This window comes from Vipera berus, assembly GCF_964194415.1.
Source record: "Vipera berus genome assembly, chromosome: 1".
Lineage (NCBI taxonomy): Eukaryota > Metazoa > Chordata > Lepidosauria > Squamata > Viperidae > Vipera > Vipera berus.
The window spans coordinates 265181299-265303194 of NC_138202.1; the positions used below are offsets into that span (position 1 = coordinate 265181299).

The 121896-nt window shown below is 38.6% G+C and overlaps 2 protein-coding genes and 1 long non-coding RNA gene across 6 annotated transcripts; 2 read left to right on the forward strand and 1 right to left on the reverse strand.

Annotated features, from left to right (window-relative positions):
• Positions 1-10690: 10690 nt before the first annotated feature.
• AKAP7 (A-kinase anchoring protein 7) lies at positions 10691-106584 on the forward strand. 4 transcript variants are annotated; one of them, XM_081312879.1, is made up of 9 exons: positions 10691-10729; positions 10823-11132; positions 17428-17565; positions 19920-20065; positions 26492-26628; positions 38262-38422; positions 51940-52049; positions 65779-65926; positions 106496-106584. In XM_081312879.1, the coding sequence occupies exons 1-9, from the start codon at positions 10703-10705 to the stop codon at positions 106567-106569; spliced, it is 1251 nt and encodes a 416-aa protein (XP_081169005.1). In that variant the 5' UTR covers positions 10691-10702; the 3' UTR covers positions 106570-106584. The 4 variants fall into 4 exon arrangements, with proteins under 4 accessions (XP_081169005.1, XP_081169004.1, XP_081169003.1 ...); XM_081312878.1 differs by lacking the exon at positions 106496-106584 and adding an exon at positions 89940-90178; XM_081312877.1 differs by lacking the exon at positions 106496-106584 and adding an exon at positions 89019-89906.
• On the reverse strand, positions 54233-56674 carry MSH5 (mutS homolog 5; the record flags this gene model as incomplete). The annotated part of the gene is made up of 1 exon (XM_081314362.1): positions 54233-56674. One exon carries the CDS (start codon positions 56672-56674, stop codon positions 54233-54235), a length of 2442 nt encoding a protein of 813 aa, XP_081170488.1.
• A 6433-nt stretch (positions 106585-113017) lies between the features above and the next one.
• Positions 113018-120238, forward strand: LOC308659355. Its single transcript, XR_014024506.1, has 3 exons — positions 113018-113249; positions 117062-117244; positions 120020-120238. It is a non-coding gene; the product is annotated as an uncharacterized lncRNA (long non-coding RNA).
• Positions 120239-121896: the final 1658 nt, after the last annotated feature.

Here is a 121896-nt window from a genome sequence, read left to right on the forward strand (position 1 = left end):
TCAAAATACTTACTGTGTTGGAAGATTTCCATCCTCCCCCACCCTTCTCTTTTCAGAGTGCAAATATTTTCCAGTGGTGTTGTATGAGAGAGGCACGTTTTCCCCCATCAACCTGTTTTAAAAGTATGAGATTTTTGGATTTTAGTGAGCTGTTTCATGGCATTTTGCTTTGGTGAATAACTTCTGATAATGGCCTCTCAAGCGCATATCCTTTTACTTAGAGATACGTTTTCTTTCCGAAAGGCAGGAAACAAAAAGGCAACAGACATCCCATTGAAACAGTTTCCTGCTTTGTGCTGACTTCATACAGTAATGCAATGTGGCATCCTGGAATGGTGTCAAAATTCTGTATTCAGAAACTGTAAGCTATATGCATTTTGCTTAGAAGAGTAATAAACCTCACCATGTAATGTCGAGAAATACCACTTGGAGATCAATAAGGCCTGGAAGTGTCTTGGATCCTAAGAATACAGAAAGCTCTCCGATAGGATCAGATCAATTGCAAGTAAACAGAAGTCCTCCCTCAAAAAGCCATGCATCACAGCAGCACAATTAAAGACATCATCATACCAAGATAAGGTTACATGTTTTCGAAATAAGACAACTGAAACCATTGTCTTCATATTTTAGAGAATTAAAATGAACCCCAGCTATAATAGTTGTAAACGCGTTTTCCACAGCATGTTAGGGAATTTGGAAGACCCACAAGAATACGATTTTGAAAACTAAATTGCAATAGTTAAAAAAGTAAACATCCCAAATTCATAACATTGCAGCTCAACCTATGCAAACTAAAAAATAAAAATGGCATAAATTAGTTGGAAGCAAATTCGTCAGAAGGAATCAAATGTCATAATAAAGAGCTGTATCTTAATTATTTGTTTTGTGTTTGTTTTTTTTTAAAACCAATCTCCTTCAAACTTGCCTCTTTTAGACATCATGGGCGTATCTATGAAGTTTTCTAAAAATCAGTATGAAAGGGTTTTGCCATTGTCTTCTTCTTCCAATTACTTGTAGAATTCCCAATCTAATATGGGACTAATAAGAAAAAAATGCACTTAACCGAGCAGAACATACTACTAGTGTGCATGGAATTGCTGCCAACCCATATCCAACCTCCAATACATCAGCTGTCAAATTACAAAAATATAGAGCTATGCAACCTTCTGGGCCAGTGGTGGCGAACCTATGGCATGTGTGCCAGAGGCGGCACTCAGAGCCCTCTCTGTGGGCATGCATGCCATCGCCCCAGCCCGACCTCCCCGTGGCCTCCTCCTCACCAGCAGCACCCCCAGAGCAGCGCAGCCAAGCACATGGCAGCCAGGCAGCTGGGACAAGACTCCACCCCTGCAGATGATGCTGAGGGGCGTGGGTAGAGGGCGTGGCCACCAGGGTGCTGCTGGGCCGCCTGGGTGATCTGCTGCGGTGGGCCGTGGAGGCAGTGAGTGGCCCTGCGGGCAGGGCGGGGGCAGAGTCAGAGCAGGGATGGGGTGGGTTTTGGGCACTATATCTAAAAGGTTCACCATCACTGTTCTATGCACATTATTCTGTGTGCAGATAGCTAGTTCCAGGTGGTCTATGTCTGGCTAGAGATGCTTCAGGTGGAGAAAAGGAAAACCCCAAAATTATTGGCGGTAGCAAAGAGAATGTTGGGAAATGAAGGGGCTAGAGAAATAGTGGGAGGATTAGGTAAGTTGAGCAGCCAAGTGATGCTACTGTCAACATCCTTAGCTTTGAGTGTGGTGTATCCAATTTCTATCACCAGAAATGAATAATCTTGCCACTGAACTTTGAGTGCATGACTGAGATTGCTGGGGGGGGGTTTCATATGTGGCCTATGGAATAGTAATCAGACTTAGATTACATAGGCATTTGTATTAGAACCAACTAATTAATTAAAGACAATTTTAACTATATCTAAACCTTGTCAACCCACTTCAATAGAAGGTTTTTCCTACAGTGTTATGTCTCAATATTTATTGAAAGAAGATAGGAAAAAATAATAGAAATCTCAACAATAGGACTGCTTTCAAGTGACAATGTGCTTTAATCCATACGTTGCAACATTGGAGACTTTTTCAGTCTTTTATTCACTGACTATGCAAACTGGTGAAGAAGCTATTATCTTAAGGGACAAGTGATTTAAAACAAAAGGAAACCCCAAGTGTTCTGAATTCAAGAGGACCAGAAAACCCAATCCCTACCTTTATATCTTACATGGTCTTGCCTACTTTGCTGTGTCCCCAGTGTGGTCTTCAGTATTCCCCAGTATTGTAACAACCAAAAATTTGCTTAATCCTGATCTAGAACCCTCAAGTTTTTTTATCCCCACAGGAACAAGTGGCAAGCCTTGGATAGCATCTAAAAAACTTGGACACGTATTGGTGTTCGATTCAACTTCATAAATTACTAACATGCAAAACTAATTCTCTATATTTTATGGACTCCATTATTTACAGATTCTTATATTGAACAGATATAACTAGGGAATCTTTGATTTCCTATTGAATATGGAAGGCTGCAATTCTAAATACTTTTAGAATCCTAAATACCAATTCCTAGATAATAATAGGAGATTAGATGCAATTGGTTAGTCACATATGACATAGACTGCAGGATCAAATGGGGCTTTAGATGGACTCAGCCAGGCTTTTCTTATGTCCTTAATCTTGAAATTTTCTGCTCAGAAATACAATACGTAGTACTCACTTTAGTGGGGTTATTCCTATGATACAAGTGTCAATCTTATTAGGAAGTCAAAAGAATTGAATATAATAGGTTTTACTTCCACATGGATCCATAAAGAATAGCATCATAAATGGTTAATAAATTTCATGAATGTTAATATTCATATCATTACTCTGTTGAATTTCAGTAGTCATTTATGTTGCAATGAATATTTACTCAGTTTCTCTATTTGCAGTGAAGGATGCTTCTAGATATTAGTACATGACACCTCAGTCTTGGGCTGAACTTATATCCGTTGACATACTGAAATACATAGGATCCCATTCTTAATGTGTTAAGATAACAAACTTTCCATGTTTTTTATTATTATTTTTATATTATTATTATTATTAATTATTATTATTATTATTATTATTATTATTATTATTATTATTATTATTATCTTTTATTCATTAGACATGAACCACAGTCAACTGAACATTCAAATTGACTGGCGCTGATGGCTGACACAGGTTGCTACCAGCATCTTAGGTATCAACCAGGTACCTCCTTAAAATGTAAGATGTTCCGAGTAGTGCAGTTTTTTGTAGCATTGCTGGAGTTATTGCAGGAAGCTGCAGTTTGTTGATGTATTTTGCAAAGTTTTTGGACATAGTTCCCAGTGCCCCGATGACAATGGGTATCATTGTTACACATTTCATCCATAATCGTGCAGTTTCAATGGCCAGGTCGCGATATTTTGTAATTTTTTTCCAGTTCTTTTTCTTCGACTCTGGCATCTCCTGGTACAGCAATATCAATCAGCTGTATGCTTCGGTTCTCTACAACTGTGATATCTGGCGTGTTGTGTTCCAAATGGCTGTATTCAAAAGTCCCACAAGATCTTCACCCTCTCATTCTCAACAACTTTTTTCACCCTATGTTCCCATGACTTTTCGGACACAGGCAAGTTGTATTTTTACACAATGCCCAGTGGATTAGTTTAGCAACTTGGTCATGTCTAGCCTTGTAAACAGTTTGCGCGATTTTGCTGCACTCACATATTAGATGTAAAACAGTTTCAACTTTGTCATTCCAAAGTCAACAATTTGGATTGTCAGTGGATTTTTGTAGCTTTGCTTTCATGACATTAGTTTGTAGTGCTTGTTCTTGAGCAGCCAGTATTAAGCCTTCAGCTTCTTTCTTGATGGTTCCCATCTTAAGCCATGCCCATGTCAAGTTGTTATCACATTTTCCTTCAGTTTTTCAAATGCTGTCAATGTGTTGTTGTTGTTGTTATTATTATTATTATTATTATTATTATTATTATTAATAATAGTAGTAGTAGTAGTAGTGGTAGTAATAGTAGTAGTAGCAGTAGTACTAGTAGAGGGTAGGCTCCTAGTCACAGATGGTCAGTAGAAGTTGAAGCTTGAAATCACAGCATATTCACTACTTTCTTTTGAACTACAAAGTGACACAAATTCCAACTGTGTTTTCCTCTTCTTTCTATAATTTGTATCTTCACTAGTTCTGTCCATTTCACTAGGGTTCCATTATGTCTGTTTTAACTATATTTCATCATTTCTCCATAACATTTCCCAACATTAATGCCAACATATACCATGACCATTGATTTCTGCCTTGTCCATTTTGCAGCCAAGTTAGATGAAGTGACATCTGCTGGATTTATAAAAGATGCACAAATCACTATGAAGTCTAGACTGCAATTACAAATCCATCTCTCAGATGATCCTACATCCACAATCACAAATCTGTAAGCAAATAAATCCTCAGTGGCATTTCCTGTTGTAGGGTATGCTATATAAAGGTTAAGTGGTGATTGGTAATATTTTACTTTTTCAATGCCGCATTATGATGCATTTAGATTTCCATTTTTCTGTTCCATGAACAATGCAAGCTTGCTGCCTTTACAAAATCTTTGTGATAATTAGTAAGAAGTGGGATACGCAGGTCTAGTTAGGACATAAGTCACTCACAATTAGGTTTGCCCTTTGAAAAGAACCATTAAATAAGGAACTCAGGCTACCAGGCCAGGTTCAACTGGTCTTTTAGCATTCTGTAGCAGAATACTAATTTTGATGAAAAAAATATCTCAAGCCTGCTCTTTAATTTGAAAGTTATAACATACCTTGAAAATCATTGAATTGAATAGTAAAGAACCAAAGCAATTAAAACTGCAGCACTATAAATATCCTTTCCTCCCAATCAGTTCCAAATCTGGAAACTGGTAGAAAATGGGCTGCATTCAGAACTATTTTTTCTAGAAGAATTTGCTAACTCCATCTTATTGGTCAGCCTTTCCCTTTAATCTTTAACAAAAGGGTTTAAAAATATTTTGGTTCATTGCCAGCTGTTCAAGATGTGTGCTGTTGAATTTCCAGAATGATAACTCTTCCATTAGCTAGCTTTCTTCCTCTGGAGGGAACATCCTTTATAATACCACTGTAATTGGTTCCATATGAACACTTTCCCCTTTTCTTTCCAGTGCCTTATTAACTCATTCCTTCCTCCTTAGATGCCTGCCGCAGTTTCAGATCTATTCACGCTCCATGGGTGAATTTTGCAAGGGAGATAACCTAGTGGTTTTTTTTTGTTTTGTTAAAAAATCCACAGATTAATTGAAGTGTTTCCCAACTTGGGAATTTTGGGTATTGTAGTCCCAACACATCTGAAAGGACCAGATCTCAGAAGAATTGATTTGGTTTTAACTAGGCAGACAGACTAAATGCTATGTGAAAACTCAAAACTGTTAAGATTACAGCGTATGTTCCAGAATACCAGAACCAGAATATTTTGACGAAGGGTTATTTTATTAAATTTATATCTTGCTTTTATTTAGCAGTTCAACGATATATGCATAGTTCTTTCATTACTTTCCCCCCACAACAGTCCAGTACATAGATTGTGCTAAAAGAGAATGACTTGTTGTTGTTAGCTGCGAAGTCGTGTCCGACCCATCGCGACCCTATGGACAACATTCCTCCAGGCCTTCCTGTCCTCTACCATCTTCTGGAGTCCATTTAAGCTCACGCCTACTGCTTCAGTGACTCCATCCAGCCACCTCATTCTCTGTCGTCCCCTTCTTCTATTGCCCTCGATCTTTCCCAGCATTAGGCTCTTCTCCAGTGAGTCCTTCCTTCTCATTAGGTGGCCAAAGTACTTGAGTTTTAGCTTCAGGATCTGGCCTTCTAAAGAGCAGTCAGGATTGATCTCCTCTAGGACTGACCGGTTTGATCGCCTTGCGGTCCAAGGGACTCGCAGGAGTCTTCTCCAGCACCACAGTTCAAAGGCCTCAATTCTTTGGCGCTCAGCCTTTCTTATGGTCCAACTTTCACTGCCATACGTTGCAACTGGGAAGACCATAGCCTTGACTATACGCACTTTTGTTGACAGGGTGATGTCTCTGCTTTTTAGTGTGCTGTCTAGATTTGCCATGGCTTTCCTCCCCAGGAGCAAGCGTCTTTTAATTTCTTGGCTACAGTCCCCATCTGCAGTGATCTTGGAGCCCAGGAAAATAAAATCTGTCACTACCTCCATTTCTTCCCCATCTATTTGCCAGGAATTGAGAGGGCCAGATGCCATGATCTTGGTTTTCTTAATGTTAAGTTTCAACCCAAGTTTTGCACTCTCCTTCTTCACCTGCAACAAGAGGCTCTTTAGTTCTTCTTCACTTTCTGCCATTAGAGTGGTATCATCTGCGTATCTTAGGTTGTTGATATTTCTTCCGGCAATCTTAATTCCAACTTTTGATTCATCTAGCCCTGCCTTTCTCATGATGTGCTCTGCATATAAGTTAAATAGGCAGGGCGACAGTATACAGCCTTGCCGGACTCCTTTCCCAATTTTGAACCAATCAGTGGTTCCGTGTCCAGTTCTCACTGTTGCTTCTTGACCCGCATATAGGTTTCTCAAGAGACAAATAAGATGGTCTGGTACTCCCATCTCTTTAAGAACTTGCCACAGTTTGTTATGATCCACACAATCAAAGGCTTTAGCATAGTCAATGAAGCAGAAGTAGATGTTTTTCTGGAACTCCCTAGCTTTCTCCATGATCCAGCGTATGTTGGCAATTTGATCTCTAGTTCCTCTGCCTCTTCGAAATCCTGCCTGCACTTCTGGTAGTTCTCGATCCACATACTGCTGAAGTCTAGCTTGTAGGATTTTAAGCATGACTTTACTAGCATGAGAAATGAGTGCAATGGTGCGATAGTTTGAACATTCTTTGGCACTGCCTTTCTTTGGAATTGGAATGTAAACTGATCTTTTCCAATCCTGTGGCCATTGTTGAGTTTTCCAAATTTGCTGGCAAATTGAGTGTAGCACTTTTACTGCATTGTCTTTTAAGATTTTGAATAGCTCAGCTGGAATACTGTCACTTCCACTAGCTTTGTTGTTGCTCAGCTTTTCTAAGGCCCACTTCACTTCACATTCTAGGATGTCTGGCTCGAGGTCAGTGACCACCTCATTGTGATTATCAGGGACGTTAAGCTCATTCTTGTATAGTTCTTCTGTGTAATTTTGCCACCTCTTCTTAATCTCTTCCGCCTCTGTTAGGTCCCTGCCATTTTGGTCCTTTATCATGCCCATTTTTGCATTAAACGTTCCCTTCATTTCTCCAATTTTCTTGAAAAGATCTCTGGTCCTCCCTATTCTATTATTTTCTTCTATTTCTTTGCACTGTTCATTTAAGAAGGCATTCTTATCTCTTCTAGCTATTCTCTGGAATTCTGCATTCAATTGGGTGTATCTTTCTTTTTCTCCCTTGCCTTTCGCTTCCCTCCTTTCCTCAGCTATTTGCAAAGCTTCCTCAGACAGCCATTTTGCTTTCTTGCATTTCTTTTTCTTTGGGATGGTTTTGGTTGCTACCTGTTGTACAATGTCGCGAACCTCTGTCCATAGTTCTTCAGGCACTCTGTCTATCAGATCTAATTCCTTAAATCTATTTGTCACCTCTACTGTATATTCAACAGGGATATGATTTAATTCATACCTGAGTGGCCTAGTGCTTTTCCCTACTTTCTTCAGTTTAAGCCTAAACTTTGCAAGGAGAAGCTCATGGTCTGAGCCACAGTCAGCTCCTGGTCTTGTTTTTACTGACTGTATAGAGCTTCTCCATCTTTGGCTGCAGAGCATATAGTCAATCTGATTTCTGTGTTGACCATCTGGTGATGTCCATGTGTAGAGCCGTCTCTTGGGTTGTTGGAAAAGAGTGTTTGCTATGACCATCGTATTCTCTTGACAGAATTCTATCAGCCTGTGCCCTGCTTCATTTTGCACTCCAAGGCCAAACTTGCCTGTTATTCCAGTTATCTTTTGGCTTCCTACTTTAGCATTCCAATCCCCCATGATGATAAGAACATCATTTTTTGGTGTTAGTTCTATAAGGTGCTGTAGTGCTTCATAGAACTGGTCAATTTCATCCTCTTCAGCACTGGTGGTTGGGGCATAGACCTGGACTACTGTGATATTGAATGGTTTGCCTTGGATTCGAACTGAGATCATTCTGTCATTTTGAGGATTGTATCCCAGTATTGCTTTTCCTACTCTTTTATTGACTATGAAGGCTACTCCATTTCTTCTGAAGGATTCTTGCCCACAGTAGTATACCTGATGGTCATCTGAATTAAATTCACCCATTCCTGTCCATTTTAGTTCGCTGATACCTAAGATGTCAATGTTCAGTCTTGTCATCTCTTGTTTGACCACGTCCAGTTTTCCTTGATTCATGGATCTTACATTCCAGGTTCCTATGGAGAAAAAATCTTTACAGCATCGGACTTTCCTTTCACCACCAGACATATCCACAGCTGAGCGTCCTTTCGGCTTTGGCCCAGTCGCTTCATTCTTTCTGGCGCTACTAGTACTAGCCCTCTGCTCTTCCCCAGTAGCATATTGGACACCTTCCGACATTCAGATGCTTGGCAACTGATTCATATTTATGACGGTCACAGTGTCCCAGGGTCATGTGAAGTGACCAAAACCTGCTGCAACCACCCAGCAGATGGGGGGAATAAAAACAAAACACCCCCCACCCCATCCCCACTGCCAATGCTCAACAGAAATGCTCACAACAATGAAAACCTTGGACAGGAGGAACAGCACTGCCGGGCAGGCAGGCAGGTGTCTTGCTCGGCTGTGGCTTAGGGGGCACTTTTTTCAGTGCCATTGTAACTTCGAACAGTCACTAAGCAAACTGTTGTAAGTCGAGGACTACCTGTACTTCATCACTTTTTTCCTTTTTTTTTTGGTCATCAAGTTTTTGACACCTTGCTAGGTGACTGGCGGTACTCAGATGTTGCCATATCCTAAAAGTGGTACAATGGGTGAAAAAGTTGAAAAGCCCTGGGATAGAGCAGTCAAGTAGTAAGAATCAAAGATAATCTGCTAGGAGGGAGATTCAAAAGGTAAGAAGTTGGAATCAACATAGGTATACAAACCTCGCTCTTTTTTGTATATGCATTGATATCACATACACACTGGTATAAAAAGTGCAGGGCTTGGACTGTGACTAGATTTCCACCATCTCTTATGGTGAACACCTTTACTCTGGAGAGTTCACACAACTTACTAGGTCATGATTAACAACCTTAGTTTCCTGAGCTAACATGGATTTACACGATTTAATGGAACATAAACAAACTTTATTTAGAACTTCCACAGTACAGTACATTGAGCTACAAGTCAGTAAATGCAACTGAGTTTAAAATGTTCTGTGATGTTCTGTCTTTGCATTCAATTATTCGCCTACATTGGATAAATTTGCAAAATACATTTGTAGGAAGAAAAGTCTTTCTTCATCATGGTTCATCGAAGCGGGGAATAAACATGACAACTGCTTTAGGAAGAAGGTTGTAGTTTATTACAGAGGAAAGCTAGACAGAAGTATGGATCCAACAGAAAAAAGGACTGACCACATGTGGGTAGTGGGTTTTTATACCCCCTGGACTCTATTGTTTGAAGTTATTTCCTGTTCCTGTTTGAGGCTTCCTCTGTCACGTATTGTCCTGAGTCTAGGTGGGCCCCTCTAGGAATCTTGCTGGTTGTGGGTATGGTATGTCCCAGCCCCTGCTTCCCTGGGGCTGGGGTATGTCTTTGTCTTTCCTAAGCGTCTAGCTCCAACCTTCTTGATGGCTCACATTTGCATGTCTATAGAACTGGTTTTCTGCTGGGGGGGAAGGAGACTTGAGACTATTGAGAAAACTGGGCATGCTTTCCTGGTTCTTCAGTTTCTTTTTAGGAAATATATTTTTCTGCCCTTTTAATATTTCCTTCACTGGGGAGCTGACTTCCCTCGCATTTAACTGGCAATTTTTAGATGCAATGCATTGTGCAAATGCACAAACTCATTCTATACCCAGATGAGAACCATTCTAACCCCACAGCATCTCATCTCCCAGTGGAGCCTTGTTCTAGAAACCTCTTCAATTCCCTTTTATATTTCAAAGCCAGATATATGGACAGGTGTAGAGCAGCTGAAAATACAAGGCACTCATTATGAAGTTGGCTGCTAAGGGCCATACAGTGACAGCAAACACCTTCCAAAATTGCTTGGCTGCCATGCCCACCATTTTCCTGTTTGAATCAATCATATTGCTATGATGTTACCAGTGCTCTCCTTGCACAAAGCCTCATGGGATACCAGAAAGGACAAAGCATTGAGAAACACTGTATTTTTCAAAACGGGCTCCTTGATCTGGTTAACAGTTTTGTGTTGCCACCTCCAATAAAGAGCAGCTATGGCGGGATTATGGGTTATGTGGGTCAAGAATATTATGCACATACAGTCATATTGTGCAGATGCACACCAAAAACTTTGGTTCAGAGAATACAACAGAGAATTCCGAGAGGGAGAAATAATAAGAACTGGATATTATTTTCACACGGGTAACACACGACGAACACCGATCAGAAAGGCCTAGCACCGTCCACTCTCAATAAACATTCGAAGCGGCGTCACAATACACGGCCCAGCCTTTCCCCTGAGTTCGATCCCACTCGGCTGTTGCGTTGCATGATGGGAGTCGTAGTTTTCCGTAAGGTAAACGTGCGGGGAGAAGCATCGTGTCTGTTCCGCCGATTGAACGGCAATGACCGGTGGAGCTTTTCCTTTGACTCCTCCGTTTTTCCGTAGGTGCCTGGAGAAAGCGAGAGCCGGACCATGATACCGAAACTGCTGGGACTTTTTTCCCGGACTCTCCGCTCCGTTCGCTTCGCCGCAGGGGCAGCTGGGTCCTCTAGTCCCCGGATCCCCTGGGCGCCCCCAGAGGTGGGACGGGGATCTTTGTGCTCCGGCGCCGTTATGGCTGTACAGGGGTCCTCCCCTCTCCGGGCGGATTCCCAAAGGCTGGAAGCGGAGGAGGAGGAGGAGGAGGAAGCTGGACGAGGAATAGGAGAAAAAGTTCAGCCTCCCCCTGCAAGCAAGCAGTTGTCACAACAGATCGGTGAGGAGGAGATAATGAATGCTAGGAGCGGCCCCAAAGCCAAAAGAGAGGAGCGTCCAGCAGACCCACCCTTCTCTTCAACTTTTCCTTCCTTAACGTGGGAGGGGGGGGGTGCACTTCCATTTGCCTTTCAGTTTGGCAGTAGCAGATATGTAACCTCCCTTCCTCTAAAGCTTGTGCAATGCTTGTTCCGGCGCTTAGTTACGCTGGCCCGCAAGTTCTCAAGCCCAAAAAGGGAGCTCGGTCATCGTAAGGGTATCAGAATCCCTAGAGCAGGGGTCTTCAAACTTGGCCCTTTTATGACTTGTGGACTTCAACTCCCAGAATTCCTCAGCCAGCTTGCCTGGCTGAGGAATTCTGGGAGTTGAAGTCCACAAGTCATAAAAGGGCCAAGTTTGAAGATGCCTGCCCTAGAGAGACTACCCGGTGCGTGAATGAATAATCATGAGTGTTCCGCATATTCACGTGTTATGAATAATTATTCCACAAAAGGAAAACAAAAGGGCTGATAATCCTTTTAAAAGGAAACAAACCAATTGGGCTGAGTCCAGTTCAGTCAACTTCTGGATATTATACAGACACGTATATATATCCCTGTTGCTTTCTTGGCAAGAATACAAAGTGGCTTGCCATTGTCACCTTTGTAAAAATTTTCAGTCTAGCTTGCCATTCTGATATTTTTTGATGGCCTCCTTTCTAATTAGTGATGAAGTCTAATCCTGCTGCTGGTTTGTCATGTAACTGGCAGCTGGAGGTTACCGCTAGGACTGGCAATTATGACGGGCTTATTAAAGTGTAGCAAGTGAGCTTTTAAGTACAATAAAACATGCCAATATTTATTACATCATGCTTTTTAAGCAAACAGTTGGTAAGGGTAATAAAACCTCAATTTGCACAATTTTTCTGTGCTCCAGATTGGCCCAGAAAGTAAACAGCTGCCTTAGAAGTCATTGCATTTTGTTCTGTTAAGTCACCTTTTGGTTTTACATGTATTACTTCAGGTGGTTATTTTATTCTTTTTTTTAGTGGGCATAATCCATTAACTTATTTTCTTTCACCATATGTTTATCCTGTTAGAGACATTTGATTAAAACTTGGTGGTATGTGATAGACTTTATGGTACAATATGAAGTTGCATTTTCTATCCATCTTATTCCATTAATTCAAACTGTTTTAGTTTGCATTAAACTACAGGTGTTTTTTCTGTCCCTCCCCTTACATTTTCTCATAGAAACAGAATTACTGAGGGAAAGTAAAAGTTTCTATCTTTTAAATCCACCTAGAAAGCAAAGTGATATTAATATCTGGTCTACTTCAACAGCTGCCAGCAATTCAGACTTTGTAATAGACTTTTTAATACAGTTTGGGGGAAAGTATCAGTGAGGTGCATTCATATTTACCACCTAAGACAAGAGTTATTCAGGTACAGATAGTCCTCAAATTACAACCGGTTTAGCACTGGTTTGAAGTTACAACAGTATTGAAAATAAAGTACTTACAACTCTCATACCATCCTCATAGCCACATCAAAATTAAGGTGCTTAGCAACTGGCAAGTGTTTACGATGGTTGTAGCATCCCGGGGTCATGTGATCTCCATTTGTAATCTTTCCAGATGGCTTCTGACAACCAAAGTCAATGGGGAAAGCCAGATTCACTTAACAGCCATATGATACACTTAATAATCGCTTAACAACTATGGCAAAAAAGCTAAAATCAGACATGACTCAGTTAGCAACCACTTTGATTAACAACAGAAATTGTGGTCGTAAGTCAAAGACTACTAGTATTAAAATGTTGCCTCTTGTTAGTTACAGACAACCAAAATGGAGTACTTTTCTTTCACTGTGATTCAAAAAACAAAACAAAACACAAAACCCTTTACGATGCAAGATATGCTGAAATAAACCCTAGTTCCTAGTTAACAACTGGTACTCTCAAGGGCAGATATGATAGCACAATTAATGAGGAAATACCTATCTTGGGAGATGCAAGGGTTGAATGCAGGTATATTTCATGTTCCTCCTAATATTTGTGAATAGTAGTTGAATGTATTCATAGATCCAGTTTGTATAGCTTCAGCAAAGCTTATCTCAGGCATTCCAGAATTGCAAAATTTATAATAATTAAGGAACACATGCTTCTGTATGTAAAGAAAAACCTAGTTATAAAACCACATGTTGTCTATTCCTGAAAGTGTGTTCATATTTTAGAAATTGAATATTTACAACAGAATCTGGTTCAAATTGCTGTTTCTCAGTAATAAGGAACAGAGCAGCCTATGAATCTCTCTGAAGTAGATACTCCAGGTCAGGCTCGATTCCTGATGATATAATGAATAAATTTATATAATTTTATTGGTAGCAGTCCCAAATGTGGTTTGCCATAGCCATTTTCTAATGTGTTGTTTTGATTTCTCAATCTAGTCTACATCTCTTGTATTCCCTAGATGCCTTCCATTCAAGTAGCAACCACACCTCTGCTTCTCCATAATTAAAAATTCATCTTCAGTTTGAAAACAAGGAAAGAACAGTATATTCTGAGAAAGTACCTAATCCTAGGCTTACAGTACTCAATTAGAGATTATCATTATTTTATAATAATACAGTCATAAAGTTGAAAGGAATCATTGAGGCCATTAAATTCAACCTGGTACTTACAGCAGGACTCAAAGCTTTTCAGTCTCTGACAGTATCAGAAAATGAGAGCAAAAGCTTTCAATATTAGAGGTACAGATTGGGTTGCAAACTATAATTGGTCTTTTTTGTGAATTGGTTCTTTAATGAAAGTTAAGGGTAGTGAGCACAGCACAATACATTGTGGGCTGTTCCCTGACACCACTGGATGACATCGCCAGGGCTCATTGCCTTGGAAGAGTGAGGAAGATTCTCAGGGATGACTCATACCCTGGACGGTATCTCTTTAGTCTCCTACCATCCGGTAGGAGATATAGGAATATAGCCAGCCGTACCAACAGGCTGAAAAATAGCTTTTATCCGTGGGCTGTTAGGCTTTTAAATGGGACATAATCTTATGCAGAATTGACTTGGGAGGCCGGTGTGTGGTGTAGTTGGTTCACATAGTGTGGTGGGATGGAGGTTTTGTTGTCACTGTGTGTTGGGGGGAGAGAGCACGGGGGGAGGCTCAGCTAATCTCAATGTACACATGTACTTTGACAATAAAGGTTTATTATTATTATTTATTTAATGGCAGAAAGTGAAGAGGAACTGAAGAGTCTCTTGTTGCGAGTGAAGAAGGAGAGTGCAAAAGTTGGGTTGAAACTAAACATTAAGAAAACTAAGATCATGGCATCCGGCCCTCTTAATTCCTGGCAAATAGATGGGGAAGAAATGGAGGTAGTGACAGATTTTATTTTCCTGGGCTCCAAGATCACTGCAGATGGGGACTGTAGTCAAGAAATTAAAAGACGCTTGCTCCTAGGGAGGAAAGCCATGGCAAATCTAGACAGCACACTAAAAAGCAGAGACATCACCCTGTCAACAAAAGTGCGTATAGTCAAGGCTATGGTCTTCCCAGTTGCAATGTATGGCAGTGAAAGTTGGACCATAAGAAAGGCTGAGCGCCAAAGAATTGAGGCCTTTGAACTGTGGTGCTGGAGAAGACTCCTGCGAGTCCCTTGGACTGCAAGGCGATCAAACCGGTCAGTCCTAGAGGAGATCAACCCTGACTGCTCTTTAGAAGGCCAGATCCTGAAGCTAAAACTCAAATACTTTGGCCACCTAATGAGGAGGAAGGACTCACTGGAGAAGAGCCTAATGCTGGGAAAGATTGAGGGCAATAGAAGAAGGGGACGACAGAGAATGAGGTGGCTGGATGGAGTCACTGAAGCAGTAGGCGTGAGCTTAACTGGACTCCAGAAGATGGTAGAGGACAGGAAGGCCTGGAGGAACATTGTCCATAGGGTCGCGATGGGTCGGACACGACTTCGCAACTAACAACAACAACAACATTATTATTTATTATTATTATAGGACAATAAATGACAATAACCAACAGTTACCTGTTGAAGTAACTTACTATCTATTGTTGTTAACCAGCAGACTATCCACTCATGACTATGACTCACTTGTTTGTCTCATCCTTTTTTGATAATTTCCCATGAGAGAAAGAATATCTGCTTCACTTGATAATACGGCAAATCATTTTGTTCAGCAGTTCCTGCTTCGTCGTGTATTGATTGTTCATAGTACTTACGTTTATATAATGGCCAAACCACACATTTCTTTGTGTTGCGAATGGGGCAATTAAGCCATCAGGGAAATTCATCAAACCTTTTGTTTGTTTCATTAAATAATGTTTTCATAGAGGACCAAAACTCAGACTAATAAAAGATAGTTGCCATAATAGCCCTTTTACTTGTAATAATTTTGGAAATTTAAGATGGCAAAAACAAGATTTGATCAGCACCTAAAAGGAACTTCTGATCAGTTTCCCAATAAATTGCCACATGGTGCATGCATTTGTAAGCTTTTAGCTGTCATTCTAAAACAGAACAAATTAAATTCATGCCTCTTATTTTGGCCCAGGCAATTTTTCTTCTCCCCTTCCCTCCCCAGATAAAAAGCACATAGTGGTTTTAAAACCATTAACTGGTGGAAGACAGGGTTGCTCATCTAGGATGTCCATCTTAGCATTCATACAAGAGAAGTCTTCTCCCCCCCCCCCCAAATGGGTCACCATCTAACAGCTATTGCAGTTTTTGTACAGCCTCCAGGATCAGTTATCCTTGTTATCCTTTCCTTGTTTTTTGAACACTGAAGCCAATTAGCTCGTAATCAGGTGGCTTATCTCCCCTAGCGCTAGGGATGTGGTATCCAGGAAACACTATACAGGACACTAATAATCTGGATGAAATGTTTGGTTTTTTTCACACTCCATCTATCAAGCCACTGGTTTCTTTTTATGTCTTAAGAATAGAATGTGCTCTTCTGCTGCCGAATTGCCCCTGGGGTGAAGGTGGAATATCCAGCCTTGGCAATGAAATGTGCTTTTCTGCAGTCACGGGAGATTTTTTTACTTCACTCTAACATCTTGCATGAGGCCCCAGAGGCCGTGTGAGAGCAGGGGTCTTCTTGAGTGACCTCTAGAGCAGGGGTGTCAAACTGCTGGCCCACGGGCCGGATGCGTCACAGGGAAGCCACGCCCACCCCATTGCCGGCAATGGCAAAACAGTCCCGATATGTCACGTGACGTCGCAGGTTTGACATGTCTGCTCTAGAAGGTCTTAAGGCCTGGTGTCGTATCACCTGTTTGCCATTACCACACTAGTGTACAGCCTCAAGAAAAGAAAAGAAAAAACCAAACACACCAAATAATTTTAACCTCTCTTTTTTTTAAAGGCACAAGCATAACAGAACATTATAGTTCATGCTATAATCATAGTGGTATGGTATTCTGAAAAATACACAAAGGATATATGATACAGTTAAAAATATGGCTAATAAATTTAATGTAGAGATACAGAGCAAAACCTAAATATGTTAATTCTGATGTTATTGCTTTTCAGGATGGAATCCTGTGTTCATTTTTTTTGAAGCAAACTTTGGGGAACCCAGCAAGATTTCCGAGACTTCCAAACAAGTCTCTCTAAATCTGCTTGGATCTGCAACCTAAATCAAAATGGAAAACAATTCTCACATACATAATTATAATACAATAGTAGAGTTGCAGGAATAGAAAAAAAAGTTTGATGTTTATTTAAAAGTATGGGTCCACCCTTTTATATAAGTTAATAAGTAAACAAGAAATGAATGGTAACTAATAAAATCTAAATCTAAACAAATGATAACATTGTTTCCATTTAACAGTTCCAGCTATGAGGAGCCTTTGCATGTATCTTGGCTGAATCATTTTATCAGCGCAGAACTGAGTCACCAACCTTTCTTCACATTAATGAAACACTGCTAATAACTTATTTAGCCATATCCAGAGAAATATATTCCAATTTCAAAACTTAAAAATCAGAGCAAACTGCAGATTAGTATGATCGACTTGAATCAACTTTATCCCTGTTTTTCAAATGGGTATATACACACACACGCACAGGCACACACACACACTGTGTATGTGTGTGTGTGCATATCTCTTATTGTAATGTATTAATGCTTTAAAAATCAGTTAATCTTGCTGGAGAAACAAATGCTTTGAGAACCTCTGATGTTATGCTTGAAAAACTGCCTTATAATGAGCTTATAAGTCTAGAACAGAATTTTATTGTGATGGTTTAATCAACCATGAAATCTAAAACCAAATTCATTGTTTTAAATGTATTCCAGATGGAAAACAAACTGTGGAGTGCAAGAAAAAAGAACAAAAAAAGCAAAGGAAGAAATCATACAGCTCTAACAATTCAATTGATAATTTGATGGCGGAAATGCCATTTGGTGAAGCAGATATTGAACTTGAATTTAGCAGTAAGTTTAATAGAACTATGAAACTTTGTTAGATTGGATATTCACGTTGTTAAGCAAACAAGTACCATTTAGCCAGTGTTTTCCCCCTAACCTTTGCCATTTCAAATTCCAGGTCTTGTCAGGTCTCGCTTTCGAAATGACTAGAAATTTCCTTTTTCTGAAATATATTTGAATTCAAAATTATTCAGTATAAGAATTCTGTCTATGAAGTAAAAGCTTCCTGCTTTCTAATGCTTGCTGGTGCTAACCTTCTAGCGAAATGCCACAAAAGGGCAATTTCAATAATGAAAAATGCAGTTAAAACATTTAATAAAGAAAGGTGGGATTGCTTGATTATACATGTGAAGCAACTAACTAAAAGATTAAATGTGGCCAGGATGTATGAACACAGAACTAATTAAAACTTTAGGAGCAGAGCAGGAGGAAGCCTTAATAAGTAATCTCCAAAGGCCACCTGGAACCGAATGATGTTATAATTTGAGTTTTACGTTTCAAAACATACAGAAATGGTACACTCACACAAGCACTCTGAAAAAATGACATGCATTTAAGGTGCCATAGAAGATACTGGAATAGAAGAATTTTGAAGCAAGATTGTATGAGTGACTCATAAAAGAAAAAATGAACAAACAAGTGCACCTTCTGGAAAAAAAACTATTTCGTAATCACTGTGTTTATAACATAAAAACTTTTGAAACTTCAAAGTTTGAATTTTTACTTATGACAAACGTTTGTTTGGGGCAGGCAAGAGATTTTCCCATTAATGTATTAGAGATTGAACTGAAAAAAAAAATAGGATTAAGCAAACTGGTACCAGATATTTTGGGCTTTGGAGTGCTTAGTGCTCTCTTAGTTTGGTTGTTCATTTGCAGACATTTCATTACCTGGCTAGATCATATCATCAGTGCTAGGGATATGGAGTTTGCTTCCTACCATAGCTTGCCTGCCAGTGTTGGTGGGGGTGTGGTTTTCTCCTTGACAGTTTCTTCATTTAGGGTATTGGTTTTGGCTAGATTGCATGTCTTGAACACGGATGTGTACTTAAACACATCCTCTGCAGCAGTCAACACCCAGTTTAAGACCAGATGAGCAATCTAGTAGAAGGCAATAGCCTAATCAAAGAACTAGCAAAGAGAAAATCATATCCCCACATATGCTGGCAGGGCAAGCTCTTGTATACAAACAGGTAACAAATTCCATGTTCCCTAGTACTGATAGTTAGTGTCAACTTTTCAACAAACCTGGCTGAAGCCATCTTGCTCGTTTTCAGTTGTCACCAGAATAAGGGGAGGAATGGGGATTTTTATGCTAGTCTGAACAATTCTCTGACCCATGGGAACCAAGGTCATTCCTGTTCGTTAGATTGGGGTGCTGAGCCTTATGTTAGAAAGCCCGCCAAACTATTCTATTGGGAAATGTAGTCGATTGCATAGTTTCTGGAGAGGGAAGTTAACTTTGTAATGATGTAACTTTTTGGAGGGAACTTTAATCTTGGTTTTACTTTTGACCGTGCTGATACTTTGCAGCCAATAAACATGTTCTTAGAGGAAAACTCAATCTTCGGAGTTCTGCTTTAATTGGTCTCATCTATCGGAATCATGACAGTTACCTTATCGGGTAATGAAATATCTACAAGCAAACAGCAAGTTTGGAGAGCACCAAAGACCCCACAATTCAACTCTGAGCTACATATATTCTCTTTTGTTGGATTCTGGGCTTTAATTATCATTGGTTACTGCCAGTGCAGCCAATGGCAAGGAATTGCAGTTCAAAATATGTGGAAGCTCCAGGTTTTATTTCTTAATAAAATATTTGCAGTGGAGCCAGATTTGTACTAAGCAGTGTATTGTTGGTGTTTTTTTAACATTGAAAAAAGAGGGAAATGTGGGCTTTGTTTTTAGTTCTTCCTTTCTTTTACACTTCTTAGCATTACTTCCAAGGGTGGATGTCTGTGGAAATTCTCAGTCATCCAGGTCATGGGTGTCCCAAAGGTGCTTTTTCAAAAGGCAACTGGACTTTCTTTATTTTGCTTGAAGACATTTCGCTTCTCATCCAAGAAGCTTCTTCAGTTCTGAGCTTCAGTTCAGAAGTGAAGAAGCTTCTTGGATGAGAAGCGAAACATCTTCAAGCAAAACAAAAAAAGGCCAGTTGCCTTTTGAAAAAGCAACTTTGGGACTTCCAAGGACAGAGAAACATCTTGAAGAATATAGAGGTGTGGATTCTGACTAAGAAAGGATGAAACTTTAGCGTTCAGATTTGAAAATGAGGATAAAATAATGCCTGAATGGCATTTTGATGTAGTATTTATCAAATGTTATGCTTACAGTATAATAACTATTTTGCTTTCTACCCAGCCTCGAGCAAATCTAAACCATTTGTTAAAGAGAAGAGAAAGAGAATAGCTGGAAAGGGGAATGAAGAAGACAATACAATAAAGAAGAAAAAGAAGAACCAAGACAGACCCAATTATTTCATTTCTGTTCCAATTACAAATCCACAGGTGATCTTTTTTCCCCTTAAAATCTATTCTTTTAGTAGCCAAAATGACATAAAGTTAATAAATCACAGTTTAGTTCTAATCATAATAATCTGTTTCATATTGTTGGCACAGGAACTCCATTGATTTAAAATCATGCTATCTAGAAAAGGCTCACCTATTCTGATTGCAACAGTGACATCAAAGATAAATTTAATAAGAGGGTGGAAGAAGTGAGGAAAGCAACGGTAGATTGAAAACAGGAAGATTTTTGAGAAATAATTATCTGCCCAACTAGCATTTTTTCCCTCCAACATATCTGGGTTTGCATAATAACTAGGTTAAAATATGGCTGGTTAGTTTGTTCTTTTTATTTTATAGTTTGTTGTCTTGTATAAACCTAGGCAGTTAGGATGATTCTCACAATCATTGTAGAATACAACTAGCAGAGTACAGTTACAGCTACGAATACAGCTAGCAAAAAGGATCTATTGAGTTATTTCATCTTGTAGAAAATAGGATCCTGGTGTAAGAAGACTCCAGTCAGAAAGTATCTGGGATATTTCCTCTCTTAGCTGGACTTTTTCTTTCAACTCTCATGGTTGTATATTTTAATAACTAAGGTCATGTTGTTTGTATATACTCTATCCATAACCTTATCGTAAAGCATTTCTTGTTACTCTTACCAGGAAGGCATGATTTGAAGAAAGCTGGAAAGTCGGTGATAGATTTATGGATGTGTTTTTTTAGGTTCCCCCACTTTATCCCCACCTTGAAATAATTTGACCGCTGCTTTTCTTAACTGTTCACCAAAATGACAGTGTTTGTCTTACCCTGGATAATCTTGAAAAGCTAATTGGGGTCAGATCTTGGACATGAGCTCCCTGGATGCATTCAGGGCCACAACTTCGGTTGTAAATTTGAAATGACTTTCAGAAAAATATACTGGCAGATCACATCTACGTTGTGGTCAGGAAAGCATGGCAATGAAATTTGCCAGAGTTAAGCTCAGTTCAAAGGAATTGATTGTCCAGTAAAATGAATATGTTTGTTTGACCCAGTTCTTTATCTTATTATATGTTGTTCTTTGAATTTTGTTTCCCTTAAATTTGCACTCATTTGTTGTCATTTGGAGGCAATAGCCCTCAACTAATACTTCTTGGTAAGCACAGTTATATAGGCAGTCCTCGACTTAACAACCGTTTGTTTACTGACAGCTTGAAATTACAATAGTGCTGAAAAAAAGTGACTTAGGACCGTTTTTCACAATGACAACCGTTGCAGCATCCCCATGTTCATATGATCAAAATGTGGCTGTTTGGCAACTGGCATTGCACTGTCCTGGGGTCACGTGATCACCATTTGTAACCTTCCCAGTTGGCTTCTGACAAGCAAAGTCAATGGGAGAAGCCACATTCACTTAAGAACCACATGATTCACTTAACACCTTCAGTGATTGGCTTGACAATGTGGCAAAAAGATAATAAAATGAGGTGTAATTCACTTAACAATGGACATTTTGGGCTCAATTGTGGTTGTAAGTTAAGGACAACCTGTCGTTAGGCTTAACTCTACAAGTAATTCATACTGTTATTTTAGCTTGCAGGAAAGAGAATCTTATGCTGGGAATTAGGAGTCACATTAAATTGAAATTGCACTGAGTCTTGTTGCTGCTCCAGATATGAAATTGGAAGCTCTTTTTTTTATTAAAGGCAGTTATGTTCATACAGTAAATTGTGATTAATCTTAACTGATTTCTTTGACTTTAGCTTTCTTCAAACAAAACATAGCTGACTAAATGTTATATTTTCCTGCTGCTTTCAGATTAAAATGTAAACATCTTGTATAGTGTTTCTTAAGTTTTACTCGGAAGCTTACATGTAGCATATGAAAATGAATAGTTCAGACAGATAAAGCTGAACATAATCTTTAAAGAAAAACATTAAAGAAAATGTTGTAATAGTTTAAAGAAAATTTTTGAATTTTAAAAAGGATATTTATAAAAGAAAAAATATTCTATAAGGATATTTTGGAGGGAGGGATCTAAATTTAATACTGAAGTTCAAAGCCTGTACGTTAAGAAATTAAAGAAAAAGATGTATTAGAATGTTTTGATTTTAGAAATGTGTTTAAAGAAAACCTTAGCATTTCAAAAAGGGTGGAAAAAAAGGAAAAAAAGGAGTATTTTCCTCTGAAAGGTCAAAGAATCTGAAAGAATACAGTGAACCCTGTTAATAAAAATACCGTATTTTCCGGCGTATAAGACGACTGGGCGTATAAGACGACCCCCTACATTTCCTGTTAAATTATAGGGTTTGGGCTATACTCGCTGTATAAGACTACCCCTCTTCCAACGCACACCAAATAAAAATTAAAAAACATCACATTTGATTTTAATATGGTAATTTTAATTCAAATGCTTATGACATGCAGGTACTTAGTAGGAAAACTGTCACTTATAAACATAAGGCTGTTTGTCATCAAACATGTAAACATAAAACAGTGCAAGTGGATTAAACTATAATAATAATAATAATAATTAATAATAATAATAATAATAATAATAATAATAATAATAATAATAATAATAAGAAGAAGAAGAAGAAGAAGTAGTTGGAGGGGACCTTGGAGGTCATCTAGTCCAACCCCCTGCTAAGGCAGGAAACCCTATACCATTTCAGACAAATGGCTGTCCAGTCTCTTCTTAAAAACTTCCAGTGTTGGAGCATTCACCACTTCTGGAGGCAGGTTGTTCCACTGGTTAATTGTTCTAACTGTCAGGAAGTTTCTCCTTAGTTCTAGGTTGCTTCTCTCCTTCATTAGTTTCCATCCATTACTTCTTGTCCTGCTTTCAGGTGCTTTGGAGAATAGCTTGACTCCCTCTTCTTTGTGGCAACCCCTGATTCCAGCAACCATTCCCTATTTTCCTAATTCACTTTTTCACTTTTCCTAATTCACTCTAAAGCTTTCCCTGCGCAGAGCCTTAAGTAACACAAGCTGCCTGCAATTAGTGCAGGTTCGCATCCCACCAGGCTCAAGGTTGACTCAGCTTTCCATCCTTCCAAGGTAGGTAAAATGAGGACCCAGATTGTTGGGGGCAATAAGCTGACTTTGTAATAATGCTGCTTGGGGGTGGGTGGGTGAAAGCCCTAATAAACAGGCATATACACAGAATGAAGGCTATTGCTAAGCACATTGATTTGTGCTTTAAATTGTAAGCCACCCTGAGTCTTCGGAGAAGGGCAGGATATAAATGGGATTTTAAAAAAAAAGACCAAATGGGAGATCCGCTCCAGGTTTTCCAGCCAGCCCGCCCAGTTCCTGAGTCAAATGTGTCCTTAGAGCTAAGCCGCTGCTATGGCTGCTGCCTTCCCCACCTGCCTTTCAAGTTGGGATATACTACAGCTGCTCTTCAACTTTAGAAGAAAAGACGCCTAGACCCCAGCCTGTAAAAAATCACAGACTGCAGCTTCTTCTCCAATTGGTCCTGCTTTCCCCGCACAGACTAAATGGGAGATCCGCTCCAGGTTTTCCAGCCAGCCCTGTCCCTAAATTTTCAGCACCCGGGGTATAAGACGACCCCTGACTTTTGAGAAGATTTTCATGGGTTAAAAAGTAGTCTTATACGCCGGAAACTACGGTAGTGATAGTTCACAAAGATTATTAGATGCAAATAGAAATACACATTATTTCCACAGCAAGGAAGATAAAGCAGGAATGGTTATATTGACCATTTTATTTAAAGTGGAGAATATATTTAAGTACTTTTTCTACTTGAATATCACTTCTGGATTTTGTGCTTGCGATGAAAAAAATGAAATTTTGACTTTGGTTTTGTCGATTAGATAGATTTATAGAAATGGCTAGTTATATACTAATGTGTATAAGTAAAAGGTTGAGGCTGGAGTGTTTTTATCTTGTACTGTGCTAAAAGAATTGGAGGTCAACACCTTTTCTTTCTTTTTTTTTTCTTTTTTCCCTTTTCTCACTTTTTTGTCCCCTTTTTTCCTTCTCTTGATTTCTTATTTCTATTTTTCTTTGTATTTTATATATTAATAAAAATAAAAAATAAAAACTACAAAGAACATAATCTTACCAGTTTTTTTCTTTGTTTCTCTGCATAGCAAAGTAATATTGAAAAAACCTATTTCCTTATGTGTAATTATTGGATAGAAACACAAAGTAAAATAATATAATAGATTTAGCAACATAAGCCTCATTTTTCAAATCTCTTTTAATAAAGTAATTAGATTAATTTCCTATAGCAAGGTTTCTCATTGTCAATATCATTATTGAAAACTCACATTCAGATAATGCAAAACTATCCAAATAATGCTTTAAAATTTGAGTGCATGTTTATATTTAAGGTGCAATGCAAGATGCTTTAAAAACTCTTAAGTGGCATACAGCCTAGTTATTTGAGGTCTGCCTACTCCCATTGTTTTTGCTAGTCATTAAAAATCTGGCCGAATTGTCTTTCTCCTGGTCCTGTCAATTAAACAATGTCATCTAGCAGGACATATGAGGCAGGCATTCTCTACTGCAGCATCCTTCATCCCTGAGAGTCGGATACCCCCCCCCCTCCATCTTACCAGCCCTTAAAATAGCTTTAAAAGTATGGCTTTTTCCCCAGGCCATTGATTAGGGTGATGGGGGTGGGTTTCTTTTGCTGAACTTCCCAAAGTCACTGGAATTGGATGATATAGTCATTTTATATATAAATAAATAATTTTCTTGTCAATTGGCAAGAAAAAACGTTTTAAAAAAACGTTTCCTACTTGCTGTTTTTTAATTTTGTTTTACTAAATGCAGAAAACGTATATGTTTGATATAGTTCTGATAAATTTGTTGAGTTAGTCCAGAAATTCCTTGAAATGTCTTGAAATTTCTTGGAATGTAATTTTGAAAAAAAGCTATGAACATTAATTATGAATAAGTAAGCTTGGTCTTCATATTAAAAAATTCTTCCAATTTAACAAATGTGGGTAATATAATGAATAATTATTTGACTCTCTCTAAATATTATTTAGGCTGCAGTACATTAGAGATGCAAAAATTATGGCCATTTTGTATGGCTCTTAGAAATTGAGGTAGCCATCATGTCCAACCCCCTTATGCAGTATAAGGATATATTATGCAGTGCTACCAACAACAAATATTGTGGGTACAATTTAGTTCAGTCTGAAGAATTGAGGGGTTACATTATAAAGACTTATGTAAGTCCTAAATAGGTTTTAAAAACCCTCAGTGAATGAATATCAAGGCATCCTCCCCCTACATATTATAGCCCTCATTCTCTCCCATTATGTTAAATTTGTCCCAGGCCAACAACAAAAAAAATGTACGATCCTGCTCACTGAACAGGGAAGCACCTTATTCATATATTTTGTGAATGTCTAACCGATACTAATATCCCCCATCCCATTGCGACAGTTGATTTAACTCAGTGGAGTTACTTTATAATCCTGTAATTGTTTGCCAAACTCTGTACGAATTTAATGTCCCAGGCAGTGATGACTCAAGAACAAACAAACTATTTATGTTGATGTGGTATAAAATGGAGTTTAATTCCTATATATTAATATTTGAGGATGGGCTACATGTTCTCACTCCTATAACCTTCAAGCTAGCAATACCTACTGTTAAAATGAGGTTGATGTAACACAGATGTTTTGTGGTAATAGCTTCTTTTACTGCTTTGTTTTGGCATTTCCAATCAAATAGACTGGACATGCTATCACAATTCTCTTCAGAAAAAAAGCTAATACAGTCTGTCCTTTTTTCAATGATTGTATTCATTAATCAGTGTTACAATTGGATTTGCATGTTTTAATGGGAAATCTTATTTGTCGCCATGTCCTTTGCTTAAGATTAATATGAATGAAATGAAAAGTTTGTGAAAGCATATAATCAGGCACAAATGGTGTACAGTGACGTGCTTTTGCAAGGAGAAACCATAACAAGATGTGACAGCAGGGTGCCATTTTATCCACTAATTATTTATTCCCCACCAGCTTCAAATTTATCAAAGCAGATTTAAGACTCCAATCAGGGAGATGATTATATACTTGTCCAGTGGAACAATTTTGAAAAGAAATGCCATACACTGGACTGCTTTCCGGCATAAATCCCACTAAGATAGGGGTGTCAAACTGTCGGCCTGCGGGCTGGAGCGTCACGGAGAAACCGCGCCCATCCCATTGCCGGCAATGGGAAAAAGTTCCGATACGTCGCGCGACGTCACGTGACGTCGTGAGTTTGACATGTCTGCACTAAGACATAATGGATAACTTGCCTTTTGTTGGTTGTGTTCTTCTATGACCCTACTGACTATCATATTTGCTTACCTAAAACTAAAATGCTCATTTTTTTCTCCCTCTTTTCTTTTGCTGTTAATTGTAGTAATCTTTACAGTAATTTGGTTTTCTATATGCTTCTGTTTTATCTTAGATTATAGATGGCATTCAGACTCTTCAGAACACAATCATACAAAAAGATAATAGGCTCTCCAAAGCTATGATTCATTATGGCTCTTTCCATGTCACCCTTTTAGTGATGCATCTGTCGAATGAAGAAGCAATTAGCAAGTACGTGTTTCATTCTGAAATCAAATGTTTTAAAATCTGTTTTGTTTATGATAGAACTGGGAAAAGTATAACAATTGAATGAGAGTAGAAACAATTATTAATTATTTTAATATTAATTATGACATCAATTATGTACTGAGTAACCATTGATATATTATTAATATGAATTTCTGTAGTCCAGGAGGAGAATGATTAGTTACTTCTAGGTAACTAGAACTAACTCATACTTAGTAACTACATTATGTGAAGGATGGGCTCCATTGATATCTTACCACTGTACATTAGTACTGTACACATAAATAGTGACACTTAAACTTACCTGGTGAAAACCAAGAAGTGGACACATTTAAATACTGAGATGAGCTTGTGTTTGAGATTGCATGGTGGCAGTAAGAGCACTAAAATGTCACTTTTTCTCCACATTTACTACATTCATAAATTGCTGCCCAGCTATTCCATTTAGAGGAACCTGGATTCTTTTGAGGAAGGATGAGTGGGGCAGGCACACCAGATGAATTTGTGGGTGTCTTAGTAGATATTTACTCCAGGTTGAATGCTAGTTGGACAGAAACTATTCTGGTGAGCACGTCATCTTTTTAAATGTTAATCTGGATTTCTTTTGAGTTTGGAACCAGAAGGAGTGGTTAATGGTCCAAGTAACCTGAATTATGCCAGTTGTGGATTCAGTCCATGTCCTTCCCAGTGCTTTTGGATGGTTAAGTGAGATGTGAGCAAGTTATAAGCACCTTTCTGGGAAAGGATGCAATATTCCTTGCTTTTAAGAATTCAGTAATGTGCTTTTCTCTGAAGAGAGCCAACCCTTTTTAATACCGTTCACCCACTTTCTAACCTTGATTGAGAAGATGGTGCCAAATTAGCTTTGGCCTAAATGAAACAGATTATCCGGATTCTTCTGTCAGAATTTAGGCCTGATTATATGACAGAAATGGCATAGGTTGCTCTGGTTGATTATCTTTGTCTATTTCAAGCTAGATCTTAACTTTATACTGTAGTTAATGTTGATGGCACCACTAAAGTCCACTTACATACTTTTCATACACTGTTGCACTTGGCTGAGGGCCTATGAATTTTGACCAGAAAAAAGTAGTTAAACTGTTTTTGGGAACTTTGTGTTCAGCTCTGACTTGTTCACAAAGCAGCTAATGGCTTGAATTTAGTAAAAATAAATCATGTGGTAAATTGGAGGATATAATGAGTCTGTGGCTGAACTTCTCAACATAACTGTGCTAAAAGCCAAAACATTTCCATTTACTTGCTTCCAGTAATTTTAGCTGTGATCTTAAATCCTATAGTTAGCAGATGTTGCACCAAAATTTATTTTTAACACAGCTTTACGTTAATAATGAAAAAAGTGAAGAAGTTTCATTTCTGACATAAGCAGTCTCTCAAACATCATTTTTTATTTAATGATTTATTTAAAAAAATCAAGCACTGCTTATAAAGACTTGTTTTGCTGCATCCACTGCCTTTTCTTTTTTTTCTTTTCCCTCTTTCCCTTTTCCTGCAATTTCTTTGTCTTCTCATAATTCAATTTATGCTGTGCACTCATTATTTCTGAATGTTCTTTCAGTGCCAACTGGAAGTTCTGTATTCTCTAGCAGGAGTAGTGAAATATGCAAATGACCACTTAAAAATATTGAATATGGAGTTTCATCCCTCACTAATTAAAAAGGGGTCATATGGAAACAGGTCTACTCCTTCAGTCTGTGTCTCAGCATACCATCAATTACTGAAAACCAGTTCAGCATCTAAAATACAGCATTGCTTCTGGAGGTGTGAATCTGCCTGTGGTATGTCTTCAAACCTGGGTTTACGAGTTTATTGTTAAAATATCTCTCTGCCCTTACTGTGTAAAATTGGCAGTAGAATTCCTTTGTACATGCTGTGCTAAATATACCACGTAAAAGTGGTACATTTCCCAACACCTTTTGGCTTATCTTGGTCGAATATTCTTCTAGCCTTTTTTCCTCTGTCATCAAATAAAAAATTCTTCCATTTCTCAATCTGATAGCACCTCTTCTCTGTGCCCCGTATTTTTATTTTGATAGCCATACAATTTTATAAAATGATCACCATTTTATAAAAGTTTGGATGATGGCCCTAGTCTTCTTTGACACAATTTCAGATGTTTGTATAGCTGTTACTAATATAATTACCATATTTTTCCCAGCAGTCACTAAAAGGTTATCTAAATATCTTGCTATCATTTCATCCAGAGAGAATGTTGCAGTATCATCTGGCTAGATATGTTTTTTGTAATTGATTCATTCCAGGAAAAGTTTAGATGTCCAACCAGCTCATTTTCTGTCTTTCATTATCCTTATCTGAGAGGAACCTGTCTACTGCAAATGGTTGTTTCTTGTGGCCTCGACCTTGTGTTATCTTAACAGTAGCTTCTCCAATAAGTACATTATATACACTGGTACTTCAATTATAATAGGAGTTCAGAATGACAGCTTGCTTGTTTGTTAAGCCTAACATAATGCCATTTGAAATATTGACTTGAGTGCATTTACCTGGATTTGACTTTTTTCTTTTACCAAGTAGTTTGTAGATACAATGGTCATATTTTCTTGGGGAAAAAATGAAGGATGAAAAAAGAAAAAGGGAAAATCTGAAAAGGATTCATATGAATTTTTTTAAAAAAATGTTTATGTTTATAACTTGGGTTTACAAAGGAAAGCTTGATAGCAAAACCAAAAAGGTAAATAATTAAATAAATTCAAGGGATAACTTTCTGAAATAAAGGACTGTCCTTTATAATAAAGGATATATGGTCACTGCTGAAAGAAATACAGTGAAAAAAAATAAAATACTTCAAGAATCCATGTTATCTTTCAGAATCTTAAAAGTGCATTCCAAGTTCACATAGCGTGGACAAAAGATAATAGATGCTAGCCCAGTCTTGGGTCATCAGCATGATAAGTTTCTGTTGTAATGTGAGATCTAGTTAACTCCAAGCATCACAGTTCTCGGTGAGAAATAGGATTGATTTTTTTTTTCAATACAGCAGAACTAAAGCAAAAAAAGTGAGAATCATTCAAGCTTTACTTTTGTGGTTACTGTCAGAAAATGAATCAACTATTGCGTACTTTAGAGACCGTCAACAGAAGAGCTCTGAAACAATTAAGTTTGCAGGACAGCTAAGAACCATTTGCATTTATAGAGTAGAAAGTGATTAGGAAGAAAATTGGGTGGCTGAAGGCATAGATAATGTTTAAGAAAGTATAAAGAAAAGTATGTTCCTCTGTCAATATATAACTCTTTTTGGAGATATCAACACCAGGTGGTTATTAGTGTTTATGTGGCTTGATAATTATTTTTTTTACTTATTTAGAAATTATATATCTGGTGAGTGACTTTTGGAGCTTCCTACATTTGTGGTCCCTTCATGGATTACTGCCTTGTTGTGGTGAAGGGGCTTGTGTAATTCAGTGAAGCTATGAGCTATGCTGTGCAGGGCCACCCAAGATGGACAGGTTATAGCAGAGTTCTGACAAAACGTGATCCACTGGAGAAGGAAATGGCAACCCACTCCAGTATTTTTGCCATGAAAACCCCATGGACAGTACCAAAAGGCAAAACGATATGACGCTGGAAGATGAGCCCCTCAGGTCGGAAGGCGTCCAATATGCTACTGGGGAAGAGCAGAGGGCTAGTACTAGTAGCGCCAGAAAGAATGAAGCGACTGGGCCAAAGCCAAAAGGATGCTCAGCTGTGGATGTGTCTGGTGGTGAAAGGAAAGTCCGATGCTGTAAAGATTTTTTCTCCATAGGAACCTGGAATGTAAGATCCATGAATCAAGCCAAGCTAGACGTGGTCAAACAAGAGATGACAAGACTGAACATTGACATCTTAGGAATCAACGAATTAAAATGGACAGGAATGGGTGAATTTAATTCAGATGACCATCAGGTATACTACTGCGGGCAAGAATCCCTCAGAAGAAATGGAGTAGCCTTCATAGTCTATAAAAGAGTAGGAAAAGCAATACTGGGATACAATCCCCCAAATGACAGAATTATCTCAGTTCGAATCCAAGGCAAACCATTCAATATCACAGTAGTTCAAGTTTATGCCCCAACCACCAGTGCTGAAGAGGATGAAATTGACCGGTTCTATGAAGCCCTACAGCACCTTATAGAACTAACACCAAAAAATGATGTCCTTATCATCATGGGGGATTGGAATGTTAAAGTAGGAAGCCAAAACATAACCGGAATAACAGGCAACTTTGGCCTTGGAGTACAAAATGAAGCAGGGCACAGGCTGATAGAATTTTGTCAAGAGAATACGATGGTCATAGCAAACACTTTTCTAACAACCCAAGAGATGGCTCTACACATGGACATGACCAGACGGTCAACACAGAAATCAGATTGACTATATGCTCTGCAGCCAAAGATGGAGAAGCTCTATACAGTCCGTAAAAACAAGACCAGGAGCTGACTGTGGCTCAGACCATGAGCTTCTCGTTGCAAAGTTTAGGCTTAAACTGAAAAAAGTAGGGAAAAGCACTAGGCCACTCAGGTATGAATTAAATCATATCCCTGTTGAATATACAGTAGAGGTGACAAATAGATTTAAGGAATTAGATCTGATAGAGTGCCTGAAGAACTATGGACAGAGGATCGCAACATTGTACGAGAGGTAGCAACTAAAAACATACCAAAGAAAAAGAAATGTAAGAAAGCAAAATGGCTGTCTGAGGAAGCTTTGCAAATAGCTGAGGAAAGGAGGGAAGCGAAAGGCAAGGGAAAAAAAGAAAGATACACCCAGTTGAATGCAGAATTCCAGAAAATAGTTAGAAGAGATAAGAATGCCTTCTTAAATGAACAGTGCAAAGAAATAGAAGAAAACAATAGAATAGGGAGGACCAGATATCTCTTCAAGAAAATTGGAGAGATGAAGGAAATGTTTCATGCAAAAATGGGCATAATAAAGGACCAAAAAGGCAGGGACCTAACAGGCAGAAGAGATTAAGAAGAGGTGGCAAAATTACACAAAAGAACTATACAGGAATGAACTTAACGTCCCTGATAATCACAATGAGGTGGTCACTGACCTCGAGCCAGACATTCTAGAATGTGAAGTGAAGTGGGCCCTAGAAAAACTGAGCAACAACAAAGCTAGTGGAGGTGACAGTATTCCAGCTGAGCTATTCAAAATCTTAAAAGACGATGCATTGAAAGTGCTACACTCAATTTGCCAGCAAATTTGGAAAACTCAACAGTGGCCACAGGATTGGAAAAGATCAGTTTACATTCCAATTCCAAAGAAAGGCAGTGCCAAAGAATGTTCAAACTACCGCACCATTGCACTCATTTCACATGCTAGTAAAGTTATGCTTAAAATCCTACAAGCTAGACTCCAGCAGTATGTGGATCGAGAACTACCAGAAGTGCAGGCAGGATTTCCAAGAGGCAGAGGAACTAGAGATCAAATTGCCAACATACTCTGGATCATGGAGAAAGCTAGGGAGTTCCAGAAAAACATCTACTTCTGCTTCATTGACTATGCTAAAGCCTTTGATTGTGTAGATCACAACAAACTGTGGCAAGTTCTTAAAGAGATGGGTGTACCAGACCATCTTATTTGTCTTTTGAGAAACCTATATGCGGGCCAAGAAGCAACAGTGAGAACTGGACACGGAACCACTGATTGGTTCAAAATTGGGAAAGGAGTCCGGCAAGGCTGTATACTGTCGCCCTGCCTATTTAACTTATATGCAGAGCACATCATGAGAAAGGCAGGGTTAGATGAATCAAAAGTTGGAATTAAGATTGCCGGGAGAAATATCAACAACCTAAGATATGCAGATGATACCACTCTAACGGCAGAAAGTAAAGAAGAACTAAAGAGCCTCTTGTTGAGGGTGAAGAAGGAGAGTGCAAAAGTTGGGTTGAAACTTAACATTAAGAAAACCAAGATCATGGCATCCGGCCCTCTCAATTCCTGGCAAATAGATGGGGAAGAAATGGAGGTAGTGACAGATTTTATTTTCCTGGGCTCCAAGATCACTGCAGATGGGGACTGTAGCCAAGAAATTAAAAGATGCTTGCTCCTGGGGAGGAAAGTCATGACAAATCTAGACAGCACACTAAAAAGCAGAGACATCACCCTGTCAACAAAAGTGTGTATAGTCAAGGCTATGGTCTTCCCAGTTACAATGTATGGCAGTGAAAGTTGGACCATAAGAAAGGCTGAGCGCCAAAGAATTGAGGCCTTTGAACTGTGGTGCTGGAGAAGACTCCTGTGAGTCCCTTGGACTGCAGGGTGATCAAACCGGTCAGTCCTAGAGGAGATCAACCGTGACTGCTCTTTAGAAGGCCAGATCCTGAAGTTGAAACTCAAATACTTTGTCCACCTAATGAGAAGGAAGGACTCACTGGAGAAGAGCCTAATGCTGGGAAAGATTGAGGGCAATAGAAGAAGGGGACAACAGAGAATGAGGTGGCTGGATGGAGTCACTGAAGCAATAGGTGTGAGCCTAAATGGACTCCAGAAGATGGTAGAGGACAGGAAGGCCTGGAGGAACGTTGTCCATGGGGTCACAATGGGTCGGACACGACTTCGCAGCTAACAACAACACATTTGTGGTTGGGAGTGCTATATATAAGCCTTTCTTTGTTGGTTTCCTCGCCATGTAATTCTTACTGGCTCACACATGCAATCCAACCAGTTACTCTTGTGCAGACCCTGCTTATCAGAGAATAGAAAACCATTCTGATGTTGCTGGTTCCTGTACTTGTGATGGATTGAAATAAAGGGCTGCCTTTACTACAGAAACTAACCAATCCCTTCCTCTTTCCTTGACATGTAGGCAGTGAAAGGTCTTGAGTTTCTTTGCAGAATCTAATATTAGAAACAGTCGTCTGGAAAAAGAGTTGCTATATGTGAACTGAACCTCAAAACAGTCTATCAGTGCATTTATATTCCAACTTTTTCTAAAACCTCAGCAAAACTTCTAATTTCATGGAAATTTATCAAATCTCCCCACCCCCTTTTCTATCTCTCATAATAGCAACCTTTTAAAGTTGGGTTATGAGACCCATCCAGACTCCCTGGTCAAGGAGGGATTAAAATTGGGTCTTTGTAGTTCAAATCCAAGAGCTTATCCATTATCCAGGGTTACTGCTTGCAGATTTGTTTTCTTATTCTTTTTTCTTATGAAATCCACGAATTTACAACCGTGATTTTAAAGCTGTGTTCTAGGAAACCATGATTATTTTGCTACCCTTCTCAGTGAATTGTAGTGAGCATGTTTCTTTGAAAAACAGTTCCTAGCTGTTGATTCTTCCCTGTTCTGTAGTGGGTTGCCATGGGAGATTATTAAATTTATTTATAGGCACAGTTATACGTTGAAATAATGGGGCTTGAAAAGTGTGACACGTGTGATTTCTAGGACATGTCATAGGAGCCTCTACAGTTCACATCAGTATTGTAGAAAAGCCCTTCAGAGTTCCACAGTAGACAAAAAGGAGTAGAAAGGGAAAGCTAGAAAATGATTAATTTAAAGGAAATGATTGTCAGAACATATGTCTTATTTGTGTTGTGTTCCGTGTTACTATCCTGAGCCACAGCTAGGGCTTTAGTAGGCTGTCTTGGTAATTATTAAAGGAACTAATTGCATATCTTACCATTTCTTTGCTTAAGGCATACTGTGAGTCAAAATGCATTTTTACAGTACAGTGTATGAAAGGAAGGATGCTTGCTTGAAAGGTAGTTACTGCCACCTAGTGATAATTATGTGAATACAATGGCAACAATAACAACAACAAATATTTTTAAAGACCTTAATAGGCTTAATAAGGCTGAAATCTTAATGATGCCTATTGGCAGGAAATCCCATTAATTATTTCAAAGCTGTATTGTGTTTTAATCTTATCCTTTTCTCACCAGAATGACACTGAATTATAAAATGTCAAAAACCAGGGTGCTGACCCAAGGTTAACCATATCATTTTGTAATTTAGCAGGGCTCTGTATCCAACTCTCCCAAGTCGTAGTTTAATACTTTACTTCATCCTTAACACTGAAAGAACAAGATTTTTTTTTAAAAAAAGGAAGACAGATCAAGTTAAAAATTTTTTTTTCCTGTGGCAAAATATGTCATAGGAATATTGCGCTATGCAACTTGATCTGAAACCATGCTAGGGAAAAGGCATTGTCTCTACTGTGTGTGTTAGATAAAGTGGTATGCAAAAGTTGCCAGGACTGGCAATAAGGAAAGGCTGAAATATAATTGATGTCTTTCTTGCCTTCATTCAAACTGCAAGCCTACAAGAAAGCATTGTAGCTTGCCCTGGATTTATTTATATACTGCTAAAACTCTCGGGTCTATAAACTGCGCAAAACAGTGTATCGTAGGGCAAAAGCTTTTCAGCTAGGATTTCTCAAATGAGCTAACTATAAGAATGAGTCTAAAATCCAGGACCCAGGACTCCTGTGGAATTGAAATTTGGCAGATTTCATAAAACATGTTATGACATAAAAATGATCAGAAAGCATTTCATGTCAGAATACGAAATATCATAAAACAACTCCTGTGCTCAAGTCTTGATATTGGACTGTGCTACACAGTTTCACGTGGGCTCCTTTCAAGGCAGATACATCTTTTAAAATTTTTGAAATACTTTTCAGGCATATTAGAAGTTCTGCCAGTGTTGAAGGCATTGAGGAATCTGGTAAGGAAATATCTCTGAAATCATGAGCCAAGGGGTCATGAGTTGTCTAGTAGCTCAGTAAAACTAACATTGTATACAACTGCATGTGGCAAGGGTGTCAAACTCAATTTCATTGAGGGCCGCATCAGCATTGCGGTTGCCCTCAGGGGGCCAGGTGGGTGTGGCCAGGGTGGGTGTGGCCTACTGGGTGGGTGTGGCTAGAGTGTATATAGCCTACTGGGTGGGCATGGCCAGCTCTACATCGTTCGCATCAAAGGTGCCTATGAGGGCCTGGGCAGGAGTGGGACAGATCTGAGGGTCTCTGGCAGGAGGAGGGTCTCTGGGCCAGGGCCAAGGCAGTGGGGGCCGTTCCCTCACTGTTTCCAGGATGGCTTCATGGGCCGCATGAAACCACTTCATGGGCCGGATCTGGCCCCCGGGCCTTGTGTTTGACATGTCTGGCATATGGTATATTGATAATTTAAATTAGTTTTAGTATTCTCTAAACAGGAAATCTATGAGGGAGCCAATGTAGAAAATGTTGAACACTGGACAATGACATCCCTTTTTAAAAACAATGCAAGTGGCCTCGTGAAGAAGGAAGGCCTGGCGTGGCCCACAGCTGCCTTGGGTAGGGCCAGCCTTTGCATGCCTTGTCTGCAGAGGGAGGAAGACAACACAGATCAACTAGGCACAGCAGCTTGAGGGTGGTGGCAGCCGGTGAGAGTGCTAAAGGCCCAAGCCTCTTATTTCAGCCCTAGCATTGCTGCCGCCACCGAGGAGTGTCTCTGGCCAAAGTGGCCAAAAAGGCAGAAAGTGGAGTGGGGTAGGTGGGGGAGGAGTTGAAACATCCTGCAGTTCTAATTTTTTGGGAGCTGCAAAACACTCAAATTCTGATCATGTGGCCATGGGGGCACTGCAATAGTAGTAATTTTGGGGACCGGCTATAAATATCATTCATTCAGTGCTGCTGAATGAACACATTGGACACAGAACCAATGATCATTAAGTGAGAACTACCTGTAGCAAGTTAATGTAGTGATTGTATGTATTAAATCAGGAGGTGAGGGAGGAGCCCTTGCAGGGTCGTGCCGAGGAGTTTAGCCAACATCTGTCGGACAAAATCGCTTGGATCCGGACCGGTTTGGACTCCGACTGGGTAGAGTCTGACGGTGAGGACATGGGCGGTCTTAGTGATGTCATCTGGGATGAGTTCGATCCTGTGACTCTGGAAGAGGTGGACAGGATTATGGGGAAGCTGAGCTCCACCACGTGTTTATTGGACCCGTGCCCCTCCTGGCTGGTTTATGTGGCTCAGGAGGGGACACGAGCCTGGCTTCAGGCAGTGATAACTGCTTCTTTGAGTGAGGGCAGTTTTCCCGCCGCCTTGAAAGAGGCGGTGGTGAGACCCCTCCTCAAGAAGCCTGCCCTGGACCCAGCTGTTTTAAACAACTATCATCCGGTCTCCAACCTTCGCTTTCTTGCCCGGGTACAGCACGGAGACAGCATTGGTCGCGCTGGTGAATGATCTCTGGCAGGCTCGGGACAGGGGTTGTTCCTCTGTCCTAGTCCTATTAGACCTCTCAGCGGCTTTCGATACCATCGACCATGGTATCTTACTGCGGCGTCTCAGGGGGTTGGGAGTGGGAGGCACCATTTTACGGTGGTTCTCCTACCTACTGGGATGTTCGCAGTCGGTGTTGGCAGGAGGGCAAAGGTCGACCTTGAGGCCTCTCGTTTCTGGAGTTCCTCAGGGGTCGGTCCTCTCGCCTCTCCTGTTCAACATCTATATGAAGCCACTGGGTGAGATCATTTGTGGTTTTGGGGTTGGGTATCATCAATATGCTGATGATACCTAGGTTTTCGTCTCTACCCCAAACCACCCCAGTGATGCCCTTGATGTGATGTCCCCTTGCCTGGAGGCGGTTTGGGTCTGGATGGGGAGGAACAGGCTTCAGCTCAATCCCGACAAGACTGAGTGGTTGTACATGCCGGCATCTCAGGAAATTCAGATTATTCCATCTCTAATCATGGGGGGTGAGATATTACCCCCCGTAGATAGGGCTCGCAACTTGGGTGTCCTCCTAGATTCACAGCTCTCCTTGGAAGATCATATAGGAGCTGTGACTAGGGGAGCCTTCGCCCAGGTTCGCCTGGTGCGCCAGTTGCGGCCCTATCTGGACCGGGATGCCTTGCGTACGGTCACTCATGCGCTCGTGACCTCTCGTTTAGACTACTGCAATGTTCTCTACATGGGGCTGCCCTTGAGGACTACTCGGAGGCTTCAGCTGGTGCAGAATGCGGCCGCGCTAGTGGTGGTGGGGGCTTCCCGATACTCCCATGTAACACCTCTACTCCGCAAGCTGCATTGGATTCCGGTTGCCCTCCGGGTGAGATTCAAGGTGCTGGTAATGACGTATAAAGCCCTAAATGGCATGGGTCCGGACTACCTACGGGAGCACCTGCTGCCGGCATCAACTTCCCTTCGTCCAGTGCGCTCCCACAGAGAGGGCCTCCTCAGGGTGCCGTCGGTCAAAGAGTGTCGACTGGCGGCCCCCAGGGGGAGGGCGTTCTCTGTGGGCGCGCCAGACCATTGGAACTGTTTACTGGTTGAGCTCCGGATGGCTCCTGACCTTCGCTCCTTCCGCCATGACCTAAAAACTTACTTATTTGAACAAGCCGGCCTGGTCTGATGGGTGTGGGGTATTTTAATATTAATTTTATTAATTTTTATTGTAATTTGGGCTACATTATTTAATTCTTTCTTAACTTTTGTACATTGTATTTTTTATTGTATTGCCCTGTACACCGCCCTGAGTCCTTCGGGAGAAGGGCGGTATAGAAATTAAATTATTATTATTATTATTATTATTATTATTATTATTATTATTATTATTATTATTATTATTATTATTATTATTATATATAATTATTTTCTTTCTGATAGTGCAGTTGGTGCTTTCTTGGAGAGTGGAGGTTTAATTGAAGAATTACTGCAAGGAAAGCCTTTAAATTTATCTTTTCAAGGCACTGATCACTTCAGAAATCAAATTGGATTTGTAAAGTTGACTGAGAATGATAACACAAGCACGCTTTTAAAGACAGCAGGTAAATATTTTCAAATATTATTAAAAAGTAGCCTATTTTTTTAAAAAGTTCTTTAGATGTAGCTGCTACATTAGTCCTTGAGTAAGTGTGATCCATTTGTGAATCTCGAGTTAAAGAGAACATGGAATAATAGCTGTAGGAATGAAGATAATATCACTATACTACCACTCCTATAAAATGATTGGCAACCCAGTCTTGATTCAGATATAATCTGAAGCCTGAGATTACAAGCAATGAGAACAAGCAGAGTTACACTTTGGGCACCTGCTATCCTTTCATATTATTTTTATTTCATGCCTACAAAAATGAGTTTCATTTTAAAGGCTAATTACAGTTCTCTGTGATGTTTGTAATTGAGGAACTCATAGTGTTGAGGCCAAATATAGTTTAAAAACACAGTTTGATCTTGGTATCTTTAGTAACATTGCTTAAGCAGCTATAGATCCCCACTTTTCCGCAATGTGGAAATAATTAGTTTTCACAGGTATGGAATAAGTTGCAGACATGAACATGTGATCTACTACAATTCTTTTTATAACTGGAAACTATTATTTTTATTATATCAGAAACTGAGATAACAATAAATGAAATATTATCATTAATATGTTGTTGTGATAGCTGTCATGGAATACACAGCTGTATCCCTCGTCCAGTTATAACGAGAGCAACAATTGTTATCTCCAGTCACAGACCTAGAGGTTTTCATAGGCAGAGACTCAGATTCATTGATAATCCAAGCATCTGGAAAACAATCTCCATATTATGGAAACCAAACACAAGAATAAAGTCTGCTATTGCTGACTTTATATGATCTGTGAGATCATGTTTGAAGGTGACAAAGCCAAGGGTTCTACATGAGATTGGTTGGACTGCACTGAGCAATAAGGCATCCTATGTAGATAATGCTTCAAACACAGAACTCTGCCATAATCACTAGCTTTCCCATTGGAAGTAATTCTCAACCCATTTTAAAACCACCCTGTGGTTTCTATACTTTGTCCTTGCCATTTCTAGATCAAAAACACTTTTAGTTTAATGTCTGTATGCTTGTGGGTTTTGGATTTGCAAAGAGCAACTTCTGATGCTGAGCTGGCCTATGGCCGAGGCCCACAGTATGCTTCAAATCTGCAAATTGCTAAATGTTCCCAGAGCTTCCAGTGCTACCGAGAATTTTTTAAAAAAAACCTTTTCCCTTTCCTTCACCAAAAGAGGAGTAATAAAGTTCCTCTACATCCTTATACATACACAGCACTTACATACTATGTATGTCCACATTTATCTATTGGATTGTAAAACATTCTTCCTGATACATTTAAGATCTAATTCATTTTGAAAGTATTAAAATTATACAGAGAAGCCTAAAAAAAAATCTTATTCTATAGCTCTACAGTTTTACAGAATCCTTCAAGATGAAATGTGTATTCACTGAGAGCTGCTCCTGACAGCATCTCATGGCTAAGAGCTTTTTTCCTTTGGATTGTATGAAATATGAACTGGGAAGTAAGGGGCAACCACAGCAGTATATTTAGTGAAAAAAGCACAAAAAATGTAAGATGGACTGCTACAAGTTTCATCAGTTGCTTAAGTGTAAAGAAAACAGTTATTACTTCAAGTGTATCAAGGAAGTAGAGTATTAAGCCTAAACATCAGTGGAGGTTTGCAGCTGGTGTCTTGTGAAGGTGGGGTATGTGTAAAATTTCTATCTGTAGGATTTATTTCATGTTCTACATACATATTGATATTTGTCAGAGGGTGTAAGTTTCATGAGGATAGGAATGGGAAAGGAAGGTTCAATGGAGAAAGTAGTGTCAAAGATATGATTTTGTTTGGCAATATTGCTTTTAGGCCAATATCTTAGAAATTTTGATTGCGATTGCAATTTGGCTTGGCCACTGGATACAGTACTTTAACCAAATGACACAGATTTATGGAGGAAGAAATTATCTCTGGCAAGTAGTCAGGATGGCTACAATTTTCAGAATGAGATGTAACCTGTTGTCATGTATCACTTGTTAAGAAAAGCAGGAAAAAAGTAAAGCCTTTTCTTAGGAATTGCCCCATGATTTTTGCTAGGTATATGAGAAATGAGAGATTATAGGCATTAGATCTGATTGAATGGAACTTAAACTTAATGGAGCAATAGAAAATGTGGTATTAAAAAACAGAAACCATCTGATAAAGCAAAGTGTTGGAAAGATAAATTAACAAAAAGATCTCAGTCTTGGAGAAAAGCCTAGAGTTTGACATTGTCCTTTTAGACTGTTCCCCAAATTCCAATCATTTCTTGAAAAGTTTTCCTCTAAGACATTATTAGATGTAATAAATGTTCTTTTGTGCTCTAAGGAATGGGAAGTCGTACCATGCCTGAATATTGTGTGACTCACATTAGGAGAATTTTTCAAAGTTGCAAAGGCCACGGCCATCTTGATTATGTTTTGCATAGCTCAATATAAGATTCACAGGCGTTCTATGTATTTTTCTAATTTCCAAATAATTAGTATGAAACTGGAGGATGGAGATGGGGGCAGTTTTAGCAGCATTGAAAACATTCTCAGGGAGAATGAGATAAACATGTTGTTCCACTCATGGAAAATAAAATACCTATCTTTTGAAATAAATCAGGACTTCCCTCAACCCTGGGAAGAAGAAATTGGCAAACCACTTTTGAAATTTTGCCAAGAAAATGTTCCAGGCAGTTTTCAGGTGTCAATGACTTGAAAACACAAACAACAACAACAGCAACCTTGTATTTTAATTTTAAATCTCTAAACAAGATATTTCTAGGAGCAATAAGTAATAACCAATTATGAGAAAAACACAAAAATAAATATCAATCACTCTAGTGGTTCTTTGTTCTACCCAGTTATATATGACGCCATGAAGTATCGCATACCATGCAACATTTTTCCTGACAACTGTGTTTCTAGAAATTCACACAGTTAAAAAATAGGGTCAGGTATCTCTGTTATTATTTATTTATTATTATTCCAAAGATCTCTGTTACTTGGGATGGCTTAGTCCAGGGGTGTCAAAATGCTGGCCCATGGGCCGGACGCATCATCCAGAAGCTGCGCCCACCCCATTGCTGGCAATGGCAAAACAGTCCCGATACGTCTCGTGATGTTTATGTGATGTCGCGAGTTTGACATTTCTGGCTTAGTCAAATGATTAATTTATATGACATTGTCAGGTGATTTGAAATGGGCTATGAATGCAAGAAACCCATTAAAGATCACACAGCTGCATGGAGAAGTGGGAAAGAAGTCCTTCCAGTCAATATCAAAAACTGGTTGACACTGATGCTAAATGCTTACTTGAGTTTGTTTCTGCCAAAGGGGGCAAGGAGCTTTTTCCATGGAAGGAAATTCATATGTGTTAATTTTATAAATAAATGATTGCAAAGTCAATTTTTCATAGTTCAATAAAGGTGATGGTTTAATTGCATCACCTTTATTTTTACATACTGCTTGAATGAAAATAAGATATTGATATGTCTGCAAATGTTAAAAAAACAACAACAACCCTATTATACTCCATCTGCAAGGAGATACCAAGAAAATTAATGCCCCAGCCATTGTCTTTCCTCCCATCTTCCTACCTCTATCACTGTTTTCCTTTGTCATGGGAGGAAATAATGTCATTCGTGATTACATTTGGGAAGAGAGAAGTTCAGATAGTAGATGGGAATCCTAAAGGAGTAGCAGGTATTTTGCCAGTGGGAAGCCAGCTGTTTCAAATGTGGAAGGGGCCAAAGAAATCATTCTGCTTCCGCACACTTTGCTTCTGAATCCAGAATTCATCTGAAACTTGCATACAGCTCTTTGTTTTCTTTCCTTTTCAATTTGAATGTATTTTTTTTACTTGCCCTTTCTTCTATTTCATTCCTCCCCCCCCCTCCCAATTTAATTAGTTTAAAAACCAGGCTTATTCTCGTATGTTCTTCATTACTTTCCTAAAACCTATAAGAATTGGTGGGGGGGGGAAGAGAGTTGTTCTTGGATGTTATTGAAGATGTGACTTCAATTTTTCATAACCAGATACAGAAAATCTGTTAGGAATTCACTCTCTGATATATATATATTTTAATCCCATTTATATCCCGCCCTTCTCCGAAGACTCAGGGTGGCTTACAATCTAAGAAGTACAAATCAATGTGCTTAGCAATAGCCTTCATTCTATGTATATGCCTGCTTATTAGGGCTTTCGCCCCCCCCAAGCGACATTTTTACAAAGTCAGCTTATTGCCCCCAACAATCTGGGTCCTCATTTTACCTACCTCGGAAGGATGGAAGGCTGAGTCAACCTTGAACCTGGTGGGACTCGAACCTGCACTAATTGCAGGCAGCTGGTGTTATTTAAGGAGGCATTAGCCCACTGCTCCACCAAAGCTCTTTTATCGCTTACTACGGCATTTCTGTTCTTTGTTGTTGAGATTGTTAATCTCAAATTCCTCCTTCCTGTTTTTTACACGTGAACATTCTATTCCCAACTTCGCCTTTAGTAGGATGTAGTTAGCTAGATGCTGCTTTTCTGCCTACCTGATTTTTTTTCCTGTAACTAAAATTTATTTCTGTTAAAGCTACCAAACCTGCTTCAACAGACTTTGCATAGGGTGGAACACAAGTCACTTTTTCCAACAGATGCATCTATTCTACCTATGGCTTTTGGATACATCTCATAAAAACAAATACATATTATTATACGTAATCTGTTTTCGTCCATTGGTTGTCATTTGTAAGCAAAAGAAACATTCTCATCACCGTGATGTCATGTGTTTCCTTTACTAGATATTTTCAGAGACAACAAAAACACATTTTATTGTTTCTCTTAGTAGTGTGTATTGTATTTGTCTAATTCCAGTGTACCATTATGGTAATTATATTATTTTAACTATTAAGACTATTGTTTCATTTTTGTAAAAAAAATATTATATTGTCTATTGTTTATTATTGCACCAAAGTGGTTTAGAGGAAGAACAATATAAAGAAATGACAGGAAATGAGAGCATTTAAGGTCAGCCAACAAGCAGATTATATGAATTTAATTAGATACTAATCTTGTGCTGGTGTTGTTCAGGTTGCTAATAACGTCTAGCTTTTTGGCAGTGAGTCTTTAATCAAGTCATTTTGAAGTAAAAGTTCAGACACAAAGCAGGCCTTCAGTATATATACAGATTGTATACACTAACTATTGAGCATCAGTTTGAGTACCATACTATACACAAAATTAAGTCTAATATTTTATTTGTTCCTAATATGTTTCTAAAAGTTTTTATTTAATAGGCTTTCTTTTTCCTGCTCTGCCTATCATATTTTTTGTGGGTTAGATACTGTTTGTCTAGGAACAAACATCTCAGTAGCTGTTAATTGAACCAGGAGTTGTACTGAAAATCAGTAAATGAGCAACCTAAGTACTTAGAAAAAAATGGAACGCAATGAATCCCTTGGGATACTAAATGTTGCTTCACAAAGAAATGACTTTCTGGTCAGAGTGCAGAGCGTGTATTTTACAAAAAAGAAATGTACACTTTAAAACTTCCTCAGATGGTGAAATACGATAACAGAAATTAGGTTTTGTGCTGTTAATAAAGAAAAGGTATTTTTATCCTAGATTGCTATTACTTAGAATAAATAATTGGACAGACACTGTGGTCCCTTGAACAGTGCATTTTGTCAATTTTCAACAGTGTCAAATGGGAGCAAGTTCAGAGGGCAGCTTCTAAGTTGATGAGTCTAGATAGGACTGGGATGTCAAACTGCTGGCCTGCGGGCCAGATGTGTCATGCCAAAACCGCGCCCACCCCATTGCCGGCAATGGACAAAAAAAGTTGCGATACGTCGTGACAAGTCATGTTGATGTTGCGAGTTTGACACCCCTGGTCTGGAAAGCAAGCCCTGTGAGAGAAGTAGGCTAAATAATCCCCCATCAGTTCCTCATAGGGCTTTCTTTCCAGACTTAAAAAGCACATGCACGTGTGTGTGCGCGCGCACACGCAGACACACCCCCTTGTCAACAGGGCTGCCTATGTCTGCTGTTAATTAGGCACTCGTCACACCCACACAAAATACACATTTTAATAAACTTCCTCAAGGTCAGCCACGGTCAGTGAAGTGCTGCCACCTGCTGTTACAGAGCTGCGACAATTGGTGCATCAGCAGCTCAACACTTATAAGTGAAGCTTTAAAACAAACAAAAAAACTCACGTGCATCTTACAAAAAAGGGAAGGTCAAAGGAGAGTAATTGGAAATACATTTTCATACCGCTAGGCTGTGAGAAAGCATTTACCTCAAACAATGACTTTTCTTTCGTTACCTATTTTGTGCTGATGGCACACCAACTAATAATCGAAAAGCTTGTGTCTTGAAACGGTGTGGGTCTTTATTGACAATGTTAGCAGCACTTACCCTGGCTCTTTGTAGCAAGAAATGGGACTCCTGTTTCATAAAAGCCTACATTTACTGCAAACATTACCCAGCAATCAGGAAAGGAGGAGGGGAATGCATTAGGGAGTACAATAAGTCTTTATTTAAATACAGCTCTTAGATACAATGTTTGTAGTTGCAAAATATTTGTGCCATTCAAGTAACACAAAAGTTTCATTTGGTCAGTAGATGTGGTTAATAGCAATTTCAGAATGAATTCAGTAATCCAAGTTCCTCTTGAATCCCAAATTATACTCCAAATTTTTGCCAAGCAAATCATTGTTCCTCAGCTTTTTGCCCCTTTTTCTAACTTGAGATAATCGTTCTAGAATTTGTCTGATTTCCAGAGAAGTCAAACAAATTAATCATTATATTAAGTGGGTAAGGAATCTTTTTTTTCTTCCAGAAGCCACATTTTCCTAGAATTAGTAAGATTGAAACGTGCAAGAGGTAGAGCTAGAAGTAAAATAGGGTGCAAATAATCTTCCTTTTCTCTCTGTCATATTTTATTTTCCCTGTTTCATTGCTTCCTTGTTTGAAAATGTTGCATAAAACGTCATGGCCAGCTATCATTTTCATTATCAATGTATTTTTATGCATTTACAACCCAGTCCTGCCTGTTGTAGGAGGTTCTGAGGCACAACAGATATTATCACTTTGTACAAGGTACAGTTCAACTCTGCTGGACTTGAATGAATTCAGAAGTATTCTAGAAAATCCCCAATGCACATTGCAGAAGACTGGAATCAGCATTGAACAAGTTGTTTTAGATCAGGGCTTTTCAACCTTTTCACCCATTGTACCACTTTTAGGATAAGGCAATGTCCGAGTACCACCAGTCGCCCAACAAGGTGTCAAAAACTTGACCCCCCCCCCAAAATAAGAAAAATGATAAAGTACAGGTAGTCCTCGACTTACAACAATTCACTTAGGGACCGAAGTTACGACGGCACTGAAAAAAGTGACTTATGACCCTTTTTCACACTTAAGACTGTTGCAGCATCCCCAGAGTCATGTGATTTACATTCGGATGCTTGGCAACTGATTCATACTTATGACGGCCACAGGGTCATGTGATCACTTTTTGCAACTTTTGACAAGCAAAGTTAATGGGTGGGGGGAATCAAGATTGCAGGGTACCTGTGTGTGTGAAGGGATCCATGGGTCTCTGGTGGAGGGGGCTGGGACTGGGGTGGGTGCCCTCCTTCCTCCCTCTCTCCCATTGTCCCTTCCTTCTTTCCTTCCTTTCTTTCCTCCTTCTTTGTCTCTTCCCTCCCTCCCTTCCATTGTCCAGCGCTACGCCGCCCAGACCCCAGCCTGTAAAAAATCACAGACTCTGCCTCTGGCTGCAGCTTCTCCTCCAATTGGTCCCACTTTCCCTGCACAGACCAAACGGAAGAGCCGCTCCAGGTTTTCCAGCCAGCCCGCCCAGTTTCCGAATCAGATGCGTCCTAAGGCCTAAGCTAAGGGGCTGCTCCGGCTGCTGCGTTTCCCACCTGCCTTTCAAGTTGGGATAGACTGCAGCTGCTCTTCAACTTTAGAAGGAAATATGCCCAGACCCCAGCCTGTAAAAAATCACAGACTCTGCCTCTGGTTGCAGCTTCTCCTCCAATTGGTCCCGCTTCCCCTGCGCAGACCATATGGGAGATCCGCTCCAGGTTTTCCAGTCCGCCCGCCCGGTTCAAATGCATCCTTAGAGCTAAGGGGCTGCTCTGGCTGCTGCATTCCCCACCTGCCTTTCAAGTTGGGATAGACTGTAGCTGCTCTTCAACTTTGGAAGGAAAGACGCTGGAGATGCCTTTGGGAGAGGCTGGAGAGGCGGCCGAGCCAACTCAAGGTCCCTCTTGCTGGGCACAGTGCCTGCTGTCTCCCCTGCCTGCTCTCTCTGTCCAGGAATCCTCCTGACTGGCTGCTGGGAATACGCACGGCAGAGGCGCTGCTCGCAGCAGGAGGGTGATCGCACACGCAAGCAGGACAGCCACACACGGCAGAGATGCTGCTCAGGCCAGAGAGGAGGCCAGGCAGATTGCAGGCACTGGCGGCGGTGCCGGTGTGGAGGGCGCTCGCGCATGTGATCACCCTCCAGCCCTGAGCAGCGCCTCTGCTGTGCGCATCTGTCCCTCTCGCTTGTGCATTCACCCTCTGTGTCAGGGCCACTGCCACTGCCCACAATCTGCCCGGCCTCCCTTCCCTTCCCTTCCCTTCCCTCTTAGTCCCTCCCTCCCTCCCTCCCTCCCTCCCTCCCTCCCTTCCTTCCTTCCTTCCTTCCTTCCTTCCTTCCTTCCTTCCTTCCTTCCTTCCTTCCTTCCTTCCTTCCTTCCTTCCCATTGTTCCTACCTTTCTTCTTTTCTTCCTTCCTTCCCTCCCTCTTTTGCGAGAGGCCAAGCGGGAATGAAGCAGCCCTTGGGTCTGCACTGCCACAAGTACCGGTGTCGCCTGGGCTCCTGCTTGCAGGGAAGGCCTCTGTTCCCAGAAAGAGGTTCAAGAGGAAAAGGGGCAGCTGGGGATGCCCCAAACTATCTCATGCTCAACTGCCCACTTACTGGAGCTGCGTGCCAGGATCAAAACAACCACAACCCATACCAGGAGGCAGCAGCCATGATGAGGCCACTCAGAAGGATTTTCGTCTCTCCCACCATAACCGCCCCTCCTGTCTCTCTCTCACCCGCCCCCATCGCAAAATAACCCTCCCCTCCGCGGTGGCTCCCACAGCCTATCGGAGAGCAAGAGCCATGGCAGCATGCACTCCCGCTCAACGCAAAAGTTTAACGCCATCACCCAGTTGCAAGCTGCTTCTGGACTTCAACTCCCAGAATTCCTCAGTCAGACACGCTGCCCTGGAGATCGGTTTGGAGGTGCGGAGGGGAGGGGAACGGCCGAGGGTAAGCACTGGGAGCCGAAGTTGAAGGCTGAAATGCCTTCAGCTGTAACTTCTCGCACATGTTTGTGTGTGTGTGAGCAAGGATCAATGCTGCTTTCCAGGTGATAAGTGATTCTCTGGGTCTCAGCAGACGTGCCGGGATCACTGCTGCTTTCCAGGTGATTGGGGCTTATTCGGGGCTCAGCAGAAGCACCAGGATCAGCGCCGAGCTCCAGCCCTGGCAGCCCCGAAGAAGCGCCGATCAGCTGCAAAGCGGCGCTGATTCCGGTGCTTGAGCCCTGGCAGCCCCAGTGCCAGGCCGCCACTTCCCTCCCAGCCTCCTCACCGGCCGGGGGTGCTGTCAGGAAGCCATCAACCCGCTGGGAGTTCTCTGTGGACTGGAGCCCATCTGTGGAGGTCTGGGCCAGTTATACTCGCCGATCAGCTGGCGACTTCGTACAGCCAGCCCTGGGGAGGGCGGGGCCTCGCTCTGCACCTGCGCTCTTCACACAGTAGGGTTCCTGCAGGCCGTCGCCAAACAGCATTTTTTCCTGCAACCAAGTGAGCTGGGAAGGAGCGGGGGGGGAGGAGTGGAGGGGGGGAGGGGGAGGAAGGCAACGCCACATACCACCAGCCCGGTGCTTGCGTACCACCAGTGGTACGCATACCACTGGTTGAAAAGCCCTGTTTTAGATGAGCATTCTACTTTAGTAAACAAGCAGTTAAAATATCATTTGAAAAGTACTGCCTTCAAAGGTTTTTTGACGTGTGAAAACCAAAAATGAGCAATTCTTCTTTCAACATTGATATGCTTTGATGGTACTGATTGCAGAGAGATCTTTTATTACAGTGCTATCACTTCTAGGTAGTTGTTTTTCTGATAATTTCTATAATCTTTCTAGATTTATTAAAGTGTTTAAAATGTTATTTCCACTGTAAAGTATTTCAGGTTCAGTGGGTAATTTTCCTTTTTCAATCTTGAGCAAATTTTGTTTAGTGCTACTCCTTCATTTCTGCCATATTTGTGGGGATATAATTGCTAACTATCTTTCTGGTGTCATTCTGCCTTTCAACATAAATCTTAGGTTTTTTGACAGAAAATACAGGTAGTCTTCATTTAGCAACTGCCTCATCTAGCAACCATTTGCATTACAACAAAGATGAAAATGTAACTTTGCAACTAATTGTTACATTTACAAGCTTCACAGGTCTGTAAAGCAAAGGAAAGCTGAAGTAAGATTATAGATAGAATTGTGGTTTCACTTAGTGATCATTTCCTTAAGGACCAGGTTGCTGGTCTCAGTTGTGGAACTAAACCAGGACTACCTGTAGATTATTTGAAGGTCTGTTGCAGATTTATATTTCTAATTCTAGAAATGTTTAAAAACTGGAACAACAATGACAAAAATAGTTTTCTCTCTTGGTGATACAGTGGTTAGACTGCATTATTTGCAGGCTAATTCTGCCAACTGCCAGCAGTTTGATCCTGATCAGCTCAAGGTTGACAGCCTTCCATCTTTCCAAGATCGGTAAAATGAGGACCCAAATTGTTGGAGGCAATATGCTGATTCTACAAACTGCTTAGAGAGGGCTGTAAAGCACTTTGAGGTGGTATATAAGTCTAGGTGCTATTGCTATTAACTAGGTCCATAAGTAAATATTTAGCTGAATGAAGAAATGGGCTCGTGAAGACATGAGATAGAACAGATAGAACTCATTTCTGGGCATTCCCAACTTACCTAGAATCTCTGAACAGGCCTACTGAAGTGTCTAGTTCAAAGAGAAAAATAAGAGGGCATGTCTGTGAGAGGTTACTGAGGCATGAAATCTGAATCCAGCTGTGTTAACTGTAAATATCAAAGGCTTCTTTGCATGAAAATAAAGCAAAGGAAATTAAAATGGGAAATGAATATCAGAGGGAGATACTGAAAAATTCAAATAAATCATTGATATTAACACTTAAAGTTTAATATAAACCTTTGATTAAATAACTGTAGCTTATTTTAAAAATTCAAAGAGAACAGTTTTCTGATCTATGACCATATTATATTATTGACTAAGGAGAATTAAAAACTAGTATACCAGCTGCTCAGTGAAGAAGGTAAACAAAAAAAAATGCAGAATTACTTAACTCCTATTTTGGTCCAATTTTCTCCAACAAAAATCAGTGTGTTCCATAGCAAAATATGAAGGGCAGGATGAATGAATTGAAAGAACCTCTTAAGGAAAACCTATTTCAGTATCCAGGGCCAGATTAATTGCAGCTTAGAGTATTGAAGGAATTAGCTAATAGTCTTGATGAAACCTTGTGTATTAGATTTTGAGATCTAATACTGGAGATCTGAACTGCCTCATGAATGAAGGGCAAATATTCCTATCTTCAAAAATTGAGAAAAAAATCCAAGAAACTAGCAGACAGCATCATAGCAATACCCATGAAAATTCTATAGCGGCTTTAAAAAGATTGATCTGTAAATATCTTGAAAACAATTTACAATTGCTGGATATCGGCATGCATTTGTCAAGAACAAATCTGGCCAGACTAATTTTATGTCATTATGTCATCAAAATAGTTCTGCTGCAGTAACTTCCTTCATAGATTATGGGATTACTGTAGACAAGCTGTACCTTAACTGCAGAAAGGCATTTGACAAAGAATTCCTTAACATATTGATTAAAAAGCTGTTAGGTATGGGCTGGATGGCATGATCATTAGGTGGATTTATAATTGGCTTGAAAATCATACTCATCAGGTTCTTGTCAGTGATTCCTCATCAGATTGGAGACAATGCTGCTTGGTTCAGTCTTCTATTTTTCAGTGTCTTAATTAACGATGTGGGTGGAGTGGTGGAGGAATGCTTATCGGTTTGCAGACGATAGAAAATTGGATGTGACAGCTAATATACCAGAAGACAGAAATGAAATTCAAATCAAACATACAGAGTGAAAATTGAAAGTGACAGATGCAAAGTTCTTCGATAATAAAAATCAAAGGTACAGCTATAGAATACTTGATTTGGTAACAGTACATTGGAAAAAGATATTACAGCAGTGAGTGAGTGAGTGATTGCAAACTGAAAATAAACCAACTGATGTATTGAAAGATGACAAACACACTTTTTATATCACATCAATAGAAGTATAATTTCTGCATGATAAGTAGTAACCATTCTGCTTGGTCAAACCCCATCTTGAGTCTTGTGTTCAGTTCTGGGCACGTGGTTGAGGACAGGTTGAGGAAAACTGAAAAGATTCAGAAAATAACGATCGTGGAGCTAGAAATGAATTCCTAAGAAGAGACATTGGAGAAACAGGACCTTGAGAAAAGATAACTGATAGTGTTCTTCAAATACTTGAAGGGATATATAGAAGAGCGCTTCCTGTTTTCTTTAGAATGGAAGATTCGATTTAAGTAACAGGAAGGCAGAATCCAGTTCAATAGGAAAAAGAAAAATCACCAAGAGCACTTTGAAGGTAGTTGGTCCCCTTTAATGTCTTCAAGTGGAGGCGAGAGCAGCAATGTGTTAAGAATGCTTTGATTTAGATTCCTGCACTGAGCAGGATGTGAACTCAGTAGACCTTCCAGCTCTGTGGTTCTACAATTCCCTCTTGTTATTTTTAAATACGTTATTATGATAAAAAAATCAAACTCTTGACATCTGTCTTAAGATGTAAAAAAAAATCATTGCAGTAGATTAAAAAGAGTTCTGCTGCCTGATCATACTTTTGTAAAAGTCACAATAATGTTTGCTTTACTACTGACTTGCCAAATATATTTAAGTTTCAGACACAAAGTGATTTAGCATTAATATGCCTGAAGCAAATTTGAGCTGACAGTTTGCTTGCACACATCGCAGTAATAGCAAAATTGAGTGCGAGAGTGATCTCAGAGTAAGGCAACCCTTGTACAGCCATGTTGGAGGTAGGATTCCTGCTTTTCCCAAGAAATAATCTGCACCATAATTTTATGCAATTAATGTTACATGTGTAAAATTATATGGTTTAGTTGTAGCAAATTTAAAAATAAATTAAAAGTGTTCTCTCTTTTCAGTGGATTCTTTTTCCCCCCTGAAACAGATATTGCTAAGCTTGTAAACCGCCCTGAGTCTTCGGAGAAGGGCGGGATATAAATGTACCGGTAATAAAAATTAAAAAAAATAAAAATAAAAAAAATAAAAAATATTTCTCATTCTCTGATTTACCTCTACCTTTACTTCTATTTTTTTAATCCTAGAAATTGTGAAGAAGATATTTCAAGAAAAAGGTATCATCATAGATGACAAAGTTTTAAAGCCTCACTTGACCTTCATGAAGTTGTCAAAATCCCCAAAACTACAAAAGCAGGTGAAATTATCACAGTTGGGTTGAGGGGCAGTTTGCATTGTAAAGATTTAGATTCTCCACAAATTATTGTTATATGATTTTACATTTTAACCGTAGCTGAGTGACAGGTAAACTAGTATTAAGTCTTTTATCAGGATATCCTATAGATATTATTTCACAGTTGAAATTTAATCCTACAGACAGCATAATTATATATCTGAGATTATTTAAAAATAATTATATACCAAAACTATTAACTTCAGCTTGTACAGCTCTCTTAAATAAAGAAAAGAAAGATTAATTTAAGGGAGATGGCATTTTTACAAATTATATTTTCCTTTGCAATTTTCATGGTTTTTAAATAGTAATTTCCAACTCATACGTTTTTTTTTAAAGACTAAGGAAATACTGGGTCCAAGCACTTATCTGGGCTGTAATAAATATAGTACTTCTTTATTAAATGAAAATAAGACCTCTGCCTTGATGTCGTTATTAATTGCACACATTTTATAATGAAGAATCTGGGAAACAGAAAATGTAAAGACATTAGACATTAGAATGATATGTACACATACTGATATAAATGTAGTTTTTGTTTGTATTAATTTTAATTTGAGTTAAAATCAAACAATATTGGTAGCGTAACCTTTTGCCTGTCCACTTTGAAGTGAACCTCACATTTATTCTCAAAGTAATGTACTTAGTCCTGAAGCACTTGAGTAATAATGAAAATAATACAACTTTTAAGTTTAGCCTTTGTGAAGATGCTTGCAGATAAGATTAAGAAAAATATATTTTAAAAAAGCATGAAAGTAGAATTAAGATATTTGTATTTTTAGAAATATATTTATTATTTTTCCAAGAGTATGAATAAGATAGTTGAAAATTTTAGAGTAATTTAAACTCAGAAAAAAATACAGTAAGAACAATGTTTATTAGCCAATGTGTTTGTTATGATATAAATGATTTGAGCTTCTTCTTTCTTCTGAATACTTCTAGTTTTACTGTATTTTTAATCACATTTTCTTTTTTCACTATGTAACAAGAAATTTAAGAATAGATACAGCTCCATTTTACAGGATGATAGTTATCTCATTACTAGCAAGTGTTCAAAATGAATAATGAAACTAGTTTAGTAATTATAACAAGTTTGTGTCTAATTTTGTGTTCTCATCTAAACAGAATGGGTATCTCACTCATGATCGAATATCAGCTATAATGAAAGATTTAAGAATAGTATGTGTTTAAATGTATATGGAAGCCATAGGTTCCTACTGTGAATGCAAAAGCAAACTAAGAAGAGAGAGAAAGAGAGAAATATAATCATCTAGTCTTGATCATATACTGCCATCTATGGTTGTGCCTGAACTAATTCAATTTTTCATGTATTATAATTGTATTTTAGTAACCAGTAATAAAGGTATTTTTTCAGTATGCAAAATACCTGAATGTTCTGAATTAAAAAGTTCTATTGTAAAGCTAAAGAAACTGGGACATTTAAAAATAATATCAAGATGAAACATTGTAGATTTTATTTTTTAGAATACCAGCATACAAAAACATTTAACATAGACAACAAAGCAAAGAAAAATCTACTGTTAAAAAAGGAATATTAATACAAATTTCTTTGCTTTTAAATGTTTTTGCAATGTAGATTTTCTGGACTATTTTTATGTTATCGACATATCTAATGTATATAACACCAATTTAGAAATTATTTATCAGTGGGGAAAAAAGTTAGTAAATAACCTGAACATAGTCCACTTGTGTGTCTAAATATCATGTTATTGACAATTATGTTTACAAAAAACTAGGGAAATCTATAAATAACCTTGAATTTAATTTCAGTTATAATTTATTCACAAATACACATTAATAGTTCATCAAATATAACAATAGCCGTATGGTGGTTTGCAGGATCAGGATCATAGTTTTGTCATCTCCCATATGTGACAGAGTGGGATATGCTTGTTGGATGTGACAAGCAACGGGTAAAACATATTAAAGACCTGATGGGCGAAACTCACTGGTGGATTATGAATTTTTCAGGCTTTTTGTCTGAAGCAATGTGGCATTTCTTTCTGATGTATTTCCTACTTTGTAACAATTCAGTATACACTGACTAAACTATATAGTTCAGTCATATGTTATTTGTATTGCAGTTATTTATATGCTCTCTATTCAAATCACTCTAGGTTAATAGGTTACAGTATGGAAGCTGAAGAGGGTAGCACCTCTTGAATCAAAAACTCCTTTAAATCCACTTGGGAATTATCAAGATCTAGCGAGAGGAATTTATCCACCAGAGATTTGCAATTTTGCATCTGTTTCTCTCTTGAGGGATGGTCAGTACGTTGGATAGGTTTCCCATTGCGAAACAGTTCTGATACTTCAACTCCTCTGTCAATAATTTTGGAGGGCATGCCAGCCAGAGCTGCAATATTGGCTGCATGGCTGACAGTGGACATGCCTTCTTTAATTTGATAGAAAAATACAAGCTCATCTCCATCTTGATGGGTATCCATGGTCAGATATTGCACAAGAGGAGTGTGAGGCAAGAGCTTCAGTTGCATCAGGCTATGGAAATTAGTGGCAACAAAAAGGTGTGGGCACTGGCTCACTTGTGCAATCCAATGCCTTAGAACAGCAGCCAAAAGAGAGAGGCCATCCACAGTATTTGTGCCTTTGCCAAACTCATCAATTAATACCAAAGAGTTTTCAGTGGCATTATTCACTGCTTTGGCTATCTGGTTAAGATCAATCATGAAAGTGGACAGTCCGAGAGATACTGATTCTCTGCTGTGGATCCTTGTATAAATTCCATCTATAGGTCCTATTTCAGCTTTAGTAGCAGGGACATAACTGCCAATTAGAGCCATAAATGTAATAAGACCTACTTGTTTTAGATAAACACTTTTACCAGATGAATTAGGCCCAGTAAGGAGCTTAATCCGTCCATATGTTTCACTGCTGTCCACTGAATTAGGCACAAACGTTTTTGCACATAACTCCATCAGAGGGTGCCTTCCATCTTTAATGTGAATAATAGGAGAATGAGAGAAGGTGGGTCTGATATATCCGTTCTCTCGAGCCATTACTGCCAGAGATAATAGCACATCTAAATGTGCCGTATATTCAATCACATCACTAAGTACTGCAGATTTTTCCAGGATCTTAGACTGTAGCTGGTACATGATTAATGTTTCCTGATCTCGTATTTCACAGTGAAGGTCCCCAAGCAAACTATCCAGTTCCTTGGTCCTGGCACTGCGGTAATGCAGCTTTTCTTCTGATAAGAACATAAAATCTAGACCTTCAATCTCAAAGTCAGTCTTGCCCACCATGGTGGGCAGCCGTGGAAGAGAGAGTAAGAACCCTATTAAAGGAATATAAATAACACTGCAGGATGGAATTCTGTTATCCAGGTCCTCTAGTTCTTTGCGAGCTACTTCAGTAAGGAAGTCAGACAGCCCCACTAGCTTTCGTTTCTTCTCATCAATTATGGGGTCCACATTTGGTCTGACAATAAAGTGGTTTTCCGAGATGCTGCTTTCAAAATCTACCACTTTGCTAATTAGGCTGGCTATATAGTGTAAATCATCAGTGAAAACATGAGAAATTGTCTGAAAAAGCTCAAGGGTGCTTGGCAGAGAGCGACATTTATCTCTTAGGCACACAGCACTGTAAACGGTTTTGTAAAGTGCCTGCCAGTCACTTACCTTTGTGTTAGAAAGAGCCATCCTCTTAAGAATCAGAGGTACGTTTTTTATATTTTTGAGGCATTCCTGTAGGGTCAGGATTGTTTCATGGTTCTGAGCTAACAGAAAGAATTGGATAACATCCAGTCGCTTGTTAAGCTCTGTAAAGTTGCTTGTGGGCCTCATAAGCCACAGTCTCATCAGTTTCTCTCCCCACTTACACCTACAGTGGTTCAGAATCCCATATAAGCTCAGTCCTTCTTTCTTCCCAGTGGCCTGTTTATACACAGAAGGATGTACTTCGCTTTTAAAAATCTGCAGTACACAGTAAGTGTCTTGATCCACATGTACGGTATCTGTCAATACGAACTTTTTAAAGGCCAAGATGGGAACAACAACATGACTATCTTCTAGTTCAACTCCAGGTCTTCTCCTGTCAAGGAATTTTAGCAGACCTCCTAATGCTCTTAGTACAAGAGGGCTCTCGAAAGGTAAAATAGAGGACAGATAAAGAATTTTGTCTGCTGCTGTCACGTGAGAAGGGACAAAAGGGAATTGCCTGGATAGAATCCTTTGTTTGCTTACTTCCAAACCAAAATCCATATTTGGATAGAGGACAACCTCTACTTTTCCTCCTTCTGGCTTTTCTCCCTCAGTGGTGCCTACATTGGTCAGAAATTTGGCAATATTAGAATCTTGTTTGGCACTAGTCAATATATATTTGGGAGAGATCTCATCTACCACCCTCTGAAGCAGTTTGAGGTCTTCATTGTCAGGTGTGTCAGGCATGAAATATACTGAGCAGTCTCCAGTGTCATAATAAACAATTCCCAGCTCACCTCCATACCACAAAACACACAAGTAGATTTCAGATGGCCCTTCATCTTCTTCAATGGCCTGCTGAGGTTGGGATGGGCACTGGTTGGAAAAAGTAGCAGTAGTACTCATTTTCCTTGGCTTCAAAGAAGTTCAACCATCTATGTAGTTGGAAATACAATATTCTATTAGTGGCCTTTATGGAACATGTATGCAAAATGAGGACTATATAATCTTTTTAAGCTATAAGCCATTTATCAAAAAGGGCCCAGGGTAAAAAGAGTGGATGGACCAGGACAAAGTCTAATATAATTAACTGATACACATGGACATTTTAAGGGCCCCATTAACCCTTAAGATTAATTTATTCCCTGAATCTGGGTTTAAGTTAAATGCAGCATACACCAGGTCAACAATCTTTCTACATACATTTTAAAGGAAGTTATCGTAATATTATTAGATAAGGAACAAAGAAAATAGAGCCCAATTTTTGCATTTTGGAGTCAATGCTGAAAGTACATATTCTTCCCAGAAGTATTCTTTTTAAGGTGAGAATGCTGATATTTGGAATCTTTGAAGTAGAAAGTCCAAATAGAAATATTGTGCACAATAAATATGTAGGACCAAATGTTTATGTAAATATAAAGATATTTTCCTTTTATAGAAATATAAATTCTGGAGAGCAACAGATGAACCAGATTAAATTTGAGCTAACAAGCAGTCATTGTTCTGCATGATTGGGTATTGTATTATGGATTTTGTATACAGAATTAAATATGTGAAAAAAATTCATATAATAGATGCCGCTCCATTATACCAGTCACAGTAAGCATTTCCATTTTGTCTTCATTTGATTTCATATGAATTATTATTGACTGCAGGCAGGGGAACCTGAAGTTGTCACACAGAGATAGATTTGGGTGTCATCATCCGACTGAAAACACCCAATTCTGCATCTCCTGATAATGCTTCACCAGACATTTCATGTAAATATTGAAAAAGGTTGGGGATAGACTGGAGCAATTAATATCTGCCTGAAAAATATCTCTAAGGGATCCATTGTGCTTAAGATATCTAATAATTGACTCCTTTAAACAATGTAGTATGTTTATTTATATTATATTTATTTATTCGGAAATTTACAGAACTGAATATGCTTCACCAGACATTTCATGTAAATATTGAAAAAGGTTGGGGATAGACTGGAGCAATTAATATCTGCCTGAAAAATATCTCTAAGGGATCCATTGTGCTTAAGATATCTAATAATTGACTCCTTTAAACAATGTAGTATGTTTATTTATATTATATTTATTTATTCAGAAATTTACAGAACTGAATAAATCTTCTTGAATAACTTCCTAGGTTGAAATAAGAAACAAAGATCAGAAGGACATATGATAAAAAAATACCATGTCAAGTCACCTGTCCAGTAGCTTTTTGGGAGTAAATCATCTTAATAGATCCAGGGTCCCCACAAAGATGATGTGTAGCCATTAATCCAACCTTAACCAGATAGCAGTCTATTCATAACTCCTTAACTCCACTGTCAGAACAGCCTCCTGATTAGAACAAAACATCAAATTAACCATGGAAGCTGCATTATATTGACCCACTGCCCTGTTGTGACAGGGTACTCTATACTTCTGAACTAACCCAGACAAACCAGCTCCACAGTGGATATTGAAGTCACCCAGCACAATAAGCCCAGATGTTTCTAAAACTTGAAAATGACATCTAAAATAAATTCGATGAATAGTACATAGCAAAATCCCCAATGCATTCCTGGTCCCAAGCCTAAAGTACCCACATTCTGCATGAACCAATTCATAAGTATCCTGCTAATGAAGATACCATGACTATTAATCTATTCCCCATCTCTCTACAAACCATTTTCAGTATTGTAAGTAGATATTTTCCATGCAGAACACTTCTAATTCTCCACCTCACTTTTATCTTTATCCCTCGTAAGAATTAAGAGGTTTTGTGCCAGTGTTGCCACCTGTCCTCTTTCTAAAGTGGACTTCCATTTATAGTATTTTCTAATTATTCCAATGGTGTAACCTGGCTTGATCAATATTTCCTAAATCCATACTATTTTTTCTTCTTACATTTATATGCATGTACTATATTTTAGTCTTTTGCGTGGTTTGAAAATTATTTGGAAAAGATGAAAAACCCTTTGCTGAGATGCCATGCTTGCATTCTTATGTGCTCAGTATACTGTATATTTTTTTGAATAATTTCTGATTGATGCATAGCCTTACTTTACATACAAGTATCCACAAAGGTACACACACTAGCATGTTTCCTATGTATGCTGTTGCAATACAGTTGCAAAAATACCTTGCTAATATTTTCCGATCAAAGCCCGTTTTATATAACATTTATTTTCTGAATTTGTCTATTTTGTATTCTTTCTCATAGAAGTAAAGCATTTTCCCATCACCTCTAGTCAACCATTGAAGTCTTGTGATCCTTTGCTTATAAATATTCCATGATAGGGGTATTGGTCTTAAAGAAAGTGAACTTCTTGTCTTTAACAGTACCTCTAGGACAGTGATGGCAAACCTTTTGGGCCTGCCATGTGAAAAATGTAAAATTGCCTAACTTGATTCTGTTGGCGTATCCCACTACCATCATCCTGACAAAAAGAGAAATTCTTTACTACCTTCCCCCAATGTTGGCCACTCTGAATAGCGGCCCTTGGCAGAAACTGAGACTGGGCCTGAAATGGAGGCCTAGGCCTTGACTTCAGCCTTAGCCTCCTTGCTTCCAATAAAAAAAAGGCCAGCTCGCCATTCCCAAGGCACATGAGCAATAATGAGCAGCACAGTTCTGCACATATGCACACACACGTGCGCACACAGAGATAATTCTCAGATCCTCCCCAGATAATTTCTTCCCTAAATAAATTCTCTCATACTTGCTGCATTTTCTCACTTTCAGCATTCCAGAGAGGGTCCCTCAGTGTTTTTTCTCCAGACTTCTCTTCCGCTATTGTCAAAACAGAGGTGGGGGAAGGTGCGGGGGAAAAAAACATGAGTGAAGAGACTAACACGACTCGAGGGATGAAGAGACTAACATGACTAAAGGGAGCATTTAGCATGGTATGACATCGAAATAAAATTCAGTTCAGATGGCTTCATTGCCTGCATCTTGAGGGGAGACGGGAGAGGACTAACTTACATGTTTCTGCTCCCCCAAATGAATGAAATTTAGTTTCTGAATTAACTTGGGAACTTACTTGGAGTAAGGCATTTACAAAAAGCTCTTCCTTTTCCACAGAACCATCTCTGAGTTAAAGAAAGATAGGGTGGGAAACCAGTCGCTCATATAATGTCTTAGGCCTAAAATGAGGAAGGTTCAGTCTATAGAGGAGGATGAGACTGCTTTTTCCAGTTTGGGAAGTTCTCTTGTTACAATTAGGAAAAGGGACCAGCTTTTCATATTTAGAGGAGTTCCCAATGAAGGAGAATATTTGTAATTCAGGGTTGAAATGGGGGGTCCTTGGTACTCTCTGAGCTTGGTTGTTTTTCTTGCAGACGTGTCAGTGCACTGATGATGTTACCTAGTTTGGGTAATGAAAAGTCTGCAAGACAGCAACCAAGCTCAGAGAGCACAAAGGATCACCTCATTAGAAGGATTAGTTTTGTCTCCTGTTTCTCATTCATTTAAATCTCTTGGTCAGTTGATGGAATGCAAATATTGTATTATGCTATTACAGTGTATTGTAGTGACAGTGCAGGTGGCAAAGTAGCCTCTGTCCATTGTTATTGATTTAAAAATACTTGCTATGGAACTAAAAAGAGCTAGGGATAAGATATCAAGAAGCAGCTCAGAATGCAGCACACATGATGCACCAGTAGATGTCAGCCAAATTTCAGGCATTAATTAAAACAGAGCTATCTATCATACAGTAGTTACTACTAGATCGCTAATGTCTTCTTATTTTTTTGAGAGTGTTGCTTGTTTCTTGTGCAAGAAATTTTGTTCAAAATAAATAATTGCTAGAAGAAGAAAAATCTACAACAGCAGTTATTTATAGATAACTTTAAGCAAAAAAACAGGATGATGATTGATGATTTTGTGCTATTCAGTCAGTTTTTATTCTTGTTGTTGTTGTTAGCTGCGAAGTCGTGTCCGACCCATCGCGACCCTATGGACAACATTCCTCCAGGCCTTCCTGTCCTCTACCATCTTCTGGAGTCCATTTAAGCTCACGCCTACTGCTTCAGTGACTCCATCCAGCCACCTCATTCTCTGTCGTCCCCTTCTTCTATTGCCCTCGATCTTTCCCAGCATTAGGCTCTTCTCCAGTGAGTCCTTCCTTCTCATTAGGTGGCCAAAGTACTTGAGTTTTAGCTTCAGGATCTGGCCTTCTAAAGAGCAGTCAGGATTGATCTCCTCTAGGACTGACCGGTTTGATCGCCTTGCGGTCCAAGGGACTCGCAGGAGTCTTCTCCAGCACCACAGTTCAAAGGCCTCAATTCTTTGGCGCTCAGCCTTTCTTATGGTCCAACTTTCACTGCCATACGTTGCAACTGGGAAGACCATAGCCTTGACTATACGCACTTTTGTTGACAGGGTGATGTCTCTGCTTTTTAGTGTGCTGTCTAGATTTGCCATGGCTTTCCTCCCCAGGAGCAAGCGTCTTTTAATTTCTTGGCTACAGTCCCCATCTGCAGTGATCTTGGAGCCCAGGAAAATAAAATCTGTCACTACCTCCATTTCTTCCCCATCTATTTGCCAGGAATTGAGAGGGCCAGATGCCATGATCTTGGTTTTCTTAATGTTAAGTTTCAACCCAAGTTTTGCACTCTCCTTCTTCACCTGCAACAAGAGGCTCTTTAGTTCTTCTTCACTTTCTGCCATTAGAGTGGTATCATCTGCGTATCTTAGGTTGTTGATATTTCTTCCGGCAATCTTAATTCCAACTTTTGATTCATCTAGCCCTGCCTTTCTCATGATGTGCTCTGCATATAAGTTAAATAGGCAGGGCGACAGTATACAGCCTTGCCGGACTCCTTTCCCAATTTTGAACCAATCAGTGGTTCCGTGTCCAGTTCTCACTGTTGCTTCTTGACCCGCATATAGGTTTCTCAAGAGACAAATAAGATGGTCTGGTACTCCCATCTCTTTAAGAACTTGCCACAGTTTGTTATGATCCACACAATCAAAGGCTTTAGCATAGTCAATGAAGCAGAAGTAGATGTTTTTCTGGAACTCCCTAGCTTTCTCCATGATCCAGCGTATGTTGGCAATTTGATCTCTAGTTCCTCTGCCTCTTCGAAATCCTGCCTGCACTTCTGGTAGTTCTCGATCCACATACTGCTGAAGTCTAGCTTGTAGGATTTTAAGCATGACTTTACTAGCATGAGAAATGAGTGCAATGGTGCGATAGTTTGAACATTCTTTGGCACTGCCTTTCTTTGGAATTGGAATGTAAACTGATCTTTTCCAATCCTGTGGCCATTGTTGAGTTTTCCAAATTTGCTGGCAAATTGAGTGTAGCACTTTTACTGCATTGTCTTTTAAGATTTTGAATAGCTCAGCTGGAATACTGTCACTTCCACTAGCTTTGTTGTTGCTCAGCTTTTCTAAGGCCCACTTCACCTCACATTCTAGGATGTCTGGCTCGAGGTCAGTGACCACCTCATTGTGATTATCAGGGACGTTAAGCTCATTCTTGTATAGTTCTTCTGTGTAATTTTGCCACCTCTTCTTAATCTCTTCTGCCTCTGTTAGGTCCCTGCCATTTTGGTCCTTTATCATGCCCATTTTTGCATTAAACGTTCCCTTCATTTCTCCAATTTTCTTGAAAAGATCTCTGGTCCTCCCTATTCTATTATTTTCTTCTATTTCTTTGCACTGTTCATTTAAGAAGGCATTCTTATCTCTTCTAGCTATTCTCTGGAATTCTGCATTCAATTGGGTGTATCTTTCTTTTTCTCCCTTGCCTTTCGCTTCCCTCCTTTCCTCAGCTATTTGCAAAGCTTCCTCAGACAGCCATTTTGCTTTCTTGCATTTCTTTTTCTTTGGGATGGTTTTGGTTGCTACCTGTTGTACAATGTCGCGAACCTCTGTCCATAGTTCTTCAGGCACTCTGTCTATCAGATCTAATTCCTTAAATCTATTTGTCACCTCTACTGTATATTCAACAGGGATATGATTTAATTCATACCTGAGTGGCCTAGTGCTTTTCCCTACTTTCTTCAGTTTAAGCCTAAACTTTGCAAGGAGAAGCTCATGGTCTGAGCCACAGTCAGCTCCTGGTCTTGTTTTTACTGACTGTATAGAGCTTCTCCATCTTTGGCTGCAGAGCATATAGTCAATCTGATTTCTGTGTTGACCATCTGGTGATGTCCATGTGTAGAGCCGTCTCTTGGGTTGTTGGAAAAGAGTGTTTGCTATGACCATTGTATTCTCTTGACAAAATTCTATCAGCCTGTGCCCTGCTTCATTTTGCACTCCAAGGCCAAACTTGCCTGTTATTCCAGTTATCTTTTGGCTTCCTACTTTAGCATTCCAATCCCCCATGATGATAAGAACATCATTTTTTGGTGTTAGTTCTATAAGGTGCTGTAGTGCTTCATAGAACTGGTCAATTTCATCCTCTTCAGCACTGGTGGTTGGGGCATAGACCTGGACTACTGTGATATTGAATGGTTTGCCTTGGATTCGAACTGAGATCATTCTGTCATTTTGAGGATTGTATCCCAGTATTGCTTTTCCTACTCTTTTATTGACTATGAAGGCTACTCCATTTCTTCTGAAGGATTCTTGCCCACAGTAGTATACCTGATGGTCATCTGAATTAAATTCACCCATTCCTGTCCATTTTAGTTCGCTGATACCTAAGATGTCAATGTTCAGTCTTGTCATCTCTTGTTTGACCACGTCCAGTTTTCCTTGATTCATGGATCTTACATTCCAGGTTCCTATGGAGAAAAAATCTTTACAGCATCGGACTTTCCTTTCACCACCAGACATATCCACAGCTGAGCGTCCTTTCGGCTTTGGCCCAGTCGCTTCATTCTTTCTGGCGCTACTAGTACTAGCCCTCTGCTCTTCCCCAGTAGCATATTGGACACCTTCCGACCTGAGGGGCTCATCTTCCAGCGTCATATCGTTTTGCCTTTTGGTACTGTCCATAGGGTTTTCATGGCAAAGATACTGGAGTGGTTTGCCATTTCCTTCTCCAGTGGATCACGTTTTGTCAGAACTCTCTGCTATGACCTGTCCGTCTTGGGTGGCCCTGCACGGCATAGCTCATAGCTTCATTGAATTACGCAAGCCCCTTCGCCACGACAAGGCAGTAATCCATGAAGGGGCTTTTATTCTTAGCAGCCATATATAGATAGATACCTGATCTTTTGGTTCTTCTTCTTGCTGTTGCTGTTATAACTGAGTTCATGCACCTTGTCCTCCTCTTCTCTTTCCTATCACATTTCACAACTTAATAAGACTTTTCTAAAGAACTAGGTAATGTCCCCAAATATACTTTGAGTCTGGTCATTTGTGCCTTGAGTGAACTGAATTTAAAGCTGATCATAACTCTTTTTTCTGCCTATTTTATTTTAAATATTATATAAAATTTACATATATGATATGCCTGTATTTTGAAGGAGACTACATGTTATATTGCTTAGTAGGAAATCATTTCAAATTATCGAATCAATACTTTCTTTAGGTACTAGATGCCAGATTGATATTGTAACATTTACTGTTATGCAGTTGGTTGTTCTTCTGTTCACTTATATGATACTTTCACATAGAATAGCAGACCTCCCTTCCTATCACAAATGACAGTAATTGTCATAATTCTTTTTTTAAAAAAAATTTGCACTAGATTGTGAAAGTTGTGTTCAAATTTGGTTACATAAAGTATATGGGAACCATGAGTACAGCACCTGCCTGCAACTTGTAAGAGTAGTCACACCCTTTTCTCAAGATTGTATAGCTGTTACGAAAGGCATCTGCTTGATCTTGGAAAGACGTAACTATTTTAAATAGTTGGGGCCAAGAGCTGAGTTTACAATTCTCTGCAATCCTTAACACATTTTTGGAATCCTATCCAAAATGCCATACTGGAAAACCTCAAAGGGCTTCTATTCAGAAACAAACACAGGGAAACAACTGAGAAAAGGGGAAAATAGAAATAAAAGAGAAGAATAAAAAAAAATATTTTGTTATCCATATTTTTATTAACAGTCCTGAGGAAAGGAAGAGGAAGAGAAAAGAGTAAAATGGCAGATTTGCCAGCTTCAAAATTCTGTGCTTTGTGGGCAAGGCAAGCAGGTGCATCTCTCATCATCCTGAAGTGTGTGTGTGTGTGTGTGTGTGTGTGTGTGTGTGTCTGTTTGCATGTATGTATTAAAAAAAACTATGTACGTTCTACGGAAAAGACCCTCAAATGAGATTACAGAGGAAATAACAAAGTATTGAGCTAATTTCCATTATTCATCGTAGAAATGCATAAAAATGACACAAAGGTAAAGAATTAGGAAAAGGTAACCCAAATGTGGGTACCAATTCTTGTTTATTTTATTGGAGGGGTGGAGAGTTGATTGGAATCCTTATTTGCAAATGTTTTGGCACTGATTCTTCATCACAAGAGAGCAGTAGAATATAGGTAGAGAGCTAAGGATTTACTGCCTGTGTAGCTCGATCTGTACAACTACCCAGAGGAAGAGTTCAAACAATATGAAGCCATATTGCATCTTGTCACTCTTGCCATTGTCTGAATGATAGAACGGAACTGCCAGGAACAGCTGAGAATATAACAGCAAAGCCTGGAGCTTCCAGAGATCAGCTATGAGTTTCGTGTTAACCACAGTTGCTAATTATATTGTTTAACAATTAAAAGAATTGTACTAATGAACAGAGTATATATACATGATCAGAGATTGTATTTGCAATCGATAGCGGGTTTCAGTCTACAATGTTGATCTTTTTCTTTGACAGGCAGAGGCTACTTTAAGAAGATGCTAATCTTACTGGTTAAGCTATAGTAGTGAAATGTAATGCTTAATATATTCATACAGCTATAGTAGTTTTCTAAATTAGGTCTTTAGCTAGGAAATAATCAACATTATTTTAAAACTGAATGAGATCTAATCTAGTACTACACAAAGATTCACATTTTTAGGTTATTCTGTGAAATGTTTTATATATACTCATTGTAGGATGTTCACATTCTCTTCTTCTGACTGCTTTTTCTTTGATATTACAAGGGAGTGAAAAGAATTGATCCAAGCGTGTTTTCAAATTTCAAAAGTCATTATTTTGGAGATGAACTTATGAACCGTCTAGATCTTTGCTCAATGTTGAAAAAAAAGCAGCCTAATGGCTACTATCATTGTGAATCCTCAGTTGTAGTAGGTAAGAAAATATATTTAATATTTTTTATGCTAGTTAATAATGGAGAATATATGTGTAAAACCTTTGCTGATTTCTGTATAGAATTTTGCAAATGAACATAACGTTAAGAATGTAAGCACTAGGCCTGTCCTAAGGCTTTGAAGCTTTTTTATGTAGCTTTGCCCTGTGTTCAAGCAATGCTCTTAGAAAAGTGGCAGTGTGGCACACTTTGATTGCAGTAGATGCCCTCATTTTTTTGTGTTTTTTGTTTTGGCGCTTCAGCACTAAAGCATAATTTCCGTAATCTGGGGAGATCATTATAGCATCTATTGGTTTTGCTGTCATCACCAAATACTTTCCTGATCTGGAATTTTTTTAAGGCTTGTAATGTGTCCATTCCTATGTACTGTATCCATATTTGTATTTGTATATGTGTGTATAAAAGGTAACGTAAAGGTAAAACAATAAAACAATTCTTCTATAAAAAGAATTGTAAAAGCATTCCCTTTAAGTTTATAATTTAGTTTTACCTCTCTTTACTTTCATAGCAAGATGACTCCTAATTGTTCTACAAAACATATATCAATACATATCTGTTCACAGTAGTAGTGGTAGTTTATTAATTGATTAGTCTTATGATTATACTATAAAATAAAATACAAGATTTAATTCTAGGGTAAAATGTACCAAAGAAAATACAGTAATAAAATATATATGTGGTAAATACAAAGAATCAGCATTCAGATAAATACATTACCTTTACAGGGTACCATGATCTGTTCAATATAATGGGTTCTTAGCTTAGCTGCCTTAACAGTAAACTTAGCAGTTCTGCTTGCAATGTGTAGCTTAAAGCCCAGGAGGAAATAGGACAATCTGCAGTTCAGATCCCAGTGGGCCGTCTTTCCAAGGAGGGATGTTAAATATGTAAATCTAAGAGATACATACAGTTGACAGTAAAAAAACCCATGAGAATATCTTCAATAACTGAGGCATTTCTCATGATATGGCAGGTGATAGAAGCACCGATATGTAGCCATGGAATCGAACAATTCAAATCTTGCTCTAAAACATGGGTGTCAATCTCGTGACATACCGTGACGTATTGTGACTTTTTTTGCATTGCTGGAGCTGGGTGGGCACGGCCTCCCTATGATGCAACCAGCCCGCGGGTTGGCAGTTTGACACCCCTGCTCTAGAAAATGCCCTTCTTAAGAATATGTCAGGTATTTAACTTTTATCTGTTCACAGTAATAACAGGAGACTTTCCTTGGGTTGAGGCTACAGACTTCTCATACCTGTCCTTACCTACATGTCCACCAAATGCCTCTTTCTTCACCTCACTTCCCTCTAGAATTTAAATAGAAATGTGGAGCCATATGTTAATCATTCTTTGACTGACAGTTCCAATACCCAGTTATCAAGGTAGTGTTTTCATTTTGAAAAGCTGCCTACTTCACAAACTGATAAATTAGATCTTTAGTTGCACATTAGAATGGATTTCTCTGTCATGCTCTAGAGAGGGAAAGCCAAAAGATATATTTGGAATCGCCTGTCTGCTTCTACCGTAACCACGTTGATGGCAATGAAATAGAAATAGGGTTGTTTCTCACAGTTTCTCACAGTGTTATGCACCTGTCCTTGAGCCAGCAAAAGAATGGCCTCTTCTATTCTGTAGAATCCTATTCCGCTATAGTAATAATGTCAGCAAATGGTGCTATTATTTATTTAGTCCACATAAAGAAAGGGACTGATAGATTCCCTTTGCCTTGCTTCCCCCTTCCTTCCAGAAAGTGACTCTTGCTGGTAGAAAAACATCTACCAATCACTGTTCCTAGTATAGAGTGGGAAAGTTTGTGTGAAGGCTTAACAATAAAAAGTTTAGCTACCTGTCAAATTGCTCAATTAACAAATGACAGGCTCCTAAAAGGGATGTCAAGTAAAATAGATAGGAATTATTTATTATAAACAAACACCATCTCCAAAGAGCACTGCAGGAAAGTGGCTGTACTGGCAATGAGTGACGAAGGGATCCGGTTGATTTCATGACTGGAAGAATCCAGGGAAGAGCTATGGAAAACACGTGTACCAGAGGAGATTTCTGGAATCATGCAATTGTGAGTGGTCTGCCTATAAGAACTGTCATCACTCTAACATGGAACACCTCCAAAGTTGGAAGAGAATGGGCTAAAAGGCGCTGTTCTACTCTACAGTGAGGATAAGAAGTAACCATGGTGCATTACACAAACAGCTGTGGCCAAGAGCATTGTTTTGTCAAGGCAATAGCATTCTTGCAAGAGTCCTGAGAAACATAAAAGAAATAAAATAGTAAAAATCAAATCCATGTAAAACTTTTTAGCAGAAGCAGCAGAAAAGCTGTAATACACCTGGTCGTATCAGTTCGCAATATACATATGGCAGAACTTGTCTTTCTCTTCCAGTTTCTATGTATATAACAGTATTGCTTTAAAAAAAACCTAAGTCCATGCTTTAAAAAAATAAGTCAGCATTTTTCCAGAGCACTAAATCTTTGTTTCTAAAGATTTTTTTTTTTTTGCATTCTCATAGGGGAGCATAGCTGACTCTTTCACCGTCAAAAGGTGGCTTACCCAGCTTGCAATTGCAGATGTTCTTATATCACAGAAAGAAGCAACATTGAATTGGCCTTTTATTTGACCCTCTTCCTTTAAACTTCAGAGCTAAGATTCGTAGAGAAATAGAGCCAGTTCCTTGTTACTTCAGCCTTGTACTGAGTAAATGGGAATGTCAAAGAGGAACAGGGAGAATGAAGGGAAAAGAAACTGGTGAGGTACAAAATTTAAAACCTTTTTGCCAAGGAAATCTATAGGCTCTAGTTTGATGGATAAACTTAATTTGCTGGATCCAGCTTCAGAAAGTATGAAATACATTTATTCTCAATCAAAGGGCGGTATACAAATAATAATAATAATAATAATAATAATAATAATAATAATAATAATAATAATAATAATAATAATAATAATAATAAAGGCCTTGACAAAGTGCTTGGAAATTCTTCAGCAGCACCCAAAAGTGGGGAATCTTGAAAGGCAGATTACCAAGTATAGTAAGCTGATGCAGACCCATCGTCTGTGAAATGTGATCCCCTAAATCAAGATTTCATTGTATACCTGAAGCACCTATTCCAGCTACCTTAAGCACTTCGTGTTCCACTCTAGCATCAGTATAGTGTTTTACAGATGAAATGATGTTAAGCCCATTCTGGAAACATTCTCCCCTGCTTTCTCTGATTTATTAATGTATTAATTTTAAAGGCACAGTAAAAATAAAATCAAAGTAGACAAAATGGAAGGTTTATAAACCCCAGAAAATTAGCTAAGAGGTTTCCAAAATATATTTAAATAAATATGCATACTGCAATACTATAGTAATTGAAAGTTTAAAAGTAAAGGTTTCCCTGTCAGTCGTGTCCCAACTCCAGAGGTCGGTGCTTATCTCCGTTTCTTGACCGAGGGAGCCAGCATTGTCTGACCAGCATGACTATAACCAAAGGCACATGGAACATTGTTACCTTTCCACTGAAATTGTACCTATTAATCTACTTGCATTTGCAACTGCTAGTTGTGCAGGAGCTGAGGCAAGTAATATGGGAGCTCATCCTGTTGCGCAGAGCTTAGATCTCAAACTTGGGCTCTCAGTTCTCCAGCTGACAAGCTCAGAGTCTTTAGCTGTTGAGCTATCATGCCCCATTGAAAGTTTAGTTAATACTAAAGTCGATATTAACATTGGATTGTGCAGTAACTAACAACTGTTAACTGTAACATTTAAACTATATTATAGTCTAAGAAATTGCTGTAATTTATGACTGATATAGGAAATTTGGCAAATTTAGCAAACCAGAATATAATTAAGTCTTACTAGCCTTATGTTAAGAGGGACGCGGTGGCTCAGTGGGTTAGGACGCTGAGCTTGTCGATCAGAAGGTCCACAGTTTGGCGGGTCGAATCCCGAGTGCCGCGTAACAGAGTGAGCACCTGTTACTCGTCCCAGCTTCTGCCAACCTAACAGTTCGAAAGCACGTAAAAATGCAAGTAGAAAAATAGGGACCACTACGGTGGGAAGGTAACAGCGTTCCGTCCACCTTTGGCGTCTAGTCATGCCGGCCACATGACCACGGAGACGTCCTCGGATAAGCACTGGCTCTTCGGCTTTGAAACGGAGATGAGCACCGGCCCCTAGAGTCGGAAACGACTAGCACGCATGTGCGGGGGAACCTTTACCTTTACCTTAGCCTTATGTTAAGGATAACCTAAATTTTGAATGTGATATGAGCCTGTTATAAGATTTTAGACTAAAAATAGTTTCCTACTGAGTTGGACTCTGTATCAGATATGTTTCTCATGTATCAAGTTTGATATTGAGATAAACTTCCATAACTTGCCATTCTTCTACAAAAGAAATTGTTCACAATTTCTAATGAGAGACACAGAGAATCCTAGCAGCTGTTATCATTTAAAAATGCCAATTCAGTATATTTTATGGGTATTTAGGGTTTAGTAATATTTTTTTTAAAAAAAAAAGCAGACTCAAAGGAAAATCCATGTTTATATTTCCTTTGTGTTCTCTGTTTTCTAGAATTTTTGGACTGATTTTTGTTAATTTGATTCTTGACATTCTATTATTTTGTGGTACCTTCTTTTATTAGATGCTTTATTTTTAGAGGACAGTCTTGACTTCTTTGCTGCTTCATGGGCTATTTGGGAGATGAAAGTCCATTTACAAATATTTGGCTGTTGATTCTTTGTGGTTACTCATTATTCCTGTAAGACTACAATTTTATTTCATCCGTGATAGGAAAAAAGGTTTGCAGGAAAATAGCCATGGCTTTTGTTTTCAAAGCTATTTCTGCCTACTAATATAAACCACTTTGTACCTGTGATTAATCATACAACTATTTCTTTTTTAAAAAAACACTTGCATTTCTCTACATTTCAGGTACTGTGTACTCTGTAAACTTGCAGAAAAGCCAAGATTTTTAGGTGGCAAAATATGCCCCTCAAATTGGGTTCATTTTATTCATGGATGGTCTTATCTGTGAAGACATATGACAAAACTTCTCTAAAGTAATCATATGTCATGTATACAGTATACTCACATATAAGCCCATCCACATATAAGTCAATCTCAGATTTTTAACCAAAATATCAGAACAAATGTGCCTCCTACGATAAGCCATCTGTGCAAACTAAAACATATGAAAGAATGCAGAATTGAATTGACTGGGCAGATGTTATGGGAGACAGGTGGTGGTCCTTCAAGTAATCAACACTTTAATATGACTGAAAAAACCTGAGGTTGAGAATAACCAAAACTGGAATTTGTTCAGCAGTATAAGGGTCTTCTTTTTACTAGAATGTTTAAATTACAATACTGAATATTGGGGTCTCTTTAAGTTCAAGAATGTATACTGTGATTGTGTAACTTGCAACTGCTAATACATTTTAGATCAAAGGTGTTTTATATTGATTTGTAAACCAGAAGATTGCAGTAAGGGTTTGAAAAAATGCAGAAGAACACAAAACCAAATGTTTTATGCGGTGGTCTCATAATCATCTGAAATGAAACATAAAAATATTTCTGTTAAGAAATTAGATGTTAAGAACTCCAACTTTATCTATATGCACAGCAAGCATACTTACCAAATAATATGATGCATAATCGTCTTTAAAAATAATTCATGAATTTATTGATAGAAAGAACTGTAGGCAATAGCCAATTAATTAGTTTTAGCTGTGCTTTGAGATAACTGGTAATATTAACTACATCTTGCAAATTTATTGGCTCTATAATAATTCAAACCCTAAGATGTCACTAAATAGTAAAATAATTTATTATTCAGTGTTATGTATCAATTTTATATTGATGTAGTAGTACAACTTGAAAAAAACACGATTTTAGCAGTATACTTCAGAGTCAGCAAATAATTTAATTTTCATTTGATTAGACGTTTTCCCCTTTGATTTTTAATATAAAGTAAATACTTAGTTTAAAACTCCATTTACAGGGAACAGATTACTCATTCAAATATCGTTTCTTTTATTTAAAATAATAATGTCTTGTAAATAATGGGTTTGTATATTCAATACTGTAGTTTGAAAATGGGAAGAACTGGATGATGGAGGAATTAAAAGCTTAATTCTCAGAATAAATGGCAACAAGGCTAATCTATTAAAACATGTTAGGGTATTTGGTTAAAACTTACAAAAGATTAATGATGATGTGTCACCCTGGAATGATCTTATCTCAAAGCATTTAGATAAAGCTTTCTTTGAAGTTTGCCTGCTTTAGCTAATGTCTCCATAAAAGATTTTGTTTTAGCAGCATTGGTATATCATTCAAGCTGTGAGCTAATGGTCTAAAAATATCCGTTTTCATTTGTTCAAGCACTCTGGCCCAATTCTGAAAATATTTTAGGATTGCTGTGTTATTGTTGAGGAACCTATAAAGAGTTATAAATAGATTTATTGGTCATAGTTTGCTGGGGTAAATTGCTTTTATTTGGAATAAAGATTAATATTAGAAAGTGCCATTCTACAGTGAAAAATGAGAAGATTTCTGCTTTTGATTTAGAGGATTCATCTCCAAAATATATTATTCAATACAGTTAAACTCTTTGAGAAAGATAGTTTACATTGTTGAGAAACCATAATAAGGAGGTTTAATTCATTTCTGTCAGTAGACTCTGGAGAAAGCGCAGAAGTTTTCAAATAAGACTGGTTTCTTTGGCCTGATTTTTTAAAATGGACATTAAAGTATTGTTTTAAGATCTGAGAGCCAATTTTATCTAGTGGTTAGAGCAACCAGGCTAGAAAGCAAGAGACTGTGAGTTTTAGTCTCGCTTTAGCCATGACCATGGGCAAGCCACTCTTAGCCCACCTTACAGGGTTGCTGTTGTTGGGAAAATAGGAGAACAATGGTGTATTGGATATGTTCACTGTCTTGAGTTAATTCTAAAAATAATAATAAAGGTGGGATACAAATAAATAAATCTATTTGCTTTATAGTTCAAGGAATCAAATTCTTTGCTATACAACATAGTACCATTTGGGATATCCACTGGCAGTGTTAGCTGGTTCAAAATGGCGGACACTGTTGGAATAATCTAATTGCTCCCCCCACCCCATGTTGGTAGAGGCAAGGCTTCAGTTGTCAGTTTTGCCTGCTGTTTTAATGCTGTTAACCCTGTAGACACTATATTGATGATTTGGCATTTGTAACAATTCAGGCATTGTGACTTTTATTATCATATAGTTCTTTGTGCATTGTGCACAGGAGGCAAAGGAGTTTTTCAGAAATTCCAAGTAATTTCATGAAAACTGAAGTTTTTACAAGGAAATCTTCACAATGGCTTTCTGCTGTCTGAAGAGTTCCCAAGATTAAATCTAGTCTTAAGGAAGTCAGGGAACTCCAGTTCTGAATTTGAAATAAATATATTGTAATCTCTCTAATGGAGTTTTTAAATCTTTGTGTTATAGATATGCCTACCATGTTGAAATATATAACTAGTCCTCGGTTCATTACCAGTCCTTTAGCAACCATTCAAAGTTAACAATGGTCCTAAATGAGTAGTACCTATGACTGGTCTTCGAAGTTCCAGTTGTCCCAGCAACTGGCCAGTCACATGATCATAATCTGAGCACTTGGCAACCATTTGCATGGAACAATGTTTACAGCATTCCACAGTCACATGATGCTATTTGCAGCCTTCCCTGCCAGCTTCCCACAAGCAAAGTCAATGGGGAGGCCAGTAAGGAAATGGTAAGTTCCCCACATCTAGCAGCAGCCACCCAAGCACCACTGTGCTCCTGCTGTACTCATCCCATTTACACTCTGCAACAGCAACTTCAAGCCCTGTGACACTTATGACCATTTTTTGCATCCTTGCATACCTCTTGCAACCTGCAGCAGCCATCCCAAGCCCTGCTGTGCTTGTTCCCCCCTGCCCCTCACACATCCCTGTGCACCCTTTCCATGTAGCAGCCGGTTTACCTGTCTGCCAACCTGTTTGCAAACCACCTGGGACTTTCAACTTCCTGCTGACTACCACACTGACTTTGGTTATTGGAAGTCAACAGAAAGTTGTGAAGAGGTTCTCAGTTAATAGCTCATGTACCTCACTTAATAATAGCAATATGGACTTCCAAGATTGCTATTGCTAGGTCCACATTGCTAGGTTAGGTCCACATCACCTATAAGTGGAAATTCTGGTCCCAATTACCATAATTAACACAAGACTATAAAAGAGAGTTCTCCATTGGGTTGATATACTGTTAGTATCGTCTGTTGTTTGGGTTTATCTTAGTGAAGTATCTGAACAAAATCACTGTGATATATAAGCTATGGATTATGGCTCAGATTATAGCATGAAGTCAGCCATCTTGGTTTATTCAGAAAATCATTGTTTAACAAGTAATAATTTAATGGAGTGAGAAAAGGAGATCATTCTTTTCCTCTATGTAGGGATATACACACACATGCATGTATGAAGATTAAAGCATTGTTTGAAATTTCAGATCTATCTTTTTTTGTTAAAGAATTGGTGATGTACATTTGTGTTCATGTAAAAATACTATACAAATGGATGATTTCTTTTTTAAAGCGTCTCTGTAGTTTTCATGAACTAAATACATAAGGAAATGAACATTCCTAACAGGAAATTTGAACTCTTAAGTAAATAGGTTGTGCACACTTTGTGAGAATCAGTGGTATCTTTAAAGCAACAAAATCTTGGTTAATATACAATAGAACATCACAGAACTGGAAAAAATTTTTAATGTTCATAGCAGCTAGTTCAGGTCCAGAATAGTGTAACCACAATGGTCTTCACATTCCATATGAATTTGAACAACCGCAAAAAAGTATCTTGGTTCCCTCATCTTTTTCTTTATTTGTTTGTTTGTTTTTTGAGAGTGAATTAGCATTCAACTATTTACATATAGAATGAGTGTTTTTTTTTCAACTAGGCCTTTCTTTTGCCAAATCTGCAGTATAAAAGTAAGGAAGATGATAACAGAAAAGGTAGCCATAAATTTTAAGTTTATTTTATGATTGATATCTATGTTAAGAACAAGAACAAATAAACTTAAGAGAAAAAGAAAATATTACATTACAATGATTTCAAGAATGCTATTCAGATGGGTATTTAGAGCATTGTGGGAGCCATAGCTTGTCTTCATGATGCAGATTGGGGACTGCATTGAATGTCTTGCTTAAACTTGCTCAGTGAGTTTAGGAAACCAATGTGATGTGTTAATGGGGATGGGGAGAAATTTGTTTGGCTGGTCTTTTAAAGCATAATGTTTCTAGGACTTCCAGTCTTGCATCGTAGCGATATGGCGTGGGATCACAGAATTCTGCACCCCTCAGCTGGTTTCACCCTGCCTGGGGACCCTAAAATGGATCTAAAGTCACCCCGGAGAGGCGACAAAGGAGGGGCACCCCGATGTTTGCGGAATGATGGTGGTTGATCCACTCAAACCGGGGGAAGCTCTCCAAAACCCAACAGGAGAAAGATTGGCCACACCTCGGTGACCAGCCTAAGCTACCGGCAATCGAAGTCCAAAGCCACTAACCAGAACAACGGTGAACAATATGCTTGGAACTGGGTGAGAAATCCAATCTTCTCTCTCCTATTTTGTATTTGATTCCCTGGAAAAGATCCCCAAGAAGAAAAAAATCCTCCAAAAGTGAGAAGGGAGGGGACTACACCCCCACTCTCCCATAGACAGAAGCGCTAAATTAAACTTTTATGGGGAACAGAAATATAGTGAAATGAGGATAATAATATTACAGTCTGGATAAAGCTGAAGACCATGAAAACTGTTAAAATTTCACATCTGAAAGAATATTGATGAAATTATAAGAAAATAATTTTCCACTTTAAAAGTTGGAAAATGAATAGCTCCTGCATCTAGTGGAGTATTAGAGCATAAAACTATAGCTGCATTGATTTGAAACTGCCAAGACGCCCAGGAATAGAGAATAATTTCTTCCTTTTAACTTCAGTGACTTCTAAATCAACAAAAAACAGCTGAGAACAAAGGAAAGAAAATATACTGGGCTATCTACTACAGAGTGAGAACTATATTTGTTTAGAAGCTGTCTGCAGAAAAAGAAAAACCTTGGCTAATCTTCTAGGGGAGAAGTTACTGGAAGGCTTTTAGGTGGTTAAACATTCTGGACTGAAATCTTGGCTGACTGACAATTGTAAGATCCCTAAATAGAAGAACTGTTACAAAATACTGCTTTCAGTGGTGCTTTGATAATTGGAAATGTATTGGACTAAAAAAACCATATATAAAGATAAGAACTACATAAGATTTGGTTGTTTGGATTTTAAGTGGCTGGTTTGACAAAGCTAATCAAAAAGACTATGGTACTGGTGAAAACTATCTGGAGGGGGAGACAAAATGGATGTTGTACATCTATCTAAAAGTGACAGGAAACCACACCCAATATTCCCTCCTGAAGACCTCAGCCTGGAACATGAGAGATCTGCAGGAGCAATGACTCAAGACAAAGCAAACACATTTCAGGAGAAAATATATGCAATGCTGCAACAGATTCAAATGATAATTGTTTCAAATCATGAGGAGATTAAAAACAACTTTGATGACGTAAATGAGCATATCTCTAACTTAAGCTTGCAATTAAAAAAAACTCAAAAAATTACGATAAAGAATAAACAAATCAAATAATAGAACACAAACCAGGGGAAAGAGATTTAAATATGGAAACTACAAATAAAGAGAACTACAACTTAATTCAAACAAAAGAAAAACTGCAAGATTTTACTACAAGAAGGAAATAAAAAAAGAATTTATCTTCCAGGACTTCAAAACAAACTTGAGGACAAGAAAGAAGATCTAACAAAATGGATTAAAGAGCTGTCAGAAAATCATTAAATTTAGGAGACAAAAAACAGACCTAGTTAATTTGTAATTTTTATCCCCAACAACGTCTACAAAAATACAGGAAAAATCCCCTGGCAAGCTGAACATACTGAATTGGAAAGCGACCTGGCAAAAGAAGAAGGCTAGAGTCAGAATTAAGAGACTTGATCCACCTTATCAGATGGAGTACTATATGATCAAACACTTGTTTGAATACGGTTAAAAGAATAGATAAAGCTTAGATATAAAGGGGCCCTATAGTAAGAGGGATAAGATATATAAGTAGTGTAATACTTTTTATAATACATGAAATGTAAAAATATTGGGATGGTGTATGTGAATGAAAAGTTTGGATATTTAAAAGTAATTAATTTTGAGAAAATTATGACTTGATAAGAGTGGTTTGAATACAGTGGGGAAATTAAGCTTAAATAATCTTGAAAACAGGACATAATGATTTAATAGGATGATTTTCATAAATACAATTGAAATATAAGCTGATTAATATGTTGATGTTATTGTTAGTTGTACAAATACTAGAAAAATGTTTATACTCAACCTTGTATGTATTGAAAATATTAAGAATTATATTTGTTTAATGCAGACAAAAGGAGAATAGTACTGGAAGAAGAGAAGATCAAGGACATATATCATTAACATATTGATTAATTATAGAAATTAATGATTATTGATTGTTTTTAAATATATGAACCCAGGCAACACACTGTTGCTAAGCACTAGGGATTGTTATTGTAAAAAATCAATAATAAAATAATAATTAAAAACATAAAATAAAGCATAACATTTCTAAATAGTATTTCTTCAATAAATTTGTATGCAGAAATGCAGTTATATGTTTTTGCATCTTTCTCAATTCTGTGATGCTGTTCTTCAATCAAAACTGAGTATAATTCTGTGTACTTTAGCAAAAAAATATACAAAATGGCATATTTTGAAAGATGATGGACAAACTATCATTTTATTCAGGATGTATGCATTTGAGAAAAAGTATACTTATGAATATTTATGCAGATTTTGAAATTAAAATGAGCAGATTTATCAAAACCTGATTGTATATTGCATCACTGACAAAGTTCATAGTAAAGTTTTATTAAATTCACTGTGAGAATTTTAAACCCACATTTTTCTTCATGCTGAAATTATTTGGACGTATCTCATTTGATATTCTTAGAAATCAGCTATTTGTTAACACTTATCTTCACTGCACAGTTTTAAAATGAAACAAAAAATACACTTCTAGCGTTTTTCCCCAGTTAGTTTTCTTTTTGAATAAATAGGGCCTTAGTCCCCTGAAAAAGAGTAAAATGAAAGTAGTTCCCACCAGACGTATTTTCTTTTGCTTTAATGATAGGCTTTTACTTATGCCCTGTAGATGTGTGTTAAGTAGTCATGTTTAATTCATTTGTTCTTTAGAATATGGGTCATGTGCTTTTTTCCCCCCACATGTGATTTGACAGGCTGACAGTTTTTGCTTAAGCAGGCTTTATTACAAAATGTAGATGAAGCTGTTCATATGCATGATAGAGTTTTATAGTCCATCTTGCAATATCAGAATAATTTATAAGTACCATATAATATTTGCCTGAAAAGTATCACACTAGTATTTTTATGAAAGAACCTTCTGACTTCTGTCCCTGATAAGATCCAAATGATCTTGGAACAACTCTCAGTGTTCTCAGGACAGGGTGTTCTGTTCACACTGTTTTAAAGAACAGTTGTGATTCAATATTTAAAAATAATACTACTCTGTTTTTGTTTGTGGAAGATACTGTAAAGAAGAAATTCTTCTAGCAAGTGGATAGTAGTTGGTAAAGACACAGAAAGAATACTGTAGGTTACAGGTTTATTACATACCTGTTATCCTGTAAGCAGTGATTTGTTTTCTTTGAATTACCTTAGAATTGTTTAATATAATTCATAAGGGGAATGCTAGAGGGTTTTTTAAAGAATAGAATAATAACTTTTTTGTCACTTTTGAATGCACACTAATTGGCATACATTAAAATGAAATTTCGTTGCATACAGCTCTCAAAGGGTCACCACCTCCGATATACACTACATAAATATGACAAAAATAAATAAATAAATACAGAATTATGCATATACCCACATATATTATATGACACAGAGAAACAACACAGTCTAGTTCGGGTTATGTATACATCTGCATGGCGAGAGAAACGAATCTTGCGAGTTTACCAGACGGATGGCATAGGGAACAAAGCTATTACAGAATCAGGTAGTCCTGCTATAAATACTTCAAAACCTCCTCCCAGAGGGGAGCAACAGAAACAGACCTTAAAGTAGGTGTGTGGGGTCTCTAACAATGCTTTGAGCTGTAAGCACAGAACATTTATAAGTAGCATCCTGAATACTAGGGAGCAAGCCTATCATCTTCTCGGCTGTCCTTACCATTCTCTGTATGGACTTTCTGTCTGAGGCACTGCTGCCACCAAACCAGACAGTGATGCAGTTTGTTAAGATGCTTTCAATCGTGCCTCTGTAAAAAGTGGCCAGGACAGAAGGAGAGATGTGTTGACCTCATCCGATGCAGGAAATGCAAATGCTGGATTGCACGCTTCACTAAGGATGATATGTGGAGAGACCAATTCAGATTGTTAGTTATCTGTATCCCCATTATTCATTATTTCAGTGTTGGTGGCTGCTTCTGTCTATAGAGCACTACTTCAGGACAAGTCCCATCTCCTGTTAGGCATTTTCTCACTTTTAATGTGTGTTTTTTTCTCTATAATTAATCACATAAGCAGAACCAAGCATTATCAAGAATGCAGTATTAGTTGAAGTCTTCTAGAGGAAGATTTAATACAATAGTACTTTGGTACTCAGTTGCTTCAAAACTCATTGAATTTGGTATTTAATACATTTGGATGTGAAAATGTTGTCCCAGTACTCATTGTTTGTTTGTTATTTGAGATGCTGCAAAAGAAAGTGGGGGACAGCCACAGGGGCAGACAGGAAGATGGCCATGCTGGGAAGATGGCTGCAAAAGGAAGTGGGGGACAGCCGCAGAGGGGCGGACAGGAAGTTGGCCATGCTGGGAAGGTCACTGAGATAGGAAAAGGGATAGATAGGAGGTCCTTCCCGATTGAAACAAAGGGTCACGTGGTTTGTTTGGTACTCATCCTTTTGAATATTTATCCCACCTCCCGGAACCAATTAAGAATAAGTAGTGAGGTGCCACTGTATTGTCCTCAACCTTAATAATTGGGGGGGGGAGTATATACTTTAAATAAAGATGTCACCTGTCTTTGGTTGCATTCCTGCATCTTCATAAGTTTTAAGTGATGTAGGAATTACAGGGGTTGTTTTAAAATTGAGAGAAAGTGATGGAAAATATTGTATCTCTTATATTTCTGTAAGTAATACAGCTTTTAAGGCATAGAAGGACAAGAGAAAAAAATATATGAGAAGGAAACTCTGCCTGTAACGTTGTCCCAACTCTTTTAAGATTTTAAAAAAATATTTGCAAACTAGCTATTAATATAGCCAATCCTTGATGGTGACAAAATACTTTTATTTTGACATTCTAAATCCCTGTGCAAAGAAATTGTGAAATGTGTGAAGCATCCATGTGTGTATGCGTAAAATAGTGTCACTGTAAACCCCTCCAGATGGTAGCAATACTTTTCCTTCTCTGTACCTATCAGTGCCGAGGACAAAGAGGTGGAGCCTTTCTCATTCTTTACAGCAGAGAACTCGCTGCTTTCTCTTTCCCTCCCCTCAGTCTCTCTCTCTCTCTCTCTCTCTCTCTCTCTCTCTCTCTCTCTCTCTCTCTCTCTCTCTCTCTCTGTGTGTGTGTGTGTGTGTGTGTGTGTGTGTGTGTGCCTGCCTTTCTGTGTTCCTCTGAGTAGAATGACCAGTTTGCCTTCAGAGTCGAGAGCAACATCCAGTTTACAGTTTGGGGTGGTGCACACTGAGAGGACAAGGAAGCCAAGAAAACAGTAAATATCATGGGCCAGCTGTGCTGTTATCCTTTTGGGAGAGAGGAGAAAAAAATCAGTAAGTCTGATTGTTTTGTGCAATGCCAGTACTGGGTGCAGCTATTTCAGAATGTAGTTTACTGCTAAGAAAGAAAAAAAAAAGATCCCCCCTATATGCATTTGGGGGCGTGAGTCATTCTCACCTACACTTTAAATTATATACTATGGTTCAAAGGAATGCAGATAAGTAGAAACTGATTGTGTGTCTCTATGTTTATATACATACTGTATTAAATTTCTCAGGCAGGGAAACAAATTTTATATCTGGAACTCTGAATTATGGATGGTTATTCTGTTAGTACATAGAGTGAAATATGACTTAACATTAGGGTGTGTATTTGTTTAACTTATCAGATGTACCCTATCCGATAGGGCAGTGTTGCCATGCTAAATCTAATTTCAATTGAAGGCAGTGCTTACCAGCAAAATCTAACAGACATGGAGGACCAAAAAGACAGATGATTTGTTACTGTTGTACTTAAAAATAGGGAAAAGATTCTCTAGTATTCTTGCTGTAATGCATTGCACCCTTTCAAAGTGAGTCTTTTCTGAACAGGTGCAAGGCATGATTTTAGTTTTATTCAGATTACAGAAAAGGCACTGCAAATTTTTTTTTAAATTAACTTATTTTATAATAATAATTTCAATGGAATGTTCATTTTAATTGCATGTTTTAGAATAGTTTGTATAGCAGCATTCAAACATTGTGTGTTGTCAGACTTCCTGTCAGAAAACTAATTGTGATACCTGTCATATCTTTATTTTAATTTTAATAGGGAATATTTAGGGAAACCGGTTTTAATGTTGCATTTTTGCTTTATTTTACATTCTATTTCTGTTTTTTCTATAGTTAGTCTTAATGATAAACTCTGCAGCTATATACACATACCCTTTCCATTCAGTGGAATTTCCAAATAAACTGTTATAAGAATATCATATTAGCTGACCAGTAATATTACCAATGTACTTTAGCTGTGGCAGACCTATGATTTAATCACTTCAGTGCTTAATTCCTGATTCTAAGTAACTTTTAATTATAACTGGCAAAATCTTGACATCAGATAAGAGAGGTAGGATGAAACATTGTGTTCCAAAGAAATATTGTTAGAAAGTCATGGAACAAATAAAATGAAAGGCTAATAAATCAGGATTCCGGAGAAGTTTGGCCAGAAAAAGATATATAGAAATGTAGACAATAACTAGGTTAAATGCAGATATCTGGTCCATTTCATTATGGTACACTTTCAGATATTAGTCTTTCTTCCTTATTTTATGGAAATTGTTATTTTTTAAAATTACAATTATTGACATGCCAATCTTCAAAGTACTTGCACTTTGTTAATCTCTTTGACTACTAAACATTTTTTGTGCATGCTCTTTCTCCAAATTTCTGGGTTGGTTTTTGGGGTGGGGGGGAAATATTTTAAGAGAAATGTTAGTGGTTTCCATGAATTCTGAGCTTAACTGAATCAGTGTAACTACACGTTTCTGACATAATAATATAATATGGATGAAGTTTCTTACAAAGTTTGATCTGCCACATAGGAAAGGGAAGCTATCATGTAGACCAGACATGTCAAACTCGTGACTTCATGTGATGTCGTGAGACGTATCGGGAGTGTTTTGCCATTGCCAGCAATGGGATGGGCGTGGCTTCCAGATGATGCACCTGGCCCACGGGCTGGCAGTTTGACACCCCTAATGTAGACCATTTAGCATGATTATAATACAATATTTATTCTTCAAAGTATGCTTGCAGATCTATTTCTAATATACATAATTTTTACCTAATAGGGCGATGAGTTTGGTTATATTGAGATATTTTTTTGGTTAAGAATGCAGGGCAACATGGATGCTTCCCCCCCCCCCCCATTCAGAAGAATAAATCTTAAACATAGGAAAGTACTCAGCCAGAAAGAAAAAGCATGCTTAGTTGCATAAGCTTTAATCCAGAGTTTGAAATTACATATCCCAATAACATTAATTTGTAGACTAGATCAGGGCTTTTCAACCAGTGGTACGGGTACCACCTGTGGTACATTGGCACCTGGCAGGTGGTACGCGACCATCCTAGGAAAGTGGTAGTGGGGGAGGGGAATGAGCTGAACTGGTGGCAGCACCGCACAAGCCTGAGCGAGAGATGGCTGGAGCTGCAGGGCTGTCAGGGCTCAGCGGAGATGGAGCTCGGCACTGATCCTGGCGCATCTCCTGAGCCCAGAAGAAGTGCCGATCAGCTGGAATGTTGCAGCATCTCCAGGGTCTTGTGATTTACATTCAGATGCTTGGCAACTGATTGATATTTATGATGGTCACAGTGTCCCAGGGTCATGTGAAGTGACCAAAACCTGCTGCAACCACCCAGCAGATGGGGGGGGGAATAAAAACCAAACACCCCCCACCCCACCCCTGCTGCCAGTCCTCAACAGAAATGCTCACAACAATGAAAACCTCGGACAGGAGGAAGAGCGCTGCCAGGTGGGCAGGCAGGTGTCTTGCTCGGCTGTGGCTTGGGGGGCACTTTTTTCAGTGCCATTGTAACTTTGAACAGTCACTAAGCGAACTGTTGTAAGTCAAGGACTACCTGTACTTCATCACTTTTTTCCTTCTTTTTTTTTAGTCATCAGGTTTTTGACACCTTGCTAGGCAAGTAGTGGTGGTACTCAGATGTTGCCATTTCCTAAAAATGGGTGAAAAAGTTGAAAAGCCCTGGACTAGATCAATACAGTATTGGGACATTAGTGTGGACATATCTCAGTCAGGAACACAAGACTGAAAATTGCAGTTGATAACAGGATAAAACTGCAATTGATAACATAGAAGAAGCAAAAAAAGAGCGTGCAGGTGAAACTATTGATGGCATAGATGAACTATTTGAGTCGAAATGCCAAATGTTTATTTTCACATATACCCTCCTGGAGGCAGAAGCCAAGAGGTTAGGCAATCAAATATATTTCCATCGTGTCTAGTTTAAGACTAGTTTGCAGGAACAAATATCCCCAGCATTAACAGGCTAATAGGATGATGGAATATGAATAGAAATACACTATAAAGAGACAAAGGAATGCTTGTGGATTCTGGATGATTAAACAGGACTGGCTCTGACTACCAGTAGTACCTGGATGGGAATACCAGGGCTGAAGGCTAGTTTGAGAAATTAAAAGACATCCTAGAAGAAAATAACAGTAAAGAACTTCTATAATTTTGCCAAAAAAAATGAATGATGCTGTCAGCAGATTGAATTTGACATGAGGCTATCTTTAGTTTTTATGAGAGCTGATTCTCCATTATGTTTATCCTCAGTTCAGGCCTATCACCAGGCATGTGTGTGACAGAAGATGCATGTGAAAGAAGAGTTCTGCATCTTTACAATCCTGGCTGATTTGAGCATGAATACCACATTATAGCAACTATGCAATTTGCCACTTCTAATGGAAGTTGATTTTCAATGGCACAAATAGCATAGCACAATTTGGAATTGGGTGATCCTGTCTTCTTTAAATCAGCTGGAATCCGGAGCTTATTATGATACTAGTTTTCTTACATCACAAAAGAAATTAGTATCCTAAGCTTATGACATGTGCTTTAAAATAAAGCCTAGAATTTGTATAATACAAGTTATAGGAAGATGAGGGGGAAAAGACAACGTAACCATTTAATGTTATATGCTACTTAAAGATTTATTTATTTATTTATTTATTTATTTATTTATTTATTTATTTATTTATTTATTTATTTATTAATTAAATTTTTATACCGCCCTTCTCCTGAAGGACTCAGGGTGGTGTACAGGGCAATAAAATGTCGAAATATAAAGTACAGTAGCATGAAAAATACATGTATAGTTCTGATAGGCCTTCAGGTTTGAGGAAGACATACTGGGCATTTCATTGGTAGACATGGAGGTGGCTCTACAATCCCACTTTGGAAGCACAGAGTCTAGCACAATGGCCATTGTTACAGTAACCATGGGTATTATTTTGTGATGCTGCTTATGGTTTTCTATAAGTTTTTGGCAATGCCTAGAATAGAGCTGACCAACAGGTCCCAACAGTATTTGCAGCTTCTAGTCCTCTTGGTTGGATATGACAGTGATGTAGGGTTTCTTTCATAGCATCTTTGTAGCAGTTGTATGGTCAACCTCAAGGTCTCTTCCCAGACTCTGATTCACCGTAGAGCAACTGGTTCATCATTGGTCGTCCATTCTGATGACACATCCCACCTGTTTCATCTGGGCTCTGAGAACCAGGGACCCAATGCTGACGAACTCCACATGCTACTTAAAGTGTAGTAGCATGAAAAATACATGACATTTAAATTAAATATATAACTTACTGTGTAGCATTTGCACAACACACTGTTATTTTGATTCCTCTTTTAAATGGGATATTTTGGAAGCTATTCCACGTGTTCTGAATCATGCCCTGAGCGTCCCACTGGCACTAGCGCCGCCCCAAGCACTTCATTCTGCAGCTGAAGAAAGGAAAGAAGGTAGATAAGCTTGCAAAGGTAATAAACTTTATTATTTTATGTGCTCTTCTACCTTCTTTCCTTTCTTCAGTTGCAGAATGAAGTGTTATCCTATGGAAATTACTTAATTCTCTGCATATAAATACTGGAAAAATAGAGAAGAAAGGTTAATGTAACTTAGACACTTTGAGAAGATTAGACATATTGGTATAGATTCAGAAAAGAACAATTAGGATCTAAGTCCTATGACAGACTAAAAAAACCTTGACAATGCTTAGGGGAATATTATTACTCTGTGTATTTGAATTGATGCCCCATAAAAGATCATGATTTTATCCCAAAGGACAAGAGGCAGAGCAAAGAACAATTATCAAAACCTAATCAGATTAGGACCCGCTGAAGTTAGTACAATAATTTAAATCCCATTGGGTTGAAGAGTGTGGAAATAAAATATATTGTGTGATTATATATAGAATGCAACAGTGGTGAATATACTGTATGTTTTGTCAAAATATGTTGTAATGGTTCCTGATTGCTTAAAGAAAGGATCAAACAAATCACAGATAATATATCTTTAATATAGGTGAACGCTGACAGAATAACAATAACTCTATGCTTAATTTCAGAATCTAGGGTGAGGAAAAAGAAAAATGTGATATAGCTTTCTTTATTAGGCCATGATTAGGGGATTCCCATAGGCATCTGTTTGGACAAACTGCCCAATTAGATGGAACATTTGTTACACAGACTCCAGGAGGGGAATAAGGCGCTTGGCATGTGTTTTATGTAAGTGTGGCCATGAATGCTAGAAAGTATTTTTTTTTTACAGTTAAAGGTGACATAGTATCCCAGAGGATGACAATAGATAAAAGATTGTAGCTTTGTTGGAAGTGCTAAATATAACTTGATATAACAGAAGAGGAACACAGTTCCTTCAAGGTGGAAAATAACTTGCTTCGACTGAAGTCTTTGAATTATTTGGTCTGTTTATGATTTATACAGCATTCAAGGCCATGCATGCAAGCAATGTAATAAAAACTACTCAGTGAAAGTTTCCTGGCTATTATAGTACAAGTTCCAAGGCTTTCCACTGTTTCTCATATCATTTCATTAAAAGATCTTTCTAATGCAGTGCAAGAAGAATAGAATGTGCCCTATTTCTCTATTTTTAAACGATTGAAAGCCAGTGAATATTTCAGAGTTTACTCATTTTCATGAAGGATTTAAAAGGTTCTAAATTTGAATAACCCAAAGTAAGGGTATGAAAACTATGGCTCAAGAATAATCTAAAGTAAGGATATGAAAACTATGGTCCAAGCCAAAAACTATGGCTAAAGTAGGGATAGGAAAACCATGGCTCACTGTGTTTGGCCTGCCAGTATTCTTTAGTTATTCCTAAAGCTTGCCAGAACAATGGAACAAAAATATGGAGCCTTATTTTCCTCCTTGAATGTGCATATGGCTTTTTAATGGGGCAGAGTGGTTAAGGCACCCATTTACTTCTTAAAACTCCTGAACTAAATTAATGCTAGGTGAGCAGAGAAGGGGGGCATAGATGTCATTATTGAGATGGGCAACTATAGAAACCAAACAAATAAAAAGAAAAACCAATGTTTCTGTCCCTGCTGACTATTTCTCAGAGCTGGTTTTAGATGCAAGTGACATTTTCAGTCCATTATTACTGAGTTGCTTAGGAGCAAAAAAGCAGTTTTACGTTAAAAAAATGAATGCTTAGTACTAGTTTCATAGCAAAATATAAATTGACTGCATTCAATAGAGTTGTATATTTATAAATTAAACTTTAGTAGAAAAGTGTATGATTAAGCAGCTAGGGCATATTACATTTTCATTAAAAAAAGCATTCCACACTGGCAGCATTTCCATTTCCTAGTTCCTCGCAAAGTAGTTTCAGACTGATGTACTACATATTTTTTAGTAACCTTGGAAAACCAAGAATACTATGGGTTAATCAGGACTTAGCACTTCTCTTTCAGCTAACCAATAAGAGTATGTCACTCAGTCCGTGTTCTGTCCCCGCAGCTACCACCATTTAACAAATAGCCCTCCCCACTACTCCACAAAATAAATTGCCAGCACCATGTTTTCCATACATCCCTTTAAATAGATTCATTTGCACTTTGCAAAAGAATTTGAGTGATAGCAACGATAGGAAGCTATATTCAAAACAGGCACTGCAATCTTTCAGTGGCTTTCTTGCATGTTGATGATGATGATATCTAGCATGTTATTTGCATTTAAAAGCTCTCTGTGTTATGAAGGTGACAGAATAGTAAGTCAGTACTTTTTCAGATGTTTTTCCCAGTACTAAGACCATGATTGCTTGTTGGTTGGACAAAGGGAGAAGGGAGAAGAAAAGGAAGAGTTCGGCTTCAGGAACTTGAATTTCTGTGGGTAGAGAGTAACGGGTAGCTTGAACCCAGGGGCAGTAGGTGGGTGAGGAAAGATTCCTCACCAGAAGGAAAACTGACATCTCACAATATTTGCAGAATTGCAGTAATTCCAAGGAAAATACTTGCCTTGCTCCAATTTCTGCTTTATATGATCACTGAGATTTGGAGCCAGTCCAAGAGTGTTGCAAGTAGGATTTATGAAGTATATTTGACTTAAATATGAAATAAACAGGATTTCAAACTAGGAATCCTTGGATAACATTGACTTGCCATTTCAATGGTGTATCAATGTGGATAAACATTGCATAATAAAAAAACAAGTTATTTTTCTGGAGGATAAGCTCTATATGACTTGCATTTCTGTTTAATGGTATTTATTACATTTTTTGTTATTACTTCTTAATTAGCCTTACAGTAGTCCCTCATCAGACTTTCTTATCTCAGCTACAATTTCATTAACTTCAATAAGACTGTGCCACATATTAGTCCCGAATTGCACCAAGATTTATGTTTTAAATTCCTGCAATAAGATGATTTTCAAATTATAAGCTGAGACTTTGGGTAATCGTTGGATTAGAAATTTTCTTTGGGCAAAAGAGGCAAATGCAATAGCCAGAATCCAAGGAAAGAGACAGGGAAATAAGGCAGGCTGCTTTAAGATTCAGGCAAAGAACTGAGGAAAACTTAGGTTCAGCCTCACTAGGTGGACCAAACCAAGAAATCAACTCTAAAGAAGGCTCAAACTACAATATTTTTTATTATTATTGGCTATAGTAGCAGAATCTTGCAAATCTAACTGTTCTTTACTCCCCCCATTTTCATGTAAAAATTAGGCAGGTATCTGTTGCTTAAGCATAGCTTCTTGTTTTAGACTTAAGCTGTGTTTTTGCCCTTGTTGGTTTAGGAACAGAGCTGATCTATATAGTATCTCTGGCAAGGTCATCTTCCTTACTGCCTACAGTACTGGCTATTTTTTCCCAACAAAGAATATTTGTACTCAGGGTTGAATATAAACTGAGAGCCCACCCCACTCCTTACTCGCACTGATGATCTTCCCTAATTTGGGTAATGAAACGTCTGCAAGAAAACAACCAATCTCAGAGAGCGCAAGGGGCTCTTTCATTCTGAAGGGTTTGCAGGGGTTTTGGAACCAAAGAAAGCAAGAACACCCTGATGAACGTGTATCCCGTGTGTCTGAGGAGCTTTTCTCCAGAAGTGTGTATTTGCATGCAGCTTTCCCTGCTTAGGTTTACTGATTTTTGTCTGTTGTGGTGTACAGGTGACAAAAAGGGGGCAGAGCCAGATGATGCAGAATTGCTGAGCCTCAGCAAAAAGCTGGTGGAGACTGCAGTCCTCAAGGCGGTACAGCAGTATCTAGAAGAAACTCAAAACAAAAACATACAAAATGATTGTGGGACCCCAGTGAAAACTGAGGAGGTGGCCGTTGGAAATAGCAAAGAAAGCGAGAGTGACATTAGAAAATGACTGTTTTGGAGGCCAAAAAGGGAGGGCTGTACCACCAACATCCATGTCTCTGCTCCCTACTCTTCAGAATTGTCCTCACTGGAATGATGGTTATAGTTTGCTATCAGATATCCTTTCTGAACTGAGAACACAGAGCTTTACAAGAGACAGATGCCAATGCTACTGAAAATAATTATTAAAAAAACTACTGAACTCTGGGAAAGAAGATAAGACAAAGAGAGGAAAGGACAAGATGGACAGAGAGATGTGACTTCCCCCCCCCAAAAAAAAAGTGTCATCTTTTTTGTGTTTTTTGACTACAGAGTTATTTCTCCGTTGCTTTCTTTGTGTACCGCCTGGAAGCAAAACGAATGGCCAAAAAAACAGTACCGTGAATTTTGTTCAGCACAACTAAATAAAGTGTTTTGTTGGAGAAGAAGCCAATCTATTGTATCGAAGAGCAATCAGTACTGAAATCTTAATATGAACCACAATTACTGTTGCCCAATAGAATGTAACTGGATATTAAATATCATATCATGTTTCATTTTAAAGTACAATTTTCACACAAAAATTGTATTTTTCTCTGATTAACATTACTCTTCACGGTAAAAAAAAATGCATTGAAGCAAAACTATGTATGTTCCACACAATGGCATATTTTGGTAATTTGTTCCATAACATTTTAATCATATTAATTGTATACAAACATGTGTTGTTATTCTTTTTCCTTTAGGGAAGAGCCCTGAAACAGCTCTAGTAAAGGAAGCTTTGCATAGAGAATTGTTGCCCCTGTTGACCAAAGTGAACCAGATAAGAGAACTTTTATCCACACCATCAATTCGGATGAAAATATACAAGGAACTGCTTGAACAAGGACAGCTTAGTTGACAGCATCTCGTAAAATGTCACTGATCTTACTTCTAATGTGTCTTAATTTTTAACTGCAAATTATACAGATTAATTTTTAGCAAAGATCACTTACCTACCTGGTTTGTACTGCTTCTTTTTTTTTTTAGGGGAAGAGACATACCTGTATCCAAATAGTTGAAAGTGATAGGGAAAACGGATTGCATAATACATAAAGGATTCTTTTCTAAGATCCATCCTATTTCAGGAAATTATGTACTGTATACATAGGACTCTAATGCTGCCAATATTTATTAGTACCTGAAAATACAGTATAATGCTGTAGAATTGATTGAGAGAAATCATGATTTGTGTGATATGATTAATCTCATCCTGTGCATATTATTACTGTGGCATGGGGATGTCAGTGGACAAAACTTAGATGCAGACTTTAATTGCTTAGAGTGTATCATTTAGTATAAAGCAAAAACTGAATTAAGGATAGGTATTGTTTGGAGTGGAATTGCATGCACTGTCTAACCTATAAATTATATCATCTCATTACCTTTTTTTTTCTTTTTCTTACTCACTATTTATCATATTGACCAGATCATATCCTCTGTCTTAGCCCATGTTTATTCTATAATAGATAGTACAGTGGATTATTTCTATGGCTGTAAACTTTATAACAAAGTTCTGTTAAGTGGCTTTAAACAGTACCACTTAAGAGATTGTTTTGTAATTATCCTGTCTTTTATCTATTTATGGTGATATTTTGGTTTTGGACTGCTTACTTTTTTAACACATCAGAATTTTAAATCTTATGTACAGATTCTGACATACGATTTTTGCTATTGTTTACATGCAAAACAAGATGGTTTAAAATGTTTTAATATTTGTTGTAAAATTGCAGCAGGTCATTTATTTAATCACTCGTTAGGAGTATAGTAATTTTAAAAAACGGGGGAAAATTCAATAGCTTTTGTGAATATCATTTCTGAAATTTGAAAAGGGCTAAAAATGTGGGCCAGGGTAGGTAAGACACATTGTATTAATGTTTATACAAAGTGCATTTTCTGAATGCAGGCTTGTGCTTCCAATAGATACATAAAAAGTGTGTGGTATGCTAGTCTCTGTCTTCTACCTCTTGCAGGCAAATGATGAAAGAAGGAAGTTGATCTCTTCAAATGCCTTAATGATTCTTTTACTATTCTTGCTCTTATTCTGTCTTTAAATTCAGTTTGCTGGATGCTGATTGTTGCTTCTTCCAAATACATTCGTAGAGAAACATTTCATACTTAATTGACCTTAGGGCTGCTGCTGCTGCTAAAGTTTATATGGAATCTGTGCAGTCGGCATTTACATCTTCAGGAAATCAGTAATCCAGAAACTGAATACAGATATACCATTGAATGAATGTTCTGAAGAGAATGCTGCTTTTATGGCTTCACAAAAACTTCTGGCAGAGTACGTCCAGAGAAAGATGCCTAATCCATCATGCAGATTGACCACTAAAAGGAAAAATGAGTGTTGTGCATACAGCTACTGATGCACATAGGATTTTAGCATCATCAGGGAAGTTTAGGAAGGAAAGCTTCACCTGGGTACATAGTTAATAGGGAAAAAAATTAAAAATAATGATAGATAATTCTTTAGCATGTTTACGAAGATGTGTTTCCCTGCATTTCTCTCAGCTGCAATCTTGTCCAGGCTTGTGAGATACACAAGAACCAATAAGAAACAGCGTTTGTAAGAAAGGATAAGCTTTGTAAATGTAAATGTAAAATACATTTTATAAGTGTGATGTTTTCCCTATTTCCAAAGCCAAGGTTTTAAATAGGTTTTTAAAAAAACCTGCTTGACATGGCATTAGAAAGAACCAGGATCTTTGCTATGCTCAGTTGACACAATCCTAAGGGTAAAATGCCTGGACAAATAAGCTTGGTTGCTAGAATAAAAGTTTTGTGTGTTTTATCTAGATGCCATAAATGACAACCAAAGCCAAAATGTAAACACACAAATAATAAATCCTTTATTTCACAGGCTTGAGAACACAGCTCACCAGAACAAATGCCAACTATCTCATTTCACTGTCAGCCCTGTCCTCTTTTTCCCCAGACAATTTGAGTTACTCCACTTAATCACAACATAGCAGAATCCATGACAATATATACGAGTAACACTCCCATCAGTCTGCCAGCTGAGTGCCATTGAGAGGCTTTTCGTAATGCCTTCTGTCAATGGTGCACATATACTTCTCCCCTTCCAAATCCTTCTTTGCTATCACTGCTTTGTTCTAAGAAAAGGAGCAAAGCCATCTTCTCCATTTGAACTGTACTCTGGTCAGCCTGCTAGGCAGGAAGATCGATGGATACATTCTTGGCATGCTGGTCTTTGACAATAATAAAGATTTGACTTGGATTTGCATACCACTAAAAACAGGGCGTATAACAAACACCTCCTTCCTGGCATGTTTGTTTGCAACATTCTATATGTGATGGTCTGACCCAGTTAAATAAAGGTAGTCCTTGACTTGCAACCACAACTGAACCAAAAATTTATGTTGCTGAGTGAGACATTTGTTAAGTGAATTTTGCCCCATTTTACAACTTTTCTTGTCACCGTTATTAAGTGAATCACTGCAGTTGTAATTACCATGTTTCCCCAAAAATAAGGCCTACCCTGAAAATAAGCCCTAGCTTGATTTTTGGGGGTGGGGCTAATATAAGCCCTATCCCAAAAATAAGGCCTAGTTTTGGAGTGAGGCACACACTTAATAATCAAGCTAGGGTTGCTCTAATTGATTGTGCTACAACTAGAAATGTATTAATTTGATTTTGATATTGTGACTAAGGGAATTGGAAAGGGAATTTTTGTTGACGTACCTTGAGCTATGTACAAAAAGATTTTGTTATTGGACTTTTGACTATCCAATCACCACATTGCTTCATAAACATTTGGATGTAAAATTAGAAAATTAATAAAACCTGTTTTTTTTTAAAAAATCAAGCTAGGGTGGGGTGGGGATCACTTACCTTGCAGCCAGGCCTCTCCTCACCGGCCCACTTCTGAGGCGTCTTCTTCAGTCAGGCCTGCATTTCTCTGTCACAGGCCTTTCTGGAAGGCCTGTGCAGCCAAGAACCGAGCTATGGATTCAATCCGTAGCTCGGTTCTGCAAGGCCTCTGCAGTCGAGGACCTAGCTATGGATTCAATCCATAGCTCGGTACTCAGCTGCACAGGCCTTCCGGAAAGGCCTGACTGCAAAATGCAGGCCGGAATGCAGCTGCTCCTTCAGCCCCAGAAGGGCTGTCGGTGTCAGAGGTGAGTAAGACATTCACCGAAAATAAGACCTGGTGTCTCTTTGGGAGGCTTCCAAAAAATAAGACTCCATCTTATTTTTGGGTAAATGGGTAAATGTGAATCTGGCTTTCCAATTGACTTTGCTTATTGAAAGGTCACAAAAGGTGATCACATGAGCCCGGAACATTGCAACCATCATAAATATGAGTCAGTTGCCAAGCATCTGAATTTTGATTACGTGACCATGAGGATGTGGCAACGGTCGTTAAGTGTGAAAAATGGTCATAAGTCATTTTTTTCAGTAACTTTGAATGGTCACTAAATGAAGTATTGTAAGTTGAGGACTACCTGTGGGCAACCTCTTTACACTGAAGGGAAATGCTAGGAATGTACTAAATAGGTAGCATGTATTTAACCAGAAAAGCAGTTTTTTTCTTGGAAGCTTCCTTTGCAGGTGGGGATGCTATAAGATAGGGAGGGTCCTATGCTGTCAATCAGAATACATTGTTCAGTGATTCTAGCTTTCCTTTCTTAATCAAGAATGGTATCTGCTTTCAAGTTGGCAGTACTGGATTCCACTTGCCATAACATTTTGTGAAGGAGACAACAAATAGGCTTTATTAAAAGAAAGAAAAAACCTAGTCTGAAAGCATTCTTAATTGCTAGTCATTTCCACAGATTGTTCAATTCAGCATTGAGCGTGCCTGCAACGTTAATGCAAACACACTTTATTGTGTATTCTGCTTTTATTGGCACATTGGGTTTCCCCATGCATTCTAGTGTTATTCTTATATAAATCCTGTTTGATAAATCTGATTCTGGGCCAATTTAACTACAATAGCCTATGTTGATTACATTGCTATCATAACAAGTATAATAGGCCAAACTGATCAGAGAATCTAAAACTAATATTTGATTTTTACCCATGTTCTGATATGCTTGAGTAGATACATACAGATATTGGATTAAGAATAAGAGCTTCAGTTGAATTAGAGTTGGGTTTGTAACATTAGAAAACATGGGAAAAATCTAAAAGTGTCATATACAGATGAATCTTTACATCAAATTGATTTCTAAAAGGCAGTGTGTCATTCAAACATGAATGTTTCATGAAGTGTCAGTGTTTATAACAGGGGTCGTTAAAAAAGCCATTTGGTCATCTAATTTCTGTGGAAGACCTAATAGTGTGGTAATTTGGCTCCACTATTCTTTTGATCAAAATATAAAAAATAAATCTCATTTATATTCTTCCCATGTTAAATGTCTTCCTAATGAGAACATTTGTGCAACAGGGAAACTGATTCTGCAGAGGCTAAGATGTACTCTTACATCCAAACAATAATTAGAAGCCTGTTGAGGATTTAGAAGAAAAAAAAACATTACTAAAAAGTAACTGCAATGAAGAAAGCAGACGATTACATGAATAATGAACTCAAATGTTCCTCTTATACATTTTTTATATTTTCCATTAGTGCTTTGATTAAATAAAGCAACTATTACATGTCTTTGCTAACATTCTGAATATTTGGAGAGCATATTGATACATATTATGTATGTAATGTTAATACTTGAAAATCGTAATTACAAATTGTTCATCTCTGTAAAAATTAAGCTAAAATTAAAAAAATGAAAATACATGGAAAATGAATCTAATATTACAGTTAAAGCTTTTGATTTCAGGGCGTTCAGCTATAATTTTATTCCATGAAGTATATATGTGATTGGCTCAAATGGTTGATCCATTGCTTTTTTCCATGTCAAACTGCATATAGAAGACTTTAAAAAAAATCTCTGAATATACCCATCCCCCCTCCCACAAATTATTAGTGAAAAGGGTGTTCTAATGTAGTTTGTTTATTTGCAGTCTAAAGTTATATATCAAAGGTTGCTATTTTTACTTTCCAATTCAATTCACATATGAATGTTTGAAAGTCATGATTAAATGCATTTCTGCCTGCAATAGTTTCTGGTCTCTTGAGATATTGTTAAAATTGCTCAAGTTAATATTCAATCTGTGTATATACAACATACTATTCCTTTGCAAGTATGGTAACCAACTATAGGAGGACAGCACCCCTGCCCCCCAGAGAAAGAAATTTTGGGGAATATTAAAATGGCAGAATATATTTCCTCAAAGGATCTTAAAGGCAGAAAAGCAGGCCCAGTTTTTCTTAATAGCCCCAAGTAGAAACTCAGGAAACCACCTTTTAGAAATGCAGATTTGATAATCCCATTCAGCCCCATTCATGAGCAAATACCACCATGCAGAAGCCTATTAAAGACAATATTTTGAAATCCCCTGCAACAAAACTGAAAACTAACATTAGCAGAGTGATTGAATTAGAACCAGCAACCCCTCACCCAAAAAATCCAACACAGGAAGTAAGCCATCAGCCCCAGCCCCAGAGAAGCAGGATATGATCTTTGGGACATAATAGGATTAGCCTACCAATACCAAAAAGGACACACTCAAAACCTCAGGTCAAAGTTCATGCCACAGGAACAGGAACTCCAAACACAAAAGCCCAAGAAGGTATAAAAACCCAGCACTCCTAGCAACATGTGGTCAGCTTTCCCAGAGCCATCTTTCTGTCTGGCTCTGCTCTTCAATAAACTACAACTTTCTTTCTAAAGTAGTCTCCATTTTGTTTATTCCCAGCTTGGACTGGACCCTGATGAAGGTTTTTCTTTCAACACAACATTATGGAAAGCAGAGGAACCAAAGAATGAGAAGCAATGAGCAACAATATTAAATGCAAGAGATGAAAAAAAAGAAATGTAACTAAATCTAGTTTACACCAAAAGTATCCATTAACTTCTCCATACGTTCTAGCAAACCAAACTTGTTTCATAAGTACAGTATAAGTTCTAAGATGGCGGCGCCTGGAATGGCTGCGGCTGCATTGGCTCTTGAAGGCGAATAGTTTTGGGAGGGATAGTAAAGGCTATAGGCCACATGATCAGGAAGATTTTAATGTGTTTGAGCAACATGGTGGAACTAAGGTAACATACGACATACGACCAACAATCTTTGCTGGCCTGGCGAGTTTCTAGTTGTTTTGGAACTGTTGGTGAGAGCGTTAAAAGTCGTTGGCGCTGTTTGAATTTGTTCTACCAGCAGCAAGATCTGACTGCTGGCCCAGTGATGGATTCTATTGCAAATCAGGGCTGTTTCCAGAGGAGGCAGAGGAGGAGAGGACCTGGAGCTTATGGAGCGAAGGAACTGGATGAGGCTGTCAGCAGGCCCAGAGGAAGAGAGAGAGGCTTTTGGAGGAGTTGGTGGTGGCGGCAGCAGCGTGCTCCAGGGGCGAAAAGAAGCAAGGCCTCTTTAAGGAAAGGGTGGAAGAGTCAGGATCAGAAAAAGGAAAGAAGGAGAGGTTGTCAGAATACAAGCTAACTTGAGGGCTAATCCACATGGAACCCCATTTATTTCCATCTGTCCTGTTTGCCATCGTTCACTCCCTAGAGACTAAAATGGACAATGTGAAATTTGAGCGGGCCCCGAACAAGGAGTATATATCGGAGGTGGTGACCCTTTGAGAGCTGTATGCAACAAAATTTCATTTTGATGTATGCCGATTGGTGTACATTCAAAGTGACAAAGTTATCATCAGTATATGCTGCTAATTCATATACTTTATATTTCTTATTTTTTGAGGTTGTCATCAACTCTTTCTAGCCCTGACTTTTTCATTTTTTGCTTTCCTCTTAATCCATTGACTAGAATCATATACTGTATATATATATGACTATGCAAAAGAGACAATCAACCAGCCCAAAAAGGAACAAAAAGACCCAAGCCAGCTATCCTCCAGCAAACAGCACCAGATCAGCATAGATTAACTCAAAGCTTAACATAAGACCAACAATCAAGTAAACAATACCCCAATCAAGAAATTGCCAAAGAAGCCAACAGCAAACACCAACCAAAGAATACCTAAGTCCACCTTCACCAACACTGGCAGGCAAGCCACTATAATAGAAGTCCCCAACCTTTTGGGCACCAGGGACCAGTTTTTCTACGGACCAGACAGTTTGTGGCTTTGTGCGCTGCCTGCATCCTGCAAATGGGGCTTCGTTTGTTTGTGCGGCCCGGTTGCTGGCATGCCATGGCCTGGTACTGGTCCACAGACTGGGGGTTGGGGACCCCTGCACTAGAATATAAATTGGCCACAAATAGCACTCCTTACTAGCAATGATGACGTTACCTAGTTTGAATAATGAAATGTCTGCAAGAAAACAAACAAGCTCAGCACCAAGGACCCCTTATATACTGTATTTCTTTGTGAGTCAGTCTTTATTCATACTCTGTATATGATCCAACCTTAGTAAGTTTCTTTCAAACTGGCCACTCCCTCTTGGATTCAGTCCACTCATTCATGACCCTATCTCTTCTTGTTTTATCATCACATTTCTTAACGTAACCTGTTCCCACTACATGTCAACTTTTGTTTTTTCCTGCTATCCCCAACTTTTACTTCATGTAAGTAAGCTATTGCAATTTTAATTTCTTTTGACAAATATTAGTACTACATTCTATCATTATTTTTCTATCAGCATTTACAATTAAATCCTCTCCATCTATTCCACCTTTAATAAACATTTTACAAAGATACACAGAATTATCTAATTTTTCATCATTGATGTGTAGTTTATAAGCATTCTCTCAATTTTCCTTATCAAACTTTGATCTTTCAGGCATTAGGTTTTTAGTTCTGTGCTCTTTATTGCACCATACAATTAAATATATTTATTTATTTATTTATTAATGGGATTTATATCCCGCCCTATCTCCCGAGGGACTCAGGGCGGCTAACAACAACAAAACTTAAAGGTCTCTGTACAGTAAATTAAAAAATAAAATTTGAAATAAATTAAAATAAATTAAAGAATAAAGTTAGAATTGTAAATATAATTAAAATCCCTGTCAGTCTAGGTCAGCCAGGTGGAAAAGGAGTGTTTTGAGGCCGCGGCGAAAGGACTGGAGATCTTGGGCCATCCGAAGCTCAGGGGGGAGCTGGTTCCACAGGGCTGGCGCTCCCACAGAGAAGGCTCTTCCCCTGGGGGTCGCAAGCCAACATTGTCTAGCCAACGGTACCCTGAGGAGGCCTTCTCTGTGTGAGCGTACTGGGCAATGGGAATTCGTTCCCGGCAGCAGATGGTCCTGCAAGTATCCTGGGCCTAAGCCATGTAGGGCTTTAAAGGTAAGAACCAGCACCTTAAATCTCACTCGGAGGGCAACCGGTAGCCAATGCAGCTGACGCAGGAGGGGTGTAATATGGGAGTATCGGGGTGCTCCCATCACTACCAGTACTTTGATATGTCATCTCCACCTGCATATCTACACATTTATGTCTCTAACCCACGTTGAATATCACAGGTACTGTATTTTACATGTTTATTCTTAAATATATTTCATAGGAAAAATATATTACTTACTTCCAGGTAGTATTGAATTATTCACTAACCATTTTATACTTGTACATGCTTTTGCTCCCATCATATACCATTCTTAATGAATTTCACAACCAATTTTGAGTTAGTCAAAATATTTTGCCACTTTCTCTAAATTACAACTTTTTCACCTTAATGCATTTGTCTACCAGTAACAATTTGAATTGCACATCCCTTCCCAGTATAAAAATGTTTAATTTCCCAAAGTGTACTAATCGTTATTTTTCATCCTTTCTATTGGATAAAATTGTTGTTGTTAGTTGCGAAGTCGTGTCTGACCCATCGCAACCCCATGGACAATGTTCCTCCAGGCCTTCCTGTCCTCTGCCATCTTCTGGAGTCCATTTAGGCTCACGCCTACTGCTTCAGTGACTCCATCCAGCCACCTCATTCTCTGTTGTCCCCTTCTTCTCTTGCCCTCAATCTTTCTCAGCATTAGGCTCTTCTCCAGTGAGTCCTTCCTTCTCATTAGGTGGCCAAAGTATTTGAGTTTCAACTTCAGGATCTGGCCTTCGAAAGAGCAGTACTTTCCCAATGTACTTTACAAACTAATCAACCTGTACTTTTTGCATTTATTATTATTAGCTTTTGCTTTATTTGATTACAGTATGTGCCATTAAGTTGGAGTCAACTCTTAGTGAATGTGCAGATTTTCTCTGTGACAAATAGTCCTTAACCTGGTCTTTCAGGTCTTCAAACAGTGCATCCATTGCTACTGTAACAGAGTTACTCCACCTGGTGCTGGTCATCCTCTTCTGTTTCACCTTTCTCAGTATCAAGAGATTTCTCCAGAGAGCTAAATCTTTTCATAATGTGACCAAAGTAAAATAACTTGAGTATGGTCATTTGTTCCTCTTTTCTTTGTATAAGAGAATTATAACAGCATTTTCCATCTCCATACTAATTTTTAAAAAGGTGCCACATCATATATCAACCACAACTGTATTGTAACTTGATATTGACACCAGCTGCCTTTTTTCAATATTTCGTATCAATGAGGCCTTTCCATCATCAACCCCATTACACTTCACAAATAAAATCAAATGGCAGCTTTCATGGATGAACTTTCTTCATCAAAGCATGTGCTATACCAGCAAGCTGTGGACTTCTTTGTTTACTAAGCTACTAGAGACCTATAGTTAAAGAGATTCTTGGTTTAGTTTGAACTTTGTGTTGGTGAATATATCTTTGTTGACGTTATAAATAATCCATTTTTGCAAAACTACTCCAAGAACAGAAGAGTATTGTAGGAACTTAAGAGTCCTCACAGCTGGCTTCCTACTGGAATTCAGCAACCACAGGTTATTTTCACCTTAATATTTCTAGGTAAACATTTGTGTAGGATGATGCCTCTGTTTGGTTACTCAGTAGTTACCATGGAGAAGTAAAAGTGTTTTGTGAACAACAACAGGGATAAAACCTCTGTGACCTTTCACTCTTGCTTGCAGAGTTAGAAAAAATCAGAGCTGTTTGCTTGTGTATCTGATAGAGTCATGATCGTGATCCCAAAAAGGATTATTAGATGAAGCAAATGTTAATTATGTTGTCCAACTTATTTACAGATGTAAGGTGGGCTTTTTGTCAATACTGTACTCTGTACAGTATTTTGTACCTATAGTGAATAAAAGTATTAGAAAAGAAATTGGCACGCTCTCCCTGGTAGTTTGTTTTCTGTGTGGCGAAGTACTTTGAATTGGAGGTGGGCAGTGGTGGCGGGTTGTGGGCTTTATTTTATTAGAAACAGTTTTTTATGTTGCTGTTTTCTATTTTAGGAGCGAAACACTTCAATTTTATTTTAATATTGAAAGTGGCAAACCAGCACTTTCCTTGCCGTTAATTTTGCTATTAGAGCACCACCATCCCAGTTCTTACCTCATACCTTATCTTATTCAGCTGCCTGCAATTAGTGCAGGTTCGAGTCCCACCAGGCTCAAGGTTGACTCAGCCTTCCATCCTTCCGAGGTAGGTAAAATGAGGACCCAGATTGTTGGGGGCAATTAAGCTGACTTTGTAATAATGCCGCTTGGGGTGTGTGTGAAAGCCCTAATAAGCAGGCATATACATAGAATGAAGGCTACTGCTAAGCTTGTAAGCCGCCCTGAGTCTTCGGAGAAGGGCGGGATATAAATGGAATTAAAATAAATAAAATAAAATAAAATTACAAGCACTTGAATTCCCTTCCATGGGATAGAAAATTTAACTTTTCCCCTTTTATCAAGAGCCAGTTGCATGGGAGTTTTTCTAGAATATTTTACATCTATTACCCAACCCTTTTTTGTATCCTGTATTTGCTAACGATACCCCCTACATGTGCTTTATCACCTTTACTCCTGAAGATTTTCTATTCACACCAGCCATATGTCACTTAGGTAAGTCTTCACCAGCATTCCTTTATTTTCTGAGCTACTAGCTAAGTACAGTTTTATCCACACCCATACCAAAAAGTGCTCAGTGTCACTCATTAATAGAGCACTGACTGTACTGCTATTCTTAGAGCATGATTGAGTATCATATATTGTTATCCCTGCAAGCTTAGAAAGGTCACACATAGCATCTGTGTTTATCTGGGAAGCCCATTCCACAAGCGTAGAAAGTCCAAGGTGCCGTTTTAAAAATAAAATAGGTGCAATTTTATTTACAGTTGTCCAGTTCTGTGAAAATAAAGCATAAGATCAGATTTCCTCCTTACATTTTGTTTTTTAAAAAAATATTTAGATACGTGTACATTCAAAGAAACTGGCTTTGTAACTGACCAAGTTTCACAGTGGACTTTAGGATTAGACAAAACCTTTCAAGCAGCTGGTTTCAAACACATGCACAGATTCTTATGTACTTCCTCACACAGTATTTTCTTCTAAGGAGAACATTATGGGATTTGTAATAATATTACCAGAAGATTAAACATGACTTATGAACTAGATAATAAGAAAATTGATTATATTCCTAGTCTGGATACCAAAATGTTTTTACTTCAGGTACGTTTTTATTCAAGACGGTTTGTACCATTTAGCCTATACACACTTCCAGTATCTTGGGAGCATGTCCCATTGAACAGAGTAAGGTTTCCCAATAAAATATCTTAAAAATTGTCTTCACTTAAGCCAATTGCACTATACTGATTTTTACACCATCCATTCAGAGTGTAAAAATCCCACTTGGAGCTGGTGCAACTCATGTAATAACAAAAATCCACTCACTCCTGCTTGACATGGAAAGTAGTAAAACAATAGTCTCTTCCCAAAATATGTGCATTTGCCATTTTGAAAAATACCTGATGCATTGGATTGATGGGAGGGTTGCCGGGCATCAAGACACATATATTTCCAATTAAAAGCTGTAAATGATGATATGGCATCAGAGGGCTCCTCCACATGGTCTGTTTGCTGCAGTGATAGATGCTATCAGAAACATCTGCCAGGGGCTTAAGCGGGGGGAGGGAAAATCAAGATGGCAACCATATGAGGCCTGGTGTTTTTTAAAATATACATGGTCTTCAGAAAATGTTTTGGCAGTCAGTGAATTAGCTACAATTGGCTGGGCTGGTGTCCTTGAAGAACCACTACTATCTGGTCATTGTCCTCTGTACTTTCATAGCTATTTTGGTTATGGCTACCACAGGAACTTGGGACCTCACTTGGAAAACCTAACTCTTTCTTGGTAGTAGGTAGGAGATTGGACATAGGTATATCAACCTCATGGAAGACCAAAGACAGGACTTAGGAGATTAATTTCCCATTGGCAAATAATCCTAAGAAATGCATCACTGAAATGGTTCCAACTGTCATGGTCCAGGGCTGAGACTCTGATTCTGACTCTGAAGAAGCTTCTTCGTCTGAACCGGTAGAATGTCAGTTTCAGGTAAACCCAAACTAGAAACCACCTAAAACTGATCAAACACATACACCATCAGAACAGCTAGAACAATCAGATCAGAGATAGACCTCTAAGCCCTCAGACTCAGTAGAGCAGCAAGTACAACAGATGCAACATGAAGCTCCTTGCCAAGCAAGAAGCTAATTGTCTCAATTGAAGATTGCTGGCTGCAGTCTGATTTAACAGGCAATCCCCTGTCCTGTGCTTCCCTACTGGAAACAATTATCTGATTTCCTGATGTGTTATTCCTGTGAATTCTGCTTGTGAACCCTGAAACTCTGACCTTCAGATTAGTTGACTGATATGGATTGGCTCTCTGAACTTTGGACTGGATTTTGATTTCTCTTCTTCATGTTCCTGTTGAAATTATCCAGGCTAGCTTCCTTTTTCAGAAACTGCTTGGGTTTACATTCCATTCCTTGTCTGCTGAGCCTTATGTAAAATGGCATTCTCACTAAGCAACTGTATGCACGTGTGAATTTGAAACCATACTATCCAAACTATTTGAAGCAATCAGAAAGCCGGGATGTGCTGAAATCTGGAAATCCTGGGAGAACCAACTCTGGGGCACAGATCATATATTTTGTGATGAATGTATATTCCCAGTGAATATCTGGGAAACAACTGAAAATCCTAAGCTGCCTAAAGGTGCTTGACCTAGATAGAAGCTCCCCAGGCGTAGCTGACATGCAATCTAACATCAGCTAGGGCAGCAATCTGACCACCATTGTGAGCAAAGGCAACAGATCTGGGGAACAGCAAGTTTTTGCCAAATGGCAGCAGAGCAAGTGAGAAGGTTTCTACCAAACATTCAGTAAGTACTGAGGCATGAAGGTTACCATATTGGGGACTGGGAGAAAGCCAAACCAGATAGTGTGAGAGTTCAGGCGAAGCATCAGCTATAAGAGTCCTTGTGTTCTATAGCCTTCAGTTATCATGCTTGGATTCAAAACTGGAAAACCAGATAAATCAGAATTTTTTCCCCTGAGAGTGTGCCAAAAATGCATCTTCCTGGAATACCTTTGTTTGGATTTGGGAGAGGAGAGGCACTATAGAGAACTATGATGATGGGATTCTCCTTGGGTTATCTCAGAATCTCTTCTTCCCTTTTCCCATAATTTATTTGAATCCTAAGAAGAAAGTAGAAAGGCTCCAAAGGATTCATGTAGCAGGCCTGGAAATCAGTGGTGGGATACAGCCAGTTTGCATCAGTTCAACAGAACCGATAATTTTTTGTTGCCCAGGCCCAGAATGGACTTCCGGAAGTGGCATCCACACAGAGAACCGGTTGTTCACATATTTGAATTCCATCACTGCTTGAAATCATATTTTTTGGGGGAAAAATCACATTGGGATTGCCATGAACTTTTTAAAGATTATTCCATAAATTTCAGCCCCTTCCATTAAAAGACCTGTGGTCCCCTCCCTGTTAGGTGTGCTTTCTCCCATAAGTAGGCAGGGAATAAGAAAGACAACATTGACTGAGTACATGTTATCAAGTTGTTGATGGCTCTTAGTGGCCACATAAATATATTTTCTCCATGCTGAGCTGTCCCTAACCTGGTCTTCCAGGGCATGCATCAATGCACTCATCACCCCTGTAACTCAATCCCTCCATCTTGCTACTGGGTCATTCTCTTTCTTTCCATCTTTCCCAGCATCAGAGTCTTCTCCAGAGAAAAAAAAAGTCAAAATACCTAGAAAATAAAAATGACAGCTTGAATGTCAAACCATGTCCCTCGCCACAGACACCTACGTGTTCAGAACAACAAGTAGCTGTTGTTTTTCCCCAAAGTAGGAGATGGTGGGTGGGAGGGGAAGGAGAGCCAGGAGTGTACCAATCATTGCCCTAAATGATTCAATCACCTAAATAATTGCCCTAATGTGTATTCTGGGGAGCAGCACTAGCCAGTTTGTCCCTGAACTGTGGTAAAGGACCAAGCTTTTTAGACAATGTAATTTCCTCCTGATGGAAGAATGAGAGGATCACATGTTTCCATGGCTATGAAGGAGAGCCCAAAGTGAGGTATGAGTTTAGTGCAGGCTATTTATTTATCTGATTGATTTGTGCACTGCCCATCTTGTGTAGAGGTGATTGTTCACCTAAGCAAGGAAAGCAAACCAGATTGTGAGACTGACTCAAAGGATTAAGATCAGTTTATTGAACGTTTATTGATAAGATTGCTTCAGGGATCTAGATAGTGGAGCTTAAACTGTAGGAGAGGGATAGATGAAGCAAGAATTTCCTAAAGCAAAGTAAGAAAATAGCCAGCTCGAAGCGTTATAGAGCTCTAATGTTTAAATGGCAAAAATGTTGTGATTTTGGCTGCATCCTAGCTGAGCTTCATGAGGAATAAGAGGAGAGGTGTAAATGCCATGCCTCAAGAGACCTGAAGCTGCCTAGCGGAGGTTGTTGGATTAAAAGTTAGTTATGTAATAAACCGTTTGTCTCTAAGACTGCTTTCAGTTGTTTCTTAAGCCAATTTCAGGCATGGGATGCATCTGCAATGTGCTGGGAAGGACAGAAAGACAATGTCGTCTGTTCCTACATTCAGAAAAGGGGAAATGACCCACACAAGACAATGGGCCTATCAGAAAGCAAGGATCTGCTCATAATTTGTTCAATAAGTCTTATATTAAAGCAAGACCAGTGATTGACTTGCGAGGCCAGTGCGTTGTGCAATTAATTCACATGGTGTAATAAGATGGAGGGTTTGTGTCACTGTAAGTTGGGGGTGGGGGCATGAAGGGAGGCTCAGCCAATCTGAATGTATACATGGTTGTACTTTGACAATAAAGGTTCATTCATTCATTCATTCATTGTTTTTTTGAGGGCCTAATATATTGTGCAAGTCAACACTTACTATTTAATGGAACATAGTTAAATACTCATGTAAACCAAGCCTAGGTTTGTTTTTAATAGCAAAAGGTAAGAATTCTTGCATTGTGTGAAGAAAGGAAAGTGTAGTACCATATACTGAATCAGGGTTAAGTAGCTCAGGATTCTCTACAGTGACTGCAGATCTCTCAATGTCCTGTTTCAAATTTCTCTGGACTTGACTGAATCATGAACCTTCCGCAGGAAGCAATGACCTACCACTGAGCTACAGAATGTTTATCCTCCCTCCAAATAGATGGTCACTTATCAGGAACAATCTTCAGGCTGAAAGGAGGCACTCCACCCCAAAGCAGAAGTTGGTCTCATCTGAAAGTGCACCCTGCTATGACATCTCTGCACAGATAATGATAGACCCAATCAAATAATTGGTATGGATTCAGGCAGCAGAGTGACTCAGCCCAGCAGAAGGAAGCCAAAGCAAAACTGGAATCCTACAACAGATGCTGCAGTCAAGCATCCTTCCTCTAGATGAGTATTTTGGAATCACAGATCTTTTTTTTATTTTTTTGCCTCCAACTACAGTTACCTCATTTAAAATTGTGTGCATGGCTTTTTGAAACACAATTTTGGAATTGCTATTCTGAAATGCTTTTGTTAACAACATATACAGCAACACATGATGGCATGAAAGGCAACACTGTGGTTGTCATGGTATCACTATTTCAAAATTCAGATTATTGCTGTTCAGAAAGATTTCAGGCACATATTTGGCCTTCAATTATTGAATACACAAGCAAAGGTATATTATATAGAGCCAATTGTCCAGTTACAATGTTTTGCTGCTGGTAGGTTGATCAGCTGGGGCATAATAAAACTCTTTATGTTATTTCAAACTGAGCTGTTCTGTATAGTGAAACCTGGAACTATGGGAAGTTGTCTTGGAGTTCATTTGCATATCCAAACTTTCTCCAACTAGGTGTCCTTGGGATGCATGAGACTACCACTTCTCCAATTGCCAGCCAGCCTGGAGTTCTGAGCCAACCTATCTGAAAGTTCCCAAGTTCAGAAAGACTGTCCATGAACAAGAGCCCTTCAGATACGTGGACCTCACTTTATCCCACTTGAAATTGGTAAGATCACACTTGGATTACTGCATTCAGTTTTGGTCACCACAGTATAAAATAGATGTTGAGATTAGCCTCCTTAGTCTTCACATCCTCTGAATTCAAAATCAAAGCCTTTTCTTTTTCCTTTATTTCATTCTCCAGTTCTTTCCTCCTAGCTTCCACAGCACGTCTATGTTTATTATTCATATATATCAACACCCCTCTCATATAGGCCTTGCTAGCATCCCAAACCATGTCCATAGAGGTGCCCTTATTCATATTAATTTCAAAAAAGTCCTTCATCCGCTGTTTACATTCTTCCACATTTCTCTGATTTCTAAACAAATTCTCGTTTACGCGCCATGAGCGCCTGTCTCTATTCTCCTTATCAATCTCTAGCCAAACTGGACTATGATCAGAGATAGTTCTTGCACAAATCTTCACCTTTTTGGTCCTTAAAAAAAATCATTAGTCAACAAAATAAAATCAATCCTGGAAAAAGATTGATGTTTGTCAGAATAAAAAGTATAATCCTTTTCCTGCAAATGTCTCTCGCGCCAGATATCTCGCAGTTCCAAGTCATCCTTCATTTCAAAAAAAGATTTAGGCAGTCTAGCATGACTTGGGACGTGCTTAAAAGCTCCAGCCTTGTCCATCTGTACATCCAAAAGACCATTCCAATCCCCCATAAAAATAAAAGATTTATAATCCAACTGGGTAAGCTTTGTATGAAGTAAGCTAAAAAAGTCAGCTTGTTGTTGATTAGGAGCATATAATCCAACTAAAAGCATCTTTTTACCTTCTAGCAGCAGCTCTATCATAACGTATCTTCCATGCTTATCTGCTTCAATTAAGTCTGCTGTTAAAGCACTTTTAACATAAACAACCACTCCATTTTTCTTATTCATTGCAGAAGCAACAAATTGCGTGCCCAACCTTGAGTTCGATAAATACTTTTGATCCGCAACCCTAATATGCGTTTCTTGCAAACATATAACATCTATCTTAAATTGTTTTAAATATTGAAAAACTTTCTTCCTCTTCTGTGGTGAATTTAGTCCATTAACGTTCCAAGTTAAAAATTTAGTTGCCATGCAGATCATCCCAAAGCTCTTGGAGCACTGCTTTGATAGGGCTATCTTTTTTAGGAGGCTATTAAACTGTTAAGAGGACAATTTGATAAATTAATGGCTGACCAAGTGGCAACCAATTTGCGGTTTGCCAGGCATAATACTTTTTGCAACGCTAATAAACCAGGTAGATGGTTAGCTTATAGACTGAGGAAAAAACAAAGGGCTTCTAATATAGACAAAATTGAGTATAAAGGAAGGGTTGTGTTTCAACAGGATCTTATCAAGGATGCTTTTGTGGATTTTTATTCTAAATTATATGCTAAGGAGAAGATTAATGAAAAAGACATTGATATATATTTGGAGAATGCTAGCATCCCGGTTCTTACGCAAATACAAAAAGAGGAGATTAACCAATTAATTACAGAAGAAGAAATTATTATAGCAATTAAGGAATTGAAGGTGGATAAAGCACCAGGTACGGATGGTTTGTCTGCGGCTTACTACAAAAATTTACAATTAGAGATGATCAAACCGTTAAAGGAACTGTTCCAGACAATTCAGAGGGGGGGAAAGGTGCCACCGTCTTGGAGAACAGCTTTTATTTCTTTGATTCCGAAGGAAGACCAAGATGTTAAAAAGGTAAAGGTTCCCCCGCACATGCGTGCTAGTCGTTTCCGACTCTAGGGGCCGGTGCTCATCTCCGTTTCAAAGCCGAAGAGCCAGCACTTGTCCGAGGACGTCTCCGTGGTCATGTGGCCGGCATGACTAGACGCCAAAGGCGCACGGAACGCTGTTACCTTCCCACCGGAGTGGTCCCTATTTTTCTACTTGCATTTTTACGTGCTTTCGAACTGCTAGGTTGGCAGAAGCTGGGACGAGTAACAGGCGCTCACTCTGTTACGCGGCACTCGGGATTCGACCCGCCAAACTGCCAACCTTCAGATCGACAAGCTCAGCGTCCTAACCCACTGAGCCACCGCGTCCCTTTCACCAAGATGTTACTCAAGTTAAAAATTATAGACCGATATCGCTATTAAATACAGATTACAAGATATTTGCTAAGGTTTTGGCTAATAGACTGATGAGGGTTCTGCAACAGGTGATTCATGGGGACCAAACGGGGTTTATTAGTGGTAGACAAATGAAAAATAATGTGAGGCATATAGTTGATGTGTTAGAGTTTTTGGAAAGGAACAACCAGATCCCTGCGGTGCTAATTTTTCTAGATGCTGAAAAAGCTTTTGATCAATTGAATTGGCAATTTTTGATGAAAGTTTTAGATAAAATGGATTTTGGGGAAAATTTTTTACAACCGATTAGGGCATTATATCAAAAACAAACTGCCCGAATTATAGTTAATAATAGTCTGACAGAAGCATGTAATATTGAGAAGGGCACAAGGCAAGGGTGTCCGTTATCGCCCTTGTTATTTGTGTTAACATTAGAGATATTATTGGTTAAAATACGGAATTCGGAAAAAATTAAGGGGATACAAATTAGAGATCAGGATTATAGATTGAGAGCATTTGCAGATGATCTGGTTGTTACAGTGACCCAGCCAGAGAACTCTGTTGTGGACCTGATGGAGATAATAACACAATATGGGAAGGTTTCTGGATTTAAAGTTAATATACAGAAAACCAAAATTTTGGCCAAAAATATGACAGTTTCGCAAAAGGCTCTCTTAGAAGGATTAACTGGATTTGAGATTGTTAAAAGGGTTAAATATTTGGGGGTGCTTTTGTCGCCCTCTAATACAAAGTTATATAAAAATAATTATGAAAAATTATGGGGGAAAATTCAAAAAGAATTGGAGAGTTGGGAAAAATTGCAATTGTCTTTGTTGGGACGGATTGCAGCAGTGAAAATGAATGTCCTGCCTAAATTTTTATTTTTATTTCAAATGATACCGATTCTTAAGAAAGATTCTAATTTGGAGGAATGGCAGCGAGGTATCAATAAATTTGTCTGGGCAGGGAAAAGGCCACGAGTTAAGATTATGCAGGATACTCGTGAGAGAGGTGGTCTTAAAATGCCTAATCTTAAACTATATTATGAAGCTGCTGCATTAGCAGGAATAAGTGATTGGATTAATTTGACACAAGAGAGATTATTAAATCTTGAGGGCCACGATTTGTTGTTTGGCTGGCATGCATATCTGTTGTATGACAAGAAGGTAGACAATGTGTTTAGAGTGCATATTTTAAGACAGGCATTGTTGAGAGTTTGGAAGAAGTATAGACATAAGTTACCGTAGATTGCAAGATACCACTGTGGGCAATTCCAAAACACGCAATAGAAAATATACATGCTGGTTTCAAACATGATGTGACTACGTACAAGGAGATCCTAAGCTTGGAAAGAAATGTTTGGTGTTTGAAATCATATAGCCTCTTGCGAGAAGAGAAGGTTGTTCAAAATTGGTTTCAATATACTCAGTTACGGGCCAGGTGGAAAGAAGACCAGAAAAATGGTTTTACAATGACTGATGAAAATTTGATAAAGCAAATCAGAAATCAGGGACCAGCGCATATTAAACGGATATATCTTGCGTTGATAGAGATTGATTCAGAAACAGAACTTGTTAAGGATTGTATGATAAAATGGGCCCAAAATATCCAGGAAGTTATCACAATGGACACGTGGGAAAAGATCTGGGTGAGGAATGTAAAATTTACACAAGCTCAAAATCTAAGAGAGAATTTTTACAAAATGTTTTATAGATGGCATTTAGATCCTAAAAAGCTTGCAAGTATGTATCCGAATTATCAGCCTAAATGTTGGAGGTGCGGTGATGAAGAAGCAACATATTTTCATATATGGTGGACTTGTAAAAAGGTTAAGGCCTTTTGGATAAAAGTCTGGTGGAACATGCAGAAGATTTTTAAACAGAGGATAAAGTTTTGTCCGCAACTTTTTTTGTTGGGAATAATTATAGATGCTACAGTTGTGGACACTAAGTTGATGTTGAATTTAATTACGGCAGCAAGACTCTTGATAGGCCAGTACTGGAAGAAAGAGGAACTGCCGACTATAGAAGAGTGGACTTTAAAGGTTTCCGACCTGGCTGAGATGGCGAAGATTTCGGCCTATTTGAAAGATCACTCGCAAGAACGCTATATTATGGAATGGAGAAAATGGATTGAGTTTATCCAGAACAAGTATAGGGTTAAGAAGTTTCATGTAGCATTTGAATAAGTCTTCTTTCTTTTCTTCTTTTTCTATTTTTGTTTTCTATATATATTTAATATTACTAAGGTTTGTTTTATCCTATATAAGCTAGAGAGTGATGGATTTTAGAGTTTATGGTTGTTAGTATATGGTTGTTTATGATTGTTTTTTTATATATACCTTGTATTTAGCTCTGGGAAGTCGGGGGGGAGGGGGGAGAGGTAGGGGGGGAGGGAGAAGGGAGGGGGAGGGGGGATTTTTTTAAAGAAAAAATTGTATGTTAAAACTTTTCAATAAAAAAAAATAGATGTTGAGATTTTGGAAAGAATGCAGAGAAGAGCAACAAAGACGATTAGGGGGCTGAAAGCTAAAACATGAAGAACAGCTACAGGAATTGGGTATGTCTAGTCTGGTGAAAAGAAGGACTAAGGGTGGCATGATAGCAGTGTTCCAATATTTGAGGGGCTGCCACAAAGAAGAGGAGGTCAACCTGTTTTCAAAAGTACCAGAAGCTAGGTCAAGAAGCAATGGATGGAAACTAATCAAGAAAAGAAGCAGCCTAGAACTAAGGAGATATTTCCTGGCAGTGAGAACAATTAATCAGTGGAATGGCTTGCCTTCCCTGAAGTTGTGGGTGCTCCATCACTGGAGGTTTTTAAGAAGCTATTCATCCAAAATGGTATAGGGTCTCCTGTTTGTGCAGGGGGTTGGACTAGAAGACCTCCAAGATCTCTTCCAATTCTATTATTCAATTCTTTGCTTTTTCAGCAACAACCATGTTGACTGAGAATTCTGGACATTGAAGCCCAGACATCTGGAAGGCGTTAGAAAAGATTGATTTACTCCATCATTTGTGGAGCAACTGCCTTGAATGATGGTTTTAGTAGCTGAGTGGGCTTCTTGCCTAAATTGTGCAGAGACAGCAGAAACCTTTTCTGGCTTTTCAAATAGTTATACATGTATTAAACAACTTTTCCTACTCTGCATCATAGTTGTCATCTTGGCTAGTAACTCTGGCTTAGGAATTAGTGTAAAATGCAATATGTGTTTGCTGAATGTTGGCATACTCAACCAAACCCCAATACAAACATTTCAAAATGCTCATGTCCATAACATTCCCCTTTCTCACTTATGTTCAAGTTGTGGCAATGCTTTTGATCAATTTAAAAATAACGATTGTCATGATTAGCACAGAACACACACAGAGAAAAATGATTTTTCTTTCTAATAAATGGCTATGAAGAAGCACAGATAATGCTTTATTCAAGTTAGCACAAGGATAAGAGGACTGAATAAAAGAGGTGTTGAATAATACTTTATGGGTAATACTTTAACCATTAAAATTAGTACAAAAGGGTTGGGTATTGAAGAAAAGATGAAAAACTACATTTAAGTAGATAAAACAAAAATGTAGCTTGCAAACTTTTGTTAAGACTCCTGTAAGGCTAAAAGTGATCAGTGGAGACAGACAGGGAACTGAAGGAATGATATAGCTTGAGGTGTAAAACATCACTACAAAAACATGAAGGCAGGCATTGATCATGAAGCCCCGGGATTGCTAAACACAAAGGGTAAAGGAAAATAAAATATTTATAGATTCCTTAATTTCAATAAAAATATCCGAAGAGGAACAGAGAAAAGAGACATTAAAAAAGAAAAATAAAATAAAATCCCACAACTTTTAAGAGGAGAGCAAAAGAAGTGATGGAACAGAGGCATGGTAGAGTGCTATTACTCTATTAATACTTCAATGATCATTTCCATATGTGTGCTGAATGTATTAACTATTTAGGTCCTCTTTGTGACATCTCTCAAACAATTTCATTAAATATGAATAACACACATTTCTTTGGATGTTGATAAATAAAGGTCTTTAAGCTGTGCTCTTTGCAGTAGGGTGAATACATTGCAAAATGTATTAAATCAATCATTTGTCAAAATCATGCTTCATGAACTCAAACATATGCTGGCTTTTTCTGGCTTGCATTCTGCTCAATGTCATTGTAGGCCAGGGGCTTTCAGCCTGGAAGCACACATCATATTTTTTTTAACTGACACTGAAGTATTTTACAGCATCGCATGGCTCACTGGTTCACAGCACCTTTTGTTGCCATTTACTCTGTATAAATAGCATCAAGTCTTATCAGGGACCAATATCAGCTAACTGCGTAGACCTTGAATAATTTCCTGATATATTACAGTTTTCATTAAATGCTGAACCTGGCTACTATTTTCTGTTCAACATATTGCAATCAGGAATGAATCATATTTGAAATTCAAAATGAGTTTGGAATCACCTGGTGCAACTGGGCAATAAAGGAAGAAAAACCTAGACTGATTTTGTTCCATTAGCAGAGGGAAGCTGTGCAGAAATCAGCGGGTAAGTCATTTTGTCCCTTACTAAAGAGGACTCCTGGGAATTTTTTATCAAAGGGTTGGCAATAGGAGGGCAGGCTTAATGTTTTTACCATACTATGTAGCGTTAATGAAGGTATTTAGAACTGTCTAAATAAGACATCACTGGAATACAAAGTAGGTTGTAATATGGTTGGTAAAGGAAGAAATACTATATGGGGGTTGTGTAGGTTTTGAAAATGAATGAAAAGAAGAACTTCAGAGCTCATGAATCTTTTCCAAAGTGTGCTTAGCTTTGATACACACACACACACACACACACACACACACACACACACACAGAGAGAGAGAGAGAGAGAGAGAGAGAGAGAGAGAGAGAGAGAGAGAGAGAGAGAGAGAGAAAGAGAGTATGTATACTTATACTAGACACCAACGTTCTTAACAGCCATGATACTAACTTAACAGCTGTAGTGATTTGCTTAACAACTCTGGCAAGAAAGATCATAAAATGGGGGCAAACTCACTTGACAACCGTCCACTTAGCAACAGAAATGTTGGGCTCATTTGTCATAAGTCAAGGACTGCCTGTATTGTTTTTTTTTTATTGAAAAGTTTTAACATACAATTTTTTCTTTAAAAAATCCCCCCTCCCCCTCCCTTCTCCCTCCCCCCTACCCCTCCCCCCTCCCCCCCTCCCCCCCCCGACTTCCCAGAGCTAAATACAAGGTATATAAGGACTGCCTGTATTGTTATATTAAAGCAGGGGTCCCCAAGCCCCAGGCCATGGCACACTAATGGGCCTTGAGCCATTCGGAACCGGGTTGCAGAAATGTGTGTGTGTGGGGGGGGAGATCAGTACGTGCACACATCCCAACGTGCGCGAGCAGCAGGCAAGCGCACGCACTTCCCCACTCCCTACTTCCCCACTTCCCTCCCTCACAGGGCCACAAAGCTAGAAAAGTTGGGGAACTCTGTATTATAACCAACATTCTTAATTTTGAAGGCAGTATTCCCTGGTGTCTTTTTGTCCCTCTACTATTATAGGCAGTTTAAAAGCTCACTGGAGAGTAACTCCTCTTTGTTTGCTCAGACTCTGAATTATTTTTGTTGTGTTTCTCATAAAATTATTGAGTGCTGTATTCTTTAATTAGCTTATATACCAGTTTAATCATATGCAAGCTTTATTGTGAAGACATCTGCCTTTAATAAAAAGGGGGATCTAAATATTTGGATAAAACATAGAAGTAAAATGTTGCAGACATTAATAGGTATTTTTAAGGAGAGCGTACAACAAAAAAATAAATGTCTAAATTGATTTTAGAGATTTGGCTCCCATCTTTCTTACCCTTTAAGTATTTAGGTAAGTGTTGTTGTCTTCTGATCTTACCGGTTTGTCTTTGTTGAAATGGACACCTGTTGAAACCATAAACAACAATTTTAATCTGTGTTTTGGATTTATGACTCTGAAATGGCTTGTATTTAGGATCTTGCATAAGTTTTTTGTTCTGAGTCTTAACATTCTTTCCCAGGATATCCAGGCTGGATGGAATCTTCCATGTGAGTTTTATGTACTGTATATGTTTAATTAAAATTTATATGAAGTAGATTGTTCTGAAAATTCCCTAATTCAGCTTTTTTTTCTTTTCCTTTTATCAATTTGATATACAGAAAAAATAGAGCAAGTCCCGTACTGATGGAAATCTCTCTAACAGGCCTCTCTGGATCTTTTTCCTTTGATTTCTTCAAGCTCTATTGGACAAACCCTCTTCTTCCTTAGCAGAAATAGACACAAATTATGTTGGAATGTATGGAATTGTACCATAAGAAAGTAAAAGTGTCCATGATAACTTCTAGCCAGACCACACACTAATCTTGGCCATCTCTGACCCTAGGAAACTCCAGGTCACAAAACAAAGAACCTCCTGAGCTATCAGCCAAGTTTGACCCTTTGGATGAAACTGTTAGGAAGTTGGCAGACACTAGTAACTCACTCAAAACCATTATAAATCCCCTCCTTTACACACACAAGGTGGTTGAGATTGGCCAAAGGTTGTAGTCCATTTGGGCACATAGCAGATATCACATCTATTAATAAAAAGATCCCTTCCACTGAGTGACTGCCACCCCCAGCCTCAATGTTAATTAAGCAGGAAGCCAGTTGATATGGTAAATGAGTGGAAAAATCCCTCAAACTCCCCACCAAATGCCCTCTTTGGACCATCCAGTTAATTGCAGTTTCCAATAATTTCTTCAGGGAGGGCTTTGTTTCTGAACAGAGAGAGTCTGACCAGGACAGAGGAAATGTATAAAGGTAATCACTTGACAGCTGTAATTACGTTGCAAACTTGGATTGCTGTACTTCACATTATGCTCTCAAATAAACTTTGCTTCTGCTCCAAGTGGCTTGCCCTGTATGTTCTTTGGATGACTTGGCCTGGTTTCAAACCCAGGACTTTCTTCTAACAGTCCAATATATTAGGTTGGAGAAAGCCACTTTAAGAAATAATTCTTTTGCTGTGCACCACACCCTTTACGAACAATCCACACAGATCCTTTTATATCTGTATGGTGTCTTTAATCTTTGTCATAATGGCAGTGAATTATGTGCTCTATTTACAAAAAACCACGAGTCGGTACAATACTGAAATTCCTGTTTGCTTCAGAAAAGAGCTTTGTCTATGTCAAAAATCCATGCAAAGGGAGCAAGATCCTCAGTGCTTGATTAATAGCATGCCAATTTAGCATACACCATCACCTAGCTCAAGTCAATATGATACTAGATCAACGCACAGCAGAGTGAAGTTCAAACATCCCCTTCTCAGACTGGCAGGGGAGTTGTCCTGATGGATTTGAATGATGCAGCATTTCAAAAGTAAAGTTTTTTCTCTTGTGGGCCAGAAGTCAGGCTCATGTAGATATTGTGAAGGAGATGTTTAATGGTTGATTAAAATCCCTGGATAAGGGAGATCTTCCTTCTAGCTGTAAACATACAAAAGAACAGAGAATAAATAGAGATGAACTATATGTGCATATTTGGAAAGTCCCTCTCCTTTTTCCCATCCTCTGGCAGACTCAGAGAAAAGGGCAAAGGTCCTCCAGTTATGTGAGGCTAAATTGCCCTTCCTTTCCCACTACCACTCAAACTACCAATAGTTACAATTAAGTTGCAATCACCTAGAAGAGGGGTGTCATACTCAATTTCATTGAGGGCCGCATCAGCATTGCGGTTGCCCTCAAGGGGCTGGGTGGGTATGGTCTGGGTGGGTGTGGCCTGCTGGGTGGGCATGGCTAGAGTCCGTATGACCTACTGGGTGGGCATGGCCAGCTCTACATCGTTTGCATCAAGGGTGCCTATGAGGGCCCGGGCAGGAGTGGGTCTCTGGCAGAAGGAGGGTCTCTGGGCCAGGGCCAAGGCAGTGGGGGCCGTTCCCTCACTGTTTCCAGGATGGCTTCGCGGGCCGCATGAAACCACTTTGCAGGCCGGATCTGGCCCCCGGGCCTTGTGTTTGACATATCTGACCTAGAAAGCACTAGGTTGGGCTGTTTTCTGGTTGTGCTGTGAAGAAAATGTCCATGCCTGCCTGCATATAAATGGCTCCAGTTTCAATATTTTTAATTCCTACGTAGAGCAGGGAATGTTCGTTTCCTGAAAGATTAGGTTGCTGTTCTCATCCAGAGAAAATAATGCCTACTTAAACATATTGAATCTTTAATTTGATATAAATCAGCCTTCTGTATTCTTTTTTTCTGAAATCCGTAAATAAAGGAAAATACACCACTTCTTCAGTTCGAGACAGATTTCATATGACCCTTTATGTTTTCCTTTCATGTGTTCAGAAACTACTCATCCTGGAGTACTGGGAATAAAATAAAGAAGCCATGAGGAAAATAGAATCCGTGGTAGATCACTCAAAGAACTTGATTTTTCTTTGGATGTATTCCATCCCATATATCTGGATTCAAAACATTGTGTTGTTTTCATTACAAACTCACCCAGAACTTTCTAATTATAGAATAATGGTAAGAGCTCTTAATGATTCATGCAATGTGTTGGAACAACAGCCATAAGAGCATGATTAGGAAGTGAAATTCAATGATAATTGCAGGAAGTTATTATTCCCAAAGCTAATGTTCTGATATTTATTGATTGTTGTGCATTGCAAATGGAGAAAATGAAAGGAGGCAAATAGGGGCTGGGACTACAGAAAGTGCATCTTCTGTAACCAGTGACACCCACCTCATCCTACCCCATCCTATAGTCCTGAAAGGGACTATTGTGCTATTTGAAATTTGGAATGGAAATAGATCTAGTAATCCAGAAGATTGTCAAGTCCCAGCTGAAAAAGCCCAATCTAGCAAAACACCAGTCATTTTGTTCACTAATGTAAACTTTCATTGAACCGGCATAGCTCTGAGGAAATGGTGGGAAGCAGATAATTAAAAGAGTAAAATCCTCCTTCCCCTCTCTGACAGTTCAGTCACATTGACCAATGCATCTTCTGATAATTGTTATGAGAAGAACCTTCAGTTTGACAAAACAACTCCTCAACAGGCTCTCAGCTCTCAAGGTGATAAGAGACACCTGTAGACCCCGAACTCTTCCAAACCTCACCCCCTCTGTTCTGTTGGCAATCAAGAAGAATTACAGCGGTCCTAAAGGCAGTAGATTTCATAGCTTGACAAAGATGTCAAACATGTGGCAGGGTGTTCATAGCACTCCCTCTTTCAGCACTCAAAAAAGGAATTGAGATAATCATTCATGCTTCGGATGAGCTACCCTTATAGCACAGTGCACATAAATAATGGAGCTTAGTGACATTGCCAAATTAAAGACCAACCATTGACAATCTCAAGCAACAGTGTGTTAATTGAAGTATTAAAACACTTATGGCAGGAAGCAAATAGTCTGCCATGCTAATCTATCTTCTTTCTAAGCAATTTATTGTTGTCTTCTAACTTGCTTTAGGCCAATACAAATGATGCTTTCTCCCCCTTGTTACATGAAGATAAATATTAAATCCTAATGAATCATGTTTCTCTCACAGAGTTACAACTATGTGAGGAAGAGTCCAAACCAACCTCTTTTCCCCTCACTGCCTACTAATAGTTCAAATGAAAAAATTTAAGAAGAAAGCCATTTCTGCAATAAGCCATGTCTGCCAGGGTAACCATATTGTCAATAGGCAAATTTCTCATTGTAGCTATTTTGTAATTACACCCATAACATGCTCTGATGATGTTACCTAGTTAGGGTAATGAAACGTCTGCAAGAAAACAAGGAAGCTCAGAGAGCACCAAGGACCCCTCATAAAATGCTCTCTACAGTCCAAATTACCTTTGGAGAGCTGAACATCAAAGGCTTCATTTGTAATCTGTATCAATCACCAAAGAGGATGACCAGCAACAAAGTAGAGAGATTCAATTACAGTGGTGATAGGGACAACATTGGAAGATCTGAAGGTCAAGACCGGGACAAGTAATCCTAGAAAAAATCCATGTGGTCACCCATAGTTAGCACCAATGTAATGCACATAATCAATCAATCACTTGCTATACCAAACTTACAATAACTATTTTTATCAATTCCACCCGGTTTGAAGTAAAGTGAGCTAAAGTTCCAGATGAATCCAGGTTGTCTATAACTGATAGTGGACTCCTGCTGGTCATTGCAAGATGCTGTTAACATGGCTAACTCTATACCCACCAGTCCTACAGTAACACACTTGCTATCCCTGCTCTAGAGTCTTCCCACCATTTGGTTTATTTTTATGCGTTTTCTCTATCAGTATAACTTGAAGCTTGCTTGATAAGAATTTCCAATCTCTGCCTGTCAGTGCTGAGTTGTCAAATTTCCCCCTCTGTTCTTTGAAGGATAACTAATACAGTAATACTTTGATTAGCTTCTGCCAGCAGGAAAAGCTTCACATTTTCATTTAAAACTGTTTTTAAAAAGACAGAACTGGTAAAAATATAGCAGAACTCCTAAGCATGGGTCACAGGAAAAACCAAGCATAGGAACAGATTATCTAGAAAATTGTCAAATGAAACATTTGGATGACTATTAAAAAGATTAGATAGTATCATAAAATCATTTATTGGACCAGAATGGTGTAGTGGTTAAGATATCTGAAAAGAAGTAGAGAGACCCAGGCAGTAAACCTTCCTTAGACATGGTCCCCAATTGGGGTGACCTTGAGCCAGTCACTTCCTCTCAATTATAATAGTCAAAAGGCTGTGTGACAAGCTGACTGAAAAACTAAGCGAATGCAGTGCAAAGCAGACACACTCTGCAGTGAAGCAAGACAAATGAGGAGGAAATGACAGTAATTATAAAACCATCCCTTGCTAGATTTTGAACACTATTGTCTAGTCCCCATGATCCAGGATTGTGGACATAGATGATGAGTAGTAATAAAGGTAAAGGTTCCCCCGCACATGTGTGCTAGTCTTTTCCGACTCCTAACCCACTGAGCCACCGCGTCCCTTTTGATGAGTAGTATACCAACACAAATATTTTGTAACATCACCCAGGCATCACTATGGTGGTATAAAGAATGTCCACATTAGTGAAGGGTGTTACTAATTAAGATGCCAGCTAACTGTTCCCTGTTTCCAGATATTCCTTCCTTTCTATTGCTGATCCTAAAGTCTTTGAACATTCTGGGATTATTCCCGTTAGACAGTTTAAGGGGGCAGGGTTTTTTTTAGATTTTATTATGCCTTACTTTATATATATATACAACACAAAGCAGTAAACATATTTAGCATTCCTTCTTCCTTCTCTTTTCTCCACAGCAACAATCCTGTGAAGTGAATTGAGCTGAGAGAATCTGACTGACCCAAAGTGACCCAGACGGCTTTTATGCCTAAGGCAGGACTAGAACTCATGATCTTCTGGTTTCTAGGCCAACACCTTAACTACCACATCAAACTGGCTCTTTCAGTAAAATAATATAATATAAAGTAAAAAATAGGATGGTTATAAAGAATAAAAATTAAAAGCAAATGTTGGCATTTGCCCAAAGGTATACTTCATGTGTATATGTGTTTGTGGTATTGTTTTGGTTACATAAAATGTAGTACTCATAGTGTGAATATCAGATAAGTGAGGAACGGTCAATACATGAAACTTTTCTCCAGCATGGAGATGGAAAAAGATTTCCCCGGATGATTTCTGCTTGAAATAAACTGATCAAGGACATAGAGATATACAAATATCTCATAACTAAGATTTTACTAATGATTGGTTAGAATTCAGTATTTACTTCAGTAGCACACTGAAAAACACTCTTCTTTAAGTTCTGGCTCCCTGGCAATATACGTATCCCCACTAAAATGTTTTTTTAAAAAAATCAAACATGCCAAATTCTTTGCAACAGGAAGTTTTGCAATGCAAAGATATGTTCGTAGCTAGCTTAAGAAGTACTTGGTAGAACTTTCAGAAACAATGAGAGCTTCCACCATTGTTTCCATACTCCTGTCTCTGAAATGAGCTTGAAATTAATAACCTGCAATTGTCTTTATTCCTATTGGCCTCAAAACATAGAGGACAGTGGAGCAACTTAGCCAGGATTAATTTAGCTAATATACGAACAAGAAGGTCTAGAGCTCTTACGCTCAAAAATAGAAAAGAAAAGAAACCCCTACTGAAGAAGAAGTAATAAGCAAAATCCTATCCTGCGCTGAAATGGATAGGTTAACATTAGAGATCAAAAATAAAACTGAAACGGACTATTATGAAATTTGGAACAATGTGTACAAATGGCTAGTGTTTAAGGGGGAACACTGGGATGAGTACCAACTGATTAGCTGATAGTTTAGAAACCTTTTACTAGCACTTATTACAGGACGGAATTGAAAGATACTTAATCACAATGTAGACCAGGGGTAGGCAACCTCGGCTCTTTTATGACTCATGGACTTCAACTCCCAGAATTCCTGAGCCAGCCAAGCTGGCTCAGGAATTCTGGGAGTTGAAGTCCATGAGTCATAAAAGAGCCGAGGTTGCCTACCCCTGATGTAGACGAATGAAAGAATGTTCACCAGAAAACTCATAGATGTTATATGCACATTTTATTACAATGTAGAAAAATTAACTTCTTTCTTCTTTCTTTTCTTTTTTTCTTTATTTCATTATATAAGGTAATAGGACGCGGTGGCTCAGTGGGTTAGGACGCTGAGCTTGTCGATCTGAAGGTCGGCAGTTTGGCGGGTCGAATCCCGAGTGCCGCGTAACAGAGTGAGCGCCTGTTACTTGTCCCAGCTTCTGCCAACCTAGCAGTTCGAAAGCATGTAAAAATGCAAGTAGAAAAATAGGGACCACTCCGGTGGGAAGGTAACAGCGTTCCGTGCGCCTCTGGCGTCTAGTCATGCCGGCCACATGACCACGGAGACGTCCTCGGACAAGCGCTGGCTCTTCGGCTTTGAAACGGAGATGAGTACCGGCCCCTAGAGTCGGAAACGACTAGCACGCACGTGCGGGGGAACCTTTACCTTTACCTTTAAGGTAATAGTAATAGCAGTGTTGAAGCCAGGGAAGTTGTAACATGTCCACTTTTGTTTTTAATTGAATATTCAATAAAATTTGTACTTAAAAAAAGAAGAAGGTCTAGAGCTCATTTTGAACTGATACAAAGATCCAGTGTCCTTAGATAACCAAGGAGTTAGTTGTC

Bases quoted from the DNA above. Each gene is read 5' to 3' on its own strand.
- AKAP7 (XM_081312877.1), top strand. From the start codon at position 10,703: ATGATGGGAGTCGTAGTTTTCCGTAAG. The intron at 17,566-19,919 runs GTAAGTTTAATA...CTTTCTACCCAG, and splicing joins TATTGAACTTGAATTTAGCA to CCTCGAGCAAATCTAAACCA. The intron at 52,050-65,778 runs GTGAAATTATCA...TGATATTACAAG, and splicing joins CCCCAAAACTACAAAAGCAG to GGAGTGAAAAGAATTGATCC.